This window comes from Bos grunniens, chromosome 2, assembly GCF_055505025.1.
Source record: "Bos grunniens cultivar Pamir isolate PY7600 chromosome 2, Bosgru_T2T1.0, whole genome shotgun sequence".
In the NCBI taxonomy this organism is placed as follows: domain Eukaryota; kingdom Metazoa; phylum Chordata; class Mammalia; order Artiodactyla; family Bovidae; genus Bos; species Bos grunniens.
The window spans coordinates 6,338,800-6,482,081 of record NC_141166.1 but is presented as its reverse complement, the minus strand read 5'-3'; the positions used below and the strand labels follow the sequence as shown (position 1 = coordinate 6,482,081).

Here is a 143,282-nt window from a genome sequence, read left to right as displayed (position 1 = left end):
CCAGGGAAGCCCCTTAGAAAGGAGAGGACGAGGCCAATTCTGAAGGGAAGCAGAGGCAAGCAGAGGTGAGTGACGGACACAGAGAACCCAGGCACCCTGAGGCCTGGCTCCGGACCCCCGGGCCACTTCCCAGGCCATCAGGTTCCCTTTCCACTCAAGCTGGTGTGATGTGGGGCACTCTCATTTATAATGGAAAGAATTTCAAGTCACATTAAACCAAGGAGAAAATGGTGAGAGGAACAGGGTGGGTCCAAGTGGAGACACGCTGAGCAACGATTGACCTGTTGACTCTGAGAGGTGAAGGGGTCTCCTGCTGAGGCAGGACACAGGGACCCACTGGTCCCACTGCAGGGAAGGACGAAGGGCAAGCAAAGAGAAGGACTTGGGGTGGGTTTGCTGCCCTTTCACTGCAAATGACAGAAATCCAATTTATGAGAAGGCAATGGCAACCCACTCCAGGACTCTTGCCTGGAAAACCCCATGGGCAGAGGAGCCTGGTGGGCTGCAATCCATGGGGTCACGAAGAGTCAAACACGACTGAGCGACTTCACTTTCACTTTTCACTTTCATGCATTGGAGAAGAAAATGGCAACTCACTCCAGTGTTCTTGCCTGGAGAATCCCAGGGATGGGGGAGCCTGGTGGGCTGCCGTCTGTGGGGTCGCACAGAGTCGAACACGACTGAAGTGACTTAGCAGCAGTAGCAGCAATAAGCAGGAAGGAGAATTCATTAGTCCATGTAACTAAAATGTCCACGGGTCTCTGGCTTCAGGTGTGGCTGGATCCAGGTGCCCAGATGCTCCTGGCAGGAATCCATCTCTCTTCAAACAATGGCGTCTGTAGGCTTCCATCCTTACAGCAATCACAGCTGAAAGAGAGCACCTCTCTCCTCAGCATTGCAGCAGAAATCCCAGAACTTAATCAGATCGGCCTTGTTTCAGTCTCGTGTCCCACACCCCTAAGAAAATCCTCAGACAAGGCGAATGTGGAGTTCTCAGCAGCCAGGCGTCCACCGCAGGTAAACCCCTCCCAAACCAGTGACCCTAGAGAGCAGGGGGAGAGGCTCCCGGAGGTGCTGGTGGGGAGGGGTGGGAGTCTATGCTGGGCAGGCAGATCTTCGGCTGGAAACCGTTCCTCACAGGAAGAAAGGCCTGAGGGAGAGGAGAGGAACACTGTGGGGAAAGCCAGCGCTCCCCTTGGCTGGGTTGGCCTTTGGAGGAGGTGGGGGGGACACCCCCCCGAAGAGGAGAGGATGGATGGGAGGACCCCTCGGTTACTCCCAGCCCTGGAAGTCTCCATCCGCTTTGCAGCCGTGACGCCAATTGTCTGCAGCCAGACACATTCCTGGACTTGGCTGGAAGGGCGGAGATGAGAGTCAGGCATCTACGAGCACCTCCGATTCCCACATCTGTCTGTGACTCCTCACGCAGGAGGGGGCCATGCTGTGCGTGCTTGGAGACGATCACAGCCCAAACTGCCCAGGACTCCTGGGTTTGGCAGTTTTTGAGAGAGAGAAAGAGAGAGAGCCAGTGGCTCCCAGGTGGTCAGAAGAAGGCAACATCCCAGAGCCAGGACTCTGGGGGTGGTTCCTAGTGCCCCCTCGGAGATGGGGGAGCTGCAAATGGGAGGCTCAGAAACCCCCTGCCCTCTGCTCAGGGAACGGCTCAGCTGTCCCTTTAAAGCTGCCAGTGTCCCCTTACATCACTGTAACGACCCTGCCTCCCCCTCACATCATGCAGTACCCCAGCCTGGCTTCCTGTGGCCAGGAACACCTCTGTAACCCTCTGCTGGCCCTTCTCTTCTGTCTGCACAGCCAAGAATGGACGCATCATCAAGAGAGCTACGCATTCCTCATGGCAGAGACTCGGTGTTTCCTCAACTGTACAAGGAGGGCAGACCTTCCCTGCCAACCTCTTGGGGATGCTAAGTTGATCAAATGGACTAGAGCCGTGACAAGTCTTTGGAAACAATAAAGCATCGAACAAGGGTGCAGGTACTGATCCGACCCCCCTCAGCGAGTGGACACCTGGGGGAGGTTTGGGATTCCCCAGTGCGTCCTCTCCTAGAGATGGGGTTTGGGGAAAAGGATGAATCTGTGCCTGGTCTGGAGGCAGGAAGATGGACAAGAAGATGTTTCAAAACCCTTCCATGCCTTCAGTTCTCTGTGATCAGACTAACTTCCCAGAGGACTGGTCCCCCAGCCCTTGTCATCTCCCCAGCATGTGCTGAGCATATATAAAAAGCTCAGAAAGCGCCTGCCCAGGGAGCTGACAGTCACGAGGAACATGTCCTCTTACAGCCCCGTCTAGTTCCCCAGCTGGTCCCATGGACTCTCCTTCATGACAGCTCTTGGATCTAGGCACTTCTCACCACGTCCATGGCTGCTGGCTGGACCGAGCCACCCTTCCTCCTTGGATGACCGTCCAGCCTCCTCTGTCTGCCTGCATTTATCCCCGCTGCTCTAGCATCCTTACTCCTCAGAGCAGCCAGAATGATTCAACAAAGCAAATTATATATACATATATATATATGTAGGTATAATTATATATATAATCATTATAGTAATCCCTTTCAGGGGCTTCTCATTACTCCTAGAAAAATATCCAAATTCTTGACCAAAGAGAAAATATGATCTTACATTTTGGATTTTTTTCAATTGTGGTAAAATACACGTAACATAATCTCAGACGGTAAAGAATCTGCCTGCAATGCAGGAAACCCAGGTTCAACCCTTGGGTCAGGAAGCTCCCCTGGAGAAGGGAATGGCTACCCATTTCTTATTCTTGCCTGGAGAATTCCAGGGACAGAGGAGCCTGGTGGGCTACAGTCCATGGGGTCTCAAAGAGTCGGACACCACTTAGTGACTAAACACCAACAATGCTGATAAGTATGAGGTGGGAGTCTGTCTAGTCTTGGTGGAGGACATATCAGTGTTATGTGGGACTCCTGTGTTCAGTTCAGTTCAGTCTCTCAGTCGTGTCCGACTCTTTGCAACCCCATGAATCGCAGCACGCCAGGCCTCCCTGTCCATCATCAACCCCCGGAGTTCACTCAGACTCACGTCCATTGAGTCAGTGATGCCATCCAGACATCTCATCCTCTGTCGTCCCCTTCTCCTCCTGCCCCCAATCCCTCCCAGCATCAGAGTCTTTTCCAGTGAGTCAACTCTTCGCATGAGGTGGCCAAAGTACTGGAGTTTCAGAAGAGCATCATTCCTTCCAAAGAAATCCCAGGACTGATCTCCTTCAGAATGGACTGGTTGGATCTCCTTGCAGTCCAAGGGACTCTCAAGAGTCTTCTCCAACACCACAGTTCAAAAGCATCAATTCTTCAGCGCTCAGCTTTCTTCACAGTCCAAATTTCACATCCATACATGACCACAGGAAAAACCATAGCCTTGACTAGATGGACCTTTGTTGGCAAAGTAATGTCTCTGCTTTTGAATATGCTATCTAGGTTGGTCATAACTTTCCTTCCAAGGAGTAAGCGTCTTTTAATTTCATGGCTGCAGTCACCATCTTCGGACAGTTATTATACCTCCTGGTACTAAATGCCAGTGGCCCCCAATCCTGTGACAACCAAAAATACACTCCCTGGGGCAGGATGTAGCCCCCAGCTGAGAATCCTCAGCCCTGCTCAACCTCCCAGCCTCATCTCACACAGCATGCCCCCTTGCCCACCACCCCAGTCACTCTGGCCTCCCTTCTGACCCCCAGTCCTGCCAACCTCGGGCTCACCCCAGGGTCTTTGCACCTGTCACCCTTATGCTTCACACACTCTTCTTACCAATCCTCACATGACGAACCTCTTCCTCCAGGCCTCAATCAACATCCGCTGAATGAATGCATTGCTGGTTTTCGTGCAGCGTCAGAACTGGAAGCGAGATCACTCGCTCTTGTCACCATCCCATCCCCAAAGGGGGAAATGCAAGGCCCCAGAAATGGGCCAAATGGAAGGGTCTTGACCGAGGTCACAGGAGGCCCGAGCAGGGGTCAGTCTCTGGTTTGGTGATCTCAGCCTGGTGTTCTCTCCCCTCGCTGCCTCACCTGGAGGACTTCTGTGCTGAGGTCGGGGCCCATGCAGTGATGATCACGGATGCTCGGTCTGCCTCGGGGCCAGCACGTCATCTCCAGCCAATGAGTTTTGTCTTCTGTGTGGTTTGTTCTTTCTTTGGCCACCAGACGACAAGTTGGCTTGTTCGGAGGCTGGGTAGTGTGAAAATCCCGTGTCTTTACACGGCAGGACCACTGCTCGAGGGCCTTGGGGTAATGAGGCTGCCTGCAGACTTGCAGATGCTTTCAGGCCCAACTCACACAGTTGAAGGCAAGACAGCTGCAGACGGGCCTCCGTGTGGATTTACCCCGTCTCTCTCTTTATCACCTATCGCCTTATCAGTCCTAAAGGAGTAAACCTGAACTTAGGGACACGAGCTGTGCAAAGGCTGTGCCTCCTTCTCTCGAGAAAGGCCAGGGCTGCCCACACACGCTCTCCCTTAGCTCTGCTCCAACTCCAATCCGCTGAATAAGCCTTTGGTCTCCTTGGCGGATGGAGCCCTCAGTCAGCATAACACTGACGTGGGCTGGAAGGTATTTCTCCAGCTTAGTGTAGAGTCAGGCTGACCTGGGTTCAAATCCCAGCTCAGTCCCTTGGGAGTCAGATCCAGGTTACCATCCCCCGAGTCAGGGGTTTCTTTATCTGCAGGGTGGGGCTCTTTCAGGGGTGTTGGGAGGATTGTATGAGATGATAAGGCTCATAAAAGACTTAGCACCGTTCTGGCATGCAGCTGACGGTTTGCTTAGTCACCACTCCCGGTCAGCAGCTGGAAAGACTGCAGAGCCCTCTCCTCACTCCCGAGTCTTGCCCAAGCTTCCCTGGGAAGTTCCTCCCACTTCCATTTCCGGAAGACTGGACAAGACTCAGTGGCCAGTGAGTCAGGAGGGACAAAGAAATAAGAATAAAATAAATGTGATAATTTATTATCATATATTGTTAAAAAGACCCTGATGCTGGGAAAGATTGAAGGCAAAAGGAGAAGAGGGTGGCAGAGGATGAGATGGTTGGATGGCGTCACCAACTCAATGGACATGAACTTGGGCAAACTCCAAGAGAGAGTGAGGGAAGGGAGGCCTGGTGTACTGCAGCCCATGGGGTCACAAAGGGTAGGACGTGATTTAGAGACTGAAAAACAACAAAATGTGATCATGCTGATCATGATTGCAGACCCATTTCTGGCACACCAAGGACTCGCCAGGTGCTGTCCTGAGCCCATACAGGCGAGAACAGAGGGAATACCCACAGCCACCCTGGAAGCTGGTACCATTTTATTCCCATTTTACAGATGAAGAAACCGAGGCAAAGAAAGGCTAATCAAATTGTCCAAGTTCTCATGGTTAAAAGGTGGCTGGGCCAGGCAGCCTGGAGACAAGGAGAATGGGTGGTCAAAGGCCATGAGATGTGGCTTGGAGGAGGCAGGGGCGAGGGGGACTGCCCCACCCAGGCTGCAGGGTCAGACTGGCTTTGCTCCCAGAGTCCGAAGCAGTGGTTGATGAAGGAGAAGCTCTCTGCTCCAGTGTCACTTTCTCAGAAAGGACCCCAACTGACCACCCCGCCTAAAACAGTAGTCTCTGCCTCCAGCCTCCCTTTGCCCAGCTTTATTCTCATAGAGGTGGACCAGTGGTAAAGAATCAGCCTGCCAGTACAGAAGACACGGGTTTGATCCCTGGATCGGGAAGATCCCCTGCAGAAGGAAATGGCAACCCACTTCAGAATCCTTGCCCAGAAGAATCTCAAGAACAGAGGAGCCTGGTGGGCTACAGTCCATGGGGTTGAAAAAGAGTCAGACACGACTGAGTGACTAAACAACAACTCTTCTCGTAGCACAGAGCCATAATCTGGCAAAGATTTATGGGACCAGAGAAATGGATCGAGGCCAACTGGGAAGGGCCCAGTAAGGTGGGATGAAATGTTGGGACTTAACCTTGGGTCCCTAGAAGAGAGGAGAAGACAATTGGGCAAGCAGCCTCCACAGCACATACACACCGCTTACCTCCCAAACGAGGACTTTGAAAGTTATCTAAAAGGGAACCTTCGGTCCAGCTGGGCATGGAGTCCAGGGTCCAGTCCTCTGAGCCAGGCTGTGGCTGAGCCATAGGGACAGTAAGACAAAAGCAACAGGAGCCTGCCCTTGGGGTGCCCACAGTCCTCCGGGGGCACAGGTAGGTGAACTCACACATGCCATGGCTTTTCATAGACAACATGGCTTGTCCACCAGTGACCCCAGACTTGGGCCTCCCTGCATGCCTCTGCTTATGCTGTCCCTGCTTCCTGGAAGGCTGTTCACCCATCCAGACATATTTATTGATCTCCTACTGTACACCAGGCATTGGGGAAACAAGGGAAATCCAAAGCAGACATGGGTCCTATCTTCCCAGAGCCCTGGTATACCCAGGAAACTTCTATTCATTCCTCAAAACCCTACTCTGATACCCTCTGCTCAACATGAAGTCTTCCCCAACTCCCCCAAGCAGGAGCCCTGCTTGTTTTCCAGGGCCCTCCCAGCATCCTGTGATTTCACTTGTAGAGAAAAGAAAAAGGAAAGAAAAATCAACCCACCACTGAAAGAAAAACTCAGCATGCACCAGACCCTGGGCTGGGTAACTCACAAGGCGATGTCCTGCTGCAGGCTCCCAGTCACCCTTTTCACAGAGGAGAAATCGGGCCCAGAGAGGTTAAGTCTCCCACCCAAGGTCACACAGTCAGCTGACAAGTGAGAAAGCAGGGATGGGAAACCAAGCTCCACTCCAAGGTTGGCCGCCGTGCATGCTATGAGCACCCTGAAGACTGGGGTGGTGGGTCAGTGGACATCGCACTCTGTCCTCAGGCCCCAGCACAGGCCAGGCACACAGTGGGGCCCTGGGCAGGTGGGCGGCACCCAGAGGAAGCCCGGCTGGGCCTGCACCACCCTCCTCGGGGCCTAGGTGGCGATCTGAACACTCCATCCCTCTGGCCCTTGCAGGCGTCCACCTTCGCCCGGAAAGGCTTTTCTCTCCCTCTCCCAGCCTCCTCTGCCTGCCAGTCTCTTGGCCCAGGTCAGCCTCTGTCCCCCTGAATGGGCTCTCCCCACGCTGATACTTGTCACCACTACGGGACCTCAGGAAGGGCCAGTTCTTCGCCAAAGTGTTTGTAGAGGGGAAGGAAGGACCCACTCACGTCCACAGTCAGAACCTGGAAGCACTGACTTAGGCACCCGGGGGGCTGTTGGGACCCATTTCTGCTGGGTTTTCCTTCCCCGTGGCTCTGGTTCGGTTGGGGGGGGGGGGTGGCCTCCCCACACCCCGCCAGGCTGAGTCACCATCTACAAAGCTCCAGAAACCAAGACAGAATATGTCAGCAGAGATGAAGACTGAGAGGATCAGGAGCAGGATGCTGTCCAAAGCACCCCGCAAGCCATGCGGGAGCTGGGTGGGATCTCCTCGACTCCAGCAATCGCCAGCACAGTTTGAAGCTGTTTCTCCAGGGCTCCGGCTTGGTTGGAGGATGGGGGGGGTGGTGTGGTGCTCGGGGGCTGGCAACAGAGAAAAATGCAGTCCAACCAGTTATCTGATGGAGTAATAATAAAAATAACAACAACTCCCATTTCTGTCAAGCTTTCAGCCTTTTACCTGCATTACCTCATCTGTCCTCACGCCTCCAGGGGGAGGAGGGTCCACTGTCCTGAGAGGAGAGAGGGGTTGACCCCAGTCCCGAGGGTACTGGGACCAGGTCCCCGCTCCCAGGCCCACAGAGCTTCCTGTTGGGGAGGAGGGACAGGCAGGGGGGTGAGGGGAAGCCTGAGATTTCTGGATGGGGGGAGCGGCAGCCAAGATGGGAAGGGCGTCTCCTCCTCCCTGGCTGGTCTCCCCCACTCCCCCTAACCTTCTTTGCGAAGCCAAAGCCCTGCCCTGGGCCAGGCCACCTCTTGTCCCAGCTCTACCCCCGTCTGGGCCTCTACCGACCGTCAGATCAGGTTCTCTCCACCTGCCCTTAGGCATGTTCCTCCCCCATCTTAGACTCAGTTTCTCCATCTATCCAACAAGTGAGTTGAGCGTTGAGTTCGGGCTCCCAGCACTCATGGACTGATCTCTTGGGGGAAAAGGCAAGATCAACACAGGAATGACTCTGTCTGTGGCCTTGACTAAGGGCCAGACGCTACGCGCCAGCTTCTCTGCTGGCGACATGGAGCAGCCAAAGGCAGACGATGCCCCAGAGGCTCGGGGTCAATGGATGCTGCTTCCCCCATTTTCTGTGCCTTGGTTTCCTGATCTGTCTGTTGCTGCTAATGCTGTTAAGTCACTTCAGTCGTGTCCGACTCTGTGCGACTCCATAGACGGCAGCCCACAAGGCTCCCCCGTCCCTGGGATTCTCCAGGCAAGAACACTTAGGGACGATAAACCTCCCTGGCAGGGTTTTGGGAAAGCCCACGGCAATACTGTACGTAATGCGCTTCACAGCATCCATCACACAAAAGTATCGTCATCGTCATCATCATCATCTAACCCCTCCTCCTGGCCTGGTCCAGCCCCTCACAGGGCTCAGCCTTCGAAGAAATCTCCTGACCTGGCATCAGAAAAGCCTGGGTTCTACCTTCAGCTCTGTCATTAGCCTGCCAAGTCACCCAAGCCTCAGTTTCTTCATCTGCAAAATGGGACCAGTAAGCTTTGTGTGGAAATGTATCATGGGCCTGAAGCAAGATTCCTCATGGAAAAGGGCCTGGGACGGTTGTGGTCGATGGAAACTGCTGGTGAGCATTGTCTCCTTCTTTGTGGATCCAAAATGACATTTTGTGACAACAGAGCGGACACACAACACTGCTACAGCGAGTAGTTAATGAGCACTCACTATGTGCCCAACACTGGGCTAAGGATTTTGCTTATCTAACTCACTGAAGCCTCATAAACTATGCTCTGTGGTGGACAAGAGACATGATGCCCATTTTACAGAGAGGGAAACTGAGGCACAAAGACCGAAACCCAGCTGTGGGGAACATCTCTACCTGGACCAGACCCCCATCTGGAGTCTGGTACTCCCACGAGGTCTCAGCAGCACCCAGGGATGCAGGCCAGACCTCCATAGCTCCGAGAGGTTGTGAGGTGGTGAGTGTTCATATCTAGGGCCCTCAAGGAGCTGAGGGGGGGCGGGTCTCAGGTGAGGCCAGGCGACCCTCTCTCAGGAGGGCACACATGCTTTCCTGGCCCCGCCACCTTGCCAGAGGGGTAGGGAACAGGTGCGCAGCCGCCTAGCCCCGGGCTCGGTAAGGGAGAGGCGCACTTGGCAGCCGGAGCCCCACGTGAACCAGAAGAAACCCAGCCTGCAGCCCCCTGGCCTCGGCAGGAGATTAACAAAACAAATACCCGCGCAATCTCAATTTCAACACTTGGGGAGGGGGCCAAGTGTCAGGGCGCAGGGGGCGGGTGGGAAACGCCAAGACATTTTACCACCTAAATAACTTTCCCTCTGTTTAGTTTCACACGAATGTATACCCTCAAGTACTCTCTCTCTCTCTTTTTTTCACGTTTTTATTTTATTTTTACAAATGCTCAAACTTTCCTGCCACAAATTATTCTTGGCCAGGTTACAAGTAGAAAGGCCGTGTGGATCCTTGACTTGACAAAAAGGGGGTGGAGTAGGGGGGGCAGCGTTCCTGTGAAATATTTTGGTTGTGCATCTGAGGGGGTATTTCTTGCTTCGTTTTCCCGGCTGCGCCTTCGCCCACAAGCCGTCTCCAGGTGGCCTCAGGCCTGCAGCTGTCCTTCCCTCCGGCGGTCTCTGGCTCTGCTTCCACCAAGCAGACCCGGAAGGGCATTTGCCAAGGGCAAGTTGGAGCTGGCACGGTATGGCTCCCCTCACCCTGGCCCTGCGGGTCCTGTCTGGAAGCCTGGGGTCCCGGGGACAGGTTCCTGGATTCCCAGATGGACTTGCCTGGCTCTAGCCAGGAGCCAGTGAACAGGCTGGCTCTGGGGCCTTCCCGCTGGTGCAGAAGGAGGCGACACGTCCAGTTCACCTCAATGCTGCTCCATCCTCTGCCCGCCCCCCCAACCCATCTCTCTGCTCTGCCTCACCCCACTCCAGCTGCATCATTTCGCAAATACACCAGGCTCTTCCCACCTCAGGGCCTTGGCCACTGCTTTTCCTCTTCCTGGAATCCCCGCCCCTCCACTCTTCCCGTGGCACCCTCCTGGTTATCGTCCAGGTCTCAGCTGGATTGTCACCTCCCCAGAAAGACTTTCCGGATGACCTCATCCCAAGGAGGGACCCCGTTATTTGCCATCTCAGCCCCTTTGTGGGTTTTTTTTTCATAATATTTAGGTAATTTATTCTAGTTTTGTTTGTCTGTGTTCTTGCCTTTTTTTTTTTTCCTGGTCTTACCCAACTAGAGTAAATAAGTAAATGAGAGTGTGAATAAATAAATGGATGAATGAGTAAATGAACGAGTGAATAAGTCAATGAATGAACGAGTGAATGAATAAATAACCAAATGAGTGGACACATGAATGAGTGAACGAATGATTGAGGGGAGTCCTGAAGGCTGGACTAATTTTCAATTCCTCACGCTGACAGCATCTCCGGGCATCCATGACTGTCTTGCTGAGGGCCGCTTCTCCCAAGCTGGTTAGCAGGGAACACAGCGGTGCCGGACTGAAGGTACCTGGTGTCCGTCAGTCCAGTAGGGGTTGCTGTCCCCAGCAGGGAGGATCCAGGCCCTCTTGGGGCCTGACGACATCCCCAAGAAGGTTTCATCGCATTTCTTAGAAAAGCGAGACCGTGCGGTCACAGCCACATGGCCCAGGGCCCACCCTGAGCCCAGCACACCTGGGGCAGGCCACGTTCATTTAACGTGGGTCACACAGAACTGACTCGACCATGCGTTTTTTGTTGACGGGCTCACTTTTCAACGTGAGCTCACACTCTCAGAGGTGCCATCGAGGCGGAGGTTCGGAATCCCATTCAACAGATGAGGAAATGGAGGCTGGGAGGGGAGGGGGCGGCGCACAAGCCACTGGCAGGCCTCAGCTTTGCCCCTGGGCACCCCTGCTGGGCCCGTCTTGCTCTGATCCGTGTTGGCTGTGGTGGTCCGTCTTTGTCCGGATGGAGCAGACCCCCAGAACTATCCCTGATGCCTCCCTCCCCACCAAACCACCGTCCAAACGGCCCCGAGGCTGTTTGGGTCCTCCCCACTGTCTCGCGGCTCCTGGGGCACAACAAACACGCTCTGGGGTGACTGTTATCAGCCTCGACTTGCGCAACCGCAGAACAACGGGCGAAACCATGCCCCTGCTGCTGCCTGAGGAATTGTGTCATTTTATTAGCATGATGAGTGAGTTTGTGGAGCTCTGTGGTGTATAATTACACACTCATTTTATTGATTAGCAGCTTGAGGCTGGAACTTTCTTATCCCTTAATAGAAACCCTGCCGCTCCCCTCCAGCAATTATAATGGAAATTAATGGCTACTGACACAGGATTGAGCTCCTGAGTCGTCATTTGGGAGCCAATTACATGTGAGTCATGAGGACTGAACTGTATCTCTCAGACGGGCTGTCTATTGCCCTTGTTAGGTCTTAGTGGGCTGCATGGTGGTTCTGGGGGGCGGGGAGAACAGAGGATATTGTCCTTCTAGCCCCCCCATTCCTACACCCCAACTCTGAGCCCCGCAGGCGCCCGACATGTCTTTGCTGAGCAGATTCCGTCATCATTTTTTTTTTCAGCCATCCCTGGTTAAGAAGGAGAGAGGTTGGTGGAGCGCTAAGAAGCGATGCCAGGAAGAAAGTATGGGGTGAGGAGAGATGAGGTGAGCGCTTTCTCTGCTAAGCGTCGTCTCAGTCCTGAGTCCAGGAGCACCGGGTGCGCACCCTGGGGCTGCGTCCAGTGTATGTGTGGCGCACACCTTCCGGGCACCACATCCACCGCCAGGGTCACAGCGTGGCACAACACAGACAGGAACCCTGGCGGCAAAGAGCTTCTGCTTTGGAGGGAGAGGGCAGACGACTGGTCAACCTCGGAGTGTTGGCTCAGGAACAGACCAGAAAAAGATCAGTGGACAGAGCGAAGAGTAGCCGAGCCTCGAGAAGAGACTTGTGAGCACTAAGAAGCCACAGCGTTATGATCTTGGGTAGGGAAGCCCTGCCTCAGCAGGTGACCAAATCTTAAAGGAGAAAACTGAATTTAAATATGTTAACGTTCAGCCTTGAGGGCTTCCCTGAGAGCTCAGTTGGTAAAGAATCCACCTGCAATGCACGAGACCCCGGTTCGATTCCTGGGTCGGGAAGATCCCCTGAAGAAGGGACAGGCTACCCACTCCAGTATTCTTGGGCTTCCCTGGTGGCTCAGCTGGCAAAGAATCTGCCTGCAATGTGGGAGACTTGGGTTCGATCCCTGGCTTGGGACGATCCCCTGGAGAAGGGAAAGGCTACCCACTTCAGTATTCTGGCCTGGAGAATTCCATGGACTGTATAGTCCATGGGATCACAAAGAGTTGGACATGACTGACTTTCACTTTCACTTTTCAGCCTCGAGGAGCCTGGAGCAGGAGAGGGGGCAAAGGGCGTGGAGGGGTGAAGCAATGGCCACCAGGAGCACAGCCAGTGGTGCCCCGGGGCCCGTGAGGCCCCTGGACACGGATGAACGGACGGGGCCCTGCCACACGTTGCTCAGTCCGTCCCTGCCCTGGCCACTCCTGTCTCCTCTGTATAACCTGTCCTGTTCCACGGCCAGGCCCTACAGACACCCCAGGGGCAGTGATCGAGCCCTCCCAGCCCCTTTCTCGGTCCCGCTGGCCCAGTCAGAGGCCTGGCCTGGCCAGGGCAGCCCCGCAGCTCCCCCGCTCAGTCTCCTGATGGCACAGAAGGTGAACCTGGTGCCTGGGGAAGGCGCCTGTCCCTCCCGGCCCTGACCCGAAGCCGCCCGGGGCCTTGCTCACTGTCCTGTCCTGAGGGCAGTCCTTCCCCTGTCCCCGAGCTGCGGCCCCCTCACAGACAAGCCTGACACTTGCTGTTCTTCCAGAACCCGCCGGGAGGCCTTCCAGCACCTCAGGGCCCCCTCACACGGGGCCACAGCTGGGAGGTGGCAGAGCCAGGTTTCGAGCCCAGCTCTGGCTGGCCTGACCCGCCTCTTGCCTCTGGGCCTGTGCAGCGTGACCAGCCATGCCCAGCGCCTGCCTGAAAGCCAGGCTTCTTCCCCCCAGGACACCAGAGGAAAAGGTGAACTTGTTGGGGTTCCCGGGTCCTTAACACACCTGGAACGGGTCTAGGCGTGTCAGGCAGGGGGAAGAGAGAAGGAGCCTGTAGGTAAGGCATGAAGAGGATGGAGAAACGGGAGAGCTGGTCCAGAATCATGGAGGCAGAGCTGGGCCAGGAGGCCACAGGGTGCCCTGGAGCCTGCCCAGCGCCTTCGGGCAGGGGAGCCAGGCCAGTTAGACATGGACTGGGAAACAAGGCCAGAAAGGCCTCGCAAGAGAGAAAGAAGCTTCCTACGCATCCCAGCGTTAGCAAACCCCACAGCTCTAGGCCAGCTGGAAACCCCCCTCGCCAGGCCTCCGGCTACAGCCCCCAGGTGTGGAGGAGGGAGTCTCTCCAGGGAAGCAAGGAGATCAAAAGGAGGAGGAGCTGATAAATCACTAGCGTGAGCCTCCCTCTCTGCCCGCCACGCACCAGGGAGCCTTCCCATAGCCACTCCGATGTGGTTCAAGGACCCCCAGGAGGTCCCATCCCAGCCTGGCTCCCTGAAGCCGCCCCCGCCACCAGGATTAGGCTTTCATCCACACAAGTCTGAACGACCCCTCTCAACCCAACAGCACACACGTGGACACAGGCGATCATACACAGGAGACGCACATGCAAAGGGCTGAGGGGCCGCACACACCCTCTTTGGGGTGAGAGTGTAGCTTTGCCCACCTCCAGCATCCCTGCCCAAACTAAGGCATCTCAGAGGCCCTGTGCCTGGGGTCTTGTGCTCCACGGGACGGTCTCTCCACATCCTCTCCCTGGGAGCCAGCACGTGTTCTATGGAAATCATAGTGAAATGAGCTCCAGGGCCCTGTGGAAGAGGGCTGGAGAGAGACCACAAGGCCACACGGGCCACAGGCGTCACACCTCTGGGCAGAGCTTCCTGGGCACGTGGCAGCCTGAAGACAAGGGTGGGGGGACCATGGCAGAGTCAGGTCCAGTGCAAGCCTCCCCATTGCTGTGCACCCTTGAGCAAGTCCCTTAACCTCTCTGAGCCTCAATTGCCCCACTCATCAATTGTAGATGGATCCAGGCACCTAGGAAACATCGCTTTTTCAGCCCCAACCAGAGGAAGAAGCTGAGTCATCCAGAAGGACTCTGGTCACATCTCGGGCTTAGCCAGCATGGCAACGGCGGGGACGGCATCTAGTCCAGACTCGTACGTGCACCGACTCATTCGCAGCTCCCCCTCCAAGGAGGTACTGTTACGATTTCCACTTTGCCGACAAGAGGATGCAGCTCGGAGTTTGAAGCTGGCCTTGGTTGTCCAAGGTCGCACCAAGATCCAGACTCAGCTGTCTGACACCAATATCCATATGCCCTTAATCACTCCCCAGAACTGGCCCCTTGGCTCCGCTCTGCCTGTGTTCATCCCATCCTTGATGCCTCCCCTGGGGCCTGGCCTGTCCCTGGACGCTTTGCTTCAGTCCTTCAGCTACATGGGGCATGTGCACACATGAGCACACCCGAGCAAATGTCCAGTGTGGCTCCGGGTGCGCTTGGCTCTAAGTGCTCTCCGAATAATAAATCTGCATCTCTGATCCTGGGGTTCAGTGATCACATCCCTGTGGTCCAATAATTATACCAAACTCAACGTCTCTACTGATCTCCAGTAGCATATTGGGCACCTACTGACTTGGGGAGTTCATCTTTCAGAGTCATATCTTTTTGCCTTTTCATACTGTTCGTGGGGTTCTCGAGGCAAGAATGCTGAAGTGGTTTGCCATTCCCTTCTCCAGTGGACCACGTTTTGTCAGAACTCTCCACCATGACTGGTCTGTCTTGGGTGGCCCTACACGGCATGGCTCATAGTTTCCTTGAGTTAGACAAGGCTGTGGTCTGTGTGATCAGTTTCATTAGTTTTCTGAGTGTGGTTTTCAGTCTGTCTGCCTTCTGATGGAGAAGGGTAAGAGGCTTATGGAAGCTTCCTGATGGGAGAGACTGACTGAGGGGGAAACTGGTCTTATTCTAAAAGGCAGGGCCATGCTCAGTAAATCTTTAATTCTCAGTAAATATTCATTGGAAGGACTGATGCTAAAACTGAAACTCCAATACTTTGGCCACCTGATGCAAAGAACTGACTCACTAGAAAAGACCTTGATGCTGGGAAAGATTGAATGTGGGAGGAGAAGGGGCCAAGAGAGGATGAGATGGTTGGATGGCATCACCCACTCAATAGACATGAGTTTGAGCATGCTCCGGGAGTTGGTGATGGACAGGGAAGCCTGGTGTGCTGCAGTCCATGGGGTTGCAGAGTCGGACATGACTTAGCGACTGAACTGAACTGAAAAACATCTCTAAAAGTGGGGCTTCTCCCACCTCTCCTGCTCCCAGTGGGTTCTTGCCGCAGTCTCCTCACTGGGCCCCCTGCCTCCCTCCCCCTGACTCCTGAGTGAGCCTGCTCAAAGTCCTGCAGGGGTCCCCTGTCCCCCAGAGCAGGAGCCAGAGCCCCCGCTGCACGTCCCTGTGGCTTCACTGACTCCCCTCCCCCCTCCTCTGGCCACACTGGCCTCTGCTGGCCCGAGCACGCCCCGAGCTCCCACCTCAAGGCCTTTGCACGTGCTGTGCCCCCAGCCTGGACAGTCACACGTCTCCTGCCTCTCGTCCCCCAAGTCTCTCTCAAATATCCTATCCCCGGGGCCCTCCCTGAACCAACCATCTGAAACAACCCTCCCAGCCTCACAGCACCTTGCCCCTCACCCTGTTTAATTTTTCCCTTGCACCGGTCACCACCTGATACGGTACAGATTTCCTTATTTGTTTAACGTCCGTCTCGTCACAGGAGGGTATGCACTCCCGTGAGATCCGGAATCTCTTCTGTTTTGTTCATCTGCTGTCCACCCTCGGGGCCTAGAACAGTGCCTGGCTCGTGGTGGACCCTCAATAAATATTTTGGAAGGCAGAAGGCAGGCTGGTTAACATAGAGGTGGTGCTGAGGATAAGGGGAGAGGAAGGGAAAGAGGAGGAAAGGGACAAGCAGAGGAACAGACGTGAAATAGACCGAGATGGACGCGTCACCGAGACGGACGCGTCAGACCACGCAGACATGTGCACACATACACGCGGGTGCTGAGACCCAAGGCCACACACACACATACACACACACAGATACGCTCACCTACAGAACACGCACCCACACCCTTGCATACGTGCCCACCTACACAGAGCCCCTCACCAGCACTCCACTCTGCCCTGCACCCCCGCTCCACACCCCTCCCTGGGCAGGGAGAGGAGCTTTTCCAGGTGACCTCACTGAGCGGGGAGGGAGACTCCACCAGCTCTTTTTCAAAGCTGATTTGGCTCCAGTCTCCCTTGTAATCTGCTCCCGGATCAGTGCTCACAGGGGCGCTGGCCCCGGCCTGAGGTCAGGACCTCTCGCCTTCTCCCAGGAAGTCCCACTCAGTGGCCCCCTGCCCAGCTCCCCACTCAGCTGCAGCTCTTCCCCTGACCAGTATAACCTGCTGAGCTGAATTCTTGCTGAGCATTTTCAAACAATTCCGGTTATCTTGGGGGAAGGGTGGTACTGTGACTCTCAGGAGGGGCAGAAGGGACCCCCTTCAGGGTGGGGCAGTCTCTGATTATTTTGCAACCGAGAGTCCCTGCCCTTCCTCCTCCACACGTACACACGCACACACCTGCCACCTCAGTTCTCTAAAAACACTGCACATTCCCAAACCTCCAGGCCTTTGAACCTGCAGTGCCTTCTGCCTCCGGGGCCCTCTCCTCACTTCCTCAACTAGCTACACGCTCCTGTGAGATCAGGAATCATGTAGGTTTCATTCAAGGCCCACAGCGAACTCCTCCACATCCCTCAAGGCCTCAGTCAGAAATCCCCAACACCTCTTGGCAGGGGCTCCCACCACCTTCTGCCTGAACTCATCTCCCTGTTATGCTTGTTGGTTTCAGAGTCTGCCTCCCCAACTGGACAGGGGTCTTGGAGGGCAGAAAGTGTGATGATGCGTGTGTACCCGCCTCAGACCCTCACCGCAGCACCCGTCACAGAGCACAGCCCCAGAAAACATGCTTGTGGGTGTGAGAAAGGGAAGGGAGGGCACGCAGAGGCCGGGCCAGGTGCCAGAAGTCCTGGGTCCCCCTTGTGGCCTCCAGCCGGTCCCCCACCCTCTCTGGTTGGCCATTCCTGAGAGCCTGGACTCATGCAGCCCGAGATGGTCTGCCAGGTGATCCTGGCCCAGGCAGAGGCGGTGTTGCCGTGAGGGAGCTGTCGTGGTCAGGGGTGAGCCAGGTGCTGCCCGCAAGGCCGAGGCAGAGGCCAGAGAGAAACCAAAGGGAGCCAGGGAAGGCGGGCGTGTCACACTGCTTCACTCGGCCATCAGTGCCGCTGTCACCAGCAGCATCTGAGACCAGCATCACTGCCTCCCAGACCACCATCCTCACAAACACCGCTGTCCTTCCCCGTTACTGCTCCAGCTCCATCAGCACCGTCGCAGTCATCAACTCTTCTGTCTGCTCATCACCCACACGACTCTGACACACTCTCTGCACCCCTGCGTGTGCATGCATGTGTGTACACACACACACACACACACACACACAAGGATCTGTTCTCCTCCCATGCAGAACCCTATCTTCTTCCTCTCTGGACCCTACTCTCTAAGCAGAGAGCCTGGCACATTCTAGAAGCTCCAAGTTGAAGGAAGAAATTGGCTTAGTAACGATGGTGTGGCCCCGTGGTTTGCTCCCACTTCAGATGGTCTAAGAGGGCTTCCCTGGTGGCTCAGATGATAAAGAATCCGCCCGCCAATGCAGGAGACACGGGTTCGATCTCTGGGTCGGGCAGATCCCCTGGAGAAGGGATAGGCTACCCAGTCCAGTATTCTTTTCTGGAGAATGCCATGGACAGAGGAGCCTGGTGGGCTATGGTCCAACCGGTTGAAAAGAGTTGGACACAACTGAGCCACTAAGCACAGCACATGTCAAGATGGTGTGGTCAATAGAGAAAGCTGGAACAGAACTGACTCAAGGTCGCGGATGGTCCCAGGGACCTTCCTCCTGCCCTGGCTGCTCCGGGCCAACGGGGCCACCACGTGACTGATGTGATCTCACTGAGTCCCCACATGTTCCATGGCAGCTGTGCTGAACCTCCATCCTGGACTCTGAGGACTCACGGAGCAGTCATGTCAAGGCGAGAACTCAGAGGGCAAAGCCCCCTCACTCTTTGGAACTGAAGCCTCAGTTTCCCGGTCTGTAAAATGGGCATCATGTCCCTGACTTTCAGGACTGCTGGAAGGATGAAGTGAGCAACAGCAGGGGAGGTGGCCAGCCCAGGGCCTGGCCCCTGGCAGGGGGGCAGTCCCTCCAGCCTGCCAGCCCCCCATCCCCAGCATGGCTACTGGAGGTAGGACTGGAGGAAGGTAGTGTTTCCAGGACTGGGGCTCCAGAGGGCCGGACACTAACCCTAATAGTGTCTTTCTCTGGACCTACACATGTTCCCTGGACTATCTCATTGGCCCCTCACGCCAGCCCTGTGAAGAAGCGTCTGTATTCCCCATTTTGTGCTAAGTCACTTCAGTCATGCCTGACTCTTTGCGACCTATGGACTGTAACCCTGCCACCCTCAGGCTCCTCTGTCCACGGGATTCTCCAGGCAAGAATACTGGAGCGGGTTGCCATGCCCTCCCATTTTACCGATAAGCAAATGGGAACTCACCTGAGGTTACCCAGCCAAGAGCGAAGACCCCACTGCAATTTGCCCTCATGGCCCCCTCAGCAGGGTGTCATGAAGCCCTCAGCACCTGGTCCGACTGGCTGCCTGGACCCAGTGCCACCACCCTCCTGTTCAGCAGGAGACCAAAGCCCCAGAGCAGCCAGGTTGAAAGCCTGCTACGAAAGACGTCTGCTCGGTTCCTTTGATCTGTGGGCCTGAGTTTTTTTTTTCACTATCCATCCTCAGTAAGGACTCAGGCAACTGCATTTTTGGGGGGATCATTCCTGTGCCCCACCCCCTACACTCATTGGGAAGACTGGCGGCTAGTGACCCAAACCAGGCCCCATCCCCTAGACCACTTCCTCTGGAAGATGAAAGGAGCTGGGTCTCCGGAACGCCTGCCCATCCCACTATCCATGCGGGAGCAGCTTCCTGTTTGCAGGGATGGGCGCTTGTTGCTATGGTGTCAGCGGGAGGTGGCCCCTCAGGTGACTGATACCAGGCCTCCCCCCGTTCCTCCCTGGGCCTGCCCCCTATTGCTGCAGCCGCTTCTCCCACCGCTGGGCCTGCAGAAGCATCTGGTCTGCGATCAAAACGGCTGGGCAGTGCACCCCTTATCTCTCCCAGGCCCGGGAAATTTCCAGACTCAGGGCACCAGGAGCCCAGTGAGGTAGGAGGGGCAGGCCAGAGAGCGTGGGAACAGATACTCCCCGGAGTGGCGGAAGGGACGTGAAACTTGCCAGGAATGAGGGTTGAGACAGGAGACAGGCAGGAGTGGCGGGGGCGGGGGGCGGTCAGTGTTTCATCCTTAAGCGTCTCTAACCCACGCATCCCTCCTCTTGCCTGGGCCCAGGCAGCTGTGTGAACCAGACCTCAGCACCCCTCTTCTCTGAGCCTTGGTCAGCTCTGCTGCCAAATGGGCACCAACGCACTGGTGGTAACGATCCAGCTGTGCAAGACCCACAGCACCCTGGGAGATAGTTTTAATTCTCAAACAGTTAGTGACAGTTTATTAATTCAAGCCCTCAGCGTGCATTCTCACTTAATTCACATGGCAACCTGAGAGGTGGGCCCACTGTTACCCACAGTTCATAGAAGAAAACCCTGATGTTCACAGAGGGGAGGACACGGCTCCAAACAGCACAGCTCATAAGTGGCCAGCAGGTGCTAGCCTGCTAACCCTACTATTTTCCTCTTATATTTTGGCTGAGTTTACAACAGCCCTAACTGGTCCCTGACTCCAACCTCTCCCCGCAGTCCAACCTGCCAGGCCACCAGCATTATCTTCATCTATTGGTTCATTTTTGTATTCACCTGACAATTATTCAGTTCAGTTCAGTTCAGTTCAGTCTCTCAGTCGTGTCCGACTCTTTGCGACCCCATGAATCGCAGCACACCAGTCCTCCCTGTCCATCACCAACTCCCAGAGTTCACTCAGACTCACATCCATCGAGTCAGTGATGCCGTCCAGCCATCTCATCCTCTGTCGTCCCCTTCTCCTCCTGCCCCCAATCCCTCCCAGCATCAGAGTCTTTTCCAATGAGTCAACTCTTCACATGAGGTGGCCAAAGTACTGCAGTTTCAGCTTTAGCATCATTCCTTCCAAAGAAATCCCAGGGCTGATCTCCTTCAGAATGGACTGGTTGCATCTCCTTGCAGTCCAAGGGACTCTCAAGAGTCTTCTCCAACACAATTATTACAAATAGCAATTATTAATGAATGGGCTTCCCAAACGACTCAGTGGTAAAGAATCCTCCTGCCAATGCGGGAGACACAGGTTCAGTCCCTGGGTGGGGAAGATCCCCTGGAGAAGGAAATGGCAACCCACTTCAGAATTCTTGCCTGGGAAATCCCATGGACAGGGGAACCTGAAGGGCTACAGTCTGTGGGGTCACGAAGAGCCGGATGTGACTGAGCACGCACACAATATTTATTAGGCCTTGATTGTAACCAGCAGGTGCTGAGCCCAAGCACTGAGTCGAGTGTTCTGTCGTCTTTGCGACAGCCCTGTGAGGCCAGAACCATAACAGGAATGAGGAAACGGAGGCCCAGAGAGGGGCACACACGAGCACACACACACACACACAGAGCAAACACACACACGTTATGCTCCAACCCAGATGGACTGAACTTGCATCTCTGGAAACGTACTTGTTTCTGTCTCACCTCTTGGTCTTTGCCGTGTTGTCCTCCCCACCTGAAATAACCCATCCATTTGAAGTTGGTGTCTAGGCTGGAATGCGGGATCCTGGAGGACAAGGATGATGTCTTTCCAAGTACAGAACCCAAATAAAGGAGGCTTTGTGTTCAGAAACAATTCAGGACTTAATTAATAAAGGAATAATTACTCAGAATCTTATTCATACAACTTCAGTTCAGTTCAGTCGCCCAGTCGTGTCCAACTCTTTGCAACCCCATGCACTGCAGTACACGAGGCCTCCCTGTCCATCACCAACTCCCGGAGCTTACTCAAGCTCACGTCCATTGAGTCGCTGATGCCATCCAACCATCTCATCCTCTGTCGATCCCTTCTCCTCCCACCTTCACTCTTTCCCAGCATCAGGGTCTTTTCCAATGAGTCAGTTCTTCACATGGTGGCCGAAGTATCGGAGTTTCAGCTTCAGCATAAGTCCTTCCAATGAATATTCAGGACTGATCTCCTTTAGGATGGACTGGTTGGATTTCCCTATAGTCCAAGGGACTCTCAAGAGTCTTCACCAACACCACAGTTCAAAAGCATCAATTCTTTGGCGCTCAGCTTTCTTTATAGTCCAACTCTCACATCCATACATGACTACTAGAAAAACCATAGCTTTAACTAGATAGACCTTTGTTGGCAAAGTAATGTCTCTGCTTTTTAATATGCTGTCTGCTGCTGCTGCTCCTGCTGCTAAGTCGCTTCAGTCGTGTCCAACTCTGTGCGACCCCATAGACGGCAGCCCACCAGGCTCCCCTGTCCCTGGGATTCTCCAGGCAAGAACACTGGAGTGGGTTGCCATTTCCTTCTCCAGTGCATGAAAATGAAAGGTGAGAGTGAAGTTGCTCAGTCGTGTCGGACTCCTAGCGACCCCATGAACTACAGTCTACCAGGCTCCTCCGTCCATGGGATTTTTCAGGCAAGAGTACTGGAGTGGGTTGCCATTGCCTTCTTCAATATGCTGTCTAGGTTGGTCATAGCTTCTCTTCCAAAGGCAAGTGTCTTTCAATTTCATGGCTGCAGTCAGCATCTGCAATGATTCTGGAGCCCCAAAAATAAAGTCTGTCACTGTTTCCCCATCTATTTGCCATGAAGTGATGGGACCCGAAGCCATATCAACTTGACAGAGCCTAAAAGATAATAACCAGTCTCTAACATTTTTCCAGACTCTCTCCTGGAAGAACAATCTCCACTCCTGTAGCACGTCCATGTTAGAATTCTTCGAACCCTGAATTTCCAATAGAAGAATAGATAAATTGGTGAAAAAGTGACTGGATGAATTCTTAAGTGAGCCAGTTAGTGAGCAAGTAAGTCAGTGAGCTAGAACATGAATCAGAGATTCATTGAAACAATGAAGTCAGTGGTCAAATAGAGGAGTGAGTGAATAGATGGGAAGGGAGAAGGAGAGGAAATGACAGAACAGACCAGCCAGCTGGAGGGGCACCTCCCGAGGGTCAAGTGCATGTGAGCAAGTCAGAGGCCTCCAATCCACAAGCCCAACCCCCACCCACAGGCCCCAAAACCATAGGCTCCAAGAGGTTGAGCCACGGCTTGTCTTTGTAAATCAAGTTTTCTGGGACTTCCCTGGTGGTCCAGTGGTTAGGACTCCATGCTCCCAATGTGGGGGACCTGGGTTATCCCTGGTCAAGGAACTAGGTCTCCCATGCTGCAACTAAGAAAAAAGATGGCTCGTGTCATGAAAGTGTTACTTGCTCAGTCGTATCCGACTCTTTGCGACCCCATGGACTGCAGCCCACCAGGCTCCTTTCTCTGTGGGGATTCGCCAGACAAGAATACTGAAGTGGGTTGCCATTCCCTTCTCCAGGGGATCTTCCCGACCCAGGGATCGAACCCAGGTCTCCTGCATTACAAGCAGATTCTTTACCATCTGAGTCACCAGGGAAGCCCCTCATGCCATGAGGTTTAGCCAAAAATAAATAAACGATTAAATGTTTAAAAAATAAAGCTTCATTGGCAGAGCTGCATGCTAAGTCGCTTCAGTTGTGTCTGCCTCTTTGTGGCCCGATGGACTGCAGCCTGCCGGGCTCCTCTGTCCATGGGATTCTCCGGGCAGGAACACTGGAGTGGTTGGCCATGCCTTCCTCCAGGGGGTCTTCCCAACCCAGGGATCAATCCAGCGTCTCCTCTGTCTTCTGCCTTGGCAGGCGGGTTCCGTGCCCCTAGCACCAACTGGGAAGCCTTTGCGAGCTGTCTGTGGCCGCTTTTACGCCACAGGGGCAGAGCTGAGTAGTGGGAACCAGGACCACATGGCCTGGAAAGTCTAAAATATTTTCTCTGTGGTCCTTTACAGGGGATGTTTGCCCATCTCTCCAGACGGGCCCTTTGCTGAGGGACCTGAACTGGCATCCTCCCTGGGATCCTCCTGATGCTAGCTGGAGTTCTCCAGCCTTCAGGGGGTCCTCGGGGTCTCACTTGCACCTCAGGGCCCAGACCCGCCCCGTCTTTTCAGAAGTTCCTCTGGCCCTTGGGCCTTTGAGAACTCTTCCTTCTGCCTAAGGGAAATATTCTGTCCGCCTTCCCATCCTTACCCCTCCTCTCGACCTCCTGCCTTGACTGCGAGTGTTTACGCCGACCTCTGCCCCACGTCTCATTGTCCATCAGCCAGGATGCCTCAGGCCCGGCTGGATCCCTTCTCCACCAGGGAGGCAAGTGAGTCACCGAGTCCGGAGAGGGGACATCTGCTGGGCTCTAGCCCTCAGCTAACTCTGAGAGAGGCCCCAGCCACCCTGCTGCCTCTTGTTTGCACTTGGGGCTGGCGTGGAAGCCGGCGGCTGGAGAGGAGAGTCGCTCGCCCAGAACTGTAGGGTGTTTGGACCCCAAGTGTTTATTTCATATTTGCTTCTGGAATGATTTCCCAGAAGAGCTGGGGAAGTCTGGCCTCGACTGGACCTGCACACTCGAAGGCAGAGCTGTTCTCATTTGACCCCCACGCAGACTCCTGGACCCACTTTACAGAATACACACGGGTTATCCAGTTACCCATCCAGCATGCCTGCCTTCTTGTTGCCATTCTCATTCTAGAAGCTTCTGGAACGACTGGAAGATCACATAAGCTTCAGTGGGTTGCTATCCCTGGTTGGGGAGCTAAGATTCTCACATGCCCCAAACCCAAAATATAAAACAGTGGCAACATTGTCACAAATTCAATAAAGACTGGATTTCCTCGTAGCTCAGTCAGGTTAAGAATCTGCATCTAATGCAGGAGACCTGGGTTCAATCCCTGGGTCAGGAAGATCCCCTGGAGAAGGAAATGGCAACCCACTCCAGTATTCTTGGGCTTCCATGGTGGCTCAGACGGTAAAGAATCTGCCTGCAATGCAGGAGACCTGGGTTCGATCCCTGGGTCGGGAAGATCCCCTGGAGAAGGAAATGGCAACCCACTCCAGTATCCTTGCCTGGGAAATCCTAGACAGTGGAGCCTGTCCATGGGATAGCAAGAGTCAGACATGACTTAGTGACTAAACCACCACTTCCCTCTGTGTTCCATGGGCTCCTTAGCCCCATTTCACAGATGGAAAGGCTGACACACCTCTGACAAGCTGGGGCCAGGGATTCACATTTCATGTTGGTCAATGGACAGAGGATGGGAGGAGAGAAAGGCGAGCTGGGGGTTCGGAAGCTGGAGGCCTGAATTCCTGAGCCCAGTGGTAGGGAGGGAAGGGCAGGCCAGCCCGGAAACAACATGGGCACAGATGTGGCATCAGATTCTAAGGTTCTTTTATTCTCTGTGGGACAGGAGAGGAGACGAAAGGGAGAGAAATATTGGGTCGGCCAAAAGGTTTGTTTGGGTTTTCCATAATACAGTACAGAAGACTCGAACGAACTTCTTGGCCAACCCCCAAAATGAGGAACGCACAGCACTGAACACAGGCTCTAGGGTCAGACTGCCTGGGCGCAGGCCTGGCACTGTCCCCCTTTCAGCAGAGCCCCACTTTCCTCGCCTGCCCAGGAAGGCCCGTAACACTGAGCTCACGGCTCATGGAGGGTGAAATGAGGTAATGCGTGTCCAACACCGGGCCAGGGGTCTGGCACGAGCCGCGTGCTTGGCTCCAGGTTTTCCTTCCACAAGGACTCAGCGTGCCCCTCATCACTCACTTCGGGAATCCAGAGCTGATCTTGAGCCCCTAGAGTGAGGTTACATCTAATCGTCGTCAGAGTGAGCCCTCCGGCGTTGCCAGTCCGGCCCAGCCAGGGCCAAGCGAGGGCTGTGCTGCCACGGGAGCATACCTGGCCTGCCTATGCCCCCATGGCGTCACCTGTGCACATTAATGAGAACTTCACGGCGCGCAGCACCGCCGGGCCAGTCCAGGAAATTGCAAAGTCTCGGACGCCTTACCTCAGCCCCACTGCACACTCTCTGCTTTTATAGCTCCACGTGTAATAACATAAAAGCATAATTTATTAAAGTATCACTTTAAGTGGGGATGGCAGGAGGCGGTCCGTGCCCAGGGGGCCGTGAGTGCCATGTTGACCTGAGATGCCGAAGGAGGGACAGGGCCGTCCCCACGAGCACCGGCCTCGGGTCGTAGGCCAGGGTGCAGCGGCTGGAGCGCCAGGGAAGTGCCAGGAGTGATGCCAAGCTACCGCTCAGAGACGGCAGAGCCCAGACAACAGAGCTGAGCTGTGCAGGCTGGAATCCTGGCTGTGTGACCTTGGGCAGGTCAGATCCCCTCTCTGAGCAGCCGCTTCCTTGTCGGTCAATGGGAGGAACTCCTGAGAGATCCCTAGTCCCCTGTTAGCGGCTTTCACTCTAAGCCCATCCCTCCCAGAGTGAAAGAGACTTCCAGGCACTGAGCTGTGTCAGGAAATGGGCCTGGGGTTGCCTCATTAAACACGGAGGGGTATTTACACTAGGAGAAACAAATATTTATCTCTGGACTGAGAAGGAGGAAAGTCTTTGGAACCCCAGTCTGAATCTGGCTCAGCCCAGCTTGGAGGGAGGGGGGCCAGGCAGGAAAGGGAAGGAGGAAGAGCGGGGGAGAGAGAGGGCAGGGGCAGGGCTGGGAGTCAGGCAAGCCTGGGTTCAGATGCCAGCTCTGCCACCTCCCAGCACGGTGACTCTGAGCACAGGTCCTCACGCCTCTGTGTCCTCTTGGGTACACGGGGCTAAGAACACTGCGAGCTCTTGGGGTGAATGGGCATTTCAATGAGATAATGTGTGCCTGAGATGGGACAGGTGTTCATTTATTACTGACTCTGTGCCAGGCACCTGTCCCAGCTCTCAAGATCCTGCAGGGAAGAAGGCAAACAAGGAGCAAGTTTTTTTTGTTTTTTTTTTTTGTGGGGGCAGAATGGGGTAGGGGGAGAAACCTCTCACACAGTGACCTGCGACACTCTAAGGGGCTAGAAGCACCAGGACGGGACCATTGAGCATGTGACCTGCACAGAGTTTTTAGAAATCAGAAAATACACACCAAACGGCATAGCCCTCTCCTGGCTTTCGTTGGCCCACCCATCCCAAGGGAATAATGGGGAGGGGGGGCCTCCTCGAAGGGGCCAGATGCAAATTTTCAGAACCTAAATTCAAGATCAGTGACTCAACAGACATGAATGTGGGCAAACTCCAGGAGATAGTGGAGGACAGGGAAGGCTGGTGTGCCGCAGTCCACGGAGTTGCTAAGGGTCAGACATGACGGAGTGACTGACCAACAACAAATTCAAGAGCTTTAGTTTGGCTGAAGCCTTGTATGATGTTCACCGTAGGGGGTCTGGTGGCTGAAATTCCTGGTTCTCACCATCTGCCCTGCTGCCTCCCTGGTCCGGGCCCCCATCCTCGCCTGCCTGGACTATCCTGGCCGGTCCCCCTGCCTCTGCCCTGAATCTCTGCAATCGTTTCATAGCAGCCAGCGTGTTCCTTCCCCTTGCAAGTGGTTGGAGGTGGCTGGGGTTCACTAAGAGGAAAGTTGCAAATGGACCAAACGAGGAGAAATGGATACAAAGCGGGAGAGGATATGGCAGGATGTGAGAACCTCCCGACGACAGGAAGGAACATCTCGGAAGCGGCCCTGGGAGAAGCTACACAGTCTCCCATGCTTCCAGTCCCGCTGCAGTGGGTGGGCAGAGGGAGGCTGGGAATCAGCCTCTCAGCAGAGCCAAAGCACAGGATGGGGCCAGAAGATCCCAGGGAGTTGTGAACACCAGAACCGGGGCAAGCTGACCATGTGACTAGACCAGACTTGGGGGGACAGGAGCAAGGGTCTCCCCAAAGCTCCCGGGGCGAGCAGCTGCCCTCCAGTCAGATCTTATTTATTTAAAGTTGAGGCTGTTGAGTTTGGTGTTTGTTGAAATGACTCTGAGGCTCCCCTCCTGCGAGCCCCAGGCCCCCACTGTGGACTTGAAAGTGACATTCCTCAACCCAGCTAAGCAGAGGGCAGGAGCCCAAGTCAGAAGAGAGAGGGAAGGGCAGGACAGCTGGGGAGACACGCAGCAGGACCCCAGCAGGAGAGAGACGCCCAGAAAAGGGACTTTGGGAGGAGAGGGTGTGGTTCGAGGAAGCTGACCAAGGGATGCTGCCGCACCCAGGGACTGGCAACAGTGGGGAGCCATCAGCACTGCCCCCCAAAGGGCAAAGAGATGGGAGGGAGTGGGCTTTAGACAGTGGGCTTCAGACAGAGCTGCAGAGGATGGTGGCCAGCCCAGAGCACTCGGCAGAGTGGAGCCAGCTTTTGCCCCTACCCTGCCATTGGCAGGACCCAACCAGGAAAGGAGGAGGACACAGACAGTCGGTGGCAGGGGGGAGGCTCTCAGACCCAGGGTTTCTCCTTCTGCAGGGTAGAGCTCAACCACGGCCTACTATGGCTATGAAATTCCTCCTTAACCTTGGCTCAAAGTTCAGGGGTCTCCCCAAGACCCCTGGTCACATGTAGTGGGGGATAGGGAAGGGCTCCAAGCCCTTCCCTTGCAGCAGATAAAAAGTCCTGGAGCCCTATTATGCAGAGTGAAGTAAGTCAGAAGGAAAAATACCAATACAGTATATTAACGCATACATATGGAATTTAGAAAGATGGTAACGATGACCCTATATGCGAGACCGCGAAAGAGGCACAGATATAAAGAACAGACTTTTGGATTCTGTGGGAGAAGGCGAGGGTGGGATGATTTGAGAGAATAGCATTGAAACATATATATTACCATTTGTGAAACAGATGACCAGTCCAAGTTCCATGCATGAGACAGGGCACTCAAAGCCAGTGCACTGGGACTACGCTGAGGGACGGGATGGGGAGGGAGGTAGGAGGAGGGTTCAGGATGGGGGACACATGTACACCCATGGCTGATTCATGTCAGTGTATGGCAGAAACCACTACAATACTGTAAAGTAATTCATCTCCAATTAAAATAAATAATTTTTTTAAGTGCAGGCGGAAAGAAGACCCTTCCCTCTCCCTGCTCTTGCTCAGCCCTGCCTGCCCTGTCCAGGTTTCCCTTCTCCCCTCTGCTCCCTGGGGAACCCTGTTCCTCTGGGAAGACCCATCTGATATAATCACTGTTCGTGGACAATGACAGCTATTTACTCACACCAAGTATGTGTGGGATGAGATGGTTGGATGGCATTGCCGACTCGATGGACACAAGTTTGAGTAAGCTCAGGGAGATGGTGAAGGACAGGGAGGCCTGGCGTGCCTCAGTCGACGTAGAGAGTCAGACACGACAGCAACTGAATAACTATGAACGGGACTACGCCTGATGGTGAAGATCATCTGAGTCAGCCCTGGATCCGCCTTCCACACTGTGTGAGCTCAGGCAAGAACTCGCAGGGAGGCCTCCTGAATCTCCATTTCTTTATGTGAAGTCACCCCCGACTTCCTCGGGGTGGCTGTGAGGATGGAAGAAGGCCTGACGCACTGGGCTCTGGCTAGAAGGATAGGAAAGTCTCAGGACCGGTTGACTGTGGCTCTCCTTCCTCACAGGAAAGGAACCAAGACTCGGAAAGAGTCCATGACTCGCCCAGGACACACAGGCCAAGGGACAAAACAGGGATCCAAGCCCCAGTCTCGCCCCATGGCTAGCCTTCTGCGTGAAGCCCTCCTAGGCTGCACGGGTGAGAAGAAATTGCTGTCTTGGATGTGACTTCTCCTTCCTTTTTTTTTTTTTTCTTTTTATATTTATTTATGTATTTGGCTGTGCCGGGTCTTAGTTGCGGCACGTAGGAGCTTTAGTTTCGGTGTGCGACCTCTTAGCTGTGACAGGTGGGATCTAATTCCCTGACCAGGGATCGAGCCTGCTTTGGAAGTGCGGAATCTTAGCCACTGCACCACCAGGGAGGTCCCGGTGGATGTGATTTCTATAATTAGAAGAACAGCCAAGACGCGTGGAGTCTCACTATGCTGGGCACCTGAGCTCGAGTTCACTTTGTCTTCCATTCAGGAGGAATCTGGGGCCCAAAAAGGTTAAGCATCAAATCCACATGGATCAGCATTTGAACTTAGGCATCAGCCTGGCTCTCCAGAATCTTTCTGCTTGACCTCAGCCCAGATCTGCTCCCCTTTCAGGTGTGCTCTGAGGCACTCATCTCCCGACCATACGGAAGGAAGCTATCTGAGGTCACCCCAGCCGACCATCACCTCTCCTCCTCCAAGCTCAAGCGGAGGGCCTTTCTTGGATATGGTCGGGCTAAGACCTGTTTGTTAGCAGAAAGGTGATGGGGAACAGGGGTGAATGGTGAGAAAGGCCAGAGTTGGGGTCACCTCTGCCTGGCAACCCTGTCTCCCCACCCCCATCAGACCCACTCCTCCTGCCCAGCTGGGGCACAAGCCTCCGTGGTGGTCACTACCACCACCCCCAGAAGCCAGGTTCTCCTTCTGAAACACAAATCCGCACCTGCCCCACCTGACCAGGCCCAAGCCCTCTAACTTGCTCCCTCAGGAGCACAGCACCCTCCCCAGCCTGGCACCATGGACCCCTACGATGTGGCTCCATCTGTTTCTCATTGCTGTTCCCCCCACTCACCATACACGCAAATCCCTGCCCCTTCCCAGGATGCCCTCAGGTATTCTACTGCTTTTCTAGAAGCATCTCCAGGTCAGAGATGGTTCTATCCATCCAACCACCCTCCACCCCTTCACCTGACCCAATACCTGACCAACAGCAAGCACTTAACAATTGTTAGCGGAATTGGAATCAGAAAAGCAGAGACATCACTTTGCCGACAAAGGTCCATCTAGTCAAGGCTATGGTTTTTCCAGTGGTCATGTACGGATGTGAGAGTTGGACCACAAAGAAGGCTGAGCACCGAAGAATTGATCCTTTCGAACTGTGGTGCTGGAGAAGACTCTTGAGAGTCCCTTGGACTGCAAAGAGATCAAACCAGTCAATCTAAAGAAAATCGCATCTGAATAACATGGGAAGGACTGATGTTGGAGCTGAAGCTCCAATACTTTGGCCACCTGATGCAAAGAACTGACTCATTGGAAAAGACCCTGATGCCAGGAAAGATTGAAGGCAGGAGGAGAAGGGGACAACAGAGGATGAGATGGTTGGATGACACCACTGACTCAATGGACATGAATTTGAGCAAGTTCTTGGAGATAGGGAAGGACAGGGAAGCCTGGCGTGCTACAGTCCATGGGTTGCAAACAGTCGGACACAACTTAGTGACTTAACAACAACAACAAACCTGGGAGATCTGAGTTCTGGCCCCAACCTGCTCTCATAATTTAATCAGACACATCCCTTCTCTACCTCCAAGCCTCAGTTTCCCCATTTATACAAGAAAGGGTATAAATGGCAAGCTCTTTGGGGGGCTTGGACACTGTTGAACTCACTTTTGCACACACGCACACAGTCTGGAAGGCTTGTGCCAGCCTCTCCCTGGGACACTGAACTTCTCCCTGGATTGAATTACCAACATTTCATCGGTGGGAGGAAGGGAGGCGGGGCAGAGAAGGAGTTGTGAATTCCGAACACCAAGTCTGTCCCCGCAAGGCCTGGACTGAATGCCACGGCGTGTCTGTGCCCATCTGCCTCTGGGTAGGGGATGGGAGGGGGTGAAGGTTCAGACAGGGATAGGCTCCCCAAAACTGGAGTGCCAGAGAAAAGACACCCAAGGAAACTCACACAGACTCACACACCATTCTGTCCTCTCAGACACGACTGCACACCCATGCATTCACATGTGTGTGCACACACACTTAAACACATGCATGCGTCCTGCACACACTTTTACACACACGTGTGACACTCTCTTTTATTTCAGCCAACAAACATTCATGGAGCCAGTCTGCTGTGAAAGCCTTACTCTCCATCTCTCACTCTGTTGGTCACATCCTTACACAAACACACACACCCCCCCTAGTCACCCACACAAACTCACACAGCCCCAGGCTTACACTGCAGGCTTCTTCCCAGGCTCTGAAAGGGCCTAGCAACGTATTCACTCACATGATGCTGAAGCCAAGAACTACCAGTAGGAAAATCAGCACTACAGAAGTGAGCCAGGAAGTTAATGATACAAATACTGTAACATTTTTCTGGAAATGGTCCTATTCCTGGTGTTTGTCAGCTTCAAAACTTGTGTCCTTTGTTGTGGTTTCCTTCTCATTTTGAAGACCCTTTGGTATTAGACCCTTTGCATTCTGTGTCATAAAGGAGGTCCCCAAAATTGAATTCATTTTTCACCTCTCCATGCCCGAACCTGCCCCTACAAACACCCAGAGGTTCCACCCAACAGTCACTCCCGCTTTCTCTCCCATTCACGCTGTTGCACACACATCCACACCCCCACTTGGTCATGAGTCAAAGGCAGCATCACACTCGGGGACAGATGACCTCTCCTCCTGCCCACTCGTGCTCACTTCAGGTGGGCAGCAAGCTGGGCACCACCCACCCCTGGCCTCAGGGCAACCGCCTCCCTCCTTTGCTCCCAGGCTCCTGCCCCACAGCGAGCTCCAGGATGCTCTACACCCCAGGACCAGCTCAGCAAGGAACCTCCTGCTGGACGTGCCGTGAAGATCTTCCCATTGGCCCAGGGCAGCTGGCTTTGACTAGAGGACACGAGAATTGGAATTACATACAGTTCTTTCTGGGTTCAAATCCTGTCTCTAACAAAAACCTGTTCCGTGCTCACGGGCCAGAAAGGAAACATCCTGGGTCCTCAGTTTCCCCATCTGTAAAATGGGGGTGATCATCCTACCTCATAGATGTGTGGTGAGGATTAACTGAGCAGACACCAGCACGGCACAGGGACAATCCAGAGCCTGCTCGTGACATTCTATCTTCCCCCCTCCATGACTGCAGGAAGGCGGGCCAGGAACCCTGTCCGCTCAGGACTGGCCCCTCCTCCAGCCCTCGGCCCCCTCGAGCCCCCGCCCCCTCCTGCTGCCTCAGCCACATCACCCTCTCGGCCACCCGAGCGTTGGGATCACCAGCGCACCTGCTTCCAAGGGCTCTAATTTCCTGTAAGTGTAAGAATTCAGGTCAGACACGGCCTGCGGCCCGCGGCCCCCCTCTGGGCGGAAACCCATAAATAACCCGGCTCGGGCTGCCTGGCCTGGGCACGAGACTCTCTCCTCTCACTGCGCGGGACGCTGGGCCCCTGCACCGCCCTGCGAGGCAGGCACTGCGACTTCCGTGTCCGCACGGGGGCGGGGGACGGAGGCTGCAGGGCGAAATCTGGGTTCCAGAGCCGGACCTGGGCTCTGGAAAGAACCTCCTTTAAGATAGGCCTTTCCCACCCCTCCCCCTCCCCAAAATGAGGGGGTCCTTCCACCACTTCCCACCTCCCGTCCTCCCACCCCCCCACCATCCTCACCCCCGCCGACCACTCCCCAGCCCCAGCCAATGGGTTAGGCCTGAAATCCATCCCTTAGCGCAAACTCTTTCTGTAAAGGGCCAGATAGAAAATATTTTAGGGGTTGACGTCTAGACAGCGTCGCAGCTCCTCAAGTCTGTTGATGCAGCCACAGACAAGCTGTAAACAGACGGACGTGAGTGTGTGCCAGTGACACGTTCTAACAAACACAGGCGACAGGCTGGCTTGGCCTCAGTTCGCCTACCCCTGCCTGGGTGCACCGGGTCCCACCACCACGCGGCGCAGGAATTGAGTCTAGAATCCTGGCTTATGAGGACTCAACAGACCTGGGGAGTTAAGACAGTTCAGGTCAGCACTGGCCAGAGGATGAAACCGAGGCCCAAAGCGGGGACCCAGCCTTCCCCAGTTTTCCCTGCCACCCCGAGCCGGCAGGCCCGGCGCTTTGCTCAGCATCACGGGTCCAACCTCCAAGCTCCAGACTCAGCCCCCCTGATCCGGGGACCAAGATGGCACTGGGTCCTTGTCTGTCTCCCGTACTAAACTTGGGACTTCTGAGCACAAGGGCTGGGCCCCAGATCGTCTCCAGTGTCTGGTCCTAAGGGTCCCCTATGTGAGACGATGGCTGCCCTCCAACCCTGCCCTGGCCGCAGCTGGGAGACCAGTGCTGGGCCCTCGGCAGCCTCAGTCTCCACAGCCCAGGATGGGTCTGTGCCATCAGCTGCAGCTCGGGCTGCTGGGGGTGGGGGTGGGGACGGAGAAGGGGGGTCCAGCAGGAGGAATGCGACCACAGCTGCAGGGTCCAAAAGTGCTGAGGAGACACGAAGACGTCTCCCTGTGAGTCAGGAGCCAGGAATGCGTCGCCCAGAGTGGCCACGAGCCAGAGCCCCCCACACGCCAACCCCCCTCGCCCCGTTCACCCCCCAGAGGACCCGCCTTTTATTAGAACAGAAGAGGCAGCAGGTGCCAGGTCTCTGCAAGCCCATTAAGGACCCAGTAAACTCCAGGAGGGCCGGGGAGGCGGCCACTGGGCAGGGGCGCCCTACTCCGCCTGGGAGAAGGAGCACAGGTCGCCCTGAGATGCAAACCAGGGTACCACCTCCAGCATCGCTCCGTCCTGGTCCTGGGCCTGCCTCCTCAGCTGGCCATTTCAGCTCTCTGAGTTGCAGTTCCTTCTTTTTAAAATGATTGGGTTTTTTTTTAATCTGTGAGTGTTAGTCACTTCAGTAGTGTTCGATTCTCTGTGACCCCATGGGCTGTAGTCCCCCAGCCTCCTCTGTCCATGGGATTTCCCAGGCAAGAATACTGGAGTGGGTTGCCATTTCCTTTCTCCAGAGGATCTTCCTGACCCAGGGATCAAACCCGGGTTTCCTGCATGGCAGACAAATTCTTTACCGTCTGAGCCACCAGGAAAGCCCCTGGTGGCTTTTTAGTGATTGATTTTCTTTATTGCTGTATTATCTTTTAATTCATTTATTTTTTATTGGAGGAAAACTGCTTTACAATGTTGTGTTGGCTTCTGCCACACATCAGCCTGGGTCAGTCATAGGCATATGTTGATCCCCTCTCTCCTGAACCTCCCACCCACCTCCCATCCCTCTAGGTTGTCACAGAGCACGACTGAGCTCTCTGTGCCATAGAGCAAGTTCCCACCGGCTATCTGCTTTACACGTGGTCATGAATATGTTTCAATGCTACTCTCTTGGCTGGTCCCACCCTCTCCTTCCCCTGCTGTGCCCACAAGTCTGTTGTCTATGTCTGCTGCCCTTTAAACAGCTTCATCAGCACCATTTTCCTAGATTCCATATATATGTCTTCATCAGATCAGATCAGATCAGTCGCTCAGTCGTGTCCGACTCTTTGCGACCCCATGAATCGCAGCACGCCAGGCCTCCCTGTCCATCACCAACTCCCGAAGTTCACTCAGACTCACGTCCATCGAGTCAGCGATGCCATCCAGCCATCGCATCCTCTGTCGTCCCCTTTTCCTCCTGCCCCCAATCCCTCCCAGCATCAGAGTCTTTTCCAATGAGTCAACTCTTTGCATGAGGTGGCCAAAGTACTGGAGTTTCAGCTTTAGCATCATTCCTTCCAAAGAAATCCCAGGGCTGATCTCCTTCAGAATGGACTGGTTGGATCTCCTTGCAGTCCAAGGGACTCTCAAGAGTCTTCTCCAACACCACAGTTCAAAAGCATCAATTCTTCGGCGCTCAGCCTTCTTCACAGTCCAACTCTCACATCCATACATGACCACAGGAAAAACCATAGCCTTGACTAGACGGACCTTTGTTGGCAAAGTAATGTCTCTGCTTTTGAATATGCTATCTAGGTTGGTCATAACTTTCCTTCCAAGGAGTAAGCGTCTTTTAATTTCATGGCTGCAATCACCATCTGCAGTGATTTTGGAGCCCAGAAAAATAAAGTCTGACACTGTTTCCACTGTTTCCCCATCTATTTTCCATGAAGTGATGGGACCGGATGCCATGATCTTCGTTTTCTGAATGTTGAGCTTTAAGCCAACTTTTTCACTCTCCTCTTTCACTTTCTTCAAGAGGCTTTTTAGTTTCTCTTCACTTTCTGCCATAAGGGTGGTGTCATCTGCATATCTCAGGTTATTGATATTTCTCCAAGCAATCTTGATTCCAGCTTGTGTTTCTTCCAGTCCAGCGTTTCTCATGATGTACTCTGCATATAAGTTAAATAAGCAGGGTGACAATATACAGCCTTGACGTACTCCTTTTCCTATTTGGAACCAGTCTGTTGTTCCATGTCCAGTTCTAACTGTTGCTTCCTGACCTGCATACAAATTTCTCAAGAGGCAGATCAGGTGGTCTGGTATTCCCATCTCTTTCAGAATTTTCCACAGTTGATTGTGATCCACACAGTCAAAGGCTTTGGCATAGTCAATAAAGCAGAAATAGATGTTTTTCTGGAACTCTCTTGCTTTTTCCATGATCCAGCGGTTGTTGGCAATTTGATCTCTGGTTCCTCTGCCTTTTCTAAAACCAGCTTGAACCTCAGGAAGTTCACGGTTCACATATTGCTGAAGCCTGGCTTGGAGAATTTTGAGCATTACTTTACTAGCGTGTGAGATAAGTGCAATTGTGTGGTAGTTTGAGCATTCTTTGGCATTGCCTTTCTTTGGGATTGGAATGAAAACTGACATTTTCCAGTCCTGTGGCCACTGCTGAGTTTTCCAAATTTGCTGGCATATTGAGTGCAGCACCTTCATAGCATCGTCTTTCAGTATTTGAAATAGCTCAACTGGAATTCTGTCACCTCCACTAGCTTTGTTCGTAGTGATGCTTTCTAAGGCCCACTTGGCTTCACATTCCAGGATGTCTGGCTCTAAGTCAGTGATCACACCATCATGATTATCTGGGTCGTGAAGATCTATTTTGTACAGTTCTTCTGTGTATTCTTGCTGTCTCTTCTTAATATCTTCTGCTTCTGTTAGGTCCATACCATTTCTGTCCTTTATCGAGCCCATCTTTGCATGAAATATTCCTTTGGTATCTCTGATTTTCTTGAAGAGATCTCTAGTCTTTCCCATTCTGTTGTTTTCCTCTATTTCTTTGCATTGATCGCTGAAGAAGGCTTTCTTATCTCTTCTTGCTATTCTTTGGAACTCTGCATTCAGATGTTTATATCTTTCCTTTTCTCCTTTGCTTTTCGCTTCTCTTCTTTTCACAGCTATTTGTAAGGCCTCCCCAGACAGCCATTTTGCTTTTTTGCATTTCTTTTCCATGGGGATGGTCTTGATCCCTGTCTCCTGTACAGTGTCACGAACTTCATTCCATAGTTCATCAGGTACTCTATCAGATCTAGTCCCTTAAATCTATTTCTCACTTCCACTGTATAATCATAAGGGATTTGATTTAGGTCATACCTGAATGGTCTAGTGGTTTTCCCTACTTTCTTCAATTTAAGTCTGAATTTGGCAATAAGGAGTTCATGGTCTGAGCCACAGTCGGCTCCTGGTCTTGTTTTTGCTGACTGTATAGAGCTTCTCCATCTTTGGCTGCAAAGAATATAATCAATGTGATTTCGGTGTTAACCATCTGGTGATGTCCATGTATAGAGTCTTCTCTTGTGTTGTTGGAAGAGGGTGTTTGTTATGACCAGTGCAGTTTCTTGGCAAAACTCTATTAGTCTTTGCCCTGCTTCATTCTGTGTTCCGAGGCCAAATTTTCCTGTTACTCCAGGTGTTTCTTGACTTCCTACTTTTGCATTCCAGTCCCCTATAATGAAAAGGACATCTTTTTTGGGTGTTAGTTCTAAAAGGTCTTGTAGGTCTTCATAGAACCATTCAACTTCAGCTTCCTCAGCGTTACTGGTTGGGGCATAGACTTAGATTACCATGATATTGAATGGTTTGCCTTGGAAATGAACAGAGATCATTCTGTCGTTTTTGAGATTGCATCCAAGTACTGCATTTCGGACTCTTTTGTTGACCATGATGGCTACTCCATTTCTTCTGAGGGATTCCTGCCCACAGTAGTAGATATAATGGTCATCTGAGTTAAATTCACCCATTCCAGTCCATTTCAGTTCGCTGATTCCTAGAATGTCGACATATGACATTCGCTTTTTTTCTTTCTGACTTACTCCAATCTGTATAACGAGCTCTAGGTTCATCCAGCTCACTAGAACAGATCTGAATTCGTTCCTTTTAATGACTGAGTAATGATCGGTTTTTTAAATTTCAGTTTGTTCTTGTGGGCTTCCCTGGTGGCTCAGCTGGTAAAGAATCTGCCCGCAATGCGGGAGACCTGGGTTCAATCTCTGGGTTGGGAAGATCCCCTGGAGAAGGGAAAGGCTACCCACTGCAGTATTCTGGCCTGGAGAAGTCCATGGACTACAGTCCATGGATTCAGAAAGAGCCGGACACGACTGAACGACTTTGACTCTCACTCTGTGCTTGCAGGAAAGCCCAACTCACCACAAGCTACACCGCTCGGGGCAGTGTGACCATCTCTGTGCTCTCCTTCATTACGTGTAGCCAGGGCAAAGGGCTGCCCCAGAGCCCTCTGTGGGCCTCCATCTTCCCATCTGTGAAAGTGGGTCACCCATGTGTCTTGCTGTAAGATCACAGGCTCCCTTCCTCTTCTCTCCCCTCCATCCAGCTCCCTGGTTTTGGACAATCCCAGGAAGTCCATCCTCCTATACCCACATCACCTCCCTCTGTCTCATCCTCAGGGCTCTCTCAGCAACTCCTTGAGCTCCCCAGAGGACCCACCTCCAGGAATCTACTGCCCCTGGTACCTCCTCTTGACCCGCTACCACTGCTTCACACCTGGACTCTATCTTAGAACACCATGGAAAGCCACACCTCCTCCAGGAAGCCTGTCTGGATGGCTCATTTCCAGCACAACTCAAGCAGGAACTGCAAAAACCTTCTCCGTGGACCCTTGCCCTCAGGTGGGGTATCGTCCACATGCCTGGTGCCAGGCCAGGTTCTTTGCAAACTCTACATCCTTTAATCCCCAGATCACAACCATCAGGCAGGACCTATTCTCCCACGTTCCAGATGTGGACACTGAGGCTCGGGATGGTGCGGTGACTTGCTCACAATTCCTGCATTTCCCAAAGTGTCAGAAGGCCTGATTTAAATATTTCAAAAGTTCATGTGTACTGTAGAAACTTATAAAATTTTCTTTATTCTTTTGAATTAGAAATGTTTCTTAGTGCTGCATCAAACTCTTTGTGAAGTAAAGTAGATTAGAGATAAAGAAACTATACATTGACGATAGATAGGATTGATATGGATTCAGCTAAAATAAGAACCTTGTACACACAAGAGCGCGCGCGCACACACACACACACACACACCCCTGAGATAATGTGGTCCAGAGACAACCTGGGGAGGCACCAATCCCCAGCATCGCTTTCTACTTCCTGGGGTCTCCGAACTTGAATAAAGTCAGGTTCCTCTCCTGAGACTGTCCTCCCCATACGTCTGGACCTTGAGTTGTATCTTCAGCCTCCTTCCTGCACCAAGCCCCAGAGCTAACACTTCATTGACTAATCATTGGGGAACTTTTATTTTTAAAACCTCTGGGGGAGAGGAAAGGCCATTGTGGGGCCTTTGGACTGACTCCAGGGCCACAGGGCAGGAGACCTGAGCCCCAGCACTGCCTCTGCGGGAGGCCCTGGGGTCTCAGTTCTAAGAGAACTGGGAAGCCCCTGCCTCCCACAGAACATGTGGCCCTCTCCGTTTGAGCTGCTCCCATCTCAATGTTTCCTGAACATTAGGTCCTCAAGGCACTGCCCACTGTTTATTTCATTTAATGCAGGAGCCTCATCCCTGTGCTTTCACGGATGAAGCAGGGGTTCCGGAAGTGTTATGCCGTACGTCTGGGGCATGGCGCCTGGGTGGAGTGGACAGCCTGGGAGCTTCTCCCATCTGCCCCCACTCCAGGTCTTGCCCAGGGTAGATCCTGTCTCGCCTTCTTCCCAGAAGCCTTGGCTCAGCAGCGCTGAGTGCTAGAGTGTGCCCAAGGAAGCTTTTCCCAGGGTGTGGACCCTGCCAGAAGAGGCAGCCAGCACCTGCCCAGCAGGCTGCCAGGGAGAGGCAGGAGCCCAGCTGACCTCACAGGCTCCCATGCCCACGCTCGCACTCTCACTCTGTGCCCCAAGCAGGCACTGCCCACAGACAGCAGCCTCACGGCAGCAGGGTGCATCCCAGCAGAAAAACCAGGGCAGATGGGGTATCGCTGTTTCCATGGCTTCAGATCAAGGCCAGCCCTTAGGCCCACCTGTGATAGTCGTGACCTCCAGGGACCTGTGCTGACCCCCTAGTCTCCCTCCCCCTCCATGCCCCTCCTTGGGGCTGTGCTCTAGGGTCAAATATGCCTTCTGGATCACTCTAGTGATAGCGATAACCCCAGCACTGCTATTGCCGGGGACCCAAGGAGCTTCCTTTTCGAATATTAGTTTTCTCATCATCCCTTCCTATAATCCAGAACATTTGAATGCTTCTTTTTATTTTAGATCCCTAGAAAGCTAGAATCCTCCCTTTAATCTGAGAATATTGGAACCATCCCCCCTCTTCCCTAGAAGTTTAAAACATGAGACTTTTCTTCTGTCTCCAAAAGGATAGAAGCCCAGAACTGGATAGGACCTGAGGTCTCCAAGGGACGCAGCTGAGGAAACCGAGGCCCAGAGAGGGTGAGCGACTCTCCCGGACGTCACACAGTGAGGTGGTGGCCGAGCTGGGACCAGGACCCAGTCGTGCGGTTCCTCTCTCCACGCCTGTGGCATGGAGCCTCCAGTCCCCTGAGCAAAAAAATATCCGTCTGGGTCACAGGCCCTGCTGCTAGAGCTTCCAACAGAGTGCCACCAGGAGGGTCCCTGCTCCCGTGGCCTCGCCCCAGTCCTCGGGAATGGCCAGTGGGCCAGGACCTGCATGCCAAGCCTGCAGCAGGGGCAGGAGACACCTCCCCCAGTCAGCGTGCTTGGGCCTCCAGTGCCACCCCCGAAATAGCCCAGCTCTCCGGCCCACAGCGCAGATCGGGTTGCAGCCTCCCTGTCCAGATGGGGCTCCTGGCAGGGTGGCAGGCGCTTCACCCTCTGCACTGCCTCCACCAGCCCCTCCCCTCCTCACCCCCACCCCATCTCAAGGCCAGAGGTAACAACGAGCTCCGAGATTTTGTGCAGTCATGGATCTGCTGTGTGGTCTTGGGAGAGTCACTTGCCCTCTCTGGACTGCAGTTGTCCCATCTGGAAAACGCAGAAAGTGCTTGGGGCTGTCCAGGCAGGTTGTGATACGGCAGTGAACAGAAAAAGTCCTCATCTTCAAGGAGTCTGCGGTCCACGGTCAGCAAACCCTGGTCCAGGCAGTCAGGTTCCAGAGCCCGTGTCTGTAGCCCATGTGCTATATGTCAGTGGGTTCTGGGGAGCCAGGAAGAAGGGGCTGTGCTGTTTTATTGAGGGTGATCCAAGGAAGACCTCTGAGGATTTCAGCAGGGATCCCCACCCTGGACCAGAGAGGTGGAGGTCATGGGTGGGGCCAGGGAAACCACACCCCCTCCCCAAACCAGAGCTCTAGGAGTAGAACTGAGTTTTCTGCTGCCAGCCCCTAACTGAACTCAGCCTAACAGCAACTCCGTCATTCCCCTCGGCAGTTCCCGGACCCAGCAATTCAGAGAGATGCACCTAGAAGGTTCTGCAGAGACCAAGGTCCAAGGGCCTGAACTGCCCAGGAGTCCTAACTCCAGCCCTCAGATAACATAAAGCAGTTGGAGCCCCAGGGGACTTCTCACCTGGGCCTGGGGAGTGAGGAGGGGGTCATGACATGAAGACCGCCAGCCTCGAAGCTGCGTTACAGGGTTGGGACCCTGGAGCTTCTGGGGTTCAGGCGTCTGTGGTGGGTGGCCCCAAGGTGAAGGGCTCCTTCCTACTGGGGGCCGTGCCCCCAGTACTCCAGGGACCCCCCTACTGCACTAACACTCAGGGGGGATTCCCTGGTGGCCCAGTGGCTAGGACTCTGTGTTTCCACTGCTGGGGCATGGGTTTGATTCCTGACTGGGCAAACCAAGAGCCCACATCATGCAGTGTGGTCAAAATAAATAAATAATGAAAATTAGCAGGGACTTCCCTGGCAGTCCATTGGCTAAGACTTCACCTTCCAAAGTAGGGGGCTTGGGCTCAATCCTTATTCGGGGAGCTAGGATCCCACATGCCTGGCGGCCAAAAAACCGAAACATTAAACAGAAATAATATTGTAACAAACTCAACAAAGACTAAAAATGATCCATATAAAAAAAAAAATCTTAAAAAAAAAAGAATGAAATAACACTCAGAACTGCATGGGCATTTGCCAAATTCAACCCTCTCTTCAGTCCTGTGACTTGACGGATGGGGGGCTGACTCAGTCAGGCTAAGTGACTTCCGCAAGGTCACACATCTGGGAAACAGTAGAGGCGGCTGTCTGAGTCCACAACATACCGCTTTGTTTTTTTCGGGGGGGGAGAAAAGATGAATGCAATTTTTAAAATCTTATCCTTGGGATTGGTTGTCTTTGTTGTTAAAGCAGTTGCTTATTTAACCTCTTTGTTATCTGAAGTTTCTCTCATTTGCTTTTTCAAAACACAGAGCAACTGTGGCATCTTGAAACAAGTGACCCAGGGTGATGCGAGATGTATGAAGACCAGTTAGTCATCTCCCACCTCTACCCGCCTCCCCACCATGCTAGCGGGCTGTGCATCTCCTTCCACACCTTTCTCCAGGCCCCTGCACCCTTCTAAGCCTCAGGCACCACTGCTTTCCAGATGGTTCTTTCCATCTTCCGTTAAGGGAAACTTTCCTAAGAGCCTACTATGTGCCAAGCTTTGTCGGGAGTGCTGGGTGGGCTCGGAGCAAACCCCACCTTTTTGGAGACCATGAGGAGAAACCACGAAGAGACGAGCACTGTCTGGTCAGCGCCGGGCAGGACAGGAAACGTGGGTCTGCTTGTTCCCTGTTGTACCCCAGGCACCTGGTGCAGGACATGCCACACAGTAGCTGCTCAGTAAATATTTGTTGAGTGAATGAGCTCACTGAGATGGAGAACCCAGGGTGTGGTGCCAATTTAGGGGGACTTGATGTTGAACTTGAGGTCCCCAAGAGCCACCCGAGGGAAGGGGGCTGGTCAGGTGTCCGCAGGGTTATGCTTCAGAATCTGGAGCTTGGCACCGATGTGGAGCAGGGAGAAGGGTCTGTCTGCCTCAAACTCTGCCGCCCTCCCTCCGCCCAGGGGAGCTGCCCTCTGCCTCCTGCCCCCACACCTCCCATCCCAAGGAGTTGGTTATGGGGGGGTGGTCTGAATGCGGCCTCTCCCTGGGGAGCCCCCTCCCCGGTCCCAGACTGGCCAGCCCTGCTTCCCTTCCCTCTGCTAAGCTGCCCCAACAAAAGCTGCCCTTGTAGGAGCCAGGACCGTCGTAATTAAAAAGGAAACATAATAAAGCCTCACTCTGAAGCCAAATCCCCATCTCTACAGTGGCCGCCCAGCCCGCCCCCACGCTGCCCAGGGAGGACACATGGCCCTTTTGTGAGCCCTGGACGGACGGGAGAGGGCAGCCACTCCCGCACCGCACCCCCCTGGCCCAGCCCGGCCACGGCCCTCCCTTGCCGCCCTTCCCAAGCACCTCGACTCCTGGCGGCCCTAGCCCCCTGGCTAAGAGAGCCCAGCCTCTTCTTTTCACAGGCAGGAAACAGAGGCTCCAAGAGGCAGAGCCTCATCCCCAGCCTCCCGATTGCCGCCCAGCATGTGGGCTCCATGGTCCAGAGCAGGGGGCTCAGGTGGACAATAGGCAACTGGAGTCAAGGAGCCCTCCTCACAAGCGAAGCCCAGGGGACTCTGGCACTTGAGTGCCCCCTACCCATCAAGCAATGGGATGCTGAAGCCCAGAGAGGGGTGACCTGCCTGAGGTCACACACAGCGGGGACCAAACTCCAGGGCTCCTGGGCCAGCCTGAGGGCGTCTGAAGGGCGCGGCCGGCTCAACCTGAGCACTGACGCGGGGTGAGCCCGGCTCCAGGCCCCGACATCCGGTCTCTGCGGTTGAAGACAGTGAGAGACGAGGAGAGTCTTCTTCTGTGTCTGGAGTCCAGACTCCTGCAGGGCAATGAGCACTTCCAGGCCTTCCAGAGCGGTGGGACGAGCGTCTCTCCACCAATAGCAGTGAGCTTTCAGTGAGGACCACCCTGGCGTCATCCCTCTGAACTTTTGGAAGCGAAGAAATCCCCACCCGGCCCAGCCCAGCATCTTCTCCCAAAGCTGCCAACCCCAGCCACCCTGGCCGAGGCAGAGGTCAGAGCCACCCCGACCTTTGGCCTTATCCCAAGGGGTCTCTCTCCCATCACCCCCGGGCCCCAGCTGGGACCAGCCCACAGCAGAATTGTGAGGCTGGTGAAGGTTGTCTGGGTCCTGCCTACCTCTTCCCTCGTCCTGCCCCCATCTGCTTCACCCTCCTAACGACCCCGCTCAGCACAGACTCACATCCCCCCCAGGCTCTCAGGGACCCCATGCCCAGGTGATCACGGCCGGCAAAGACCCAGAACGACCCCAGGGAGACACCGCAGCCTTCGGAAGACCAAGGAATAAGCCCCGTCCTCGATGGCTTGACATGAGGGGATCTTTGGACTCTGATGCACTGCCAGTGGGCACACATAGGGACACCCAGGAGGCACCTGCTTGGGCTGTGGGTGTCGGTGGGTGTGCAGAGAGGCAGGCTATGCCTGGCATAACTGTTTAATAAAAATAAACCACCACCCTTTATTGAGCGTTGACTCTAAGAACTCTGTCTTGCATGTAAAGCCTCCCTTCCCTTGGACTGGGGTGGGGGTGGGGGGAGGAATACTCTCTTTATTCCCATTTGAGAGCAAAGGAAAAGGACAAAGGTCAAGGGGCCATCAAGAGGTGGAAGTCTGTATTCAAAGCCAAATCTAACTGCCTGCCCGGCAAGGATACCCAGAGTTTGCCCACCAGTCCATCCACCTGCCCACCACCAGGCTGAGGTCACTGGTCCCGCCCTTTGCACGGCTGAGCCCTTCAGAGCTAGGTGTGAGTTCGGGTTACAGAGGAGCTAGTCACCCCCCCTGTTCTATTCCTGCCAGCCAACCCCAAGAACCCTGTGAAGTGTAAGAGTGAAGGTGAGTGTGTGGACATGTGTGTCCACGTGTGTATTCAGGGAGCTGCTGGCCAGGCGTGGTTCTTGAGGCCATCCGTGGTCATCCCTACCCACCTCTCTGGTCCAGCCCCCCTCAGCCACCCCTGGGCACCCAGGGCAGAGAGTAGCCGAGAGTGGGGCTGCTTGGGCCCTGCCTGCTCCTGCCCACCCCCCCAGGAGCCAGCCGGGGCGGGCAGGGATTAGACAGATAATGCTTCTTGTAAGAACAAGGGATTGTTGCAAATGGGAAGCGAGACTGTGGGGCTGGGGGTCCAGTTCAGATTTCTCTTGGGATGAAAACTGAGCCCGCCGGGAGGAGGCACTCCGCCTGCCAGGCCCTAATCCCCGGCATTCTCACCAAAACCCCAAAGAAGAGGCTGTTCACCAGTGGCAGATTCCTGGGATTCATTAATTCAGGATTTGCAGGGGGCTGCCCGGGGTTCGTCCTGCAGGCGGCAGCCTGAGCAGGGCGTCAGGTGCGGGCGGCAGGGACAGGCTGGGCGCCCAGGGAAGGGCGGCCTGACCTCCAGACTTTTCGGTCAGAGCTGGGGCATCCTGGGCTCCAGGGGGGCCAAGGATCTGCCCCAGGCTTCCCCTGGGGACCAGGATCCACCCCCCTCCTCAGACTCACCCTAGAGCTGTGTTGCTTTTTACCAGTTCCCAGCTACTGAAGCTTTTGCTCTTCTTTTCATGAACTATAATTTACCTGCAGTAAAATGCACAGTAAAATGCATCTTAAATGGACAGTTTGATGGGATTTGATGGGTATCTACACATGAGGAACCTCTGTCATGAAGACAGAGAACATTTTCCTCCCCTGGAAGCTTCCCTCCTCCCCTCTTCCCGTGAGCCCATCACCCAGGCACCCAGCCTCCTGCCTCCACTCCAGAGCAGCTCTCCAAATGCACAAGGTGCTCTCCTTCTAGGCCCCTCAGGGTCTCCCCGTTGCCCGCAGGAGAAGGTCTGAGCTTCTTTGCTGGCATCGAGGCCTTCAAGGCCCAGGCCCTCAACATCGCTAAGGCTCATCCATTAGCATCTTCCACTGCATGCTGGGTTCCCATCCACAGAACCACTCCAGGTGACAAAGCTACTGTGCTCCCTCTGCCTCCTTCTCTTTCCAATGCCTCTGCTCATGCTGTGCCCTCACCCAGGAACACCCTTCCTCGGGAGCTGCTGCCCTGCAGTGCCAGGAAGCCTGCCTTGAACTCTCTCACCCTGGCTGGGTCAGGCTCCCGCTCCACCCCCGCCCCTCCCCCCAAGCCTCTCCCATCAGCCCCTTCCCAACCTTGATGTCCAGCTCCCAGGGACAGCGTTGTGTTCAGATCTGGGTCCTGGGGACCACGTCAGGGTCGGCACGTAAATAAATCTCAGCCAGGTCTTCCCACTGCAGCTCCCCTTACCCTCCTCAGCTCCGGCCTGGCATGTACCTGGGCACAGAGAAACTGGATGGAATTGGGCTGAATCAGCAAATGTGGCCCTGGGGCAAAACTCAAACCCGAAGTGGCAAGAGAGGCAGGAAGGAGGAGGGCAGGTCCGTTTCCTCCAAGCCCCAGACAGATCTGGGTTCAAACCCTGCCCCAGCAGTTGCATGACCTGGCAAAATCACTTCAACTCCCTGAGCCTCAGTTTCCTCATCTGTAAACTGGGCACGCACGTAGGATCCACTTCATTGTTTGCTTTTCTGTTTGAGGATCTGTTGACATTCTGTGTATGAAGGTCTTGGTATATCATTGCCAAGTGGACGGGTGGGAGGAGGACAAGAGGGGAGGTAAGTGCAAATGGTAACAGGTGGGGAAGACAGAGGGGTCCCCACCCCGCTAAGGCCAACGACTACTTCCCATCAGCTTCCAGAATCCCATTCAGATATTGAGTTCCCACTGTCTGATTATCCTCTAACACTGGCCTTCCTGCCTCGGATTTGGTGGAGATGTCAGGGGCTGCAGTGATTCTGAGGAAGAATCAGGTAGAAGGTACGACATGAATGTTCACTGCGGCACCATCTACATACAACAGCCAAAGCATGGAAGCAGCACAAATATCCACTGATAGATGAACAGATAAACAAAACATGGAATATCCATATAATCACCATAAAAAGGAAGAAAACACTGAAATTTGCTATAACATGAATGAAGCTAGAACACATTATCCTCAATGAAATAAGCCAGTCACAGAAGATCACATATTATATAATATCACTTCCATAAAATGTCCAGAATAGGAAAGTCTATAGAAACAGAAAGTAAATTAGTAGTTGCTTAGGAAATGTGGGGTGGGGAGAGAGGTGTATAATATGATGGAGGAGGGTAGTGAAAGGATCTGGAGTCTCTATGGGGATGAAAATGTTCTAAAGTTGGCCATAAGGATGATTGTGCTACCAGCGAACACACTAAAAGCCATTCAATTTTATACTTTAAACAAGTAATGTTATGGAATGTGAACCGCAGTTCAATAAAGCATTTTTTTAAAGAGCAGGTGAGGAAGTACAATTTCAGCTGAGAGAGAAAAAGACACAGTCAAGGTCTTAGTGGGAAAACCAAGCCCTAGATTTCACAATACCTTATTTTGTTCACTCTCCTCTTTCTCTACGGTTTTTCCAGTAGTCATGTACGGGCATGAGAACTGGGCCGTAAAGAAGGCTGAGCGCCGATGAATTGATGCTTTTGAACTCTGGTGTTGGAGAAGACGCTTGAGAGTCCCTTGGACTGCAAGGAGATCAAAGCAGTCAATCCTACAGGAAATCAACTCTGAATATTCATTGGAAGGACTGACGTTGAAACTGAAGCTCCAATACTTTGGCCACCTGATGCAAAGAGCCAACTCATTAGAAAAGACCCTGATGCTGGGAAAGATTGAGGCCAGGAGGAGAGGAGGCGACAGAGGATGAGATGGCTGGATGGCATCATCGATTCAATGGACAGGACTTTGAGCAACGTCCGGGAGATAGTGAAGGACAGGGAAGCCTGGATGCTGCGGTCCATGGGGTTGCAAAGAGTCGGACATGACTGAGCAACCGAACAACTATTTTGGTCTCTCACACGTGACTCCACCAGGCAGGGATTGTCATCATACCCATTTTCCCGAGGGGAAAGCTGGGGTTCAGAACAAGCACCCTGAAATCACACACACACCTGAAATCACAGCCTGGAAACTGGGATTTGAAATGAGAGAGACAGGCCCAGCCCAGGCCTGCCCACCTTGCCCCACCTTGGGCTTCCCTGACGCTCCAGGAATGTGAGCATGGCATGCAAGCCTGGCATGGGCTGCCCTCCGATAGGCTGGCGGGGAGAGGGAGCGGCCACCGTGCTGGCTCCAGTCCCAGACAGATCAACACAGGTGTGGGCACCCCAGCTGGGCCCGCAGAGCTGCTGCCCAGCCCTGCACCCCAGGCCAGGGCCGCGTCCCCACCCTGGGGCAAGCCCGAGCAGCTGAAGACACTGCCCCTCCTGACAGAACCAGCTCCGTCGCCCGAGGAGCTCTGGGCCCTTCGAGGGGTGGCCGTCAAGGAGAGGGGTACCGGGCTGGCGATCTGAGAGGCAGGACCTACCGGCCGAGCATGTGAGCATCAGGAGGGTGTTTGTATAAGCATGTCCCCATGTCACACAGGGTGTGGTCACAAGCGTGTGCGTGAAAGTGTGTGAGAGCAAACGCGAGTGTGGGTGAGGACGGGTGTGTCAGCCTGCAGGTGGGAGTGTTTCAGGGTGTGTCCCGCGCCTTGAGAAAAGAAAGGAAGGGATGGACATGAACACCCATGCGTGTGCAAGGTGTGAGTGCGGGACATCACGTGTGATGGGGCGAGGGGTGGAAGACGGCAGTGCACCTGGGAAGCTCAGGCACCCTCAGGGACCATGACCACGAGACCGTGGACCAGAGACAAGAGAGCAGGCGAGGGCCGTGGCCGCCTGCTGAGCCAAGGGCGTGCGAGCGAGCGCGGCCTGGGTGGGCACCAGAGGCCTGCGCGGGCTCTACTGTCCCCGAACCCTCCTGCGTTTGTTTTCCTCTACCTCTCGACTTCCCCGGTGTCTCAGTGGTAAAGAACGCACCTGCCAAGGCAGGAGATGCGGATTCGATCCCTGGGTGAGGAAGATCCCCCAGGGGAGGGCAGAGCAACCCACTCCAGTTTTCTTGCCTAGAAAATCTCACAGACAGAGAAGCCTGGTGGGCTACAGTCCACAGGGTCGCAAAGAGTCAGACACGACTGAAGCGACTGAGCACAGCACACACACACCCCTTGACTGGCCCTCAGGCAGTGAGCGTTCAGAGGATAGATGAGCCCCTCTGGCCCACTTCAGAGTGCTTGCCATCTGAGGCTCAGTTTATACGACTGTACAATGGGGATAATATAGCTCCTTTGCCGGGGGGTTGCTAGCAGACATCAACAAGAGCAAACAGCAAAGCACAGGTGAAGAATTCAGACTGAACCGGAGGGCTACTCAGGAGCCCTCTCCTCGCCCTGGGTTTGCCCTGGCCATGCCTGTTCAGCCGAAGCCCCAGAAAGCTTGGGGCTCCAGCTTTCTCTCTGCAGCAACAGCTCAGGGAGGCAGGGGCCATCTGGGGCCAGGACCCACCCTTGTGGGTGGGCAAGAGTAGGCCCCGTGGGGCCTGGGCTCCTGGGAAAGCAAAGCCAGGATCCCCAGGTACTCTGCCCTGATGGTGACAAGTGGAGATCAGATGGCAGGGTGTGGCCCATTACCGATGTGTGTTCATTCAGCAAACCCCTCCTGGGCACCAACTCTTTGCCAGGCCTGTGCCAGGCACTGGGGATGCCAAAACCAACAGGGACTCCACCCCTGCCCTCAGAGGGTCTGGTGAGGGAGGGTACATGTAAATGGAGGCTTTAATCCAGTGGGGTGTGTGATAGGGTGGGTGGAGGCCCAGAGGAGGGCCCAGTCCCAGCCTGCAGTGGCCTGGGGACAAGACTCCCCAGCCCCGTGGGAAACCAAGGCCCAGAGAGGGGATGTCACCTGCCCCAAATCCCTCAGGAAGGCCACAGTCTGGGTCTCTCCAGCCCTGGTTTGGGGCTGTACCACCTTTACCTAAAGGACTAGCCTCTCCTCATTGTGTAACCAGGGACATGTACCTTAACCTCCCTGAGCACCCTAAGCTGGTTCCACAATAACGGAAAGCCATAGTAAGCCAGACAAGGGGCTTGTTTCCATGCTCATGGATTTCATTTATTAATTTTTTTTAACTTTTTGATTTCAGCCATTTTTAAAGTCTTTACTGAAATTGTTATAATATTGTTTCTGTTTTGTGTTTTGTTTTTGGCCCCGAGGCATGTGGGATCTTGGCTCCCCTACCAGGGATGGAACCCGCAGCCCCCACTTTGGAAGGCGAGGTCTCAACCACCGGATCATCAGGGAAGCCCCGTCCTGCTCACTGATTTTAAATGGTGAGGATTTGTTGCTGTTCAGTTGCTCAGTCGTGTCCGACTCTTTGCAACCCCACGGATTGCAGAACGCCTGACTTCCCTGTCCTTCACCATCTCCCAGAGTTTCCTCAAACTCATGTCCATTGGCTCGGTGATGTCATCCAACCATCTCATCCTCTGTCACCCTCTTCTTCTCCTGCCCTCAATCTTTCCCAGCATCAGGGTCTTTTCCAATGAGTCGGCTCTTTGCATCAGGTGGCCAAAGGATTGGAGCTTCAGCTTCAGCATCCCCTTGCTCTATTTCCCCTCTGAAATAGTCGTCAGCCCTGTAACAGTGAAGGTATGTGAAATGCAGCGCATTTAGCCCTGGCTAAAGTGCCATGCGACCTTAGGCTGCGGCTGCCCCTCTCTGGGTCTGTTTTCTCATCTGTGTAGCGGGAGGGAGAGGGCTCTCTAGGTTCATTCTCTCTCCTTCCCGAACTTTGCAGATAACCCCCACTGTATCCTCCCTGAAACAACAGCAAGAACTGTTATCATGCCTATTTTTTTGTAGATGAGGAAACTGGGGGTCAGAGAAGGGAAGTCACTTGCCCAGAGCACACAACTTCTGGTCTGCATGAAGTCACAGCCCTCCACTCCACCTCTCAGAATGGGCAGTCTCCTGCACACAATTGAGACTCCCTGAGGGCCAGAGATCTCGAGGTCCCCGGGCCCCAGAACCCCAGGAGGAGGGGCACTAGCTCAAAAGGGGCTTGACCCCACCCTGGGAGACACTGGGCTGGGTACTGAGTCAGCAGGACCCTCTTGGACCGTGTCGGCCACTCGTGGTGCAAAGCAATTACACAGCCTAATAGCGAGAAGCTGCCAAAAACACGTGTATTTACAAACCAGCCGCCACCCAGCCAAGCTGCAGCCCGGGATGGTTGCGAAATACAGCCTGGCAGGCTGGCCACAGAGGTGGTTCCCAGGCTGGTACTGGAGCCCAGACTGGCACCATCTGAGCTACAGAGGCCAAGAGCCAAGCAGAGCCACCACGGGCAGGCAGGTGACACTCGGAGGGCCGTCCCACAGGGCAGGCCAGGCAGAGCCATTCCCATCCTCTCAGGATGCCTGGCCCCCTAGCCTTCCGGTTCTGAGTCAGTAGGCAGGGCTGGGTCACAGGGAACCCTTTGGTCCACCTTGGAGGCTCTTTCTGCTTCCATCTCTCCAAATATCAAGTCCAGCTGCCCTCGTAGGGCGAAGAGGACAAGCGAAAGGTCAGGACTTAGAATGTCCCCAAACAACACTCATCAGACACCCCCGACTCCAGGAACCCTTCTGCTTCTGCTGCTTGTTGTATGACTGAGCAAATAACTCCTCGAGCCTCAGTTTCCATGACTGTAAAATGGGACAGCAACAGTGCCAAGCTCGTAACGTTGTTGTGATGAGATGACATAACATGTGCCTGCGCGAGACAAGAGCACAGCTGACTCGCAGGAAACTCTTGCTCAAGATCAGCCCGTGGAGTGCTGGTAGGCATCCAACAACCGGCTCTGGGCAGGAGGCCCTGGTTTGTAGCACTGACCAATTTCCATGATACAAATACTCTCATTGCGACCAAAGTCCAGGCTACCAATAGGACACTCTGAACAGGAAGCTGGGACCAGAGGGGAAGTAACACATTGTTATACAATGTTTCCACCGTACAGATGGAAGTAAACAACCTTCGGAGAGTAGGTAATAGTAAAATAATTTGGGAGAAAGTGAGCTTTGAGTATTACTTCTCTTTGCAATGTGATTTGTTTAGCTGTAAATTTGTAGGGTAATTTTTGCTGATGGCTTTGCCAACAACCAGTTCACACATTCCTGAGAATTTAGCATTGAGTTCTTAGGAGCCAGTCAAGCCCACCTCCAGCTCAGCACCAGTTTTACTCTTCATCATACTGTGTCACAGCTCTTTGCCTTTGTGATAGCCATTCCCTCTGCTTGCAGTACCCTTTCCAGCGACCTTTCTTCTTGGCAATCTTCTGCTGTTTCCTCAATAATCTATATAATACAATTTTTTAAATCCTCTCTCTGAAGTTACTATATCAGGTTCATTAGAATCTCATTGAATCCTCAGGACTCTGCAAGGCAGATGTTTGTGGATCCATTTTTCAGATGAGGAAACGGAGGCCTGGCCAGGACTGCCAGTTGAATGGTGACCTTCCTATGTGGGAACAGACACTGCCCAAGAACTGCCTTCTAGAGAGAACAGGTGGACAGATGCCTTCCTGGTATTGTTGGAAGAATGCTCCACTTGCATTTTCTACTCTTATGCCTGTGACTTGAGCTTTGGGCCTCCAATCCTCTGGGTTAAGTGCTGTCCTGTCCAGGCCAAGTCCTGGGCAGCGGAGAGACAGGAAGTGAGGGGAGGCCCCTGGACAGACCAGGAGAGCCAGGCAGAAGTTGGACGGGACCACGGGAGCCAGTGGAGTCCTAGGACCCATTGCCAAGACCTGGGAGCAGAGCGGGAAGGAGGGCCATGCACAGGGAGGTGCTGACCCGCCCACCAGCCCGGGGGAGAAGCTTCTAGAGGAATGTAAGCTATGAGAGAGGAGGGGGAAGACAGGCCCAGGCAATCCCAGCATAGCCCCCTGGGGAAAGTGGTGGGGGAGGGGGAACCAAAGCCAGAGAAGACCCTTATCAGGGCCTTGGCCTTGGCAGCCTCTGTGGAAGCAAATACCCCCCAGACCCGTCCATCATGGGGGCTGGGCACCCTGGTGGGCCCTGAGGGGCGAGGTCCACCCAGTGGGCCCTGGGCTGCCCAGCAAGGGTAGGTCTGCCCTGCCCAGGCAGAGGTGGGAGGTGGCATGAGGGGGTGCCAGTGGGATATAGGCAGACAGAGCTGGGTTCACACCCACTCCCTGGAGGTGTGACCTTGAGCATGGCGCCTCTCAGCCTCATCTTCCCCTTCTGTAATCCTACCTCTCAGAGTCACGGTGAAACACATGGGTAATATGCAAAGTGTCTGGCACAGACAATAATGACAGCAAAAAGTCACAATCACAGCAACCAGCATCAACTGAGAACTTACCCCACTGGGGGCACCATGTGGGGAATTTCACTGTGACCCCAGGAGGCGGGATACTGCTAACTGCTTTGGACAAGAGAGAAGACGAGCCCAGGCTTGAGGGGGTGCACCCAAGGTCACACAGCCCAGCAGCTGGGCAGATAGAAGTCTGGCCCTGACCTCCTGTATGTGGAAAGCTCCCCAGGGACCAAGATGAGCTCCGTTTCTGAGTCCTCAACCCCCAGCACAGGCATTGGCAGACAGCAGGGCTCAGTGACTGTGGAATGAATAGATATACCCCCAAATGTGATCATGCGGGCCCCACATTATGAGGCCCCAATGATCCCCATCACTTCATAGCAAATAGAGGGGGAAAGTGGAAGCAGTGACAGATTTTATTTTCTTGGCTTCCAAAATCACTGCTGACAGTGACTGCAGCCAAGAAATTAAAAGACGCTTGCTCCTTGAAAGGAAAGCTATTACAAACCTAGGCAGTGTATTAAAAAGCAGAGACATCACTTTGCCAACAAAGGTCCGTCTAGTCAAAGCTATGGTTTCTCCAGTAGTCATGTATGGATGTGAGAGTTGGACTATAAAGAAGGCTGAGCACTGAAGAATTGATGCTTTCGAACTGTGGTGTTGGAGAAGACTCTTGAGAGTCCCTTGGACCGTAAAGAGATCCAACCAGTCCATCCTAAAGGAAATCAATCCTGAATACTCACTGAAAGGACTGATGCTGAAGCTGAGGCATCAACACTTTGGCCACCTGATGCAAAGAGATGACTCATTGGAAAAGACCCAGATGCTAGGAAAGATTGAAGGCAGGAGGAGAAGGGGATGACAGAGGATCAGATGGTTGGATGGCATCACTGACTCAATGGACATGAGTTTGAGCATACTCCGGGAGATAGTGAAGGACAGGTAAGCCTGACGTGCTGCAGACCATGGGGTCGCAAAGAGTCAGACACAATTCAGCCATTGAACAACAAATGTCCCCCTAGACTTGGGACGAGTTAGTATGGAACTCTCCAGCACTCCTTCCCAGTTGCCAGGCCTCCCTTTGACAACCCAGACCCAGCCTTTAGCCCCCAAACCCAGGCCTGGCACTGAGGTGCTATGCAACCACAGACAAGTCTTATCCCTCTCTGATCGTTGCCAGTGGGTGATGGGGTGGGGAGCTCAGAGAGAGTAGGAGCTCCAACGGCAAGCTACAGCTGCAAGAGGAGCCGGAGGTGCGTGAAGAAACTCTCTGGCAGAGACTCGGGCCTGGGCAACGCGTCACTCCCCACCACCACCTGGCAGTTGCTAAATCACTGTTATAAAACCCAGAGACGACCCGAGAGTGCACCACATCCCCACCCCCGCCACACCCTTAGGGGGCAGCAGGGAGCTGGCTGAGTAAGGATGGGGGGTGGGGGGCATGAAAGGACTGCAACAAGCAGGGAGTGGCAGGACTTCCCCTCTTGCCACCAGACCCAGCTGTACACGCACAAAACACACATTCACTCTGTCGTTCAGAGTCGGGCCTGGGGAGGCCTTTCCAATGTCTGCCAAACCGATCCCTCCTTTCCTTATGCCCTTCCAAGGCCTGGGGCCCCAGGAGCCCTCAGGCTGTGCTTCTTGGCTTCTTGGGGGTCCTCACAAGTGCCTTCGGGGCTGCCAAGGAGAAGCAAGGTGTGGAGGGCTGAAGGGGGGACAAGAGACGGAACAGTCCCCCAGCTTTCATGGAGGAGCGCTGTGACTTGCTTTCTAGACTGAAGTCTGAGATGTGGTTTCATTTAGAGAAAGAAATCTGTGCCCCCAGGCTCCATGAAAACCACCAGGCCAGGCTCTAAAAGTCTCTCTGGGCAGGGAAGAGACCACTTTAATAATCAAGTAATGCTAGCTTAGACTTAGTACCTCCTTGCCTTAAGACGCAGGCCGAATTTAAGTCTTTATTCCTCTGCACTTATTCTGGGGCATAAATGACCAGGCACGAAGCGTGTGACACTTTGCACATTTTCTCCCGTTTCCCACTTGTGTCCTTTCTTCAGGATAGGTGTGTATTTCTCTCCAGCTATTGATGAGGAAACTGGACACCTCGGAGAGGTAAGGTAACTTACCCAGGGTCACCAAGCAGGGCAGCAGCAAAGCCAAGACCAGAACCCAGGCCTGTCCTCTTCCAAACCTGTGCTCCGTCTACCAGGCGACAGTCTGCAGTGTCTCAAGTGTACACGTGCCCCTGGTTCCTCTGTCACGTGTTCGTGGCCTGGGCCCCAAAACCATGGCTGCCTGGGTGGGAAAGAGCCATTCAGCACATGTGTGTCTGGGGATGGTGGTGATGAAGGGGATGGGGGTGAGGGATGTTCTTAGTGAAGACAGGACCCAGAACAGCTGTTCCAGCTGTGCCGTAACTGGGACCCCAGACAAGGGGCCTGGCCCCGTGCCTTCACTGACATTCACCAGCCGTGTGGCCTCAGGCAGGACACGTCCCCTCGCTGAGCCTCAGTCTCCTTGAGTGTACAGCGCAGGTGAGAATGCCCACCTCTTGTCATTGACATGAGAGTTCAGGGAAATCCATCCTGCAAGGGGGCATTCACCCAGTAAGTGCTCAGTGATGGCTTTTTGTCCCTGTTTCTTCTCCAGGATGTGAGTCCAGGACAATCTTGATCCAAGCAAGCAGCCTCTCTGGACACCAAAATGATGAAAAGGGAAGCTGATAGAGCATCCATGGCACTGCTCAGCTTCTCAAGGATGCCCAGCAAAGACCCAGCGCATGTCCTCAGATCCACCAGGGGGCTGGACATGAGGGAAGGGCTCCAGGGTTACAGGCGGCCGATCCGTGGAAGGGGCTGTGATGCCTCTGGAATGACAGTGGCACTGGCTGTCTCTGGGAGCCTCAAAGGAACTGGAGGGCCTCAAACCCAGACACACTGCAGGGCCCACTCCCACTCTGTCTGCTCACCTCACAGCTTCTGCGAGAAAGGCAGCACCTTTGGAGAGAGGGAGGGACTATAATGAGCCTGGTCAGTAGTCTCTGGATCCTCAGGTCCTGGAACTGTGCTTGGCACCCAGGGGGGATCGAGGGATGATGGATGGATAGGGATGAATTGATGGGGAATGGAAGGATGGAGAATGGATGGATGGGGGATGGATGGATGGACAGATGAGGGATGAATGGATGGAGGAATGGATGGGGGATGGATGGATGGATGGGGGATGGATGGATGGATGGGGTGGATGGATGGACAGATGAGGGGTGAATGGATGGAGGAATGGATGGGGATGGATGGATGGATGGGGGATGGATGGATGGATGGATGGGTGAATGAATGGATGGAGGGGATGGATAGATGGATGGATGGGGGGTGGATGGATGGGTAGGGATGGGTGAATGTAGGATGAAAGGATGGATGGGTGGATGGGTGGAAGGATTAGGGATGGATGGATGCATACACGCACGGACAGACAAAGATGGATTTAGAGCCTAAAAAGCCAAGTTATGACCACTCCTGCAGATGCTGTCAGTGGCCCTGCATGCTCCCTCAGCATTCCCATGCCATGAATTTCTCATACAAACCCCTGTGGCCCTGCCTCTCCAGCTGCAGGAACATGCTGGGCAAGAGGGCCTGAAACAGCCTTCAGCCAGACAGACAGGATGGGGAGGACAAACACCCCACCCCTCACCCCCTCACCCCTTGGGGGGACAACTCCAAGGCATAGTCTACACTCTCCCAGAGGCCCCTGGTGGCACTGAGCCCCACTTGCTCCGCACCCCGCTCCATGTTTTTTGACACACCTCTATCAGCTTCATTCTTTTCCTCTCTTCCAATTTATCTACCTAGACTTGCAGAAGTTGCTTCCCAGGTAAACTGTCTGCACTCTAATCCTGACTCGGGTTCTGCTTTGAGGGGACACAACATATAAGACAACCAGTTCTGCTATTTGCCTTTTCTAGGACCTTGAACAAGCCTCTCAATTTCCTGTACCTCAGTTTCCTTGCCTGTAATATGGGAATAACTATTTAACATTCACAATGGACCCACATGTTTGGCCCTGGGTAGGGTCTCCCATGTGCCGCACCTCATCCTGGGTGCTGGGGACACAGAGGAGTAGCCACACTCCCCCCTCCACCCCCAGGAGGAATTTACCAAAGACGGCAGAGACGTGTGGTCCGTGTCCAGGCCACAGGGTGGGCAGACCCCGAGTGAAAGCTTAGCTCTGCATACCCTCTCTGCACGCTCCTGGCAAGCTACAGAATCACTCTGCACCTCCACTGAGCTTTCTGTGAGGTGGCAGCGGTAACCAAACTCATTTCACCGGGCTCTTATGGAAAGCAAGATCCTGCAAGAGAAGGGGTTAGCCCTGGGGCTGGACACAGCTCTCAACAAAGGGGAGAACAGGTCATGGTCATTGTGAAGAGAGAGGGGCATCCAGAGGAGCAGAAACTGGGGGCCAGGTCACTGACAGTTTGGTTGTAAAACAGAGGGAAGGAGCTAGCGCCCTGCAGTCAAAGAAGGAAGCAGGTGGCCCAAGATTGAGGCAGAAATGAGGAAAGGCTCTCAGGCCGGAGTCAGACCATCAGGAAGGCTTCCTGAGCCCTGGGAAGGTGGGGTGGGAGCTGTCACCATCTGCACCCGACCTGCCTACCTACCCCCAGCCCCAGCCCACACCCCAGGTTCCCACCACTTTCCCAGAGGCCACTCAGGTTCCTGGCCTTGCTGATGCCCTCCCTCTGCAAGAGTGCCCTTCCCTTCTCCTAGAGCTGAGTGAAGCCTGCCCTGAGTTCCACCCAGGGTGACCCATGGACGAGCAGAGGGCGCTTCACCAGCTGTATGCTGCTCCCCACCAGGCTGGGTGATAGCACACAGGTTCCTGGGCTCCAGCCCTTCAGCTTCGGCTCCCAGGGGTCTGTATGACCAGGATGGGGAACCCTGATTGGGCTGCACACCCTTCAGTATGCATGGGGAAACTGAGGCCCAAATTGCTAACATGTGGGGCACAAGGTAACCCAGCAAAGTGCCCAGGCTGGGGTTCTGACCCCATTCCTATGCTCACCAAGCCTCCCCACCCCTTCTGGACACACCTCCCCAGTCCCTGCCAGGGCAGCCCCCACTGGGGGGTGGTCTTGCTTCAGGAGGTGCATCTATCTGCCAGCCCCCCACCCCAGTCCAGAGGGTTGCTGAGCTCCGGGAGAAGCGGCCGGGTGTTCAGCCCCAAGATGCCTCCCAGAGGTTGTGCCAGAGTTTGGCAGGTGGCAAGGCTAGGGTGCAGGGGTGGAGAGGGCCCAGCCTCGAGTATTTAAATATTTGCTTTCTTACAGAATGGCATTCTTTGGAATATTAGCCAATTTGTATAGAATTAGTGCATGCTGGGCCCCCCGGTGACACTGGAGGATTCCGAGGAGGAGGAATGTACCTGCAGCCTCGCCTGATGAGAAGGTTCTGGCAAGTCCCTACGTAGGAGCGGCCTGCCTGCTGGGACAGGCAGGGCCGGGGGTGGCAGCCGGCGGGTGGGACCCCCGGACACTCCTTGGGCAGCCTGTGCCCCACACCTATCACGAGCTGCAGCCACCAGAATCCTTCTCAGAGTAGCAGGGCGAGGCCACCACCCTTTTCTCCACGTGTGTGCACACACACCCTGCTGAACAAGCCCAGGGCCAGCCCCGGCTCCTGGGTCAATGTCCCCATGGACTGCAGCACGCCAGGCCTCCCTGTCCCTCACCATCTCCCAGAGTTTGCCCAAGTTCGTGCCCATTGCATCGGTGATGCCACCCAGCCATCTCATCCTCTGCTGCCCTCTTCTCCTTCTGCCCTCAATCTTTCCCAGCATCAGGGTCTTTTCCAAAGGGTTGGCTCCTCCCATCAGGTGACCAAAGTATCAGAGTTCAGCTTCAGCATCGGTTCTTCCAATGAGTATTCAGGGTTGATTTCCGGAGCTGAATTCAAATCCCAGCTCCGCTTCTTAACTCGCTGTGTAACCCTGGACAAAACGCTTCACCTCTCCGGGCCTTACTCGCCCTGCTTGTAGAATGGAGAACAGGGACTTCCCAGGTGGTGCTCACAGCGAAGAATCCACCTGCCGATGCAGAAGACACAAAACACGAGGGTTCAGTTCCTGAGTAGGGAAGATGCCTTAGAGGAGGCAAGGGCACCCCCACTCCAGCATTCCTGCCTATAAAACCCTATGGACAGAAGAGCCTGGGAGGTTATAGCCCATGGGGTCCTAAAGAGTCAGACACGACTGAGCATCTAAGCACATTAAATACTTACTACTATTTTACCCTCCAATTAAAAATAAATTTACAAAGGAAAAAAGGAAAATGCTTCCAGTGGAAACATCAGCTGAAGGATAGTAAAAGCGCTTGCCTGCAGCCACGTAAAGGAACTCGCGCTGGGGTCCTACAAAGCGGTGTGCGTGTGCTGACAGTCGGAACGGTTTAACCCGGGATTCAGCAAACGAGCCGCACTCCCGCTGTCTTCTTCTTGTTCAGTTTCTAAATCATGTCCGCCTCTTTGCGACCCCGTGGACTGCAGCACGCCAGGCCTCCCTGTCCTTCACCATCTCCCAGAGTTTGCTCTTGCTCATGTCCATTGAGTTAGTGATGCCAGCCAACCGTCCCATCGTCTGTCACTCCCTTCTTCTGCCTTCAGTCTTTCCCAGCATCAGGGTTTTCTCCAGTGAGCCGACTCTTTGCATCAGGTCGCCAAAGTATTGGAGCTTCAGCTTCAGCATCAATGCTTCCAATGACTAGTCAGGGTTGATTTCCTTTAGGCGTGCCAGCAAAGAATCATTGCTGGACTTGGATTTCAGCTGTTACTCGTACACTGAAGCTCTTAGCACCTGAAATTTCACGCTTAGACATGCATTCCTTCTGCTTGGACTGGTTGGATCTCCTTACAGTCCAAGGGACTCTCAAGAGTCTTCTCCAGCACCACAGTTAGAAAAAGATATATATTTAAGTTGATTCTAGGAACAAGCACTTCGTGAGCACCTTTTAGGTGACTTTGAAAAAGCTATTCTTGCTTTCAGGCCCTCAGTATCTCTACTTGTAAAACTGGCAGGTTAGGATACGGCTTACGACGTTCCTTCTAGAGCTACCGTGCAAATCATTCATTCAGGCAACATTCTCTGACTACTAAGACAAAAGGTGAAAAGGAAGGAATCCTTATGAGCGCAATGTTTAAGCAGAAGGAATGCATGTCTAAGCGTGAAATTTCAGGTGCTAAGAGCTTCAGTGTACGAGTAACAGCTGAAATCCAAGTGCAGCAATGATTCTTTGCTGGCACGCCTATCCTCTGTCATAGAAGCCATCGTCACCAGATGGGGTCAACACCTATGCGCTTGGTTATTAAACTTCTACCTGTAAAAGTAGGGTAATAGCAGTGATTTCCTCAGACAGTTTTAAGTATTCAGGGAGATACATCTATGATGCTTTAGTTGAGCAAGATCACCCCTCCCCGGACTTTTTTCCTCACTCTTCCCTGAGTAACTCTTCTCTTTCACTTTCATTCCTTTACTCACTTAGCACATAAACCCTGAGAGCCCCCTACCCGCTGGGCACTGTTCTGAGAAGGAGAGTGGCCAGGGCTGCAGCAGACAAGACCCTTGCTCTCAAGGGTCTCACCTTCTAGGTGGCAGGGGAGTGAGGGAGCCAGACCCAGGAAAGGCAATAAATGAGACCAAGGCACAGGATGCTTTGACTGAGTGTGACTATGGGCCTCTAGGGAGGTCTCTCAGGGGAGGTGATATTTGAGCTGAGACCCAAGTTTCATGCAAGAGCAGCCATGCAAGGATCAGGGGAAAAACATTCCAAGCAGAGGGGACATCTGTGCAAAGGCCCTGAGACAGGGGTCAGGCTGCTAGGTTTTAGGAACATAAAGGTCCAGGTAGTTGGAACTTGTCAAGTGCATGACTAGGTTATAGAAGAGGTTCATGCTGAACCTTCGAAGTCATTAAACTCCCCAGCAGGTCTCCATTCTCGCCAGCATCCCTTCCCTTGTTTCCTTAATGGCCCAACGAGACCCAGGACCCTGTGGGCAGAGACCACAGTCTCCTTCGAGGAAAAGGGTGGACAAGATTCTCACATGGCCGTTTTAACTTTTCCTGAACTTAGGAAAGCCATCAAGTCTTTTTCCTCCAAGGAAGAGGCGCACCATCTGGGGAGGGGCAAGATCCTGAGCAGTGCCTTCCTAGGAGCAAGGATGCTACAGGCAGGAATGCAGGCCCCTCTGGGAGCCTTTCAGGCCAAAGTCAGATCTTGAAAAGGCTCAGCCCCACGGGTGGGGATTAGACAGGCTGCAGGGAAGCGCTGGGATTATGGCAAATCCGTCAGGCACAAAGCCAGGCAGGATTTCCCCTGCCCTCACCGCCACCCCTGAGCTGGCCCCTCAGCTGACCCCAGCCCTGGTCCAGCCCTGAGCCTTTGTCCCTTCCTGTCCATCAGCACAGGGTCTGTGGAAGCGAGATGCTAGGCCAAAGCCTTGGGGGTGGGAGGTCCCAATACAGTCACCCCCAGCCTCTTCTGCCCACCTCGTACCCAGATGGCTGGCCCTCTCTGCTCTCACTGCTTGGAGGTTTCTGGGCCTTCAACCCCTTAAACCAGAGCATCTCTCACAGCCAGATGGGTTCCCAGTGGGCCCAGTCCACCCTGCAGCATCCCATTCCAGATGGACAGCACTTTGTTATTATTGCTTTACTTTTGATTTAGGTCCAACATATAAAACCGTATACAAGTCAACCATATACAAGTCAAAGACAAGTCTTTGCCACCTGATGCAAAGAGTTGACTCATTGAAAAAAAAAAAACCCTGATGCTGGGAAAGGAGAAGGGGACAACAGAGGATGAGATGGTTGGATGGCATCACCGACTCAATGGACATGAGTTAAAGCAAACTCCAGGAGGTAGGGAAGGACAGGGAAGCCTGGCTTGCTACAGTCCATGAGGTCACAGAGTCGGACATGACTTGGCGTCTGAACAACAGCAACAGCAAGTTATGTGTGTACAACTCAGTGAGGTTCTACAATCTGGATGCATCCCACATAGAGAAATCTCAGCAGCACCGAGGAGACAACTCTCCCCAGCCCCCCACTGCCAGAGCCCCTCCAGACCCGCTCACCCACCCTTGCAAGGGTGAGCCAGTTTCTTGCCTTCCTTCACTGGAGGTTAGTCTCACCTGCTTTGTGTTTGATAAGAAGGAGGGTCACACAGTGTGTGCTGTCTTTGGTCTGCCTCCTTGCACTCAGCACGTCTGTGAGATTCACCCACGTTGCTGCCTGTGGTGGTGGTTCGTTCTTATTGCCCTACAGTATTCCATCAAGTCTGCTGTCAATGGTCACTCGACCATTTCTGCCAAAATGAACATAGTCAATGGTCACTGGAGTCATTTCTGCCAAAAAGAGAGTATTAATTATCTATCACTGCATAAGTTATTCCAAAACTTAGCAGCTCAAAACAGCAATAATCTTAATATCTCACAGTTTAAGTGGGTCAGGAATTAGAAAGCAGCAAAGCTGAGAGATTTGGGCTCAGGGTCCCTCACGAGGTTGCCGTCTAGACCTCATCTGAAGGCTTGTCTGGGGCTGGGAGACCTGCCTCTAAGACAGTTCACGCACATGGCCGTGGGTAGGAGGCCCCGGGTCCTCACTAGGTGCCAGGCCTCCGTCTCCACAAGACTGCTTGAGTGCCTTCAGAACACGGCAGCTGGCTTCTGATGCAGAAGAGAGTGATGAGGAAGCTGCAATGGCTTTTATGTCCTCATCTTGGAAGCCACGCGCTCCTGCCGCATTCTACTCATTGGGGGGGTCACTGTGCCCATGTTCAAGGTGAAGAGAATTAAACCACCTCTCGAAGGGAGAAGTGAGGCTTCCCAGGGCACTCAGTGGTAAAGAAGCCATCCGCCAAAGCAGGAGACACGGGTTTGATCCCTGAGAGAAGGAAATGGCAATCCACTCCAGTATTCTTGCCTGGGAAATCTCATGGACAGAGGAACCTTGTGGGCTGCAGTCCATGGGGTCACAAAAGAGTTGGGCACGACTTAGCGGCTAAACAACAAAAACGAAGGGAGAAATATTGAAGAGCCTGTGAGCATATCTTAAAACCACAGCAAGCTGCAATTCCTGTTTGCATCAGGTTCTCTCCCTGGTCCTGGCAAATGAGGCCAGTAGTCCCACTCCTATTCCCTGGCCACCTCCTTGTTCCCTGCCCACTCCCTCAGCTCAGTCAGCAATGAAGAGAGACAGACAGACCCAGGTTCTGGGCCCTGTTTGGTCAAGAGCCTCTCTGAGCCCCAAGCTCCTCTTCTGAAAAATCAGGATAACAAGAGGTGCTCACTTTGAAACCATTTTGAGGATTGAATTCCATCTGGAGAACTCCCTTATCCCTGAATTCCATTCCCTCGTGGCACCGAGTTTATAATTCTGGGTGTGAAATTGAGCCAAAGCCTTTAGCACATTCAGTGTAAGTCAGGCAAATCTTACAGAAAAACCACCAACTTCCCTTCCTCCCTGGCAACAGGGGCTCAAACCTGCCCATCAATCCTGCTTCCGGTCAACTGGCCTCCTGGGGAGCCGAGGCTCTGAACGTGCAGGGCCTGAAGTCCTGTGGGGACCCAGCTCAAGCCCAGAGGCCAGCCTGCCTGTCCATCCCTTAGTTCACCCTCTGAAGCATCCGTGCCAGGCTCTGTGCAGACGCAACGACCATGGCTTCCATCCACCCCGAGCTGACCTACCGGCAGAGAAGGCAAACTGCAAACAGCTCAGTTATCACTCTACGTTGTGAGAATTGCTGCAAGGCTGTGAGAGTTTCAACCCGGGCACCTGGTCTTAGCAAGGTGGAGGCTCTCTGGGGCCGGGTTCTCAGGGGTGCAGCCCAGGGATGGAGGAGGTGGGGAACCTGGCACCGATGAGAGGACTTGCAGCTGGAATTCGGACATGAGGGCCATTGTGGTGCCAGGCAGGGCTGGAGGGGTGACGGGGCCCAGACCCCACAGCTGCCAGGCTGGGCCCTCTGGCTGCATCCTGTGAGCAGCTGAGGATGCTCGTGAGTTTTAAGCCAAGAGATAACCTGATCCGTTTTGTGTTTTTAAATATGTGAGCAACAGATTCTTCAGTGTGTTCCTGGCTGCCTTCAGAATGCTGCCCAGCCAAGGTGCCATCTGCTCCAGAGGAACCTGCTTCTTGACCACTTCCTAGCTGTGTGACCTGAGCCAGGTTGCTTACCTGCTCTGCACCTTCAGTTTTCCATTGAACACGATCACCCCTCCAGGGCTTCAGGGTGAAACCGACAAGGGAAAGACACGGAGCGCCTGCCTTGACCCCTGGCATGCAGTCGACCATTCCCAGCAGCTCTCTCACCCCAGCTCCTCTCCCCGCCCCTCTGCAGAGGCTCCCAGAGCATCGAAATGGGCTGCCGTTCCCCTGCCCTGCCAATGCCTTGGCAAGGAGCCTCCTGTGAGCTTCCTTCACCCCACACTATTTGTTCCTCCTGCGTTAACAACCTCTTCATCCAGCTCTTGGGACTGAGAAAAGAGAATGTGAGTTTCAGCCAGTTTGACTCCAAGCACAGCTGCCAGGCAGCAGAGGAAGGTCATTACTGTAGACAGAATCCTCACACTAGCCCCATCTCTGGCCCACTTACCACCACTCCCATGTCTGAGGGCCTCTGGTTGGCGCTGGGCACCGTGCCAGGCATCATATATATTTAGTCCTCACAGTACCCTGGAGACAGGAATCTTTTTTTTTTTTTTTTTTGGCCACAGCATGTGGCATGCGGGACCTTCGTTCCCTGACCAGGGATGAAACCTGCCCCTTCCATGTTTGGAGTGCGGACTCTCAACCACCAGACCATCACGGAAGTCCCAGGAATATTACTGAACCTCATTTTCAGGTGAAGAAACTAAGGCTCAAGGAGACGAATCATTTTCTCAAGGTCACACTTCCCTGGTGGCTCAGACAGTAAAGAATCTGCCTGCAGTGCAGGAGACCCAGGTTCGATCCCTGGGTGGGGAAGATCCCCTGGAGAAGGGAACTGCAGCCCACTCCAGTATTCTTGCGTGGAGAATCCCATGGACAGAGGAGAGGCTACAGTCCACAGTGCCGCAAAGCACTGGACACAACTGAGCGACTGACACTTTCAGGTGAAGAAACCGAGGCGCAGGGAGACAAATCATTTTCTCAGGGTCACATAACGGGACCCAAACCCAGGTTCATCTGCTTCAAAGAATCAGCCAAACACACCCGCTCGCACACACGCATATGTATCCATCACTGCCACCACACTTCAATGGGGCGCTGTGTTAGCAGACACTCGCGAGGCACCTGATTTCAGTTAAGCCTCATTACAACCCTGTAAGGGAGACACGGCTTCATGGCCATTTTGCAGATGGAGAAACCAAGGCCATAAGAGTTGGAGTCCTGTGCCCAAGGTCACTCCGGAGAGCTGGTGTTTGAATCCGGGTCCTGACTGTGCTAGGAGACGGCTTGGCAGGGCCGGGTGCCTTGGCCACGCCGCACAGCCAGGAGCCTTCACGCACCTCCACAGCTCTGCCACCTGGAGCTCGGGGACCGCCGGCGGGCCCACTATCACCTCCCCTCCGAGTCTTGCGGTGACTCGGCTGCGACCCGCCAGGCCCTGGACCGGGTTGACCCAGCCTCACCCTACCTGGCCTCTGGGGCTCTCGGTGCCCCCCCAGCCTCCTACCCTCGAGTTCCTGGGCCCCAGGCTCTTCTCCAGTTCTTCTTTCACTCTGAGCCAAGCAGGTTAAAGACATGCCAAAAATGAGTCCCCTCTCGCTTTAGTGCACTTGCATAATGTGTGGCGGAGAAGGCTGCGCTAATCGCTTGGGACCCACATTTTTCAGTGACATTAATCTCTAGCCGGAAAAGCCTCTCTGGACGGTTCTTTTCAGTCTGAAGGCACTTAACATTGGCCAGGGGAGCAGAAGGGGCCCGCCTGGAATTCCTCTCTAACTCCCAAACACCACACCCACCAACCCAGCCCGGCCAGCTTCCCTGGGTATGGCGGGGTGGGGGAGATGCCTGCAGGGGGTGCGGGGGGACCAGGAAGGGTGGGGTGATGAGTGAGCCACGGGCGTGCCGCGGTGTGTAGGCGTGAAGGTGAGAAAGGCTGAGCTTCAGCTGTGGCTGGTGCTCTGTCGGAGTTGCTGGGTTCACACCCCCAGGCCTGCCGTTCACGGAAGTGCGTCCCTATATCCATGCCCACAACGTGCATGCCAGTGACTGGGACACACGACTGTGCGCGCGCATGTTTTTGAAAGTGTGCACCTGTGTGTGCGTGAGTGTCAGTCAGGGGTAAGCACAGATGTGAACGAATTCATTAGAGAATGTGTGTGCAGGAGAAACTGCAGCTGTGCCCATGAGCGGAGCTGCAAGGGCCACTTTGAGGGTACGTGTAGGTTCTGAACACACACATCAGGCACAAGAGGCATTCAAGGGTGCTTGTGCCAGAGCACACCTGTGATGGTGAGCTGATGAGGGCACCTCTGACTCTGAGTGTGCACACGGGTGGGGAAGGCAGCGGTCAGGCCTTGGGTCCGTCGGCAGGAGTGAGGGTTTTGGCAGACAGACTGAGAATGAACCATGCTCTGGCCACTGTGTCAGGCAATAGGGAGACAGAGACAAATCAGGACATGGTGCCTGGAGCCCACAGAACACCACTTGGCTCACAGGAGCCGTTCACACGTCTCCTTCCAAGCCCCCATTTGGCAACTTGAGCTTGGTAACTTGAAATTGACCATAGTGAGAGCATTTATATCACATATGTTCAATTGCTCAGTGGTGTCTGACTCTTTGCAACCCCATGGACGGCAGTCCACCAAGCTCCTCTGTCCATGGGATTTTTCCCAGCAAGAATACTGGTTGGGTTGCCATTTCCTCCTCCGGGGGATCTTCCCAACCCAGGGATCGAACCCACTTCTCCCACGTATCCTGCATTGCAGGTGGACTCTTATCACTGAGCCACTACACCGTGGAAACCGGCAAATGCCAAATCAGGCCTTTCTTCTTCCAGAAAGCCTGTTAATAAAACCAGCCCATCGCTGAAGAAGAGAACCATCCCCAATCCGCCAGGGTCCTGTGCCTGCTGACGTTCTTGTCCACGGCTGTGTCTGTGTTTGTGCCATGCGCCCCAAGGCAGCTTCAGAGTTGTGTGGGAATGAGCAGAATGAGCAAGCAGATTCAGGGAAGAGGGAGAAGAGGCAGCCTGAAGAAGCATGAATGGACACGGGTTTTGCAACGCTCCAGGAAATGGATCCCTTTTTAATCCCAAGAGCTATTTGTGAAAATCTCCAAGAATAAAAAAACAACTGCCAAGGGAAAAAAAAATACTTAGACTCATAAACATGAAAATTGTCATGATCCTCTGTGAACACCAAGCGCTGTCAAGCCAGGCTTTCACTTGGCTGTAAGTGGTGGCTCTGGGTCCTGGGCCCCGGTCGTCACACTCAGAGCTGTGCTGGCTGGAAGTGAGTCAAGACAGAAGAGGCACAACCAGAGAGACAGGAGGGAAAACAGGAGTGTGCAGGGCCCCCAAGCCAAGAGGAGAAGGAGTTTTGAGAGTCAGGCTGACCTTCAAGAGCTGCAAGAAATGTCCCTTTTTCCCTCTCCGCACGAGAGAAGCCAGAGGCTTGGTGAGGTCAGTGTCGCAAGGCTGGTCCAGATTCAAACCCAAGAGAGTCTGATGCCAGGACACCCAGAAGAAGACTGGAGCCCAAAGGAGGATCCAGAACCTTCTTCTTAGCTTCTCAAGGCCCCAAAGCAGAGGCTCAAGTCCTCTGGTCTCCTCCAAACTCGCTCATCAGCCCAGCCGCCCATGAGCCACAGTCAGGCAGGACTCAGGACTCAGTCTCTTTGGGCGCATCAGTCCCCGCCAGCTCCCAGGATACTAAGCAGCCAGGGACCTAGGTGGCCGTAGGGAGAGGCCACCGAGACCCTCGTCCCCTCGCAGGCGCCCCCCTCCCCTTGGCTGCCCTTGATCTCCTTGGCAGGATGACATCAAGGGATGTTTTTAATAAGAGGGCAGGAGGCCTTGGGAGCTGACCGGGTTGAGGCAGTGCCGGGCAATTAATCTCCTGGTTGAGGAACCTCAGCCGTGGGTAACCGGATCCCCGCAGAGCGGTTAGGCACACCCCACCTTTCATCTCTGCCCGTGGCTGCTCTGCGTGGGCCCTGCGTGCCCCTTCACTAACTCCAGGCCCCAACAAACCAGGCAGGCAGAGGGGTGCATGCGTATCAGTGTGTGAACCCTCCTGAGCGTGCCTCAGTACCTGGGCACAGGAATATCGACGCCCAGGTGTGTGTGTGTACAGATGAGTGGTCCTCAGGCGCATGCTAATGAGGCAGACCAAAACACTGGCTTCAGACTCAGACACCTGCGTTCTGGGTCAGGCCCTGGCTCTGTCTAGCTGAGTCAGCCTGGACAAGTAACTTAACTCCTCTGAGTCCTTACTTACCATCAGTAAACTGAGGATAATCATAGTAGTAGGAACAACCACATATGCTCCTGGGAAGCAAGTGATACTCTTCATATCGAAGTGCCTAGAACTTAAACCGTGATAATGAATACATGTTTTTATTCCTATTACACATGAATAGGGTACCCATCTGAGTGGTAGGTAGAATTCTAAGAATGATCTCTAATAACCTTTGTATAACCCACCCCACTTTGACTGTGGGGAGAACCTGTGAATACGATGAGATATCATGCCCATAATTATGTTCCATCCCATGGCAAAAGTGAGGTTATGCAAGTGGCCAAACCTAATCTCATGAGCCCTTTAAAATCAGAGATTTTTTTTTTTCCATCTGCCAAGCAGAAGTCAGGGCAATTTGCAGCAAAAAGGAGATTGACCCGGCGAAGCAAACGTGTCCATTGTTGAGCTGAAAGAGGCCACACAAGAGTGGCCACGACAAGCTAACAGTGACCCCTGCCAACTGCCAGCAAGAACGGGGATCTCAGTTCTGTAGCCGCAAGGAACTCAATTCAGCCAACAACCTGAATGAGCATGAAGACAGATTCTCTCAAGAGCCTCTAGATAGGGCTTCCCTGGTGGCTCAGTAGTAAAGAACCCACCTGTCGATACAGGAGACACAGGACCGATTCCTGGTCCAGGAAGATCCCACATGCCACATGGCAACCAAACCCGCATGCCACAACAACTGAGCCTGTGCTCTCGAGCCCGGGAGCCACACCTATGGAAACCCAAGAGCCCTAGATTCTGTGCTCCTCAGCAAGAGAAGCCACCGCAACAGGAAGTCTGTGTGCTGCAATGAAGAGAAGCCCCGTTCGCCACACCAAGAGAAAGCCACGCAGCAGTGAAGACCCAGCATAGCCAAAAAATAAATTAAATAGATACATATTAAAAAAAATTTTTTTTTCTAAAAGAGCCTCTAGGTAGAAGCTGAGCTGTGCTGACACCTTGATTTCAGCCTTATCCCTTGAGCTGAGAAGCCAGCCAAGCCTGTCCAGATCTCTGACTACTCGGGTCAGGATGTCATTAGTAGGATTCTGCCAGCTTTGGAAGCATCCAGGGAGACTCCTGGGTCCCTGGTAACTGACAGTAACAACTATGAGTCTGCTTTGAGCTCTGGCGGACACTTTAGACTCCAGTCCAAAGCTGTCATGGGCCGAGGGGACAAAAAATGAGGTCTAGGGCAGGCTGAGAGGTACCCTGGGTGAGCCTGACTGAGATCTGCTGGAGAGATTGCAGCAAGTCACTCACCCTCTCTGAGCCTCAGTCTGTTCATCTGAACAATAGGATACCCCAAAGCCACCAGCCCCAGCCTCACCTTCATCACAAAGGTAGCTTGAGTGAATGAACAGATGGTGCAAGAGCATCTTAGTGCATGAGGAGAGCTGTCCCAAAGCAGGAGAGGTGATGGCCTGTCTTCTAGTAAACATTTAGTCTCTGGCCTGCTGGCCAACCTCAACCAACACCAGGGCACGCATGGGAGAAGCCTGGACCTCATCTAACCAGCTTCCTCTCCCCAGCCCCCTTATCCACTCAGCTCTATGGCTATCAACCCCACCTCGAAAATCTTTTCAGTCACCTCCTCCCCGCTGCCCCTGCCTGAGGTCCAGTGCCTAAACGTAGCCTGATGACCACACAGCCTTCCTCCTGACATTCCCACCTTCAGCCTCAGCCCCTGTAACTTAATCCCCACTGCCCTGTTCACAGCCCACCCAGGGCTCCTATTGTTCTTGGGGTAAACTTTATACTCTGCTCTGAAAATCATGCCTCATTTTCACTTTTGCCAAAACAAAAACAAAAAAACTTTTTTACCTTCCCTGATGCTAGCAAATTTGAGCAGTTTTGCATATATTTACTCCCCTAGTCCCTTCTTACCCAATTATTTCCCACTCATCTTTAAAATTCTTGATCATTTCTGTTTTTTAAAGGTCCTACATTTATGTGGTATAAAATTCAAAAGTATAAAAAGGCAGACACTGAAAGATCAGCTCAGCTCCAGCTGTTGTCCTCAGTCATCCAGATGATCACTACAAAGAAAGCCCCTACTACTACCTTTTGGTGTGTGCATGCAGATTTATTCTAGGTGTATACTAATAAATATATATACAAGTTCATTTCTACACAGGTAAATAGCATATCATACTTCATTTTTGTTTCAGCTAACAACGGATCTTGGCAATAGTTTGTCTTGGTACGTTAAGGGTTGCCTCCTCCCTTGTTGATGGTTATATAATGTTCCACTGGGGTAGAAAGTATATAATAACCACTCTCCTCCTGACAGACTCAGGCTGTGTCCCACCTCTTGCTGTCACGGATATGTTGCTGAAATGTCATTTCACACAAATGTGAGCTTATTTGTGCAAAAAATTTCCTAGAGGTAAGATTGTTGGGTCAAAGGCAAAGATGTTGCCAAGTTGCTTTTCATAAAGCTGTAACAATTTGCATTTCTACCAGCAACTTATGTTCCTTTTTCCCTATGAACTAACCTGGTGATTTCTCTGGTTTCACAATCTTTTTCTGATGGGGGAAAAATGGCATCACACTATAGTTTAATGTGCAGTTTTCTTATTTTGAGTCGGGTTGATCATCTCCCACAGTCATTTCTAAGAGTCATTGTTTTCCTTCTCTGTGAGTGGTCTGTTCATATATTCCATCTATTTTTCTATTGAGTTTTTGGCCCTTTAGTATTGATTTACTGCTGCTACTGCTGCTAAGTTGCTTCAGTCGTGTCCGACTCTGTGCGACCCCATAGACGGCAGCCCACCAGGCTCCCCTGTCCCTGGGATTCTCCAGGCAAGAACACTGGAGTGGGTTGCCATTTCCTTCTCCAATGCCATGAAAGTGAAAAAGTGAAATCGCTCAATCGTGTCCGACTCTTAGTGACCCCACGGACTGCAGCCTACCAGAGTCCTCCATCAATGGGATTTTCCAGGCAAGAGTACTGGAGTGGGTGCCATTGCCTTCTCCGTATTGATTTACAGGAGTACCTTATATATGAAGGAAATTAGCTCTGGGCCTATTTAAACAATTTAAATAACTTAAATAATTCTTTAAATGTTTGATGGCATTCCTTGTGAAATTATCTGTACCTAGTGATTTTTTTTTAGGAAACTATCTCTGTTTCATCCATGGTTATTAATGTGTTTAGATTTTAGTACCTAAATGTACCTTTAGGTACATTTTTATAAGTTATATTTTCTTTAAAAATTATCCATTTCAACTAATTTCTCAAATATATTTAGGTATTATTTTATTTCCTCTGAAATTAAGGTTATTTCTCCATAACCATTTCTTATTTCATGAATGTGTGTTTTCTCATTTTTTTCTGGATTAGATTACCTAACATCTTATCTATTTTACTTGATTCTGAAAAATAATCTTTGTTAGTTCTAGTATTTTTCTGGTTTCTAATTCATTAATATTCACTGTTATCTTTATACATTTTTTCTTGTGATTTCTTTAGATTTATTTTATTGCTGTGCTTCTATGTTCTTAGATTGGATATCTAATTTAGAAAAATTTAATCTTTATTATATATTAACAAAAGTGTTTAGAGCTGTGAACTTTTCTCTGATCTCTGCTTTAGTGAACTTATCTCTGATCTCTGCTTTAGTGGTATTTCATAGCTCTCCTAGGGGTTGCTATTATTAACTCAGCTCTCTGGACTCTGGATTTCTGCAATCTGTTTTGATTTCTGTTTTGATGCCAGAGATGTTTAAGTGTGGACATTTGATCATTTGCTGTTTATTTCTTGTTGTATTCAATTGTGAGCTAAGGACTTCCCTAGTAGCTCAAATGGTAAAGCATCCGCCTGCAATGCAGGAGACCTGGGTTCACCCCCTGGGTTGGGAAGATCCCCTGGAGAAGGAAATAGCAAGCCACCCTAGTATCCTTGCCTGGAAAATTCCATGGACAGAGGAGCCTAGCAAACTACAGTCCATGGAGTCACAAAGAGTCAGACATGATTGAGTGACTAACACACAGACAACCATAATTAGAAACAATGATAGAATCAGTTTATTTCTTCTTCCTTCCATTTTCTCCCTCCATCAGTTCAGTTCAGTTCAGTCGCTCAGTCGTGTCTGACTCTTTGTGACCCCATGAATTGCAGCACACCAGGCCTCCCTGTCCATCACCAGCTCCTGGAGTTTACTCAGACTCACGTCCATCGAGTCAGTGATGCCATCCAGCCATCTCATCCTCTGTCGTCCCCTTCTCCTCCTACCCCCAATCCCTCCCAGCATTAGAGTCTTTTCCAATGAGTCAATTATTCGCATGAGGTGGCCAAAGTACTGGAGTTTCAGCTTTAGCATCATTCCTTCCAAAGAACACCCAGGGCTGATCTCCTTCAGAATGGACTGGTTGGATCTCCTTGCAGTCCAAGGGACTCTCAAGAGTCTTCTCCAACACCACAGTTCAAAAGCATCAATTCTTCAGCGCTCAGCTTTCTTCACAGTCCAACTCTCACATCCATACATGACCACTGGAAATACCACAGCCTTGACTAGACGGACCTTTGTTGGCAAAGTAATGTCTCTGCTTTTGAATATGCTCTCTAGTTTGGTCATAACTTTCCCTCCCTCCATGACCCAGAGTTATTATTTTATGTATTTTAATGTTTACCTTCATATCTATAATATATCTATTACTTTAATTTTCGTATTTCAATTATGTCTTTGGTCCTCTGGCTGTAAAAGATGAGCAGATCTGTGTGTTCACATTCTTTTGTACTGCCTTTCCCCCTTGCTCTCCTAACATTTATCGGTTATTTAGTTTCTACACAATTTCATTCATTTCTCTGTGTTTCATTCTGTTCCATAATCATGACCCCCATTTGGTTTTAGTCTTAGAGACAAAGACAATGAATTCAATTCTCCATCAGTCTTTAGACCTTTTGCCACAATTTCTCCTTTTCAAGTTCATCTTTAAGAAGGGGTCATGGGACTTTCATTCTCTGAGTTCTCATAGATTGAAAAATTGGATCTGATTTCTATAGAGCCCAGGCTGCAGCCCACCAGGACAGCCTGGTGTAGTCCAACTGCCTTGCCGGACAGATGAGGAAGGTGAACCTGAAATAGGAACAATGGCCCCAGGTCATCCGGGGTTGTGCCCGGGACTGAGCCAGGATGAGGATCACACAGGCTGCCACCCCAGTGGGGTCTTCCCTCCAACACCCTCATGCTCTCTGTCTTCTGGCTTTCTAAAAAGCTGGTAGGAAGGAGCGTCAGGGCCTCCTGATGTGTTGGGGAGGGACCTTTGTCGCTGATCCCCTGGAATCTCACCTGGGACTTGGTAGGAAGTAAGCGGCAGGAGAATTCTCTCCCATCCTCGGAGGATTAGCAGCCATGCCGGGAGGCACCCCCCTCGGGGGGGCACATCCTCCCCAGAGAGGGGGAAAGTGTGAGCTCATCCCTGCCGCCGCCCGCCAGGCAGAATGGGACAGGGAGGGGGCCAGGGGCTCCACCTGTTCCTGATAATCTCCCTAAGCCAACCCCATAATTATTCTTTATTAACGGAGGCTGCTGCCTTCGTTACACACTGAAAGGAGGGCGTCCGGAGTGAAGACACGAGGGTCAAAAGCTGGTCACATTTTCCAAAGCGGTTTACTTGCCATGACCAAAATAACCTCCCCAGGGGCAGGCTGAGTTCCTGTCTCAGCCCATCCCAGTGCCCAGCCTAGGAGCTCTAGGACCCCCACTTCCCCCAGCCTGGAGCGGCAATCCCAGTCAGCCTCCTGCAGCCCAGCAGTCCATTCATTCAAACATCTCCCAAGAGCACGGTTTACACCAGGACTTGCACTAAGCTGCTCAGTGGTCAAGAATCTGCCTGCAAGGCCGGAGACCTCGGTTTGATTCTTAGGTAGGGAAGATCCCTGGAGAAGGGAAAGGCTGACCAGTCCATCCTAAAGGAGATCAGTCCTAAGTGTTCATTGGAAGGACTGACGTTGAAGCTGAAACTCCAATACTTTGGCCACCTGATGTGAAGAGCTGACTCATTTGAAAAGACCCTGATACTGGGAAAGATTGAAGGTGGGAGGAGAAGGGGACGACAGAGGATGAGATGGTTGGATGGCATCACCGACTCAATGGACATGAGTTTGGGTGGACTCCAGGAGTTGGTGATGGACAGGGAGGCCTGGCATGCTGGGGTTCATGGGGTGGCAAAGAGTCGGACACAACCATACCAGGTTGTTCAGATACCCAAGTAAACATATAGCCCTTGCCCTATAACATATAAACATATAGCAAGTGCCCCAGGGATCACTACATGGACTTCTCAGTGCCACAGGAGGGACAGGAGACCGAGGAGCAGAGAGGTGGGGCTGAGGACACCCTCGCACATGGTGGTAGGGGTAGGAGAAGACTTTCTGGAGGGAGAGACATTACAACCCTGTCTTGAAGTTCAGCTAGAAGGTCCCCAGTGGACAAGGTGAGAAAAGGACATTCTATAGAAAGAATGACAGTGATGTGCTAGGACAAAGCTGACCTGCAATTCAGTGTGGCCAGAGCCAAAGCTGAGGGTGCAGAGGATCGGACTGACTGGGACTGGAAGGGTGGACAGGTCAAGCCACATAGGACCTGAGGGTACTAGGCAGTCATTGAAGGTTTTAGGCAGGGAGGTGACATGGTCAGACTGTGGTTTTGGAAGACCCTTTTGACTGCAGAGTAGAGATTGGCTTGGGGGAAGCGGCTGGGAGTTGGAAAGAGCTGGGGACACTTCTAGGGGCCCAGATGAGAAACAGGAAGTTTGGAACCTGAGCAACAACAACAGGGAAGAGAAGAGAGGCCGAACTGGGGGCAACGGTGAGACAGTCCCTCTGACTTCAGTGGCCGCACTGTCCGTGGAGGCACACAGGCAAGAAATCAGAAAGGCCCTCCTGCCGGGCGACCCCGACCCCGTCGCCATCACCGTGTGTTCAGCCTGGCCCTAGATCTATGGATAACTCCCGACCAGAGACTGTCACAACCCAGGGCACTGAGACATACGGACACGAATTCCAAATCCCAAGCCCCCTGGTCTTCCCAGCCCACACCCCTATACTGCGTTCTCCCCTCCCCAGACAAGCCCCGTTTGCTGCTTCCTTTGTGTTCTTCTTGACCAGCCCATCTTTGCCCATGTCCTGTCCATGCCCAGGTCTTCCTGAAAAGCCAGCTCGCAGACCCCCGCTGCCAGGAAGCCAGCAATGGCCTCGTGTCCGCCTCCCTCTGCCTCCCCACCTCCCTGCAGGTCCCATCTGTGCCCTTCCACTTCCATCAGCATCTGAGAAGTCCTCCCCATTCCCTCCGCCTCACCTGAGTCTCAGGTCAGCCCGGAGTCCTTCTCTTTGTTCTTCTTTATCTCTCAGTGTATGTCCCTCTCTACCTCGCCTTTCTCGTCGGCATCTAATCTCCTCCCAAGAACTCATCCAACTCAGGATTCATTTGTCTGAACCAGCACTGGGTACCAAGTCTGAGCTGGGCCCCAGGCTTGCCACTGAGAGTGGCAGAGATGGAAATGAGAGGGCACCATACAACCCAGCAATCCCACTGCTGAGCATACACACCGAGGAAACCAGAATTGAAAGATACATGTGTACCCCAGTGTTCATTGCAGCACTGTTTATAATAGCCAGGACACAGAAGCAACCTAGATGTCCATCAGCAGACGAATGGACAAGAAAGCTGTGGTACATACACACATGGAATATTACTCAGCCATGAAAAAGGATGCATTTGAATCAGTTCTAATGAGGTGGATGAAACTGGAGCCTATTATACAGAGTGAAGTAAGCCAGAAAGAAAAACACCAATACAGTATACTAACGCATATAAGGAGTACATCAAGGCTGTATATTGTCACCCTGCTTATTTAACTTATATGCAGAGTACATCATGAGAAATGCTGGGCTGGAAGAAGCACAAGCTGGAATCAAGATTGCCGGGAGAAATATCAATAACCTCAGATATGCAGATGACACCACCCTTATGGCAGAAAGTGAAGAGGAACTAAAAAACCTCTTGATGAAAGTGAAAGAGGAGAGGGGAAAAGTTGGCTTAAAGCTCAACATTCAGAAAACAAAGATCATGGCATCTGGTCCCATCACTTCATGGGAAATAGATGGGGAAACAGTGGAAACAGTGGCAGATTTTATTTTGGGGGGCTCCAAAATTACTGCAGATGGTGATTTCAGCCATGAAATGAAAAGACGCTTACTCCTTGAAAGGAAAGTTATGACCAATCTAGATAGCATACTCAAAAGCAGAGACATTACTTTGCCAACAAAGGTCCGTCTAGTCAAGGCTATGGTTTTTCCAGTAGTCATGTATGGATGTGAAAGTTGGACTGTGAAGAAAGCTGAGCACCGAAGAATTGATGCTTTTGAACTGTGGTGTTGGAGAAGATTCTTGAGAGTTCCTTGGACTGCAAGGAGATCCAACCGGTCCATTCTAAAGGAGATCAGTCCTGGGTGTTCTTTGGAAGGACTGATGCTAAAGCTGAAACTCTAGTACTTTGGCCACCTCATGAGAAGAGTTCACTCGTTGGAAAAGACTCTGATGCTGGGTGGCATTGGGGGTAGGAGGAGAAGGGGATGACAGAGGATGAGATGGCTGGATGGCATCACTGACTCGATGGACATGAGTTTAATGAACTCTGGGAGTTGGTGATGGGCAGGGAGGCCTGGCGTGCTCCAATTCATGGGGTCGCAAAGAGTCAGACATGACTGAGAGACTGAACTGAACTGAACTGAACACATATATATGGAATTTAGAAAGATGTTAACGATGACCCTATATGTGAGACAGCAAAAGAGACACAGATGTGAAGAACAATCTTTTGGACTCTGTGGGAGAAGGTGAGGGTGGGATGATTTGAGAGACATTGAAACATGTATATTACCATATGTGAAATACATTGCCAGTCCAGGTTCAATGCATGAGACAGGGCGCTCAGGGCCGGTGGACTGGGATGACCCTGAGGGATGGGATGGGGAGAGAGGTGGGAGGGGGGTTCAGGATGAGGGACACATGTACACCCATGGCTGATTCATGTCAATGTATGGCAACAACCACTACAATATTGTAAAGTAACTAGCCTCCAATTAAAATAAATAAATTTATTTTAAAAAAAAAAGAAATGAGAGGGCAGCCCTGGTCCCGCTGACCCCTCCCTGCTGCTCGCCCTCCAGCAGGCAAGGTGGGCCTCACGAGGCAGCCGCAGTGTGGGAAGGGAGGTCAGAGGGTAAAGCCAGTGCACGCTGGGCTTTGAGAGGTGCCAGCTCCTCTGAGCCTCAGGCCTACATGCCGACCTCCAACGAAGGGGCGGAGATGAGGACTGCTGACGCCCTGCCCTCCAGGGGCTCCCAGTCTCATCGGGGATATGAGCAGATAAATGCGTCCACAGGAAACCGTGAGGCCTGGGCTGCAGCAGAACTGGACTCGTGATCCCCACAGGCCCCGAATCGCCACCTCGCAGGAGGGATTACAGTGCCGGGAGTATATACGTGGTGCCCTGAAATCAGGAAGGCTGGGCTCAACCAACCCCGCTGGCCTTGACAGGGCCTTCCACAGCTCTGATCCTCAGCTGCAGCATCTGTATAATGGGTGTGTCACAACTCCCTTGAGGTTAATCCGTGTGAAACATACAATGAAAGCGAAAGTCAATCGTGTCCGACTCTGCCACCCCATGGACTACACAGTTGACGGAATTCTCCAGGCCAGAACGCTAGAGAGGGTAGCCTTTCCCTTCTCCAGGAGATCTTCCCAACCCAGGGATCAAACCCAGGTCTCCCGCATTATGGGCAGATTCTTTACCAGCTGAGCCACAAGGGAAGCCCAAGAATACTGGAGTGGGCAGTGGTTCCTTTCTCCAAGGGATCTTCCCAACCCAGGGATCAAACCCAGGTCTCCTGCATTTCAGGCAGATTCTTTACCAGCTGAGATACAAGGGAAGCGAAACATACAACATGTGAGCCAATATAAGTGGCTTGGCAAAGAGTCTGGTGTGGAATATGTGTTCAATAAATCACCCTATGGCTTTCTGATTATTATTCATTTTTGCCTGAAGAGTGGTAGCATGCACCCTGGGCTGGACACTGAGAGACTCATTTTTGGTCCCAGACTTGCACGACCTGGCTGTATGACCCTGAAAGATTCCCTGACTCACCCTGGCACTTTTTAATAAGAAGGTTACCGGCACTTCCCCGGTGGTCCAGTGGTTGAGAATCCGCCTTCCAGTGCAGGGGTAGCATGGGTTTCCATCCCTGGTCTGGGAACTAAGATCCCACAGGGCGCGGGGAAATGAAGCCCGTAAAATTAATTAACTGAATATTTTATAAAAAGAAGAAGGCTCCTTCCTGCCCAGCCCCTAAAGATGTGAGGGTACGGCTGGCCCCCCTAGTCTTTCCTGCTCTGTCTCTTCCCCTTCACTCCCTTCACTCCAGCCACTGAGGCCTCTCTCCTTGATCTTCCTCAAACTCCCCAGCCACGCCCTGGGCTCGAAGCTCTTGTCTCTGCTGTTCCCTCTGCCCAGCACCCACTTCCGCCCGTCTCCCAAGTCTGCCCGACTCCCTCGCTCACTCCATTCCGGCCGCTGTACAGTGTCAGCTCCTCAAAGGGGCCTTTCCTGACCACCTGTATACACGTCTCTGGCTTTCTCCCTGACCTGTTTCATTCTTCTCTGACCAGGACCCACCTACCAGCTTGAGAGAAGCAGTGTGGGTGGGGCAGGGGGAGAGAAGTCTTCAGAAGCCCCTTGGTGCCAGCTCCTGGCAGCCCTGGGGCTCCGCCTCCTGAGCCTTCTCACAGTTTGGAAAAAGTACAAAGGTCCCCCCTCCATCCCTGCTGGGCACATGCCCCCTGCCACTGGGGTCCTGGATCTGAGACAACCATCCCCGCCGCCACCCGAAAGCCCCTGGCTGTTTCCAGGTCAGGGTAGAGGAGGGGGGTGGGGGTGATGGCCTCTAGGCTCCGTCCTTTGTCCCAGGCCCCCACAGAATTTAATTCCAAGGTTCAAAGAGCCCTTGCCTCCTTCCCAGATGAAAGGCCGCTCAGCCGGAGAGATGAGCTGGTTAATAAAAGATTCGAGGGGGGCCCTGGACAGGCGGGCCCACCACCACTCCCTGCCCACAGCTCCTGCCAGTGAAGGCTCTCAACCCTCTGCCGCCGTTCCAGCCCGCTGCCCCACAAGAAAAGCCCATTAATTTAACACTAATAGGATTTTCAATTTGTCACAATCCTCGGAGGTCCTGGGGAGGCTGCGAGGGGGAGGCTGGGATTCATAACAAAACCCCGTCAAAGACAAGCTTTGGCAGAGGGACTGGCCTGGACCATGGATGGTTCCCGAACACTCTAGGGCCTTCGGGCCAAGCCTCGGCCCCTCCTGGCCTCAGTTACCTCGATGGGGAGAAAGTCAGTAAAACCCACTTTGAAAGGAGACTGTAGGGATCAAGTGAGCTTACAGAGAAGTAACATCCTGCGAATGCTGCCTGGCCAGGGGTCGGCGCTCTAGGATTGCCCCCTCCTGCCTCAGCCCCTCTCCCAAGTCTGCCCCTAGGAAGCGTTGGCTGCACAGACTAGAGACCTGCCCACCCCCGTGCACCACTGTCCCCAGCCACTGACTCCAGATCCGATGACATTTCAGCCAAACGCCCCTTGGCAGGGCGGCAGGAGGCTAGGGGGGCGGCTTGTCTGGGAGCCCGAGGCTTTTTCATCTTCAGTGGAATCGGCATCCTGAATCCCCCGTTGTTCCAGGAGAGCTGAGTACTTGGAGCTTCCAAACACAGAGGCCCCAGCAGAAGGCCCCAGCCCGTGCCAACCGGCTGCGTCTCGGTTACAGCTCAGGACGCGCAGCCCGCCAGCTGCCCGAGCCCCGCTCTCCAGGCAAATTCCTCCCGGATCAGGAGATGCCAGACAGCGGGGACCGCGTCAGAGCCGCCCCCTGGCCGTGGGCTCAGCTCGGCGCTTCTCCATGGTCTGCAAGTGAGGGCCCCCCTGGCGCAGGGAGGCGTCTGGGAGACTTGGGGAGATGGGCCTGTTAGCGCAGTTGATGAGAGGCTGAGACGGACGCGGTGAAAACACCGGCTCCCGGCTGCCCAAAGCCGCGGATGAGCACACCTGGCAGGCTCGAGGCCTGGCTCAGGGCCATGCCCCCTGGATTGGCTGCTGCCACTGCCACCCAGGAGACATAGACAGGCAGGAGGACTCAGGAGCCCAGCCGCCTGCCCCACCTCCCAGCACGTCTGGCTCCGGGCAGCTGCTTTCTCAGCAAAGCCCTCACTACCAAACTGGACAGGACTGGGGCCGGGGGGCCGCGGGGGGCTTCCCCCAGCGCTGCCTGCGGTTGGTCCCTGTTTGCGTTTGCCTCCATTCAGGCCCAACCATAATTTACAACATCTCGATTCCTTAGCGTCACGTGGTCCAAACCAGACAGAGATGGGAAGGCAACAGCAGGGAGACAAAATTGAGGGTGGTCTCAATTACTCTGTATTTCAGTCACTGCAGACCCACTCAGGTGCAAAGAGAACTGTACGTCTCATGAATAAAAGAAATAGAAGAAGGAAATAGATGTTTACCGTCATTTTAACAGTCACAGGAGGAAGCTTGATGGGGACCCCCAGCATGGGAATGGTGGTGAGCCTTCCCCGAACCAGCACAGATGAACCCAAAGATGCTGGAATGCTGGGTGGATGCCAGGGAGAAGATTCTAGAAGGGACCATTGTCCAAGTGCCATGATGTAGACTGTAGGAAATCACTGTGGGTTCCAGGTGGAATTCTAGAAGAGGCTGAGAAAGAGGGGCAGCCTGCCTGAAACGGGGAGAGTCACGCCCTGCTCAGGAGGTGGACGAGTGGGGCAAGGAAGGGCCCCTCGCTATGGGCCCAGTTGGTCCCACAGACTTTTCAGAACACCTTTGCTTAGGCCTAAGTCACATCTTTGGTTCGAGCTGCAAGTGTCCAGCTCTGCTCATAAACAGGGAGTCAGAGACTACAAGGCAGCATTCAGAGTGCCTGCTCACTCCTGGGTCAGCTCACTCCTGAACTGCCAGCTCTCACATCAGGAATGATCAGCGGGGCTTTATCCAGCTTCCAACCTCACTCCAATCTAGCTGTGTGAGCCTAGGGAAATTGCTCACTCTCTCTGGGCTTTTAGTTCACAGGGTGAACAACGTAAAGAGGGAGAGGGTGGATTAAGAAGGGTTCTTCTGAGATCTGTGGTTGCCAAGAGAGGAGGGATGAGGAAGGAACAGACTGAGAACACCTTTGCTTAGGCCTAAGTCACATCTTTGGTTCGAGCTGCAAGTGTCCAGCTCTGCTCATAAACAGGGAGTCAGAGACTACAAGGCAGCATTCAGAGTGCCTGCTCACTCCTGGGTCAGCTCACTCCTGAACTGCCAGCTCTCACATCAGGAATGATCAGCGGGGCTTTATCCAGCTTCCAACCTCACTCCAATCTAGCTGTGTGAGCCTAGGGAAATTGCTCACTCTCTCTGGGCTTTTAGTTCACAGGGTGAACAACGTAAAGAGGGAGAGGGTGGATTAAGAAGGGTTCTTCTGAGATCTGTGGTTGCCAAGAGAGGAGGGATGAGGAAGGAACAGACTGAGAGTCCGGGATTAGCAGATGCAAGTGATTATACGTAGAATGAATAAACAAGGTCCTACTCTAGACCATGTGCTCGTGCTTGGTCACTTCAGTCGTGTCCAACTCTTTGTGGTCCCATGGATTATAGCCTGCCATGCTCTTCTGTCCATGGAATTTTCCTGGCAAGAACACTGGAGTGGGTTGCCATGCCCTCCTCCAGGGGAACTTCCCAACCCAGGGATCGAACCTGCATCTCCTGCATTTTCTGCATTGCAGGTGGATTCTTTACTGCTAATCCACCAGGGAAGCCCTATTACTCTATAGCACAGGGAACTATATTCATATCCTGTGATAAACCATAATGGAAATGAATATGAAGAGCAATGCATATATAAGTATAACTGAATCACTTTGATGTACAGTAGAAATTAACACAACATTGTAAATCAATTGCACTTTAATAAAATAAGAAATTTTTAAAGACGTAGTCTCCTGCCCTATAAGGGTGAATGCCTTTTAGAACAGAGCTTGGTGAGCCGTATTCAGGAAGAAGAAGACAAGTGCATCCCTGTAACAAAGAAATGGCAGCGTTTATCTCATTAGCAAGGGTTTCGAGAAGGGATGAAAGCTATGGATTGGGAATGTGAGACCTGTCCTTCATCCATTCATTCATTTATATGACAGCTATTTATTGAGTGCCTACCTTAAATCAGCCCTCACTCCTGGGACACAGAGAAGAACCCGAACCAGGCCCTTGCTTCCAGGATCCAGACAAGGATCTACCACTGTGATGGAAGTTCTGCCAGGGGCCACACCGGGGCTTGGAAGCACAGAAAAGGGGACCAGTATGGACAGTCAAGGAGCCTTCTAGTAACAATGACCTCAGCTTGAAAGCTGAGGAGGAGGCAGCCAAGAGCAGTGAGGGTGGTCAAAGGGTAGAGGCGGGGCCCTGGGATTGGCAAAGGCACAAGGCATCTTCCTTGCTTCCTTCATTTCTTGACCATCATATAGTCCTCTACAAAAGAAAAAGAATAAATAAGCAAGTAAATGAGCAAAAAGTAGAAGGGATACAGGCATACATATTACAGAAAAAGCATTTAGTTATCTCAGCACCAAATGGAACAGCCCAGGACTCTGATTTCCAGTTTCATCATCACACCATAGGAAGGAGACAGCGGTCCTGTCCCCTCATCCACGGAGGTGGCCTTTGGTCCCACATCCAGTTCCCTTTCATGCAAAGGCTGGGCACAATCCCACTCATTTGCCCATTCAACAACATCCCTTGATCATCAACCACTCTCCAGACACATGGAGGGATCACCGATGGGAAAAGCCAGACTTGGTGATACCCACTTCATACATCCACCCACCTCTGCAGGCCCCCACGATCACAGCAGGAACCTAGAATTACCTGGGTAGGTGTCAGGCTATTGGAGCCATCCCAATAAGTCACCAAGCAAGGGCAGGACTGGGCCTGCGGAGGAACATTCCTTCTCTGCTCTCCCGCCCAAACTCGTGGCCAAAGGCAAGGCACACGCACTGCTGAAATCCCATCAATGGCGCCTGGCCAACTGGCTGCCACTTGCTTATTTGGCTTGGAACAGGAAATACATTTTTCTACTATTTATACTGCTGACCTCAGGAATAAACTAATTACTGCTGCGAAGCTGCATTCCCACACTGTCCAGCTCACATCTGTAACCCCTGTTGGGACGAAAGCCGAGGAGGTGCCAGATGGCTGTGGGGTCCAGGGGCTCTGGCCCAGGGGGCCACTCCTGCCCTGCCGGCTCCCTAGGTCTTCAGGGGAGAAGGAATCGAGACTGCAAGTCACACCGACTGGATCTTCCGCTCCAACCAGGAAGAGATGCGCCTGTGTCTTCCCCTGGCCTTGAGCTAATCACTTCTGCAGCTCTTGGGTTCTTGGTCTGCACGATGGAGCTGTGGTAATGCTGAGCTCAAGCAATGCCATTTGGAGTAAATGATACCGTGTGTGAGAAAGCTTCGTGTAAATGTGATTACTCCCGAAGGCCCATTACCTGACCGGCCTGGCTCCAGAGGCCAGCTTGGCCCAGGTGGACCCCACATCTGGGCCAGGGCAGCAGCATCCAGATGTGCTGCAGATCCCACCACAGCCCTCGTGTCCTGATGTGTGAAAGTGGACACCTGCCTCTGAGACTGCAGTCCCCGGCAACCCAACCAGCCTCACAAACCAGCTACGGGATATAGGCAGGCAAGTCGAGCATCATCAAAGAGGGGCCAGGAACCAGCCTATGGATGGGCGGATGGATGGATGGGAAATGATGCATAAGTCATAATACTGTTTTAACTGATTTTTTTTCCAGTTTACTGAAACTGAAACTGTGTGGCTCAAGGGTCCACAAACCGATCTGTAGAAGGCTGGATAATAAATATTGTAGTCTTGAAGGCCCATACGGTCTCTGTCACAACTACTCAGCTGCCACTGTAGTGTAAACCATGCCACAGAAAATACATAAATGAATGGGCAGAGCTGTGTTCAATAAAACTCTATTTACAAAACAGGGGGATATATTCAGCCAAACCCTCTGGCTGAACTAACCACATAGGTACTATGTAACCTCAGCTGTGTCCTTCATTCTGCCTCATCATCCTTTCATCTGATGGGTCACCAGACCCTATCAAATCTCCCTTCTAAATAGCAGCCCCTCGTTCCCACATCACAGCCCTTGCCCTTGTCCAGCCCCATCACCTACCACCTAGACTCTCCAGCAACTCCCCACCTTCAGCCTCATGCCCTTCCAGCCCATTTGCTACTGAGAGATCTATCTAAATCACTAATATGACTTAGCGTTTCCCCTCTCCTGATTCTTGCTGTCCTGAGCACAGGTCATTCAGGTTCTGGGTCCCACTGTCCAGGCTCATCACTCACTACCCGCCTCAACTCCCATTTTCAGTTCTAACCAGAGTATCGTTTATTCTTCAAACACATCATGCTGAATCCTTCTCTATACAAGGAGAAGCTTTCTCCCTCCACGTTGCCCTGGCCAACTCTTACTCATCCTCAGGCCTCGGACCGGATGTCACCTCCCCTGAGAAGCCTTCCTGGGGTGCTCAGCTTTCCCCTTACACTGAAATGATCACACAGTGGCACAGACGGCCATGTGTTCAGCAAATCCCATTTCCTATTCGTTCCGGGTACAGAGCCAGACTACATTTCCCAGTCTCCTTTGGTGTTAGGTAGAGCCATGTGACTTGAGTTCTGGCCAATGGAAGAAGGGCAGAAGTGATGGAAGCCATCCCAGCTCTGGCCTTGATTTCACTTCCCGTGTAATTCTACAGGTGCTTTCTCTTTCCCCCTCTTTCCAGCTGAATGAAAAGGATGCTGAGGACCTGCAGAGGTTCTACCTTCGGGTAGAACCGAAGGCCTGGGTCTCTGAGCCACTGCTTAGGCGAGAGCATCTAAAGGGAGTCACATGACCAGAAATCCCACGTCATATTAACTGAGCTATCATGGAAGCCCGCATATCAAGCTACTGACATTTTAAGGTTGTTTGTTACAACAGTTAGCCTACCCTGAGTAAGGCAATACTGAAATGGAATTAACTGCTATTTGTCTGCCTTCCCCCATAGACCGTAAGATACGTAAGAACAGGAGTTTGTCTGTCTCACACAGCACCAAATCCCCAGGGCTTAGCACCTAAGCCCTGCATATTGTAGGAACTCAGTATCCATTTGTTGGTTGGATAAATAATAAATAAATGAATACAACCTTGGTGGCAGGGGCAGGCTACTCTCATCACCATGAGGATACTGTAGCAACCCAGAGCCCACCCACGTGCAGAGGGGGAGACTTAATTTAAAGCTTTGGCGTAGGGGAAGAGCAGCTTGTGCAGATTCCACTCCAGGGAGCTGAGCTCAAGCAAAGCCAGGGCCAGCGTCATCAATCAATGCGGGAACTGAGAGGCAGAGTGCCCATCAGGGGCTGGAGTGGCAGTACCAGGAAGAACCAGAGGGATGGGATCAAGCGAGCATGAGACTAGGAGTCAGGAGCTCCAGATTCTGGGGCTCACTGCTTGACCTTGGTACATAACTTCCTCTCTCAGAGTCTCAGTTGCCCCCAGCTGCGAAGGGAAAAGAGGGAACTGGACATTCCCAGCCCCCCAAAAAGTCTCTGGAGTCTCAAAATATAAAACAGACGCAAGTGGGTGATGTGTATGTGCCTGCTCACACTCTTTTGCCGCACCACGGACTGGCCCGCCAGGCTCCTCTGCCCATGGAATTTTCCAGGTAAGAATAGTGGAGTGGATTGCCATGCCTTCTCCAAGGGATCTTCCCGACCCAGGGATCGAACCCGCATCTCTTGTGTCTCCTGCACAGGCAGGCAGATTCTTTACCAACTGTGTCACCCGTACTACGTGTAGAGAACTAGCGAGAGCCTACTGTACAGCTCAGGGAGCTCTGCCCAGAGCTCTGCGGTGCCCTAAATGGGAAGGAAATCCAAAAAAGAGAGGAGATATGTACACATACGGCTGCTTCACGTTACTGTACAGTGGCAACTCACACAACATTGTAAAGCAACTATACTCCAATAAAAATTAATTTTTAAAGCAAATAAATAAAACAGATGCATGTGGAGTGGCTCTAATTAAACCTGGAGAAAGCTGACCCCAACCAACCTCCTTAGACACCTTCTCAGAACCTTGTTCCCCATCTTCACTCAGCCAAACTAAGACTTCCCAGAAACTTGGCCTAGACAGGGGTTTTTAGATCATCCAGCCAAAACCCCAATCCCTGCCTGAATACCTCCAGTGACGGAGAACTCACCACCTCCTCCTCAGCCCCTAAGGCCACCCTGATGGTTAGATTGGCTATGCATCCTGGGTCTAATGTGTCTCTCCTACCATAGTCTCAGAGCAAGCCAGCTAGAGACCAGGACTTGAAAAGCTGGCCTCTGAAAATAACAGTAATAACTGACAGGTTTTGGCCACATATTTTTCCTAGGCACATTATATATATAGCACATTTAATCCATATGGTAACTTCATAAAGTAGATACTGTTATTATTTTACAAGTGAAAAAAATCAAGGCATAAAGAGTTTGTCACTTGTCCAATGTCATACAGCTTGTAAGCAGCAAAGCTGAGACTCAAATCCACACCATCTGATTATCTGTTCTCAACAGCTTCTCTGATATGGAGAAATCTGACTACAGCTGATAGGAGAGGACCACGGTGGTCAATATCACTTGTATAACATCACTTGTATAGGTGCCGGGTGCTTTTACAATAAGCATCTTACAAATGCTCACTGAGTTAATCTTTGAGCAATTCTATAACGAAGACACTTTTATCATCACTGTTTTGCAGATGAGGAAGCTAAGTCACAGAGAGGGTAAGCAAATTAGTCAAGGTCACCCAGCTTGTAAATGGTGGGGTCAGGATTTGAACCCAGGCAATTTGGCTCTGGAGTCTGTTGAAAATCTCAAAGAATTGACAAAAAAACTCTGGAAACAATTATAGCAGGGGATTATAGCAAGGAGAAGGAGGAGCCTGGTAGGCTACAGTCCATGGGGTCCCGAAGAGTAAGACGTGACGGAGTGGCTTCACTTAAGTCAACTGCTCTCCTGTACATCAACAATGAGCAAGTTTTTATGTTTGTTACCTTTCAGTTACACATATATTGAGTATTTGCCATATGCTGTGCCGGGTGCTCCATAGGCACTAGCTCATTTAATCTTCTCCAAACCCTAAATGGGCAGAAAAAAACATGTGACAAAATACAAAACCCATATATGATTTAAAAAGAAAAAAACTCTCAGCAAACTGGAAATAGAGGGAAAGTTCCTCAACTTGATAGAGAACTACCAAAAACCTATAGTTGACATCATACTTAATAGTGAGAAATTAGATGTTTTCCTCCTAAACTTGGGAACAAAGGAAGGATGAATCCTTTTACTCCTCTTATTCACCATCATACTGGAAGCCCTGCAGTAAAATAAGAAAAGGATGTAGCCGGTATGCAGATTGGGAAAGAAGAAATAAAGCTGTCTTTGTTTGCAGATAACATGATCGTCTCTACTGAAAATCTCAGAGAACCTACAAGAAAACCTCCTAGAACTATTTTATCAAGGGATTACAGCAAGGTTTCAGAATTCAAAGTTAATATACAAAAGTCAATTGCTCCCCTATGTACTAGTAATGAAGAATTGGAATTTGAAATTAAAAATACAATACCATTTACATTAGCACCAAAAATCAAATACTTAGGTATGCATATGTGCTAAATTGCTTCAGTCATGTCTGACTCCTTGCGACCCTATGGACTGTAGCCCGCCAGGCACCTCTGTCCATGGGGTTCTCCAAGCAAGAATACTGGAGTGGGTTGCCCTGCCCTCCTCAGGGGATCGTCCCCACCCAGGGACTGAGCCTGCAGCTCTCGTGTCTCCTGCACTTGCACGTGGTTCTTTACCACCGGCGCCACCTGGAAAGACCACGTAGGTGTAAATCTAACCAAAAACATAACATCTATATGACAAAAACTACAAAACTGAAAATATCAAATATCTATTAATAAATAAATGGAGAGTCTACGTTCATGAATAGGAATACTCAATATTACTAAGATAACAGTTTTTTCCAACTTCCCCCATTTGAAAAGACCCTGATGCTGGGAAGGATTGAGGGCAGGAGGAGAAGGGGACGACGGAGGATGAGATGGCTGGATGGCATCACCGACGCGATGGACATGGGTTTGGGTGGACTCTGGGAGGTGGTGATGGACAGGGAGGCCTGGCGTGCTGCAGTTCATGGGGTCGCAAAGAGTCGGACACGACTGAGCGACTGAACTGAACTGAACTATAGATTCAATGCAATCCCAGTTAAAATCTGAGCAAGTTATTCGTGGATATCAACAAACAGATTCTAAAATTTACATGGAAAGGCAAAAGATCCAGAATATCCAACACAAAACTGAATGAGAAAAAAGTCTTAACACTACCTGACTTCAAGGCATACTACAAAGCTATAGTAGTCAAGACAGTGTATCTGCTAAATATTAAGCAAATAGATAAATAGAACAAAACAGAGAACCCCCCAAGATCAACCCACGTAAACACAACTAACTGATCTTTGACAAAGAAGCAAAGGCAATTCAATGGAAAACACATAACCTTTTCAACAAATGGTGCTGAAAAAACTGGACATCCACATGGGATAAAATAGAATCTAGACATAAACCTACTTTTCAAAAAAAATTAACTCAGAATGTACCATAGACCTAAAGGTAAAATGCAAAACTGAAGTACTTCCAGAAAACCAAAGTACTAGGAGAAAATCTAGGTGACTTTGAGTTTGGCAAGAAATGTTTAGATACAACACCAAGAGCAAGATCCCTACATGAAAAACTGGATAATCTGGACTTCATTAAAATTTAAAACTTCTGCTCTGTGAAAGACACCATTAAGAGAATGAAAAGACAAGCAACAGACTGGGAGAAAATATTCGCAAATGCATATCTGATGGAAGACTTGTATCCAAACACACAAAGAACACTTAAAACTCAATAGTAAGAAAACAAAAAATAGAATTTAAAAGATGGGCAAAAGATCTGAATGTACTTCACCAAAGAAGACATACAAATGCCAAATATGTGTATAAAAAGATGCTCGTGCCTTCCCTGGTGGTCCAGTGGTTAAGAATCCACCTTGCAATGCAGGGGACACCAGTTTGATCGCTGGTCCGGGAAGATCCCACATGGCTCAGGGCTACTAAGCCCATGCACCACAACTGCTGAGCCCACACGCTGCAACTCCTGAAGCCTGCGTGCCCTACAGCCTGTGCTCTGCAACAAGAGACGCCACCGCAGTGAGCAGCCTGCACACTGCAGCTAGAGAAAGCTCGCATGCAGCAGCAAAGACCCAGTGCAGCCATAACGTATAATTTAAGGTGCTCAATGTCATGTGTCTTTCAGTTCAGTTCAGTTCAGTTGCTCAGTCGTGTCTGACTCTCTGCGACCCATGAACCACAGCACTCCAGGCCTCCCTGTCCATCACCAACTCCTGGAGTCCACCCAAACTCATGTCCATTGAGTCGGTGATGCCACCCAGCCATCTCATCTTCTGTCATCCCCCTCTCCTCCCACCTTCAATCTTTCCCAACTTTAGGGTCTTTTCAAATGAGTCAGCTCTTTGCATCAGGTGGCCAAAATATTGGAGTTTCAGTTTCAACATCAGCCCTTCCAATGAACACCCAGGACTGATTTCCTTTAGATTGGACTGGTTGGATCTCCTTGTAGCCCAAGGGACTCTCAAGAGCCTTCTCCAACACCACAGTTCAAAAGCATCAATTCTTCGGTGCTCAGCTTTCTTTATAGTCCAACTCTCACATCCATACATGACCACTGGGAAAGCTATAGCCTTGACTAGACAGACCTTTGTTGACAAAGTAATGTCTCTGCTTTTTAACATGCTGTCTAGGTTGGTCATAACTTTCCTTCCAAGAGAGTAAGCGACTTTTAATTTCATGGCTGCAGTCACCATCTGCAGTGATTTTGAAGCTTAAAAAAATAAAGTCTGCCACTGTTTCTACTGTTACTCCATCTATTTGCCATAAAGTGATGGGACCAGATGCCATGATCTTAGTTTTCTGTATGTTGAGCTTTAACCAACGTTTTCACTCTCCTCTTTCACTTTCATCAAGAGGCTCTTTAGTTCTTCTTCACTTTCTGTCATAAGAGTGGTGTCATCTGCATATCTGAGGTTATTGATATTTCTCCCAACAGTCTTGGTTCCAGCTTGTGCTTCCTCCAGCTCAGTGTTTCTCATGATGTATTCTGCATATAAGTTAAATAAGCAGGGTGACAATATACAGCCTTGACATATTCCTTTTCCTATTTGGAACCAGTCTGTTGTTCCATGTCCAGTTCTAACTGTTGCTTCCTGACCTGAATACAGCTTTCTCAAGAGGCAGGTCAGGTGGTCTGGTATTCCCATCTCTTTCAGAATTTTCCACAGTTTATTGTGATCCACACAGTCAAAGACTTTGGCATAGTCAATAAAGCAGAAATAGGTGTTTTCCTGGAACTCTCTTGCTTTTTCGATGATCCAGCAAGTGACCATATGTCATTAGTTCAGTTCAGTTCAGTTGCTCAGTCATGTCTGATTCTTTGTGACCCCATGAATCGCAGCATGCCTCCCTGTCCATCACCAACTCCCGGAGTTCACTCAGACTCACGTCCATAGAGTCGGCAATGCCATCCAGCCATCTCATCCTCTATCGTCTCCTTCTCCTCCTGCCCTCAATCCCTCCCAGCATCAGAGTCTTTTCCAATGAGTCAACTCTTTGCATGAGGTGGCCAAAGTACTGGAGTTTCAGCTTTAGCATCAGTCCCTCCAAAGAACACCCATGACTGATCTCCTTTAGAATGGACTGGTTGGATCTCCTTGCAGTCCAAGGGACTCTCAAGAGTCTTCTCCAACACCACAGTTCAAAAGCATCAATTCTTTGGTGCTCAGCTTTCTTCACAGTCCAGCTCTCACATCCATATGTGACCACTGGAAAAACCATAGCCTTGACTAGACGGCCCTTTGTTGGCAAAGTAATTAGGGAACTGCAAATTAAAACAATAATAAAATATCACTACATACCTGTTAGAATAGCTAATGACCATAAAATTGACACCACCAAATTCTGATGAGGTTGTGGACGACAGGAATTCTCATTCACTGCTGATGGCAGTGTAAAAAACGGTATCACCACGTTGGAAGACAGTCTGGCAATTTCTCAAAAAGCCAAACATAGTCTATTATATGATCCAGCAATCATGCTCCCAGGTATTTATGATAATGAGCTGAAAACTTTGTCCACACAAAAACACACACACAGATGTTTATAGCAGCTTTACTGATATTTTTCTCAAACTGGAAGAAATCAAGAAGTCCCTCAAAAGATGAGTGGATAGGCAAATACATGTAGTGGAATGTTCAGTCAGTTCACTCAGTCATGCCTGACTCTTCGAGACCCCATGGACTGCAGCACGCCAGGCCTCCCTGTCCATCACCAACTCCCAGAACTTGCTTAAACTCGTGTCCATCGGATCGGTGATGCCATCCAACCATCTCATCCTCTGTCGTCCCTTCTCCTGTTATTCAACAACAAACAGAAATGAGCATCAAGCTGTGAAAAGTTTGGAGGAAATGTCAATGCATGTTGCTAATTTAAAGAAGTCAGTCTGAAAAGGCAACATATTCTATAGCTCAACTGTGTGACATTCTGAAAAAAGCAAAATTGTGGAGACACTATCAGATCAGTGGTTGCCAGGGGTTCTTGTGGCCAGGGCAGTGGGGAGCAAGGGAGAGGGATATGTGGAACACGGGGAATTTCTAGGACAGTGAAACAATTCTGCATGATACTGTTATGGTGGGCACGTGATGTCATGCATTTGTTAAAATCCACAGGACTGCCAACACAAAGAGGGAACCCTAATGTAAAGTATACACTTTAGTTAATAATAATATACAATGATATGTCATTACAACAAATGTACCATACGAAAGCAAGATGTTAACAAAAAGAGAACTCTGTGTGTGTGTGTGTGCGTGTGTGTGTATGGGAACTCTGTACAATTGCTCAATTTTTCTATAAACTTAAAACGGTTCTAAAACACAAAGTCTATTAATTTAAAAGAAAATCTCTACATGGGCAGACTATTATTGCTCCTATTTTGGGGAGATTATTATCACCCTCATTTTAAGGAGGGATATTTTATTTACCTTCTTTTATAGAAGAGGACACTAACATTTAAGGAAGTTGCATTCACCATTCAACATCACACAATGGGCAGGCAAAGGGGAGGGTCAAGCTTGGACTAGTGGACAGGGGGTCAGAAACCCCTCAGGGTGCCCAGGACTTGGAAACTACCAGTACTTGAAACAGACACACATTTGAGTTCCTGCTCAGCTTCCTGCCATTCACATCTCTGCATCTAGGTCCTTCCAGTAGATCAAAACAGAGACCTGCATCCTCCGTACGGAGATGCTACTTGTGCAGTCATCCCTGGGCTCTTCCTGCTCACCATCTCTGTGCTGGAAACCCAGAAGGTGTCTGCAAAAGTCCATCCTGCTCAGGTTGGTTCAGTACCAATAGGTGGATTCATGTGCAGAACAGAAAGTTGGCTTAGGGTGGAAATCAGACCTCTGCCCAGTTACCATGGTACCAAATAGACTAGACACGCAGGATGTGAATATCAGCTTGTGCCGCCATCACCACTTATTCCAGTGTAGGAAGCCCATGATTGTGTCAGGTCCAGTAGTCACCTCCCATCATCAGGACTGAAAGGGCCCCGTTCATGGAGAGGTGACCTCTGCTATGGGAACTGCCAAGACCACCCCTGGGTGGTGGTCAGGACTGGAGTGGATGGCAGTCGTCCTGAGTGCTGACTGTGAAGTTAATCTCAGACAAACGGGAAATGCCTAGGACAGCTGGGAAATGCCACCAAGCTCTGACCTGAGGCCTTGCTGTGGATGGGATGTCTGTGCTCCCCCAGGATCCATACACTGAAGCCCTAATCCCAAGGTCATAGTATTTGGAAGTGAGGCCTTTGGGAGATTGGTAGGTCATGAGGGTGGAACCCTTACGAATGGGATTAGTGCCCTTAGAAGAAGAGACACCGTGAGATGATCTCTCTCCTCCACACGAGGACACAGTGAGAAGATGGCCCAGCTGGAAACCAAGAAGCAGTCCCTCGCCAGTACCTGATGATACCAGCACCCTGGATTCAGACTTCCTGTCCTCCAGAACGGAGAGAAAGAAATTTCTGTTGTTTAAGTCACCCAGTCTAGGGTATTTTTATTATAGCAGCCTGAATTTAGGGCATACAATTCTTGCCAAGAGCCTGAGAGTCATCAGAGATGAAAGAAACGGGTCCATCTGATGCCTGGTCAGAGAACCACAGGGAAGCCTGGAGGCAGAAAGAACCATGACCACAGACCCTTAGGCGATCCCAGGGAGGACCTTCTGACTGGTGGAAAGAAAGGAAGAGTCTGAGAACTTGATAAAAGACTCTTCTTTGGCTATGAGGTTTTTCACACTGAATACCTGTGTTTAAGCTCCTGGCCCGAGCCATTTATGAAGGCCTTTCTTCTACATCATCTTGTTTTAAACATCCAAGAGCCCTGGGAGGTGGGTGTATGCATCTGTAAGTGACAGATGAGGCAACCAAGGCTCAGAGAAATGAAATCACCTCAAGCTCACAGCCACACAAGTATTAATGACCAGGGGAATTCCCCAGTGGTCCAGTGGTTAAGACTCCTCACTCTTACTGCTGAGGGCCCAGATTCAATTCTTGGTCGGGGAAATAAGATCCCACAAGCCTCACAGTATGGCAAAAATAAATAAAGCATTCACTCTTAAAAAAAAGAATTGACCAGAACTCCTCCTCAGATCCTCTGTTTCCACACCCTACCTCTTCTAACTACCCCTACTCTGCCCAGCACATAGAAAGTGTACAGAAAACCTTGGCAGAGTTTCACTAAAAGGAATGGTGTCCTTCAGCCCTACTCCTTGGGGGCCCAATAAAGGGCTGTCTTTTCCCACCATAACCCTAATCGGTGAGAGAGGGCAGCTTCATCCACCACCCTGGGTCATGGTTACCCAGGGCAGAATATCTCAGGCAAACCTGAGGTGTAGCCACTCAGAATGACCTTGGGCCAGGAGGAAGGAGGCCATGTCTCCTCCACTGCCTGGAGGCCCTAAGGCCAGTGGATTTGGACTTTGAAGGCGAGGTCAGGGTTATGGCTCACAGTCTTGATTCTGCCACTGGCTGGCTCCATGATAAGGATAAAGGGCCTTCAAGTAGCTGTATAGCTTTGACCCAATATTCCATTTCTAAATTACGGATTAGATAGTTAGACAATAGATTATCAACTCATAATTTACTTTCTAACCTGAAATTTACATCTATAAAGATTTTGAAATAACATGAAAATTTTATATTCTAATGTTAAGTATAAAATTGAATACACAAACGTCCACGAAGTATCCATCCATCCATCGTGTGTTCAGTTGTGTCCAACTCTTTGCAACCCTATGGGCTGTATATTAAACAAAATCTGCAGAAAAACTACGATAAAGAGACCCACCATGATGTTAGTTAAATTCTTAGAAAATGACTTTCTATCAACATGTCATTTCCAATTTTTCTGCTTTATCACATCTATAAAGGAAAATACAAAATCAACTTTATTTTTAAAACAAAGTATGATGGGTTAGGGGCTTCCCAGGTGGCACTAGTGGTAAAGAAACCTATCTGCCAACCCCAGAGACATATGAAATGCAGGTTCAATCTCTGCATCAGAAAGACTTCCTGGAGGAGGGCATGGAAGCCCTACCTTGAGAATCCCATGGATGGAGGAGCCTGGTGGACAGAAGAGCCTGGCAGGCTACAGTCCTAGGGTCGTAAGGAGTCAGACACAGTTGAAGCAACTTAGCACACGTGCATGCATGATGGATTAGAACATTCAGTATCAGAAAGATGTCCATTCTCCTCAGATTGATGTGGAAACCCAAAGAGATCACAATAAAACTCTTGGCAGATTTTTTGTATATATAGATAGATACATACATACATATGTGCAGTGACAATCTGACTCTAAAATTAGGATGCAAAGAACCAAGAATAGCCAAGTCAGATGTGAAGAGGAGCAAACTAGAGGACCTTGTACTACTTGCTACAGACTAAATGTCTGTGCTCCCCGCAAATTCACGTATTGAAATCTTAACCCCCAATGTGACGGCACTAAAAGATGGGGCCTTTGGGAAGGATTAGATCATGGGCATGGGCATCTTCTTCTTCCGCCCAGATGCCCATCACATCTCATGCCTAAATGAGCAGGTGGAGGTGGACAGGAACAGTTACCATGGCCCAGCCTTGACAACTTCCCCACTCCAAAGCTCCTGTTTCCCTCACTGTCCACCAAGGACCAGCCGCCACGGCAGGGGAGCAGGCGACAGTGAGCCCTGTCTGGGCAGCTGAGGGGTTCCCAGGCGCCCCAGTCTGAATGAGGCCATCCCCCTTGGAAGAGTTGCTACCCTGGGCCGTGAGCTGGTTCCCAGCGCTCCCATGGAAGAGTGCAGAAGAGGAGTCGAGTTCTGTGCCCATCAGAGGACAAGATCAGAACAAATACTACATTTGGATTAGATTCATGTCTTAGTTGTATTTGCCCTTTGCAAATCCTTGGTCAAACTAAGATATACCCCAGGCCCTCTTTTTTTTCCACCTCCTTCCTTGAACCAGATCCCAGAAATGAGGTTCTAATTCCACCCACACAAGGGGATCTACCCTTTAGGAATAATAATGACAAGAGCAGCTCTTACATTGCATCAGCTCCATGCCAGGCACTGTTCTAAGTGCTTCACAAATTATAACTCAGTTCATCCTTTCAGTGATTCTACGAGGTAAACATTATTACGGGCTTCCCAGGTGGCACAGTGCTAAAGAATCCGCCTTTCCAAAAACCATCACAATACTGTAAAGGGATTATCCTCCAATTAAAATAAATAAACAAAAACTTAAAAACTACAGGGAAGTCATTCAACAACAGCAAAATACACACTTTTTCCCCCCACGCTCCAAGAGGAATTCAACAGGATAAATTATATCCTGGGCCATACAATAAAGCTCAACAAACATATAAAAATTGAAATCATGCAATGTGTATTTTCTGACTGTTATGGAATTAAACTAGAAACCAATAACAGAAAAAAAAAAAAAAAAAAGAATCTGCCTCTCAATATGGGAGACACAGAAATGCCAGTTTGACCTCTGGGTGGGGAAGATTCCCTGGAAGAGGGCATGTAACCCACTCCAGTATTCTTGTCTGGAGAATCCTATGGACAGAGGAGCCTGGGAGGCTTCAGTCCATGGGGTTGCAAAGAATTGGACACAGCTGAAGCGACTTAGCACACACGCACAAGCATTATTATATGCCCATTTTACAGGTGAGGAAACTGAGACACACGAGGGAAAATATAAAGTCACTCTGACTTCGTTGGTGATTCCTGTCAGCTCAGCCCCTGACTGCCGAGAAACCTGTGTGACAGAGCCCAACACACTGGGTCTCAGCTGACTTCAGTGGGTTTTGCTGTATCTTCAATTTTCTACTTTCATTATGTTCCCTCCTAAGTGATTTTGATACTAGTTTCTCCCACTCATTTGTACACTTCATTCATCCAACAAACAGCACCTAAGAGCCAGGCTTATAGGGACAGTGACGGGGCAGACGTGGGAGGCCCCAGACAGACAGGAGCCAGGTCGCCCAGCACCCATGGCCCACAATCAGGCAGCTGGATTTTATCCCGTGGTAATGGGAAGCTGAACAAAAAGGTCACTGAGCCCAGTGATTAGAAGCATGGGCAAACCCCGGCCATCTGGCTCCAGAGCCCAGGCTCCTAACCACTGGGCTCAGGGGTTGTCCGCCAGCTGCACAGCCCTGGGTGAGCTACTGAACCTCTCTGGGCCTCCATTTCCCCATCTGTAAATGGGGCTTGAAATAGCACCAACCGCAAAAGGTAGTTGTGAAGACTGAGTGAGTTTGTACTTGTGAAGTATTGGAGCAGGGCCTGACACACAGAAAGTGTTCACCCTTAAGGCCTTCAAGCCACGTCCACTGGAAAGAGTAAGGACTCCTATTTTGTCACCAGGAGCCTGAGGTCCAAGAGACACAGCCACCCCCAAGGTCACCCGGGTGTTAAGGTCACCCAGCGTCCATGTGTGAGGGCCTCCTGAGAACCCAGACTGTGCTGGGTACTGCAGCGTCTCACCGCCTCACACCCCATCCTAGAGGGGCTCACCCACATGGGACTCAGAAGGAGACCCCAGGCCTGGGGTCTGGCATCAGGTGCATTTGATATTGCAGTTACTCAGCTCTGTATCTTCACGGGCTCCAATTACTCTTTGATCGAACTCAGCTAGGCACCCTGAGGTCCAACCAGCATGTCCTCTGTGCAGTGCCAAGCTCAGCGAACACCCACTGTGCACCCAGCACTTGGGGAAGAGGTCAAGGCGCCTCACACGAGATCCTGCCTCAGAGGAAACGCTCGGTCTTCCTCACCCGTCTTGGCTCCTTCCCCAAGACAAGAGAAGCTAGATAACATCTGTGACAGGCCCAGGCCACAGTGGGCACTTCGTGAATAGCCACCTAGTCACCGTGAAGCACGTCTCACTGGACAAGTGTAAAGAACTAACTGCTTCTTTCCAGAGAGAAATAAGTCCAGAATATGGGCTTCCCTGGTGGTTCAGAGGGTAAAGCGTCTGCCTGCAATGTGGGAGACCTCGGTTCGATCCCTGGGTGGGGAAGATCCCCTGGAGAAGGAAATGACAGCCCACCCCAGTATTCTTGGCCTGGAAAACCCTGTGGATGGAGAAGCCTGGTAGACTATAGTCCATGGGGTTGCAGAGTCGGACACAACTGAGCAACTTCACTTATGACGGGGTCAGTGGATAATTCAGTGTGCCAAGTTCTGCCCCATTAGGAGCCTCTCACCACCCTGGCCATGTCTGATGGGACAGACTCTGAAACTGGATCCAGGCACTTGGGGCTGAGTCCTAGCTTTGCTGTTAATTCCATCTGAGACTTTGGGTCTCCATGTCTCTGTTGGTGAAACAAGAGGTTTGGACTAGGTGTCTGTGAGCTCTTACAGTCACTTGGCTCTACTGAAGGCATATTCACGGGTGCCCTACTCCATGCCAGACCCCAGGCTCCAGGATCCCACAGGGCTGGAGGGAAGCCTCTGTACTGGGGACACACAGAGCTGTCACTTGATCAGTCCTGGAAGGCTTCCCAGAGGAGGTGATGTCTGGGCTGAGTCTCACAGGATGCATAGGAGTGGGACAGATCAAAGAGTGAGGATTCCACCTTGTGGTACTGACCAGTCACAGTCTGACTAGTGTCACAGAGAAAGCACCATGGCAACTCAACAGGGCAGGGACTGGAGGGGACATCTGGAGTCAGAGAACAATTAGGGGCAGGTGATGGGATCCAGGTGGTCTGCGGACATCTCAGGTCGGAGCTCATTACAGAATGTTTTGGACTAGGAGCTGGGGACTCCCCAGGCTGCAGGTGGAGGCCAAAGCCATGGAAACAGACAAAACCGTGAAGAAAGAGTGCACAGACAGGAGCAGCTGGCAGAGGAGGGAAGTGGGAGAACCAGCCGAGCATCCACCAGCCAAAAGCAGGAAGAGGAGGTACAGACCAGTGACCGTGCTCCTCGCTGTGCTCCCCACTCAGGAGAACGAGGACCACACATCGCCCCACTCAGCACAGAGCGGCATGTAGCAGGTGCCCAACAGGTGTTTGGGGTTTTTTTTTTAACCCTTTAAATTGTGAGTAGTCATTTATGGATGTGAGAGTTGGACTATAAAGAAAGCTGAGCGCCAAAGAATTGATGCTTTTGAACTGTGGTGTTGGAGAAGTCTCTTGAGAGTCCCTTGGACTGCAAGGAGATCCAACCAGTCCATCCTAAAGGAAATAAGTCCTGAATATTCATTGGAAGGACTGATGCTGAAGCTTAAACTCCAATACTTTGGCCACCTGATGCGAAGAGCTGACTCATTGGAAAAGACAGGGGGCAGGAGGAGAAGTGGACGACAGAGGATGAGATGGTTGGATGGCATCACCGACTCAATGGACAGGTAGGTGTTTGAATAAACTCCGGGAGTTGGTGACGGACAGGGAGGTCTGGTGTGCTGCAGCCCATGGGGTCGCAAAGAGTCGGACACGACTGAGTGACTGAACTGAAGTGAAGGAAACCCAGGAGAGATGGGTGGAACAGAAAAGTCCAGGAGGATAGTGGACTTCCAGGAAGAGTGCTCCAGAGACGTCAAGACCATGGGGTTTTGTCCCAGGATGCTCCTTGGTGGGACTGGAAGGTGGGTAAATAGATTTCAGGAGTGGCAAGTAAAGAGACGGAGACTGATCGTGAATGCAGAAGACTCTCCAGACCTTTGATGGAAAATAGACGAGAAAGAGGGAGAAGGGGGAGGAGAGTAGAGGTAAGAAGGGGAAAAAAAAGTAACTGGAGAAGAGCATGATGTCAAGAGACAGTTTAAATCCAAATTGGTTACTTACTGAGTGGCCTCAGATGCGTCATCACCTCTCTGAGCCTCGGTTTCCTCAACTGTAAGGATAAAGAGCCTTGGGAGCACTGAACGAGTTAGCCATGCAGAGCATCCAGCACGGTGCCAGGCATGCCACAGTTTCTCAGAGAATGTGTCTGTCTTCCTTGCCCCCAAGCCCCATTCCAGCTCAGAAAGGGCAGAATCCTTATTGCTGCTGCTGCTGCTAAGTCGCTTCAGTTGTGTCCGACTCTGTGCGACCCCATAGACGGCAGCCCACCAGGCTCCCCCGTCCCTGGGATTCTCCAGGCAAGAACACTGGAGTGGGTTGCCATTTCCTTCTCCAGTGCATGAAAGTGAAAAGTGAAAGTGAAGTCGCTCAGTCGTGTCCAACTCTTAGCGACCCCATGGACTGCAGCCTACCAGGCTCCTCCGTCCACGGGATTTTCCAGGCAAGAGTACTGGAGTGGGTTGCCATTTCCTTCTCCTGAACACTCATTAATGAATCATTATCCCCATTTATACTCGAAGAAACTGGGTCACAGAGAGGCGAGTGGCTTATCCGTCCCTACTTTCTCAGTCCCACCCCCAGACACACAGGGCGGCCCAGCTCCTCACTCGTGAGGGAATGGTAAGTATCTGGCACAAGAACACCTGTTGCTTGAATGAATAGGAGAGAACAAGACAGAAACCAAAGGAAGGCTGCCTCGGCCTGGCAGCAACAGGGCTACCGAATAAAAAGAGGATCCTGTAAGGTGCCCAATCAGAGCTGAGCATTTGGGTTTTGGGGGCCAATCAGAGTCAGGCATTTGGGTCTTGGGGGCCAATCAGAGCCAGGCATTTGGTTGTTGGAGGGCAATCAGAGGCAGGCATAGGATCCAAGGACCTATCTAGTCCAGGGATTCTCACACTGGGTTAGGTCTCCGTTCACCTGGAGAGCCAATTAAAATAGATTCCTAGATTGCACCACAGGGCTTACTGGATCAAAATATTAAGGGGGAACCGTCCAGGAACCTGTACGTCCAACCTGGCGCCCAGGTGATGCTGATGCAGATGCCTATGCTTGGAAAGAGACAGGTGCACCACACCTGATTTTACAGGGGAGGACCCAGGTCCAAGGAAGGGAAGATTTAAGCTTGAGATCAGAGGTAAAGCCACATGGGGCCTGACTGATAGCCTAGGGGTTTAGGCTCCTGGGCCACTGTCACTCCTGGGGCCTGTAGGTGCCCAGAGGGTGGAAGGCAGGACCAGGAACAACAACGGGAAAGAAAGAAGGGAAAGTATGGGATAGTAGTCACAGCTAAGGCAAGTGTCAAGAGGTAAAGCCCATGGCCTGACCTCAGAGCTGCTATGGGTCAGAACACGGACCCAGCTCTGGCTAATGCTGGCATCAACTCCCTGACCACCGGGCAGCACGGCTTCCCAGGGAAACAAAAAGAGGAAGAAGAGGAGATGGAGGTGGCGGCCCGGGTGGAGGGGCAGGGTGCTCTATCGCCTCGTGGCAGAGATGGGCTGGCTGCTGCCAGGCAGAGAGCGCCTGCCCATCCTGGTGCCCGCGGTTGCCATGCCGACCCCCAGGCTGTGTTTGTGGATGTTGTATTTGATTTCACACGTTTGGAACTCCAATTACGTCACTTCGCAACACAGGGTTGCCATGACAGCCGGCCCCACGTTCCCCTGGTGGCTCACACCTTGGTGGAGGAGGAGGGGCTCGGCTGGCTCCCCCTGCCCCGACCCCCACCAAATCTTAACCCCAAACCCCCTTGAGCGGGGAGGCCAGGAATGTGGGGGTGGGAAGCACCTTAGAACATCCACCCTTGGTGATGGGGAAACCAAGGCCTGGGTGGGGAGCCTCCTGATCCTCTGAGGTGGGGAGCCTCCTGATCCTCTGACGGGGGCACTTCCCACACCCTACCTCCTTTTAATGGAGTCCTTGCACACCTGGCTGCCCACGAGCTGAGTGCCTGACAGCTGGCACCCAGCAACCAGCCTGGCTGTGTGCCCTGACCCAGCTCCGTGGGGCCTCAAAGCCCCTGACTGATAGGCAAGTTTACAGACTCACATTCGGGCAAGTGTGGAGGTGGGTCAGAGTGGCTGAGGACACCAGCTTTGGGGTCCGACCTGAGCTCAAACGTGGGCTTCCCATGAACCCAGGGTGAGCTCTGGACAATTCAGAGCACTTCACTGAGTTTCCAGTTCTACATCTGAAAACAATCGGAGAGGTACAGGCTGCAGGCCGTGGGAGGACTAACTGCGTTAGTGCAGAGAGAGCGTCTGTTACCTTAGAGAACAGACACAGAAAACAGAGACAGTTGGGGTTTTTTGTTGTTGTTCTCCTTTTTTCTTTCTTTTCTTTTTTGTATTGCCCTGTCACTGTAGCTGAATTCTGCACTCAGCTCCAACAGTCTGCTCCGTGACTTTGGCCAGCTAACATTCCTTCTCTGGTCCTCTAAACTGGTAGTGCAGTGATCTTTCTCCAGGGTTCACACCCTCAGCATTAAACTCTCCAGCCCATCCCCCAGCCCTAAATGCCAACGATGTGGCCTCTTATCTTCTGACTTCCATCTATGCATGCTGCTCACTCGCTCAGTCGTGTGTCCGACTCTGTGAGACCCTATGGACTGTAACCCGCCAGGCTTCTCTGTCCATGGGATGCTCCAGGCAAGAAGACTGGAGTGGGTAGCCTATCCCTTCTCCAGGGGATCTTCCTGACCCAGGAATCGAACTGGGGTCTCCTGCATAGAAAGGCTCTGAACTTGATTCAAAACCCTGAGCAGTCCCAGTTCCTTCTCTCATGGGAAGAGAGCAAGTCCGTCCATGGCTGGAGGCCCTGCCTTTCTTATCTGTAAACTAGGACTGTTGACCCAACCCCCATCTCTGTGCCATAGGCCCCCTGAGAGGAGGCAACGTCTCTCAGAGCCCATGGGACTTTGTTCAGCATCAAGGCACTGCCACAACCACCCTTGCAAAGGACCTGTCCCCAGAAATCTAAAGGGGAGACACTATTTTAATTTCCATTGTTTTAGATGAGGAAAACGAGAGCCAGAGAGGTGACAGGAGCTGCCCACAATCTTAGCAAAATAAATAAATAAATGAAATGAAATCCTGAAATATGTGGAGCTGTTACTACAGAGGAGGGTCATGTTCTGGGACACCCCGGAGACTCACTTATGGCCCCCAAGCCAGCCAACCCCCCACCCAGCCTGGGCAGCCCTGGACGAATCTCCAACCCTGGGGCCAGGACCAACACAAGCTGTTTCCCCTGGGTGCCGCCTCCAACTTGCTGGTACTTGAGTTTGTTGGAAAACCCAACACAGCCACATGTGCGGGAGACAGGCTCACTCAACCCAGTCCAACCCAGGGAGTCTTTCTGGGGCCCAGACTTTGGCCAGGAGTAGAGCGCAAGCTTGATCCACCTGCAATCAAACCCTTTCTTCCCCACTGCCACGCTGGGTGATCCCAGCCCCTTGACCTTCTGAGCTGCAGCCTCCTCATCCGTAAAACAGGAACACTAATGCTCACTTCAGAGTCCTCAGGAGGATAAAATGACATGATAGGTGCTGGAATACCTGGCACCACCTGCTTCCTAAATGTCTACTCTTGTCTTTGTTCCAGGCAGCCGGCTCCATACTTGGGGGGTGGGGACCAGGACAACTAAGGCCACGATCCCTGCAACCCAGGAGCACTTTTTACCAGCTCACCAGAGGCGAGACTAATCCTCATGAGAGAACTGAGGTCAAGACAGAGGCCAATCAGATGCTGAAATGGGGCATCCAGGGAGATGTGAGAGATGCTGAGCACAGAGAAGGTGGATGGCGCCATGGGCTGGAGGAGTCAAAAAGGACTTGCTGGAGGAAGAGAGAAGCTGAAGGGCTGCCTGAAGACAGATCATCACAGCACAACACGGGGTGTGGGGTAACAGATACAGATGGCAAAGGAGTGGTACGGAGGCCAGGGAAGCCATCACAAAAGGGAGGGGACTCCAGAGCAGTGTTTTCAAGGATGAATGAATGGGCTGCGACAAGGGGGAAGGCAAGTGCCACTGTGAGTATGCAGAGGGCACCTGCAAAAGGCACAGAGGTAAGAGCCAGCCCGGGCACTCGAGGAACCGCCGAACCAAAAAAGGGAAGGTGTGGCCTAGAGAGAGAGACAGGGGCAGAGCAGGGAGGCCCTCGGAGGCCAGCCTAAGGGGCTTAGAATTACTAGGGACCCCGAATGGCTCTGTGGGAGGAACTGACGTGAACAGATTTGAGATTCAGGAAAAAAAACACTCTGATTAGGAGGGGGTCGAGCTGTGGATACTGAGAGTGAAATTAAAGGCAGAGAGATCAGAGGGAAGGTTTTGCAGCGGCCCCATGGAAAATCAAAAGTATGAAGGTGAAAAGGGATGGATTGAAGACAATTTAGAAAGTAAAACTGCTAGATTTTTTGTAGTAAAATATGAATAATATAGGGCTTCCCTGGTAGCTCAGCTAGTAAAGAAGCTGCCTGCGATGCAGGAGACCCCGATTCAATTCCTGGGTCAGGAAGAACCCCTGGAGCAAGGATAGGCTACACACTCTGGTATTCCTGGGCTTCCCTGGTGGCTTAGCTGATAAAGAATCTGCTTGCAATGTGGGAGACCTGGGTTCAATTCCTGGATGGGGAAGTTCTCCTGGAGGAATGGCAACCCACTTCAGCTTTCTTGCCTGGAGAATCCCTGTGGACAGAGGAGCCTGACCGTCTACAGTCCATGCAGTCACAAAGAGTCGGACACGCCTGAGCGACTAAGCACACACAGCACATACATAAAATTTACATCTTAACCATTCTTAAGTGTACCGTTCCATGGTATTGAGTACATTCCTATTTCTGTTTGTTTCTTTTACTTATTTATCTGGGTGCCTTGGGTCACAGTCGTGGCATGCAGGCTCTTCTGTTGCGTTGCAAGGACTCTCCAAGGTGTGGCAAGTGGGCTCAGCAGTTGCAGCACAAGGGCTTAGTTGTCCCATGGCATGTGGGATCTTAGTTCCCTGACCAGGAATTGAACCTGTGTCCCCTGCATTGCAAGGTGGCTTCTTAACCACGGGCCCACCAAGGAAGTCCCATATTCCTATTGTTTGTAACCATCATCACCATCTGTCTCCAGAACATTTTCTTCTTCCATAACTACACCCATTAAATACTGAATCCTCACTCCCCCTCCTCCAAGCCCCTGGCAACCATCATTCTACTCTCTGTCTCTATGAATTTGACTATGCTCATCACTTCATGGGAAATAGATGGTGAAACAGTGGAAACAGTGTCAGACTTTATTTTTGGGGGCTCCAAAATCACTGCAGATGGTGACTGCAGCCATGAAATTAAAAGATGCTTACTCCTTGGAAGGAAAGTTATGACCAACCTAGATAGCATATTCAAAAGCAGAGACATTACTTTGCCAACAAATGTCCATCTAGTCAAGACTGGTTTTTCCAGTGGTCATGTATGGATATGAGAGTTGGATATGGATATGAGAGTGAAGAAAGCTGAGCGCTGAAGAATTGATGCTTTTGAACTGTGGTGTTGGAGAAGACTCTTGAGAGTCCCTTGGACTGCAAGGAGATCCAACCAGTCCATTCTAAAGGAGATCAGTCCTGGGTGTTCTTTGGAAGGAATGATGCTAAAGCTGAAACTCCAATACTTCGGCCACCTCATGCGAAGAGTTGACTCATTGGAAAAGACTCTGATGCTGGGAGGGATTGGGGGCAGGAGGAGAAGGGGAGGGCAGAGGATGAGATGGCTGGATGGCATCACTGACTCAATGGACGTGAGTCTGAGTGAACTCCAGGAGTTGGTGATGGACAGGGAGGCCTGGCGTGCTGTGATTCATGGGGTCGCAAAGAGTCGGACACGACTGAGCGACTGAACTGAACTGAACTGAGGTACCTCGTTTAAGTGGAATCATAGGATTCCACTTGTTCTTTTGTGACCAGCTTATTTCACCCAGCATTACGTCTTCAAGGTTCATTTGTGCTTTACCATGTATCTGAATTTCCTTTCCCCTTAAGGCTGTACAACACCCCACTGTCTAGCTTTTGTTTAGCCATTCATCCATCAATGGACATTGGGTTGCTTCTACATTCATGCTACTGTGAATAATGCTGCTATGAACATGGATGTACAAATATCTCTTCAAGACCCTGCTTTAATCCTTTGAGGTACACATCCAGAAGTGGAATTGCTGGATTATATGGTAATTCTATGTTCAAATTTTTGAGGAATTGCCATACTGTCTTCCACAGTGGCTATACCATTTCACATTCCCACCCAGAAATGCACAAGATTCCAAATTCTCTATAAGGCTGTACAATATCCCGTTGTGTAGATATACCACATTTGTTTATCCATTCATCCATCCAAAACTTGTTATTTCTGGTTTTCTGATAACAGCCATCCTACTGCGTATAAAGTGGTAAACCACTAGATTGTGATGAATGGTTGCATGGGAGGAGCTGAGGCAGCAGGAGGGTAAGGGGAAAGAGGAGAATAACGCTTGGGTGTGCAACTTGGCCAGATGAGTGAATAAAGATCCATCAGCTAAGCTAGCGCCCTGGGAGGAGAAACTGGCATGAAGAAGAAGGACTTGGAGGCCATTGGACTTGAGGTTGTACTTGAACACTGGAATCTGGAGGTCTGTGTTGCAAGTCACTGTCATGTGATGTGAAGCCATGAGCAAAACCAAGATTACTTAGGAAGTATGTGATACAGAAAAAAGAAGACCCAGAACAGAGACTTGGGGTTCCCCACGTTTTAGGAGCACGACAACAAAGGCTCCCACAAATGGAGACAAACTGGTAATAGCCTGAAAGACAGGAAAGCCAGGAAACCATTCTGAAGTTGCATGGCCTAGGATTAGATTCTGCTATGAGCAACAGGAAATCCAATCAGAGGCTTTATCACAACACAGGTTCTGTTTTCTCCTATATAAAAGAAGTTTGGAGGGAGGCAGCCTACCATCATCAAAGACTTTCTGGCTCTTGTTCTGCTATTTTTAGCCTTGATTTCCACATTCAAGTTCACTTCATGGTCACAAGATTGCTGTTGCAGCTCCAGCCATCGTGTTCATGCTCCAGCAGCAAGAAGGAGGAAAAAGCAAGAGTAGGAAATTTGCCTCCTTGCCGCCTTTGAAAAAGAGCTTTCCTGAAAACCTTTCCCCATCGTATGGCTTTCACTTATATCTCATTGGCTACACTTAGGTGCAAGGGGTTGGGAAATGCGGCCTTTCGTCAGAGCATGTTACTTTCCGAAACAAAATCTGGCTGCTAACAGTAAGGAACCAGAAGAGGACAGCTGTAGGGGAGGCCATTGACAGGCTCTAACACAGATGGGAGAACTTTCCAGCAAGGAAAAGAAATCACAGGATAAATTAGATAAGGCATAACGAGTCAACCTATTAGCAATGAGGTTATTGACATCCTTCTGCAGGATGAGGGGAAGGGCAAGTGGTAATGCCTTGAAGCATGAAAAGGGAAATGAAGGCATGTTAGTGACCAGACTTGGGAGGTTCCAGGTAAAGGGATGAGCTTGACACAGGATCAAGGGTCCTTTATTTTGAGATATTAGGAGTTAAACAAAATAACAGACTACAAGGACTGAACCAGAAAAGTGGGGTGAAGGGGTCAGAGAGAATGGGAGTTATTGAAGGTGCAAGACCCCAGGGGAGATGAGAGAGAAGAAGCATCCAGAAGACAGTGGAGGGAGCAGCCATCACCCGTGAGAAGGTCTCAACCTGGGGGCCGGATGGTGGTGGGAGGGTAGGGGGAGGGCATGAACCAAGCCTTCAGGGAATGTGGGGGGTGGCAGGGAGCTCAGGGAGATAGCAGTGAGGAGGATCCCAGCCTGCCAGAGCATGGCAGGGCTAGGGAGGAGTGTGCCCAAGGGAAGCAGGGTCCCAGGAGGGGCAGGGAGCTGGTGTCAAGCTGAGGAGGTGGTGGAGCACCTGTGAGTTGTAAAGCCCCCAACACCTGCAGGGAGGGCCAAAGGTCTGGGCAAGGACAGCGTCTCTGGTGAGGGGAAGGCGGGCAGCAAAGCGGGAGGGTAAGAGGAGACGGAGTTTCTAGGACAGACTGCATGCCCCCTATTTTACAGATGAGAAAACAGAGGCCCAGAGAGAATGGACACGCCCAGAATCACACAGAAAGTGACTGAGTTAGACCTGGGCCTTCGCTCTGGCCACTCAAGTGGGCACAGGTCCCTTCCCATCTGTACGCCTCAGTTTTCCCATCCATTAAATGAGATCAGCTGGTGTGGTGACTGGACATTAGCTGTGACCCATGGAGATTTGGGGGCTACACAAAAGTTCTTGGGGTGAGAGATCCCCTTCCCCCAGCCCTGCCCTTTTAACTGAGTCACCTCTAAAATGACATAACTTTTAAAATTCCTGGGCTTCCCTGGTGGCTCAGTGGTAAAAAATCTGCCTGCCGATGCAGGAGACACAGGTTCGATCCTTGGTCCGGGAAGATCCCACATGGCTTGGAGCAACTAGGCCCATGTGCCACAGCTATGGAACCTGTGCTTTAGAGCCTGGGAACTGCAACTCCTGAGCCCACACGCCACAGCTCCCAGGGCACCCACAACCTAGACCCTGTGTCCTCCACAGGAGGCACCACCACAGCGAGAAGCTCGTGCAGCAGCAAAGATGCAGCACAGCCAGATAACAAAATAAATAAGATCATTTTAACATAAGTAAAAACTCGCCTACCTGCGTTGGGTCCTCACCTTAGGGGGACCGAGGCACAGGGAAAGGGCTAGGAGGGAGCTGGAGGCTGATGCGGGTGACATCAGGCTGCCGCCAGGACTGTCACACAGGTGCACCCTCTCACAAGCCCTGTATCACACCCGCCATGGTCACCCGCCACAGCAAACCCTGCACAGTCAATGGTCCTCAACACAGAACACTTACTCCCAACTCCCCACCTGTCCCCATCCCACCCCAGTTCCTCTCCACGTTTTTCAAGCTGTCTTCTCGCAGCCAATTTGCTTCTTGTCCCTCCCCTATTTTAAAGCCTTCCATGGCTCCCCAGCGACTACACTAAAAATGAAGTTCTCATCTAGCACTCCAGGCATGTGGGGCCCAAACTCATTGCCCGCAGCACCAACACACCATCCAGGAGTCCTCCACTCCAACCCTATGCCTCTCAACTCCAGGCCTAGGTCACACCATTCCCCCAGCCCCACCCCTACCTACTAAGGAACGGCTTTTGTTCTCTGCCGGTCCAAATCATACAAACCTAAACCATACCCCCAATGTCACCACGCCATCTAGGTTCAAAATAAAATCATTCAAAACCCTATGCCCCATAGTTTGGCAAGTCCAAAGCCATTTGTGAAATTTTAAGGACCTTTTGAGAAGGTGTATGGCTCCTGTTTCCTCTCACTCCTAATTCTACCCTTGGCATGAGCCACATCTCCACTGCATCCTGCTGTCTTTAACACACACACACCCACCACCCTGATTTCCTCATCCCCAAAAGCCGTGTGTGCAACAGACCTCACCGAAGGGTCAGGGAAAGGAGACAGATTTCTGGACCCAGCTGGCAGCAACCCAAAGTGACTGGTTCACTTACTGTTGGGAAGGTTCCAGGGCCTTCCTGGCCAGCCCACTCCCTGGCTCTGGCTGCCCCCACATTCCCAAGCTCTTCTCTATCAAGGAACCAACTGCTCACCCCGACTCTTCTCTGAGTCCTGGGCCTCCCAAAGTCTCTCTTCTGCAGGCCCAGAGATGACTCCCAAACTTTGCTTCTCATGGTGTGATCACTCACCTACAGCCAGACATCCTGGAATGTGAAGTCAAGTGGGCCTTAGGAATCATCACTACGAACAAAGCTAGTAGAGGTGATGGAATTCCAGTTGAGCTATTTCAAATCCTGAAAGATGATGCTGTGAAAGTGCTGCACTCAATATGCCAGCAAATTTGGAAAACTCAGCAGTGGCCACAGGACTGGAAAACGTCAGTTTTCATTCCGATCCAAAAGAAAGGCAATGCCAAAGAATGCTCAAACACCGCACAATTGCACTCATCTCACATGCTAGTAAAGTAATGCTCAAAATTCTCCAAGCCAGGCTTCAAGTATATGTGAACTGTGAACTTCCAGATGTTCAAGCTGGTTTTAGAAAAGGCAGAGGAACCAGAGATCAAATTGTCAACATCTGCTGGATCATCGAAAAAGCAAGAGAGTGCCACAAAAACATCTACTTCTATTTTATTGACTATGCCAAAGCCCTTGATTGTGTGGATCACAACAAACTGGAAAATTCTGAAAGAGATGGGAATACCAGACCACCTGACCTGCCTCTTGAGAAACCTATATGCAGGTCAAGAAGCAACAGTTAGAACTGAAGTTGGAACAACAGACTGGTTCCAAATCAGTACATCAAGTACATCAGTACATCAAGGCTGTATATTGTCACCCTGCTTATTTAACTTCTATGCAGAGTACATCATGAGAAACGCTGGGCTGGAGGAAGCACAAGCTGGAATCAAGATTGCTGGGAGAAATATCAATAACCTCAGATATGCAGATGACACCACCCTTATGGCATAAAGTAAAAAAGAACTAAAGAGCCTCTTGATGAAAGTGAAAGAGGAGAGTGAAAAAGTTGGCTTAAAACTCAACATTCAGAAAACTAAGATCATGGCATCTGGTCCCATCACTTCATGGCAAATAGATGGGGAAACAATGGAAACAGTGACAGACTTTATTTCTTTGGGCTCCAAAATCACTGCAGATGGTGACTGCAGCCATGAAATTAAAAGACACTTTCTCCATGGAAGAAATTATGAGCATATTAAAAAGCAGAGATATTACTTTGCCAACACAGGTCCGTCTAGTCAAAGCTATGGTTTTTCCAGTAGTCATGTATGCATGTGAGAGTTGGACTATAAAGAAAGCTGAACGCAGAAGAATTGATGCTTTTGAACTGTGGTGTTGGAGAAGACTCTTGAGAGTCCCTTGGACTGCAAGGAGATCCAACCAGTCCATCCTAAAGGAAATCAGTCCTGAATATTCATTGGAGGGACTGATGCTAAAGCTGAAACTCCAATACTTTGGCCACCTCATGTGAAGAACTGACTCAGTGGAAAAGACCCTGATGCTGGGAAAGATTGAAGGCAGGAGAAGAAGGGGATGACAGAGGATGAGATGGTTGGATGGCATCCCCAACTCCATGGACATGAGTTTGAGTAAGCTCCGGGAGTTGGTGATGGACAGGGGGGCCTGGCATGCTGCAGTCCCTGGGGTTGCAAAGATTCGGACATGACTGAGAGACTGAACTAAACTGAACTGAACTGACACAGACCCTAACCCAGGTCCTTCACTTTTTGAGGAACTTCCTCTTTGGAACCAGGCCTCATGAGGGGTGGGGTGGGCAGACCCTCCCCTTTCATAACCAAAGAGGGCCCTTCAAGGGCTTTTCTGAAGGAAAGCACAGCCCTCTCCTGACAGCCGCATCTCAAGCAAGGGGCAACTGCTCACCCTTTACTGAAGCAGCAATGTTTTGGGTTTTAACAGAATGGAAGTTTCAAGTCAGAAGCAGGACCATCAAGTCCAAAGTCACCTTTTAACAGATGAGAGGTCAACTGAGACCCAGAGGTCAGTATCTCACCTACAGAAAGCCCAGAAAATTTAGTGCCAAGCCTGGGGCAGAACCTAGTTCTGTGACTCCAGGTCTGGGGTTTCTCAGCTCCACATACCAGCCACTGCTCCATATCCGGTACAAAGTGGGGAGGCGGGCAGGAGGGAGCTGACATTTCCGAGCACCTACTGTGTGCCCGGCACGATGCCAAGCACTTTCTGTGCGTTGTCATTTAATCCTCATGTCTACTCTTGAAATAGACATTGCTACTATTCCCATTTCACAGGTGAGCAAACTGATACCTGAAGAGGAAGCCCATCGTCAGTTCCCCAAGGTCCGCCTGCTCAGAACTGGAGTGAAACCAAGGCCAGCTCTCGAGGGAACTGACCCAGCTTGGTCTGCAGCAACAGGCTTGTATTCTTCATAACAATAAAAGCAAACATTGGTGAACTGTTTGTGCCAAGCAGCAGTGTGAACACTTTAGATGATTTATCCTTGTTTACTGGATAGTCATGTATGGATGTGAGAGTTGGACTATAAAGAAAGCTGAGCACCGAAGAATTGATGCTTTTGAACTGTGCTGTTGGAGAAGACTATTGAGTGTCCCTTGGACTGCAAGGAGATCCAACCAGTCCATCCTAAAGGAGATCAGTCGTGGGTGTTCATTGGAAGGACTGATGATGAAACTGAAATTCTAATACTTTGGCCACCTGTTGTGAAGAGCTGACTCATTTGAAAAGACCCTGATGCTGGGAAAGACTGAGGGCAGGAGGAGAAGGGGACGACAGAGGATGAGATGGTTGGATGGCATCACCAACTCGATGGACATGAGTTTGAGTAAACTCCGGGAGTTGGTGATGGACAGGGAGGCCTGGCGGGCTGCAGTCTGTGGGGTCACAAGGAGTCGGACATGACTGAGCGGCCGGACTGACTGAACTATTCCTTGTTTAATCTTCACAATAATCCCAGTTTAGACCCGAGGTAACTGAGACTCAGAGCGCTGAGATGATCTGCTCAAGCTCTCGCAGCTGGTTAGGCAGAACTGTAGATTCAAGCCTAGATCCGGCGGGCTCCAGGTCACTATTCTTTCCACTCCCCTTCCCCCAGGGCCCTCACTGTCCCCCGCTTCTGCTGGGGAGGAAAGGCGGCCCACAAGGCCTGTGCCTGCCTCTCTCCTCTACCTCCTGCCCGCTTTAGGGCCTCTTTTCTTTCCCCACTCGTGGGTTCCCTTCTGGGCACCCGGAACATGGTTATCGTCATGATGCCAGTCTAGAAGGGACAGCTCCTCCTTTCCCTCCCCCGCACCCCACCATCCCCACCCTTAGGTGTCAGCAGGAAGGACTGAGTGTGGGGCCAAGAGGTTAAAGTCCTGGCTGCCTGGCTCAGCCTACCCCTGGGGTGGACTCTGGGCACCATCCAGGGACTGAACAGCTGCTTGCTGTGGTCCCATCCACCCCCATCCTCTCCTCCCCGCTGGGGCCCTGGCTCTCTGCTCCTCTATCCCAGGAGTTTGTAGCTTTGCAGAGTGTCTCCCTTCACTGGTAGCAACACACTCCAACTTGGCTTCCTTAAGCTTGCAGGGTGTTTACTGAGAGGGTAGGAGGGGATAGCTCACAGAGTGAAGGGCTACCTGGTGAGCCAGGTCCAGACTCAAGTCAAGAGAAGGAAGGCTTGGGTTGGTCCATCTGCCCCTGGACCAACCATCATGTCCCTGGACATCTCATCATGTCCCACTGGCTCTGAATGGCCAATGCCTGTGGCTGAAGGAACACGAAGACGAGGCTGGCTCAGGCAGTGTCCAGGTCCACCTCTCAGGGGAAGAGGAGCACAAAACAGTGGTCTAGGAAGGCACAGGAGGATCCCTGGGATTCTGGGTGCTGGTTGGGCCCAAACCAACCAACTGCTTCGACAAGGGGCTTCAGACAGTGTTTCTTCCATCCACGCAGAAGAGGCTTCCTTGGCTTGGTACTAACACCTCAAGCATCATACCAAGAGTTCCCCTCGAGCAGGAAGGCTGTGCTTCCACATTGGAGACAGAGAGGGAGAAGACAGGGGGGACAGAAGGCGTGCTTTTAAGCACTGACGATGCGCTGAACACAGCGCTGGCCTCTTTCACATGGGGTTCCTTGCAAGTAAGGGAGGGCAATCCTAGGAGTGCAAACAGTCTGTGCAAAGGCACGGAGGCATGACTGACTGTGACTGCTGAGCAGCTCCTGTCTGGAAACTAGGGAGGCTGGGCAGGGGACGAGGCTGGAGGGGTGGATCAGGGCCAGTGGGAAAGGCCTGGAACCCCAGGCCAAACGCTGGCCTCAGGACTTCCCTCGGGGTCCGGTGGCTAAGACTCCATGCTCCCGATGCAGGGGGCCTGGCTTCAATCCCTGGTCAGGGGACTAGATCCCATATGCCACAGCTAAGAGTTTGCACGCCGCAAGGAAGGCTGAAGATGGCGCGTGCCACAACTAAGACCCGGGGCCGCCAAATACATAAATAAAACATAAATAAGTCTTTTTTTTTTTTTAATCTGGCCTCTCGCTAGAGACAAGACAGCCAGCCATTGGGGCTCAGCACGGTCTCCTCCATCCCAGTGAGGCCCAGGCTCCAGCCACCCCACAAAATGAGACCCTCCTAGTGAGTGCTCCTGCCTGGACCACGATGGGGGGCTCTTCTAGGAAACTCCCCATCACCCAAGTTCATACCCTCCATCTAGTGAGGCCTTCATCCAGATGCAGCCTATTCCGGTGGCTGGAAGGGCTGAACAGACAAGCGAGGAGACAAGCAGCAAAAGACACAAGCCCAGAGGCCAGCCTGTCTAAAGAAAGGGAGGCAGGGGGCACTGAGCAGAAATGTAAAAACAACAGTGATGATTTTTAAACTACTTTTATGAAGCTGAGAGTGAGCTGGAAAGCAAATTAACCACTGCTTATCTAAAGACATACAATATTGTTCTTAGTTTTAACACAACTAAGATGATGCTTTGCCTGGTGGCCACAGATGTGTTGTGTGATTTGATTGGTGTGTTAACAATCGCCAGCTCCAAATCTCTCTGCAACTGAGCTGTGCAGACGCCCACACATCCGCATAGACATGTCATCTCTCGGTCCAGTCTGCCCAAGATGCCTGTGACCTGTGAATGTGCTACTGAGGTGTGCACAGCCCTGACCCAGGAGGGCAGGACAATCGAGCCTTAGGGTCTGGAGTGAGTGGGATTGGGATAGACCCTAAGGAGGGGCTTCAGGGCATTATCTAGAGAAGATGAATGGCCAGGGGACCACCTGGATTCAAATCACAGCTCCACTTACAAGCATGAAAACTCGGCCAAATCACTCCACCTTTCTGAGCTTCAACTTCCTCGTCTGTTAAACGGGAATAACAACATAGACCCCCCTCAGAATTGTTGCAGATATTAAGAAATCGACATAGGGCCTTCCCTGGTGGTCCAGTGGTTAAGAATCTGCCCTGTGCGTTTCCCTGGTGCCTCAGTAGTAAAGACTCTGCCTGCAACGCAAGAGACACAGGTTTGATCCCTGGTCTGGGAAGACGCCACATGCCTCGGGGCAGCTAAGCTCACGTGCCACCACTGTGGAGCCTGCACCCTAGAGCCCGGGAACTGCAACAGTTGAGCCCACGTGCCGAAACTACGGAAGCCCTCATGCCCTAGAGCCCATGCTCTGCAACGAGAAGCCACCGCCACAAGCAGCCTGTGTGCCACAACAAAGAGCAGCCCATGCTCTCTGCAGCTAGAGAAAAGGCCCACGCAAGGATGAAGACCCATCACAAGCAAAAATAGTAAGTATAGTTATTTTTTTTTAAATCCGCCTTGCAATGCAGAGGATGCTGGTTCAATCCCTGTGTTCTTAGTCACTCAGTCGTGTCCGACTTTTTGTGACCCCATGGACCATAGCCCGCCAGGCTTCTCTGTCCATGAGGATTTTCCAGGCAAGAATACTGGAATGGGTTGCCATGCCTTCCCTAGTTGGGAACTACGATCCCATGTGCAATTAAACCCGAGAGCTGCAACTAGAGAGTCCCATGTGCTCCAACAAAGATCCCGCATGATAAAACTAGGACCAACACAGCCAAACAAATGAATAAAATATTTTTAAAAAGAGAGAAATTGGATGCAAAGGCCCCTAGCAAGATGCAGCACATAGTCGCTTAGCTGCTCAGTCGTGTCCCACTCTTTTGTGACCCCATGGACTGTAGCCCACCAGGCTCCTCTGCCCGTGGGATTCCCCAGGCAAGAACACTGGAGTGGGTTGCCATTTCCTTCTCCAGGGGATCTTCCAGACCCAGGGATCAAACCCGTGTCTTTTGCATCATCAGGTGGATTCTTTACCCACCGAGCCACCGGGGAAGTCCAACACCACAGCAGATCCACAGGAAATGGGCGCTTTTCTTTCCTTAATCAGCCCCACTGGTTGGGTGAATTTTCTCATCTTATCCAGCATGCCCACCCCACCACCTCCCAGGCCCCATCCTCAAGGCCAGGGGAGAGCCCATCCCCTCATACGGTGACTACTGGAGGAGGCTCGCTAGGTGGGTCCAACCAGCCTCAGAATGCGCCCCCCTCGCCTGGAGCCCACGGCGTGAGGTGCTGTGGCTGCTGCCAGAAGGTGACCTACCCTGAGTCACAGACATAACAAAGCCCGCAGCTCCCCCGGCAACGGCCCCGCCACCAGGCGAGTCCGTTCACCTGCAGCATCTCAGCAGAGCCAGGGCTGCCCGCACTGCCAGGGCCGGCAGGGCACTTGATGAAGACTAAAGAATGAACCTTCCAGGCCTCACAGGAAGCAGAACCGCAGGGCTCCACTCCCTGGGCAGGGCCACCTGGGACTTCAGAGGTGCTGGAGGCCATCTCAGACGCAAAGGGCTTCATCCTCCCCTCCGCTCGAGGAGGGTCTGACGGCAGTCACCGTGCAGCTCACCCACCCTCTGCCCCCTCTGCCTTCGTTCTCCTCAGCTCCAGGCCCTTTCCTCCCTTGCTCACCCAGGGGTCACAAGCTTCTGAGTCAGGGGCCAGGTGCAGCCTGCAGTTGGCTGCCATGGACAGACACAGGGACTCGGGAAGCAGACTGGCCGGGGCAGGCCTCTTGCTCCGGCCCTGACTAGCTACCTGCCCCTGGGTGAGTACACAGCCTCGCCGCACCTGCTTCCTCATCCGCCAAAGCAGAGGCGGACGCCTCACCCAACCGCTGTAAGGAAAAGGAGCTCGGAGCCACCCACAGTAAGTACTACCAAACTGTGCCTTTTTAAGTTAAGCCAACAGTTTAAATTAAGGACATTTCACAGAAAAATCCAGATTTCTGACTTTTCTTGAAAAATCAAAAATATGGGAAGACACATTCCTGCAAGGCACCAACTGGCATTGCTCCTGGACCTGTGGTTCTCTGTGCTGGCTATACCTTAGAACCATAGAGTCACCTGGGCAGCTACTAATATATTTTGCTGTCTAGGCCCCACCCTGGGCCAATTAAGTCAGATTCTTCGGGGATGGGGTCCAGGAACCCTATGTTGTAAAATGCCCCTGGTGATTCTGGTGGGTAGCCTCATTTGTTTTAGGCAGACCGTGGGCTTTCCAGTTGGCCATGGGGACATTTGTGCTTCATCATTTCACTGTGGTTTGTTTTATTAATAATTAGAGAGCAATTATTGGATCCCTGCCCTTTTAAAAATTGGAAATAGAAGCAGACCCACAAAGCCATACGTTCCCTCTCAGGGACTTCCCTGGTGGTCCGGTGGTTAAGACTCTGCCTTCTAATCGACGGGCCACGCGTTCGATCCCTGGTCGAGGAACTAAAATCCCACATGTTGCATAGCAACTAAGCCTACGAGCCACAGCTACTGAACCCACAAACTCTGGAGCCCACAGGCTGTAGGCCACAGCTAGAGAAGCCTGTGTGTGGGAACAAAGACCCAGCACAGTCAAAATCTTTTAATTAAATAAATAAATGGGCTGAAAGAAACTCTTTAAAAAAATTCTCTCTCACATTTGATCAACTTAGCTTACTCATGTGCCAAAGGCAGCAGCCTGTGGCCCTGGTCTGTGCTCTTTCCGTGGGGTCCTCGTCTCTAACCCAACCTCATCATATCAGGAACACGTCACACACTTTTCAGAGCCTTCCCCTGCAATGCCTTTCCTGCCTTCTCTCCCAGCAAACTCCTATTCATCCTTCACGGCCCTCCTCAAACGCCACCTCCTCTAGGTAACCCTCCTCAATTTGTCAGGTTGAGCTGAAGTCTTCTTCTTCGCAGTCCCAGAAGCATATTGTTCATCTCCCTATCTGCACACTGAGGCCCAGTCTTCATTCCTTAGGGGTCTGATCCCAATAGACTGGAATCTAATGGGAGGCCTCAAGAGTGAGGTTCTCTCTGGAGCCCCCAAAGCTAGCTTAGGACCTAGTTTCCTGAACTCTGATCCTCTTTGTTCACACAGCTTCCCTCCTTCATGATTCCCCTTTGCACAGCCCCTCATGGCCTCTCAGCCTCTCTCTACCTCCTCCAGCTTCAGACCCCTCTCCTGGTTGCCCTGGCCTCTGCTCATCTCAAAGCTCAAGTATGGGATCTGCTCAGGTCAGTTCAGCTCCTCTCATCAAGTCACAGCAAAAGACTGGCCCTGGATTGGCTGCCTTTGGCTCTGGGTCCATTCTTGTCCAAATCACTGTGGCTGGAGGGTCATGGGGTGAAACATGAACTCCTTGAGCAGGGGTGAGGATGGGAGAGCTTCCTCTTCCTGGAGTCATGACCACTGCAGGTGCAGTGATGGCCATGCTGAGTATATGTCCCTGCAGGGCATCCGGGTCCCCATCTGCTGACACCCTCAGTGACTCCACTCCTCTCTGCTCTCTTCTCTCACCCACTTTCAATCTCCCCAGTCACCTCTCACATCTCCAGGCTCCCTGCCCCTCCACTGACAGCTTACCATGCACCATGTACCATGCCTGTCTCCTCCTCCTCACCTTGTGAAAGAATCGGTTCAGAGGAACTTCAGAGGAAGTCTGGGGTAGGTTTGGCAGGTTAAATACAAGAGGCTCAGTTAAATTTGAGGTTCAGATACACAACAATTATTTAGTAAAAGTAGGTCCCAAATGGTGCATCAGTTCAGTTCAGTCGCTCAGTCATGTCCAACTCTTTGCAACCCCATGAACTGCAGCACTCCGGGCATCCCTGTCCATCATCAACTCCCAGAGCTTAGTCAAACTCATGTATGTTGAGTCAGGGATGCCATCCAACCAACTCATCCTCTGTCATCTGCTTCTCCTCCTGCCTTCAATCTTTCCCAGCATCAGGGTCTTTTCCACTGAGTCACTTCTTCACATCAAGTGGCCAAAGTATTGGAGTTTCAGCTTCAGCATCAGTCCTTCCAATGAATATTCAGGACCGATTTCCTTTAGGATAGACTGGTTGGATTTCCTTGCAGTCCAAAGGACTCTCGAGAGTCTTCTCCAACACCACAGTTCAAACGCATCAATTCTTCAGCACTCAGCTTTCTTTATGGCCCAAGTCTCACATCCATACATGACTACTGGAAAAACCATAGCTTTGACTAGACGGACCTTTGTTGGCAAAGTAATGTCTCTGCTTTTTAACATGCTGTCTAGGTTGGTCATAGATTTTCTTCCAAAGAGCAAGCGTCTTTTAATTTCATGGCTGCAGTCACCATCTGCAGTGATTTTGGAGCTCAAAGAAATAAAGTCTGTCACTATTTCCATTGTTTCCCCATCTGTTTGCCATGAAGTGATGGGACCGGATGCCATGATCTTAGTTTTCTGAATGGTGCATGAGACATTAAAAAAAAAAAAAAAAGTAGTTGCTCTTTATCTGAAATTCAAATTTAAGGAGCTGTCCTGCATTTTTATGTGTTAAATCTGATAGGTCTAAAATGAGTCCCCTGGGTGAGGAGGGTCCCAATTGGAATTCTCACTCTTCCAAGAAAGCAAGTCCCTCGATAAATCTCAGTTGAATTACACGGAATGTGCCTTTTTGGAGAAGCTGGTCTCTCTGGGGTGATAACAACTAGCTGTGTCAGAATCCCAGAACCACCGCTCCTGTGTGCCCATTAGGACCCTTGAACAGCTTAAGAGAGGGGGAATTCTTTGGCTCCAGTGATTGAGGAATCCAGGGATGAGCTGGCTCTATGAGGCCCCAGCAGAGGCTCAAACCCAGCTCTGAAAGCTCCCCTCTCTCCAGCTCAGCTCTCCTCTCCTGCATGCCGGCCCCACTCACATACAAGTTTCCCTTACAAACGCATCACTGCAGACCACTGCACCTTCAAGTTTAAATCCTTCTGGTCATAGTGGGCAGCTCTTTCCCAGAAGCCTCAAGGAGATACCCACTGTATCTCATTGGGTCTAAGGAGGTTGGGGGGGAGGGGGTCACCTCCCCATCCCTGAGCCAATCAACGTTTCCAGGGAAATCCAATGTTCTGATTGGCCAGATCTGAGTCACACGCCATCTCTGGAGTCAGTGGGAGGAGCCAATCTCCCAGAGCTCTATCAGAGTGCGGTCCCGCAGGAAGAAAAAGTGAGGTCTGGAGGCAGGAAGGGCAGGTGACCACCAGAGTCCCACAGTACACACCCTCTGCTCATCACACCCCCACAACTGTGATTCTAACAGTTTCAAGAGGAGCACGCCACTGCCACGTAAATATTTTTCCAGCTTTTATATTTAGTACTGGTTAGAAGATGATACCCCACCTAATGGCTTTTTAAAATGTAAATTCAGAAATGACTTGAAACAAACTTGTATTAATCAGTTCTGCATCATTATATATATATACATATATGTATTCAGCCTGCCGGAGAAGGCGATGGCACCCCACTCCAGTACTCTTGCCTGGAGAATCCCATGGACGGAGAAGCCGGGTAGGCTGCAGTCCATGGGGCCGCTCAGAGTCGGACACGACTGAAGTGACAGCAGCAGCAGCACTCAGCCTGCAGACAGCGCGTGATGCCTGACAATGCGCTGTGAGGACACCCTTCACAATTACCAGCGTGGCTGTCCAGGAATGAACCCGTACGGCGCATCTACAGAGCCCTGTGGGGACTCACCCAGCCCTGCACTTGAGAAGGCTTCTCAGTGAGTGACAGACGCCTGTTCCGCCTTGTTGCAGCCTCTTTGGCAGGTGTATCACTGAGAGTCTTTGGGGGTAGACAGCAGAAATGAATCTTGTTAGCTTCAGCAAAAGGAAAAAACTCCTGGAAGAACAGCTCCTGGGAGCTCACAGCATCCATCGGGGGCCAGAGTCCCAGGCTTGGGAACCAAGGATACCGTGGACGTTAGATAGCAAAAGGAACATCACGTTCACAGCTAGAATACTAAGGTGAGGACCCCAACGCAGAGATGGTGGGCCAGCCTTTTCAGCTAAAGATTTGATCTCAGTAAAGGAGCTTGTGTTTAGCCCACCTTTGGCTCGGGAAAAGGTGGGACCCCTGCCGTAATTCCAGGAAAGGAAACCAGAGTCCTGGCCTGCAGGGGAGGAGATGCTGACAGCCAGAAGCGAGGAACACTCCCCCAGGGACGACACACCCTTCAGGTGGTATGGACTGGGATACGCCCTCCTCAGCCAGGAGTGTGGCAGTCAATTATTTTGCTATTAGAGTTGCCACCACTTTTTTTTTCTTTTTGGTTATTCTGGAAGCATTCATTTGGATTTTTCCCTGCTCTGGTTTTCTTTATGTTTCCATAATCTTTCGGCTCCTGGGTGGTCTGGTTTCCGACAGGCAGCAGCGTCAGCTGGTTCTCACAGAGTCCATGTGCTCATGGAGGAAATGTGGCCTGAGCCGATGTCACCACACCCACAGAAAGGAAGTGACAGCTGCACAAGGTGGAGAAATGTATGTGCTGTATCCGTATGGGTGACTTTGGTTACCAGGAACAGAAAACTCAATTCAAACAGCCATAAATAATAAAGGCAATTTATTGGCTCACATTTTTTGAAAAGTCCTTCAGGAAAGGCTTGATCCAGCAGCTTAACAGTGCTAACAAGGACCCAGTTACTTGCCTTTTTCAAGATTAGCTTCCCTTACAGTCCCAAGACACCTCCCAGCAGTTCCCAAGAAAAAGATTGCCTCATTCGTGATCAGGAGGGTATCAGAGAAGCATCTTTGTTCCAGAATTCCCAGGAAAAGTCCTAAGATTCACTCTGAAGTGACAGGTCTAGATCACATGCCCAACACTACACAAGTCGCTGAGCCGGGTGTTTGAAATTCACTTAGTGACTTAGCCCTGCTCCAGCCTGGCACCAGAAGTGGAACCAGTCTGTGCAATCACACGGCTCCCGAAACCAAAATCAAGGCCATCTGAGAGGGCAGAGGAGCTCTGGGAAAGCCATGCAAGTGGGCCCACTGCAGTGAGCAGCCACATACATGAAAGCGAGTCGATTAATCACCATAATTGCAGCTCCTGTCGGGAACTGCATTGAGCACTTCACATGCATGAGTTATGCAACGTAACATCATCACTGACCCCTGGGAGGTGACCTTTTCATTTTATTTTGCAGAGAAGGAAGCAGGTTAAATGAAGTGACTTGAAGCATCACAGCGGTTTTGAGTCAGAGACAAGATTGTTGTTGTCGTTGTTCTTGCTGTTGTTTAGTCACTGAGTCCCGTCTGACTTTTTGCGACCCCATGAACTGCAGCACACCAGGCTTCCTTGTCCTTCACTATCTCCCAGAGTTTGCTCAAATTCATGTCCACTGAGTCAGTGATGCCATCCTACCATCTCATCCTCTGTCATCCCCTTCTCCTCCTGTCCTCAATCTTTCTCAGCATCAGGGTTTTTTCTAATGAGTCGGTTCTTCCCATCAAATAGCCAAAGTATTGGAATTTCAGCTTCAGCATCAGTCTTTCCAATGAATACTCAGGGTTGATTTTCTTTAGGGTTGACTGCTTGGATCTCCTTGCAGTCCCAGGGACTCTCAAGAGTCTTCTCCAGCACCACAGTTCAAAAGCACCAATTCTTCGGCGCTTAGCCTTCTTTATGGTCCAACTCTCACATTCGTACCTGACTACTGGACAAACATAGCCTTGACTATACGGACCTCTGTCAGCAAAGTGATGTCTCTGCTTTTAAATATGCTGTTTGGGTTTGTCATAGCTTTCCTTCCAAAGAGCAAGTGTCTTTTAATTTTACGGCTACAGTCACCGTCCATAGTGATTTTGAAGCCCAAGAAAATAAAGCCTGTCACTGCTTCCACTGGTTCCCCTTCTATTCCACGAAGTCATGGGGCCAGGTGCCATGATCTTAGTTTTCTGAATGTTGAGCTTTAAGCCAGCTTTTCCCTCTCCTCTTTCACTGTCATCAAGAGGCTCTTTAGTTCCTCTTCGCTTTCTCACATTAGAGTGCTATCATCTGCATAGCTGAGGTTATTGATATTTCTCCCAGCTGTCTTGATTCCAGGCTGTGCTTCATCCAGCCCAGAGACAAGATATGAACTCAAAAATCTGATCCCAAAATCCATTCTCCTGTACCCCACCCTGCCTCTTAATAATGGTCTGGGCACTTCTGGGAACTCCAAAAAAGGGGTACATGTATTTAACAGGACTTAACTGCAACCTACAATGCACCAGGCATCCTGCCAGACTCTGAGTACTCAGAGGTGAGTGAGGTATGAACCCTGCTTTCTTTGTGAGGCTCATGGCCTAGAAAGAGACACAGGCACAAACCAATAAACACAACCCAATGAGAAGCACTGTATTTTGCTGTGACGGGCACTTCACATACATTATCTCACTGAATCCGTAAATACACTCTGGGGAAGATGGTCTTATTGCTTCTGGATTCCTGAGTTAACAGACGGACAGTAAGGCTAAGCCACTCCAGGTCACTCACCTGGCTGGGCAACTCTCCCTGGTCTCAGTTTCTGGAAGCTGAGGGATCACCTGCAGAGGTCAGATCAGCAAGAAGACAGCCGCATCAGGTACAAGTTCACTGAGAATTCCTGGCCTGGAGGATGGGAGATGTGCTGTGGATTGGGGTGGGCTGGAGAGAAACAAATTTTGCAGAGCAGGGAGAGTCAGGGTACAAACTCGAGGTGTGTGGGCTGGCCACTGGTGCCAGCCACTTCCCCCCTGTGCCCTGGGGAATTGTCTTTGCAATGTTCCCACCTCAGGGAATCCCTATCCCAGAAACCCAAATAGGAAAGCCTATATGACTCTCTTGATATTGTTCAACCCCCAGGGTTGGCATAGAGAATTTTAATAGCAACAATTTATACCCCTTCTCAGTGGCAAGCCTTCATCTGTCTTCATCTGTCTTGGAATCACCCTGCAAGGCAGGCATGGGGAGGAATGTAGACATCATTTTACAAGCAAAGAAACTGAGTCCTAGAGACAGAGTTCAGAAGTTATGGGGGCTGGAATGCAATCCCCAGGCCTGTCTCCAGGACCTTGCTCACCCTGAAATTCTGACAGCCCCCTGGCTGTGCACATCCTGGCTGTCATGGGTGAAGGAGGCTGTGTTCATCCAGAATCGCCTCCTCTAGGCTTCTCTTGGTCTAGCCCTCTGACTTGAGCTCCTGACTATGGACGTTCTAGAAGCTTCAGGCAATTCATTGCAGATGCTGCACCAGGAGGAAGCTAAGCTCCCCAAGCATCTATAAACCTGCTCCCCATTTCTCAAAACCTTCATGGAAGAGATCATTGCCGAGAAAGACCAGGGAGAAGACGAACACAGGTTTGGAAGACAGGCAGACTTTGAATCCAGGCTTGATAGCTCATGTGCTGTGTCACCTTGGGCAAGTTGTCTCTTGTCTCTGAGCCTCAGTTTCCAGAGCGGTTAAATGAGAGCTGATGATCCCCACTCCATGGGTTTCTGTGTCAGCCGGAAATCTGTAGCCGTCCTTCAAATGTTTATCTCCTCTCACTCCTCCCCTACTCAGGCGAGTCCCAAATTTTGTTCATCTCCAAAATGCATTGCACATTCATCCTGTCTCCTATGTCACTTCCTTCATTCGTGCCACCATCAGCTCCTGCTATAGCCAACCGTCCCTCAGTGCCTACCTGTCCCCTTCAGTCATTCTCCGCAGTGTAGCCAGAGGGATCTTCATAGAACGTCTATTCAGTGATTTCACCCCCGGCTAGAACTCTCCAACAGCTCCCTACTGCTCTCAAGGAAGCACCAGAACTCTCACTGTTGCCTCCACACAGAGGCCGTGTGGGCTGACCCTCTCAGCCTCCCCTCCCCAGAGCGCTCTGCACCCAGCTTCACAGCCTTCTGCTCCTTCCGCCTGCGACCCTCTTCCCATTCAAAGCTGGTTAACTTCTACTTCTGTGTCAAACCCCTATTCAAAGGCTAATTCCTCTGGAGAGCTTTCCTTGACTTCTCAGACCTGATCAGACTCCCTCCTTTATTGACCTCACTCTGTACTTTGTGACGCCAATCACCATTACAACTGAACTGCTCCTTGAATATCTGTTTTCTCAGTCACGAACAAGGTATTTGTGCCTCTTCCTCAAGAGAATGAGGTCTCAGAAGTGGGTCCAGGAACTTTGCTGGATGCTCAGTGGTTAAGAATCCACCTTCCAATGCAGAGGATGTGGGATCAATCCCTGGTCAGGAAACTAAGATCCCACGTGCCGCAACTAAAGATCTCGTAGGCTGCAATGAAGATCGAAGATTCCCCGTGCTGCACCGAGGGCCAGGCTCAGCCAGATATATACAGGCTTCCTCTGGGAAGAAGGCCACCTGCCAGCACAGGGGACAGAAGACACTCGGGTTCGATCCCTGGGTCTGGAAGGTTCCCTGGAGGAGGGCACAGCAACCCACTCCAGTATTCTTGCCTGGAAAATCCCTATGGACAGAGGAGCCTGGCGGGCTACAGTCCATAGGATCACAAAGAGTCAGACACGACTGAAGCGACTTAGCATGCACGCATGCACATATACGTATGTATGTGTGAGTGTTAAAAAAGAAAGTGATGTACATAGATAACCAACAAGGGCCTGCTGCGCAGCACAGGAAACTACTCTCAATATACTGTAATTAACCTCTAAGGGGAAAGAATCTGAGAAAGATTTATATATATATATATATATATAACTTTATATATGGATATGTAAAGTTCCAACTTTATATATATAGACACATATATATATAACTGAATCACTGTGCTATCCACCTGAAACTAACACAACATTGTGAATCAACTCGACTTTAATAAAAATTTTTAAAACGAAAAAGAAAGGTGAGGGTCCTCTTCCTCTCCCACCTCACAGATGCAGCCAGGTTGAGCAGAGAAGCGCCTCCCTGCTGTCCCAACTCCAGGGCCCTGCTCCCAGGGGAGGAGACCCTCCCAGCCCCGCTGGGCCAGCCTCTGGGCCAGCAGACTCCCCCTGGGCCCTCCTGCTCACGCCCGCCCCCACACTCTCGGAACCCGAGGCCTCGCTTCCCTCCTTCAGTTCCCGGAATGTTCCAGAGCTGACCTGTCACCCAGGTGCACACCCAAGTAGCCACGGCAACTGTTTACCCTCTGCCCTTAGAAATCATCTCTGGCTTGCGGCAGTGGGCACCCAACACAGCTGCCCTCTGCCCACAGCCTGGCCGAACAAGCAAAGGTGTTTCCTGCTGAGGTTGGCATTGCCAGGCTGGGTTTCCTATCCATCCACACACTGCCCTCCCCCACCCACCACTGCTCCTTTCCCCCCCAGCTCCCCACGGCTCCCAGAGCATCCCACACTCAGTCTGGCCTGTCTGGGAGCCAAGGGGAGAGACGGTCAGAACTCACCTCTTCCCGCTCCTTCGGTCACACCACCCGAGGCGTCGGCAAACACCAGGCAGATGACGGAGGCCAAGTCCTTGAGCTCTGGAGGCACAGAGACCTGGGTCCCAATCCCCTCTCCACCTGCCGCTCTGTAGCCTCGAGCCAGGAGCCCCACCTCCCGAGCCTCCATTTCTCCCTGCGTAGCACTAGGATGCTGAGCGCAGCCACCCCTTTTAAGCCACTGTGACAATGAAATGGCAAAGTGCCCGGCACGCGACTTAACACTGACGGACCGGAGGGGCCCTGGCCCAGGGGCTCAGCCCTTTCCTGGGGGACAGTGAGAGTCAGCTCTTTCCTGGGAGGCGGGGGATGCTGTGCTGGGAGAGTCCTGTCTCACCCCGTGGTAAATCCTGCTTTTCGGGGTGGCCACCTAGTTGGAGGAGGGCTTCCCAGGTGGCGCTAGGGGTAAAGAACCTGCCTGCCAGTGCAGGAGACATAAGAGATGCGGGTTCGATCCCTGGGTTGGGAAGATCCCCTGGAGGAGGAAATGGCCACCCACCCCAGTATTCTTGCCTGGAGAATCCCATGGACAGAGGAGCCTGGTGGACTACAGTCCACAGGGCTGCAAAGAATCGAACACGACTGAAGCGACTTAGCATGCACACACGCACCTGGTTGGAAGGGAACCTTCGAGTTTGAGCTGGAGCCTCATCTGTGTAGCCAGGACCCTGTATTAACTCCACCTGTGTCATCTGGGGGGAGGCTCTGGGACATCTAATGGTGGGGTGGGGGACTGAGGAGCCCCCAGGTTGTCCCAGGACACTGCTCACGGCTGCCTCTGTGACTGGGCCCCGTCCTTGCCCGTTCAGGATCTTCAGAACCATACCCACCTCCTGTCAGCACTCCAAAAACACCACACACACACACACACACCCAATTTCCCCAGAGTTCTGCCCTTTCCTAAAAAAGATGTTCCCCAACCTGTGAACCCTGGCTTTGGAGTCAGCCAGCACGGGTGTCTACCGTGTGGCCTTGGATGAGTCCCCTCGCCTCTCTGAACGTCATACGACGGGGAAAACATTACCTAACCCCCTGGACACCCTGAGGATTAAACATGGAAACTTAAAGAAGCTCTGGACACGGCAGGCCCTACATAAGCGATGAATATACGTGGCAAGGAAATGACACATTTTCGTCCAGCCACCCTTCCCTTGCTTGCTGTCTAAGGAGGGTGCAGGCTTAAACCAGAGAAGCCGGGGAGAAGTGAGAAGTGAAGGAAGCAGTGGCCAGGCCTGGAGCAGCCCTGGGACCCAAGTGGGCTCAGGATGAAGCTCTGCAACTTGCCTGCCCAGCCTGGCCCCTTCTCTTCCCACCCTGGGCTCAGTGTGGACACCCCAGCTGGTACGTCCAAATTCTGTCCACCACCACCCCCACCCCACCACCAGACATCCACTCTGTGGCCATCTCGGCCTAGCAGGGCTCATAGCTGCAGTGCAATCCATCCTCGGGAGAACACGTCCCAGGGAAGGGGCCCCCAGAGACCGCGAGAGCAGGCTCGGGGCTCTTCAAGCCGGGCAGGCATTCCAGCATCCAGAGGACAGTCCACCAAGAGATACAGTATGAGCTCTGAGCCGGCACATTCCCGTTGGCCCCTCGCTCTGTGGGATGGAGTGTGGACGGCAGAGGACCAGAGCAGGGTGCAGGAGCAAGGTCAGGACTTGGCTAACCTAGGTCTACGGGCAGTAAAACCTGACTCAAACCCTGCCCCCGGGACACTTACAGTCTAGCAGAGAGAATAGACATTAAGCAAGGAAGTATTGGAAAGTGGGATCCATGGGCGTCCCTGGTGGTCCAACGGTTAAGACTCCGTGCTTCCACTGCGAGCGTCGTGGGTTCAGTCCCTGGTCGGGGAAGCTCCACGTATCGCATGGAAAACCACACTGCGGCCAAAAAGAAGACAAAAGTAAGAAGCGATCCAGGATACAGATGCCTGAGGGAAGAGAGAGCCTGGCCTCACCCGCAGGGAGAACGGTCCGCCCTCTACTTCCCCATGCTGCTGTCGCTCAGTCGCTCAGTCGTGTGCGACTCTTTGCGACCCTTTGGACTGTAGCCCACAGGCTGTTCTGTCGGTGGGGATTCTCCAGGCAAGAATACTGGAGTGGGTTGCCATGTCGTTCTCCACGGGATCTTCCCAACCCAGGGATCAAACCAGGTCTCCTGCATGGCAGGCAGATTCTATACCACTGAGCCATCAGAGAAGCCCCTGCTGCCCATTCTGAGGGTCCAAGGCAGCTCCTGTTACACAGCTGCCTCTCGAGACCCCCCAGGACGGGAAGCACGGGGCCACACCCACAGCTCAGCACCCATCCTGCCGTGCTCTGGGCCCTCTGCTTGGGGCCAGTGTTTCTCAAAGCATGGTGCTCCCCAGACCTGCTGCTGCTGCCTGTCCAGACCCACCAAATCCCATTCTCTGGGGCAGGACCCAAGTCATCACGGTGAGGAAGAGCTCTGGAGCTCTGATGTACCTCGACATTTGGGAACCACTGTTGGAGGGAACACACCCTATTCCTACACTGATTCAGAATTCTTTGACAGAGCACCTCCAGGGGGCCCAACACTGCCCTAGGTCCTGAGGATAAATCTGTGAACAGACACAGCCCCTGACCTAGGAGCTGCATCCTGGTGGGGGAGACAGTAAGATGAATCGATGTACAACGAGACCATCCAGATGGTGGTAAATACTGTGAGAACAGTAAAACAGGGGCAGAAACAGCAGGGAAGGCTTCCTGGAGGAGGTGACATCTGAAGTGAGACCTAAAGTCTTTCTGCATCCTCCCCCTCTCCACTTCGCTGCACTGTCTCCCTTGGCTGGTGGGCCTCCCAACTCTGAGAAGCCAGGAAAAGCAAGAATGATGGTGGAAAGAAGAGCACGCTCCACCCCGAGAGAGAAACCTTCACAAACTCAGCGTGGAGGGAAGTGGTGATACAATGCCCACCACATATAAATAGGCCCGTCCGCTCCAGAGTCACCCTGGAAACCTGCGGTCAGTTTGGACTTTGCTTAAGGCCGAGCTCGCTTGCCACCAGGAGCCCAAAACGGCTGAACAAACTTCGAGCTTCACATGGGGCCGGCCCCTGATGAGTTCAAGGCCAGAGCATTTATCCAAAGTCAAAACCACAACAGGAAGACACAGAAACGGGCTTCTGAGGAGGCCCGGCCTGGTTCACGGGCTCTGCTCAGGTTTCCCGAATGCCGCATGGAGTTAGAAAGAGGGCAGCTAGAAATGTCCCCTCTAAAATCTCTGCCCTGCCCACGTGTGCCACCTTGCCTGAAATCTCACCACGAGAAGCTGGGGATGTGGGTTAAGCATTGCTCTGCACTCTGACTCCTGGAAAGAGCCGTGCATTTAGCCCCTGAGAGTGGAGGGGGTGGGGGGCAGGGGGGGTTACCATGCAAGAGGAGAGGCTCAAGGGTTTAGTTGTGCTGACTCGTGTCTCAGATTTTCCATGATTATTCTGATGTCAGATCATTTGTTCCCGTTTCCCATGGGAACTAGCTTGTGACTTGTTTGGACGGTAGGGTCTTCCTGGGGCTTCCCAAGTGCCACAGTGGTAAAGCATCCGCCTACCGATGCAGGAGGCACAAGAGATGCAGTTTCGATCCCTGGGTCAGGAAGATTCCCCTGGGGAAGGAAAAGTATTCTTGCTTGGAGAATCCCGGGGGGCGGGGGGTGGGGCAGTTCCATAGGACAAGGGGCCCTGGGTGGGGCTCCTGGAGCCCACATTCTCTTAATTCTGCCTCTGCCACTGGGGTTAGTCTCTCTTCCTGTCCCTGAGTCTCAGTTTGCTCACGGTGGGGGCCGTGGCCTGAATCAAGTGCGGGGGCCCCAGGCGGACTCTCCTCTGACCAGGGGGAGGGATGTGGGCTCCGGAATGCAGGTGGTGGTGGCCCTGAGCAGAGGGAAGGACCCTGGGAGCGAAGTGTCAGGAAGCGCGGACTGCCCAGCACCACAGCACCTGCTGCCCAGCCGCCCACTTCCTGCCCCCTTCCTGCCCACAGGCCCCTGGGGAGCTTGACCCAGAGCAGAGCTGAGCCCACATTCCCACCAGGGTGGCCGCCAAAGCCAAGCCCCAGGACACGGCGGCCTCCTGCGGGGATAATGAGAGGTTTAGGCAAAGCTGCCGGGGCCATTACACGACCTTGACCGGCAGTGGACAGAGGGACCAGCCCAGAGGCCTGGGTACTACTGTTTATGCGAGAAGGAGCGCGGACGGGACTGGGGCTGGAATCGTCCGCCGTCTTCTATTCACTCTGTGGCCATGACCAGATCTTTGGCCTCGGAGCCTCAGTTGCATCATCTGTAGAGTGGGTCTGAAGTGAAGTGAAGTCGCTCAGTTGTGTCTGACTCTTTGCGACCCCATGGACTGTAGCCTACCAGGCTCCGCTGTCCATGGGATTTTCCAGGCAAGAGTGCTGGAGTGGGTTGCCATTTCCTTCTCCAGGGGATCTTCCCCACCCAGGGATCGAACCCAGGCCTCCTGCATTGCACGCAGATGCTTTACCGTCTGAGCCACCAGGGAAGCCTAGAGTGGGTCTAGTCCCCCTTAAAGCCCATGCAAGGCTCCCAAGAAGCCAGGTGCCTGCTCTGCTTGCCTGGGCACCCAGCACGCAGGGTGCCTTATTTTTTGGCTGGCTGTGTCGCTCCAGGCGGCTTTCTCCAGTTGCGCCAAGCGGGGCTGCCCCTAGTTGCGGTGCTCGGGCGTCTCACTGCAGCGCTTCACTTGCGGAGCTCAGGTCCCAGGCTCTCAGGCTTCAGTAGTTGCAGCTCGCAGACGGTCAAGTGCCGACTCAGTAGCTGTGGTCCCTCGGCCCAGGTGCCCTGTGGGATGTGGAATCCTCCTGGCCCAGGGATTGAACTCACATCCCCTGCATTGGTAGGCTGGATCACTAGGGAAGTCCAGCAGGAGTTTTAGAAAAGAAACATTCCCTTCTTTTTATAAATAGACGTTGAATTGTGCCCATGATCCTGGTTCTTAACATTTAACCCCAGGGACTAAGCTTCCTCCACAAGAGAAACTGGACTTCGTTCAAAAATACATCACCACCATCAGCCTCATTTCTGCCACCAAGGCTCTGCACATTTGTCACCGAGTAAGGCCCTCTCCAGGCGCCATCATCAATAGTGGCTACCATTCATGGCCCACCTACTATGCGGCAGGCACTTCCGTCACTGTCCCATCATTTTCAGAATGACCCTTCCTCAAGCCAAGGAAAAGCCCATTTTACAGATGTGACAGCCCATTTTATATCTGTTGGATCATAGAAAAAGCAAGCGAATTCAAGAAAAACATCTATTTCTGCTTCATTGACTACACTAAAGCCTTTGTGTGGATCATAACAAACTGTGGAAAATTCTTAAAGAGATGGGAATACCAGACCACCTGATCTGCCTCCTGAGAAATCAGTAAGCAGGTCAAGAAGCAACAGTTAGACCTAAACGTGGAACAACAGACCGGTTCCAAATTGGGAAAGGAGTCCATTAAGGGTGTATATTGTCACCCTGTGTATTTAACTTACATGCAGAGTACATCATGAGAAATGCCAAGCTGGATGAATCACAAGCTGGAATCAAGACAGCCAGGAGAAATATCAATAACCTCAGATATGCCGATGACATCACCCTTATGGCAGAAAGTGAAGAGGAACTTAAGAGCCTCTTAATGAAGGTGAAAGAGGAGAGTGAAAAAGTTGGCTTAAAATTCAACATTCAAAAAACTAAGATCATGGCATCTGGTCCCATCACTTTATGGCGTATAGATGGGGAAACAATGGAAACAGAAAGACTTTATTTTCTTGGGCTCCAAAATCACTGCAGATGGTGACTGCAGCCATGAAATTTAAAAACGCTCGCTCCTTGGAAGGAAAGCTGTGACAAACCTAGACAGCAAATAAAAAGCAGAGACATTACTTTGTCAACACAGGTCTGCATAGTCGGAGCTACGGTTTTTCCAGTGGTCATGTATGGATGTGAGAGTTGGACCATAAAGAAGGCTGAGCAAAAAGAATTGATGCTTTTGAACTGTGGTGTTGGAGAAGACTATTGAGAGTCCTTTGGACTTCAAGAAGATCCAATCAGTCCATCCCAAAGGAGATCAGTCCTGAATATTCACTGGAAGGACTGATGCTGAAACTGAAACTCCAATACTTTGGCCACCTGATGTGAAGAGCTGACTCATTTGAAAAGACCCTGATGCTGGGAAAGATTGAAGGCAGAAGGAGAAGGGGACAATTGAGGATGAGATGTTGGATGGTATCACCAACCTGATGAACAGGAGTTCGAGCAAGTTCCAGGAGATGGTGAAGGACAGGGCAGCCTGGCGAGCTGCAGTCCGTGTCGTCACAAAGAGTCGGATACGACTGAGCGGCTGAACAACAGATGTGAAAACCAAGAGATGTGAACTTTCTTCTCAGGGACCACAAGGAGATGGAAAGGAACTCAAATCCCACTCAAAATCCACCTGCAAAGCCCAGGCCTCTAATGCTAGGCTACCCTGGCTTCCAGGTGGAGGGAAGCCTCCTCTCTCTGATTGCTGCAGCAAGAGGAGCTGGGGAAACTCCTCAGGAGATTGCAAGGCCTGAGTGTTTCCCCTAACAAATCAGCGTGTGACAGTTTCACTAAAAGTCAATTTCCCTCCATCAAGGACTACCCCTTACATATTTTTTTTTTCCTTAAAAAAAAAAAGACCTATGTTTCAAGGTGGATCCCGAGCCCACTCTGAAGCCTGGAGGGGCTGAGAATAGAGCTGTCATGGGGGGCACATTTCTAGAGTGATCACATTTGCCAAATCCAAAATGGACACATGAAGCCTGCTGAGGACGGGGGTCCCCCTTCATTCAGGGCCATTGTGGCTCTCGGGGTCCTGGGGCCACTACAGCCAACTTCCTGGGATGCTTCAGCCCTCTCTCGGAAAATGTAGTTATGCCTCCAGGCTGTGATTCAGTTGACATGTGTGGGCCAGTCATGGTAATCAAGACCATGTGGTCGCTCCAGCCCCCTGGACACGCTGGCTGGGCCTGGGAGCAGGTCGGGGAAGGCTTATTGGAGGAGGGAGGGTGGACAGAGAGGATTGGGGCAGGTAGAGAGAAGGGCACGTCTCCTCCAAAGGGGCACCCTAGCCCGAAGGACAAGATCAGTCTTCACGGCCAAGCAGACCTGAGTCTGAATCCTTAGACGGACGGATCCTTAGATGGATGGATCCTTAGACGGACGGATCCTTAGATGGATGGATCCTTAGACGGATGGATCCTTAGACGGAAGGATCCTTAGACGGACGGATCCTTAGACGGATGGATCCTTAGATGGATGGATCCTTAGATGGATGGCTGAGGGGAAGGATGGATCAGATAGACACATGGGTGGGTGGGTGGATGGGTCCGTGAGTGAACGGACGGACAGAGGAAGGGCTAGAGAAATAAAAGAAGGAAGGAAGAAGGATCAATCAGTTCATCTCAAGGCTGCAGTCCCTCTTGCTGTCCCATCGCTTCCCCGCTCCAGAATCCATCCAGTGAGATACACGGGTTATGTCACGGCAGCAAACAGCTCCAAAACCTTAGTGACTCCAAACAACGAAGGTTTAGCTCCTGTTCACACTACATGCTTGTGGGCCAGTGGGAGCTCTGCTCCTTGCGGTCCTCACGCAGGTCGCAAGCCACTACCGTCCTGCTGGCCGCTGGGGGCTGGCCCATCTCGTTGGCCAAAGCCTGTCACAACATTATGCCTCACTTTAAAGGAATGGGCAGGGCGTTCCCACCACAGATCTAGAAAGAGGGAACCCTGGGGGTTTGTGAATAGCCCTAAGGCCACCACACGTGCCGTGCCCTGCTCCAGCTGCCCAGGAACACTGTCCCCAGGGTTAGTGGGATGGCGACCAGGTAGGGCAGGGGAAAGAGAACAAGGGCCCTGGCGGCACCTCCCTGAGCATCTTCATTCCCCAGCCCCTCGGCCCTGCCTACTGCAGGGGGAGACTTCAGAATCAGCTGTGAGCCCATGCCTGCTTTAGAGGCTGGAGTATAAATCCTTCCTGGTCCAGTTTCAAACGAATGTCCTGGGACCTTCATTCCCAATTATGCCCTTGTGGGGGCCATGGGGCTCCTGGGAGAGGAGTACAGGGCATCCAAGGTGAAGTTTCAATACTTTGGCTGCCTGATTCAAAGAGCCGACTCATTGGAAAAGACCCTGATGCTGGGAAAGATAGAAGGTGGGAGGAGAAGGGCACGACAGAGGACAAGATGGTTGGATGGCATCACTGACTCAATGGACATGAGTTTTAGCAAGCTCCCGGGGATGGTGAAGGACAGGGAAACTTGGCGTGCTGCCAGGTCACAAAGAGTCAGACATGACTTAGTTGGACACAGTCAGACACGACTGAACAACAACCACCACAAGCTGAAATGTTCCCTGAAAATGAAAGTCAAAGTCACTCAGTCGTGTCCGACCCTTTGTGACCCCATGGACTATACAGTCCACGAAATTCTCCAGGCCAGAATGCTGGAGTGGGTTGCCGTTCCCTTCTCTGGGGGATCTTCCCAATCCAGGGATCAAACCCAGGTCTCCCACATTGCAGGCAGATTCTTTACCAGCTGAGCCATCAGGGAAGCCTAAGAATACTGGAGTGGGTAGCCTATCCCTTCTCCAGCAGATCATCCCAACCCAGGAACTGAACCGGGGTCTCCTGCATTGCAGGCAGATTCTTTACCAACTGAGCTACTAGGGAAGCCCTCATGTTCCTGGAGGTTATCTAGTCCAACACTTTCATTCACAGAGAGAAACTGAGGCTGAGGGAGGGTGAGCTGGATTTTCACGGCCCAGCATGAAAAGAGCAAAGCTTGGTCTCCAGACACTCTCTCCAGAGTTCTTTCCTGCCTCCACCTGCAGGCAGGCATCTTCAAAATGGGATGCAAGGAGCAAGGGTGAAATGCCTGCCCTTCCCCAGGTCGGAGTCCCGCTGCTGAACTTGCACGCAAACAGGGAGTTCAGGCCTAGGAGGCCCTTGAGCCCCTTCCCATCTGCAAGGGAAGAACACTGGACTTGAAGCTGGACAGCCCTGGGTTCCAGGCCCTGTGGCCATATCTCAAATGAAGGTCCTTGGGCGGGTCCCTTTACCTCCCTGAACCTTCTTTTCCTACTTTGTGAAATGAGGAACAGCCCTGCCTAACTCCCCGAGCTCTCAGAAGTATGGAAATGTTTCTTTCATCGTGACATGTCACACAGATGTGTACAAGGCATTGCTTTCACCCTCGCCCTCTCCCCAAATGGCCCGTCATTCCTGGACCCCCAGCTGTCAGCACAAGTCCTGCCCAGAATAGTGTTCAGGCAAAGTTTGCATGAACTGAATTGATTCGTTCTTGGTTCGTTTCAGCAGGTACCTGCCGACTCCAGGGCCAGCACTCTGGGTGACTGGATGACAAAGCCCCTCGGTCCTGGGAGGAGTCCAAACACACCTGCTAAAGACGCAGGAGAACAGGAGGTCCCAGGTCATCTCAGATGCTGGAGACTTATCTGTGCGTCACTTATTCACTGATTCATAGCCCATCTCCCCCTCCAGGCTCTGAGCTCCATGGACACGCAGACCCTCTACATCTCTAGCACCTTGCATGTGGTTTATCTTCACTGCGACCAAATAGAGAGGATCTTATGGATCCCAGATCTGTTCCTCCTGGCAGTCCCTTCTCTTGCGCCCCAGGTTCCTCATCTGTAAGATGGGAGTTTGGGGAAACAAACTCAGGAAACATAGACCTTAGTCTACAAAGTTCCTGCATATCACAAGCCTGCAGTGGGCACGGCTGTTGGCATCACCGCTATGATTTTTACCAAGGGCTTTCCTATAGTAGAGATGAGAGCGATCGCCCCGGGGCTTGGAGGGCTGGGGGGTGCTCCAGCCCCGCCCACGGTTGGCCCTGAGAGACCAGAGGGCAGTCTGCTGCTGCACTCACAAGTCCATTTCCGCCTCCCAGACCGTGGTTCTTCTCATCTTTTCAGTGAGACAACTGAGGGTCAGCTCAATGAGAGAATTCTCCTAGGTCATGTAGTGCCTAAAGAGATCTGGCCCCGGGAGAGGGCATTTCTGAGGGTCTGCAGGAGGCCGGTCGCCACCAGGAGCAACACTTGCCTTTGCCACATTTTCTCACCCCGTCTTAACAGGGAGGAAACACAGAGGCCCACAGCCAGTGAGCAGCGCCTCCCGCCCCGGCGGAGGGCCTCAGCCTCAGCCCTCCACCCGCCCCCTAGGGGACTCGGATCCGAGCCGGGCCCTGGCCACCCTCTGCTGCTCCCGGAAGTGCCCTGTGTCTGCACCTTGATCTCCGCACCCACGATGCCAGGAAACCCCAGTGGGGCGGCCGAGCTGCTGGGTATTTATAGCGGACATGCAGCAAAGCTGCCACCCCCATCTGTTTACCCAACAACGCTCTGCTAGCTGGACACTTTCAGCCCCGCCGGCCACAGACAGACCCTCACCGCCGCCTCATCTATTTTTTGCTCCCCACTTAATTTTGCATCATCCCAGCTTCCAAAATAAACTTCCCCCAAACCAGCCGGGCTCACTCTGGCCCAGAATCCCTCATGGAGAGCCCCCTGCCTCCCCAGCCCCCACATCAGCCCTCAGGGCAGAGCCAACCAGACCCAGCCCGGCCCCTCGGCTGCCTCTCTGGCCTTGATTTAGAAGCAGCTGCTCCTGCCCCGGCGGGTTTCCGACGCTCCAGTGCCGGGGTGTCTGCATTTGCAGGGGATGCTGACTGGGCATCTGCATGCAGGGATCCTGGCTAGAGGTCATGGGGGCTGCCCCGGCCCCCCTCAACTGCCCCCTTGCAGACTCACACACATACATACACGCGGGTGCCCACAGGCACACGCTCACACACACATAGCATGTCCTGCAAGCTGCCGTCGCCTCCAGGGCATCCCTCACATGTTGGGGGGGGTCTCCTCTTTCAGCCCTCACCCTGACCCGCGCTGACCACTTCCACATTCCTCACGGGACCCACTCCTCCACCTCTGCCCACGCACCACGCTGAGCTGCTTCCATTCTTCAGGCACGTCATGCCCTCTCCCCTCCAGACTTCTGCATCCGCTATCCCCTCAGTCGAGAATAGTCATCCTCTCACCCTTGGCTGAGCTAACCTTCCTCACCCTTCAAGCCTGAACTTAGACATCGTCTCGGCCAGGAGGAGAGCAGCGCAGGGAAGCACACACAGGCAAACCAGCTCTCTCATCCCCCGGAGAGAAAGTTCCTTCACCTCAGGATCCAAGAGAGTCATTTCGTCCAAGCCCTGTGGCAGAAACCAGAGATGCCCCAGTCATTACAGAGTTACCATCCAGGGAGTTTTCTGGTGGTCCAGTGGTTTGGACTCCACACTTTGACTGCCATGGCCTGGGTTCAATTCCTAGTCGAGGAAGTAAAGCCCCACAAGCTGCACGGTGGTGGTGAAGTCACTCAGTCATGTCTGACGCTTTGCAACCACGTGGACTGTATGTAACCCACCGGGCTCCTCCGTCCATGGGATTTTCCAGACAAGAGAACTGGAGTGGGTTGTCATTTCCTTCTCCATGAGATCTTCCTGACCCAGGGATCGAACCCAGGTCTATTGCATTGCAGAAAGACTCTACCATCTGTGCCACCAAGGAATCCTAAGCTGAATAGGAAAGCCAAAAAAAAGACTACAGAATTACAGTTCCAAGTTTATGAAACTTAAGCTGTGGGTTTTTCAGGCAAACAATTTAAAAGATCATTTACTTCTTCTGAGTTGTTTTTTTTTTTTTTTTTTTGCATGCCATGAGAATAGAAAATGAACTGATGTTTGTCTGGTATATCTATTCTCATTTAAAGGGCTTCCCTGGTAGCTCAGCTGGTAAAGAATCTGCCTGCCATGCAGGAGACCCTGGTTTGATTCCTGGGTCTGAAAGATCCACTGGAGAAGGGATAAGCTACCCACTCCAGTATTCTTGGGCTTCCCTGGTGGCTCAGATGGTAAAGAATCTGCCTGCAGGAGACCTGGGTTTCCCATTTAAAAGAAAGATAGGGACTTCGCTGGTGGTCCAGTGGTTGAGAATCCACCTTGCAATGCAGGGGATGTGGGTTTGTAAAGTAAATAAATAAAAGATATTCATTGGCCCATTTTTTTTGAATGAAGAAACTGAGCCTTGGGGACGTGCACTTCATTTATTCATTCAGCACTTATTGACTGAGCTCTCACCATGCGCCAGGCATACAGTGGCACTAGGAACATGGCAGGCGTGCTCCCCATCCTCTTGGAGATCATAATCCGCTGTGAGACACATTACACAGATAATCTTACACAAATCTATTTAATAACCATTGTGATTAGATGGATAGGGCTTCAAAGGAAAAGTCCAAAGGGCTGAGAGAAAATATGTAACCAGGAGACCAAGGAAGCCTTCTCGGACATGACATGTAAGCCGAGACCTGAAAGGAATGAGCCCAGTAAAAGGCAAGTTGAGGAGCATTCCAGCTACCAAAATGGCACATGCAAAGGCCTGGAGGGGAGACGGAGGGACAAAATTGATGGTTTGCTGGAAGCCACACAGCCAGCGAGGGACAGGCCTAGGTCAGATCCCAAGATGAGTCAGCCCCAGGGCCTTTGCTAATGCCTCCCCAAGCACGAGGGCAGATTGCTGCTGAAGGAAAACAGCACAGGGGCTGCCTCCACTACCACCTCCTTGTCCAGAACATCAGATTTCAGAGAGAAACATGACAAACAGATTAGTATCATTTCTACTACTAGAGACATTTCTCAGGTGGCTCACTGGTAAAGAATCCTGCAATGCAGGAATCTCAGGTTCCATCCCTGGATTGGGAAGATCCCTTGGAGGAGAAAATGGCACCCCATTCGCAGTATTCTTACCTAGAAAATTCCATGGACAGAGGAGCCTGGCAGGCTACCGTCAATAGGGGTGCAAAGAACCAGACACGACTGAGCAACTGCACACACACACCTTTTACTAGAGAAGGTTTGAGAAAATTAAGTCCTTGGTGAAGACATCTTAGCCATCCATTTCAGTCCTAGTAAAAACAAGCCAGGAAAAGTCAACGTTCAAGAGCAACTTGGCACCCCATGAAATCATCCTTAGCTGTCGGTGACATCCCCTGTTACTGTGACCCTAACAGAATGGCTCTTCTAACTTACCTTGGATAATTCTCTACAAATCAGACCTCTTTTTTTCTAAGACTCTAGGATTACAGGTGTCAAAGGACTCGTTGGTAATGTGAAGTGAGAAAAAGTCAAGTTCATATTGCCCACCCCCAAGTTCCCTTCAGGCCAATGAACTGCTTTGAAATTCCACAAAGTGGAAGGGAGGGGTCAGACACGGCTGTCCCACCCCGGAAGGGGTTGTTTCTTGGGTTGAGTTCTTGCTCATGCCATCTTCCAGAGTCTAACAGAAGGCTCAGCCACAAGAAGAGTCTTCACCCCAGCCCTGCTTCTGGAAAGAAACAGCAAGCTCCCTGCTGACTCAGTAAGGCGGGGTTGGGGCCCGAAGGAGCAGACCAGAGGATGAAGGTGATGAGGAATCAGCTTCCATCAGTCCAAATGGGAAGAGCAGACCAGAACAAGAGCCCTGTTGGGGACCGGAAATACAATCTAAGGCTGGCTGGGTGGACAGGATCTAAGGTCTGCCAGCCAGAGAGTGCAAGGGGACCCCAGACTGATGGGCAAAGGAAAACATCCCCTGTCCTGACCTCTGAGGACCCCTCCTGCAGGTGAGTGGAGAAGGTATGCACAGCTTCTCCTGGGCAGGGGCAAAGGGCGCAGCAAAGTTAGAACCGCTCCAGGGTGAAACAACTACCGCTTCAGGCATAGGATTTAGATTCCTGGAATCACATGGTATTTGGGGTTTGTTTTTCTCCTCAGCTTTCAAGAAGACACTTGAGAGCAGAGATTAAGAAATTCCAGGGTTCCAAGTAGAGAAAATGAGCTTGACCTAAAGCAGGAGAGACCGCAGTTAGACGTGAGATAGGAATGGCTGACCATCCAAGTGACAGCATCCTGGAATGAACTCCCGACGGCAGTTCTTCACCCCTGAGAGAGGAATGTAGAAAGACCTGCCCAGACTCGTGAGGCCCAATCAGAGGGGCCCAGCTTTCCTGAGTCTGACGACCCCTCCTTCAGAGCCGAAGATTCCATAGTGGGTGTGCTCGTCATCTAATTGATGGAGGCATAGCGAGAAGCTACCATGAATGTTTTAATGCTTTTCCATGACTTTACATTTCATTCATCACAGAATCATCTCTAAAGGATCCACCTGCAATGCAGGAGCCACAGGAGATGTGCATTCAATCCCTACATCAGGAAGATCCCCTGGAGGAGGAAATGGCAACCCACTCCAGTATTCTTGCCTGGAGATTTCTATGGACAGAAGAGCTGGGCAGCAGACAGTCCTTAGGGTCACAAAGAGTCAGACACGACTGAAGCAACTTAGCACACACCATGAATGTTTTAATGCTCTTCCGTGACTTTGCATTTCATTCATCACAAACTTATCTATAAGCATTGAACAGTTTATCAAACAGCCCAGCACCGTCTATGAAGTCTTCTGCTTCCTTCCCTCCAAAAAGACAAACGAACCAACCAAAAACTTGAGTTGAATCTCTTAGCACATGAACTGACAGGATATACAGCCAACACAGAATGGGGACCCTCTACAGGTCAATCAGCCTGATGTCTGTAACAATCAAGGCCATAAAACAAAACCAGGAAACTCAGGTGGGAAACAAAGTGGTGGGCTCTGGACTAAGGAAAATTAAGAAATGTAGCAACTAAATATCGTAGGTAGAACTTCACTGGTGGAGTACAGTGGCTAAGTACTCCATGCTACCAACACAGGGTGCCCGGATTTGATCTCTGGTCAGAAAAACTAGATCCCACATGTTGCAACTAAGACCCAGTGCAGCCAAATAAATAAATACTTCTAAAAATAAAAATACAAAAAATAAACATCACAGGTAGATATTTGACCTTGTCTTGAGATGGTGACTGCAGCCATGAAATTAAAAGACGCTTACTCCTTGGAAGGAAAGTTATGACCAACCTAGATAGCATATTCAAAAGCAGAGACATCACTTTGCCAACAAAGGTCCGTCTAGTCAAGGCTATGGTTTTTCCTGTGGTCATGTATGGATGTGAGAGTCGGACTGTGAAGAAAGCTGAGTGCCGAAGAATTGATGCTTTTCAACTGTGGTGTTGGAGAAGACTCTTGAGAGTCCCTTGGACTGCAAGGAGATCCAACCAGTCCATTCTGAAGGAGGTCAGCCCTGGGTGTTCTTTGGAAGGACTGATGCTAAAGCTGAAACTCCAGTACTTTGGCCACCTCATGCAAAGAGTTGACTCATTGGAAAAGACTCTGATGCTGGGAGGGATTGGGGGCAGGAGGAGAAGGGGACGACAGAGGATGAGATGGCTGGATGGCATCACTGACTCGATGGACAGTGTGAGTGAACTCCGGGAGTTGGTGATGGACAGGGAGGCCTGGCGTGCTGCGATTCATGGGGTCGCAAAGAGTCGGACACGACTGAGCGACTGAACTGAACTGAACTGAGTCCTCACCAGATGAACCATCTGTGAAAAGACATTTTTGAAACTACTGAGGACATGTGGTTAGGATGTGAGTGTTAATTTCATTAGGGAAGATAATAGCATGGTGATTGTGTAAGAAAACATCTGCGTTGTATGTTTTCCATGGTGGTGTACTGGTACATGTTTAACAACCAACTCCCAGGGGTGGGGTGAAGGGAGCTGTGGTTTGTAGCGTCTGTCCATTTCCGTGGTGTAAAGACTCCCAGCCCAGCTGATTTCAAGCAACCAGCTTGACATCATGGAATGCCAAGCCCAGAAGAGGCCACACCATCAGCCAGCCCTCCGCAGCCAGGACCAGCTGGCCCCGATGCTCCACTGGTTTTAGGGATCTACACTGAAGTTATGTGCAGCCTACACGACGAGATATCTGGACTGTGTGTCCAAACAATGCCCTAAAGAAAAAGAGAAACAGACACAGAAAAGAGGGGAAATGAAGCAAATGGAACAAAATGTTAACAATGACTGCATCTGGGTGATGGATACATGGGAGTTTATTAAACTACGACTTTCTTCTACCATGTATATTTGAATATCATCAAAATAAAACATGTAAAATGAAAGCATCATCTGATATGTATAAGCGAGAGAGCTTTATTCCAAGGCTAGTAGGTATGCACACTGATTCCTGGACTCCTACCCTAACTCCACAGCCCCCAGGGGTCTGAAGATAAAGAATGGGAACCACAGGCATTGACATCACATGCCTAAATCCATCTATCAATCCATCAACAGGTCATAACCAAGATGTCTCCATGGACCCTCAGCCAGGCTGAGGGTGGAAGGAGAGCCCCCAGAAGAGAGGAGCAACAGGGGGTCTGATTGGAAGTCCAATCTGTACCATCTGCTGACAGTGGGCAACTCATCCCAACTCTCTGAGCTCCTGTTTCCTCGTTGGCAAAACAAGGGTAGGAATGGCCCACGGTGAGAATTAAATTGCAATTCATAGGCCCAGCTCCTGACACACAGTAGGATGCTCAGGAAATCCTGGCTTCCTCCCTTCCCCCAGGGCTCTGCGGGGCTGCTGCAGGGACACGTGCGAGCCGTTAAAGATGTGTAGAGGTCACTTTCTTTGCCAGAGAATGTGGGTGCCCTATTGCCAAATCTTCCCATTTTTCAAGAGAAGCTGGGGATCCCACTTCTTATGTGAAATCTCCCGATCTTGAAATGCTGTCAACAAATTCATATATTTAAAAACACTGGGCGGGCCAAGCAAAACACACCTGCAGACCACTGGAGTGTGACTGCTGATTTAAACCATAGAACAAGTGAAGAGCTAACCTGCATCGATGCTGA

At 51.9% G+C, this 143,282-nt stretch overlaps 3 long non-coding RNA genes across 9 annotated transcripts; 1 reads left to right on the top strand and 2 right to left on the bottom strand.

Moving 5' to 3' along the window:
- Positions 1-32,439: 32,439 nt before the first annotated feature.
- Positions 32,440-38,564, top strand: LOC147377344 (uncharacterized). The gene is made up of 2 exons (XR_015137305.1): positions 32,440-32,536; positions 38,086-38,564. It is a non-coding gene; the product is annotated as an uncharacterized LOC147377344 (long non-coding RNA).
- A 16,199-nt stretch (positions 38,565-54,763) lies between these two features.
- Positions 54,764-62,344, bottom strand: LOC147377343 (uncharacterized). The gene is made up of 2 exons (XR_015137298.1): positions 62,094-62,344; positions 54,764-58,995 (listed from the first exon to the last, which is right to left on the bottom strand). It is a non-coding gene; the product is annotated as an uncharacterized LOC147377343 (long non-coding RNA).
- Positions 62,345-82,399: 20,055 nt separating this feature from the next.
- On the bottom strand, positions 82,400-130,841 carry LOC147377342 (uncharacterized). Of its 7 annotated transcripts, none has more exons than XR_015137281.1 (5): positions 126,365-130,841; positions 123,857-123,906; positions 123,472-123,621; positions 82,664-82,975; positions 82,400-82,528 (listed from the first exon to the last, which is right to left on the bottom strand). It is a non-coding gene; the product is annotated as an uncharacterized LOC147377342 (long non-coding RNA). The 7 variants fall into 7 exon arrangements; XR_015137294.1 differs by having other exon boundaries at positions 123,472-123,521; positions 126,365-127,506; XR_015137297.1 differs by lacking the exon at positions 126,365-130,841 and adding an exon at positions 124,037-124,943 and having other exon boundaries at positions 123,472-123,521.
- Between the last annotated feature and the right edge of the window lie 12,441 nt (positions 130,842-143,282).